Source organism: Podarcis raffonei, chromosome 4 (assembly GCF_027172205.1).
Source record: "Podarcis raffonei isolate rPodRaf1 chromosome 4, rPodRaf1.pri, whole genome shotgun sequence".
Lineage (NCBI taxonomy): Eukaryota > Metazoa > Chordata > Lepidosauria > Squamata > Lacertidae > Podarcis > Podarcis raffonei.
Genome location: NC_070605.1, coordinates 57,447,002 through 57,587,025, shown reverse-complemented (window position 1 = coordinate 57,587,025; position 140,024 = coordinate 57,447,002). Strand labels below are relative to the sequence as shown.

General features: G+C 41.6%; 3 protein-coding genes across 9 annotated transcripts; 1 reads left to right on the top strand and 2 right to left on the bottom strand.

Moving 5' to 3' along the window:
- Nucleotides 1-12,963: 12,963 nt before the first annotated feature.
- Nucleotides 12,964-23,554, bottom strand: NDUFV3 (NADH:ubiquinone oxidoreductase subunit V3). The gene is made up of 4 exons (XM_053386813.1): nt 23,431-23,554; nt 20,240-20,333; nt 15,910-16,776; nt 12,964-13,209 (listed from the first exon to the last, which is right to left on the bottom strand). The coding sequence occupies exons 1-4, from the start codon at nt 23,476-23,478 to the stop codon at nt 13,043-13,045; spliced, it is 1,176 nt and encodes a 391-aa protein (XP_053242788.1). The 5' UTR covers nt 23,479-23,554; the 3' UTR covers nt 12,964-13,042.
- A 120-nt stretch (nt 23,555-23,674) lies between these two features.
- On the top strand, nt 23,675-46,645 carry WDR4 (WD repeat domain 4). 3 transcript variants are annotated; one of them, XM_053386811.1, is made up of 11 exons: nt 23,675-23,859; nt 25,065-25,127; nt 26,353-26,499; nt 28,165-28,321; nt 29,193-29,305; nt 40,589-40,649; nt 41,397-41,495; nt 42,916-42,980; nt 43,825-44,008; nt 44,582-44,651; nt 45,753-46,265. In XM_053386811.1, the coding sequence occupies exons 1-11, from the start codon at nt 23,741-23,743 to the stop codon at nt 45,824-45,826; spliced, it is 1,152 nt and encodes a 383-aa protein (XP_053242786.1). In that variant the 5' UTR covers nt 23,675-23,740; the 3' UTR covers nt 45,827-46,265. The 3 variants fall into 3 exon arrangements, with proteins under 3 accessions (XP_053242786.1, XP_053242785.1, XP_053242787.1); XM_053386810.1 differs by lacking the exon at nt 45,753-46,265 and adding an exon at nt 46,283-46,645 and having other exon boundaries at nt 23,676-23,859; XM_053386812.1 differs by lacking the exon at nt 45,753-46,265 and adding an exon at nt 46,283-46,645 and having other exon boundaries at nt 23,752-23,859; nt 26,418-26,499.
- Nucleotides 46,646-63,467: 16,822 nt separating this feature from the next.
- PDE9A (phosphodiesterase 9A) lies at nt 63,468-138,393 on the bottom strand. 5 transcript variants are annotated; one of them, XM_053386804.1, is made up of 19 exons: nt 137,751-138,393; nt 125,548-125,618; nt 118,714-118,791; nt 117,617-117,660; nt 100,015-100,069; nt 98,974-99,044; nt 94,583-94,667; nt 86,746-86,827; nt 85,478-85,552; nt 82,970-83,056; nt 81,608-81,712; nt 79,713-79,795; nt 78,900-79,056; nt 69,821-69,934; nt 68,218-68,322; nt 66,949-67,077; nt 66,427-66,522; nt 64,649-64,723; nt 63,468-64,029 (listed from the first exon to the last, which is right to left on the bottom strand). In XM_053386804.1, the coding sequence occupies exons 1-18, from the start codon at nt 137,817-137,819 to the stop codon at nt 64,673-64,675; spliced, it is 1,557 nt and encodes a 518-aa protein (XP_053242779.1). In that variant the 5' UTR covers nt 137,820-138,393; the 3' UTR covers nt 63,468-64,029; nt 64,649-64,672. The 5 variants fall into 5 exon arrangements, with proteins under 5 accessions (XP_053242779.1, XP_053242780.1, XP_053242782.1 ...); XM_053386805.1 differs by lacking the exon at nt 118,714-118,791 and having other exon boundaries at nt 137,751-138,391; XM_053386807.1 differs by lacking the exons at nt 117,617-117,660; nt 118,714-118,791; nt 125,548-125,618; nt 137,751-138,393 and adding an exon at nt 112,711-112,732.
- Between the last annotated feature and the right edge of the window lie 1,631 nt (nt 138,394-140,024).

Sequence of the window (140,024 nt, the reverse complement as noted above, 5' to 3'; positions counted from 1 at the left end):
AGACCCTCTGGAGCAGAAGGGGATTTGATAAGGCAGAGATCAGCAACCTTTCTCAGCCGTGGTCCACCATCCCTCAGACCATGTGGTGGGCCGGACTATATTTTGGGGAAAAAAATGAATGAATTCCTATGCCCCACAAATAGCCCAGAGATGCATTTTAAATAAAAACACACATTCTACTCATGTAAAAACACGCTGATTCCCGGACCTTCCAGAGGCCAGATTGAGAAGGCGATGGGGCCGCATCCGGCCCCTGGGCCTCAGGTTGCCTACCCCTGCGATAAGGCATAAACAGAAGGTTACAATTGGTAGTGAGAATTAGTGAAAATTGAGTTCCTCTCCTTGCATCAGTTGAACTGTTTTATCATCACAAAGCCACTATTGGAAATAACCAATAGTATTTCTCCACAAATTATTGTTGAGTATTTATTTACTGTTTTATATGTTCAAGGGCATTACCCCCCCCCCCAAAAAAAAGTATGCAGATATTGCAAACTTTGTGATAAATGAAAATTTATAAATGTGTACATGGGGGGTAACAGTTGTTCAGCTAACCATCTTTAGACTAAGGCAGGCAAAACCAGCCAGGTCTTTAGACTCAAGGAAAATTCCAGTATGGCAGTCAGCAACTAGCCCTTGAGAAAATGTTGGGACTAGAGTCAATATTCAAAAATACATTCTTATTTTGATTTTTGTGATAACATGGATATAACAATAATTTTATTTGTAATGTTTCTAGGTATCTCACAGTGTTGTAAAGTATCAGAGCAGGTAGCATTTCTACAACAGAGACAGAAAAAAATAAGGACATAAAATAAAAACATAGCCACTTTTAAAATAACTCCCTGTTGGCTTAACTCCCAGCCACCAAATGCCCGTCCAAATGAAAAAGGGCTGGCATTGCTTTTGGAAAATGCTTGAGCTTTGGCGAAACTCCAAAAGAGAGGAGAAGCAGTTGCTGTGATTGCCTCTCCAGGTGTCCTTGACCTTCATAGGTTTTGCACAGCTGATATTGCAATAAAGGCCATCTTACTAGGTCTGAATGATCAAGTAAAAAAAAAAAGCGAAAGAATTAAGTGCAGTTTCTACTTAGCTAATGGTTGCAAATTTTCGCATTTAAGTCCTGTTTTAAAGCTTTTGAGCCTTCCTGAACTCTTGGGATATAAATCTTGGGATATAAATATAAAGTGCTATACAACCAAATATCTACTGGGAGTAGATACAGTGATCTCAATTGGTCTACTTTGAGTAAGACTTAGTTGGATGTCACCCATAATAAGTTACACATTTCCTCTTTATTTCAAGTCTATTGGTCACTGTCATGTTTAACAGGTGGTGCTAACAGCTGCTGTTCACCAACGCCACCTTGGTCATACATAATGTGCATAGTAAATACTTGCAATACCTTCTTCCAAATGCAGAAGGAAACCACCGTGTCTTTTGATGAGGGCTGGGGAGAAAATAGTTGCACCAAAAACATTGTGTACCTGATCCAGTGTCATGACCCCACCACCACCCAAAAAAAAGTATTTTGTTAAGTTATACTGCTAATTAGTTAATACATTTTCTTAGGGATACGTTCCCTTTAACTTACTTGTTAAACCTCTGACTCCGCTACAAATTATAGCATGGGGCACCTTTTAAGCCTTTGGGTTTGCATTTTTGCAATACATTCCTTTTTTTAAAAGAAAGAGTAAGAAAATCAAGTGTAAAAAAGGGTTTCCCATAGTATTTCAGGTTTAAAAACAGGATTGCATGGAATGGTACATTGTGTCTTTTATACTTTTTTTAAAGTCTTCAACCACTGCCCTTTGTTTGGAAGGTATTTAACTCTGCACTTCTCAAGTGAACAGTTGTAAGGACAAGCCTGTAAAAGAATTTTCCTTTAGATGGCTGTCCATTATATGTTACTTCTTCTGCTTGGGATTCTTTTCTCTAAGCATGTCTGCCTATTTCTCCGTGTTCTGGTAATAACACAAATGACTAAGGATTTAGCTGAAAGTACTAGGGGAAACTGTTTTCCACTGTAATTCTGGTTCTATTCTGGAGAACAAGCTGCTGTCTTGTCTGGTAGAGCAGTCAGAATAGCACATTTTTAACTAAAGCACGAAAGAGCCAAGTGTGAATAATGGGGTTACTATGTAGTCATGACAGCAGAATGCTGACATGATACTCAAGAGAGCAATGGACATGGGGCCAGAGTTTCACTAGAAATCATGTCTTTTACTGGTTAATTACTGAAGGATTCCCATGAAGGAAGGGAGAAAGAAAAGGAAGGATTAAGAGACAGTTGATCAGCAAACTTCAGTTTCTAAGGAAGAGAAAGGAAGTTTGCAGCAAGGCAGAGAAAGATTTAGACTGAGTAAATGATTTAAAGAGAAGGAAACAATTGTTAGCTATTTATTCTGTCTGAATCTCAGGAAGGAGGCTGTTTCAGGGAGGCGAGGATGAACATAGCATGTGGTTTACTGCCATTTAACAACAAAACATCATGATGAAGAATTGAAACAACCCATTTCAAAGTGAGTGATGTGTATTATAAATGATCAGCCTCATTCTGAGCCAGCACAGTTTTGATTGGATAAAAGACTGTGTGACAATCGCCTTCCTGCCATGCAATAAACATAATGGCTGCAAGATCCACATTTTAAATTGGGCCAGATTAAAGCTGGTAGGAGTCCTAGGGTACAAATTAAATGGAAGTCCTTGTGACATACAACAACAAAACTTCATTTGCAGTAGAGAAATATGCTGAAACGCTGGATCTAGATCAGAGATGGGGAAGCTGTGCCTCCCCAGATATTGCTGGGCTACAGCTCTCATCACCCCTGACTGTTGGTCATACTAGTCGGGGCTGAAGAGAGGGAAAGGGTCAAACTTGGAGAGTCACAAACTCCCCATTCCTGGATAAAGAGCTTTATTCTGCTTCCAGTTTCCTCCTAGCTCAACACCAGCTCAAAGCCTCTTCACCAGCTGTGTTAAAAAAAATCACTGAAAAATGCTGTAATGAAAAGAAAACCATTTTATGGCGGATTCTTTCCCTCATTCTCTCTCTCTATATATATATTTCTGTTTTACAATTTCAAATACTCACTTTACATCCTTAAAATATTAATGATTCTTTCACTCTCCTGGGCTATGGAATTGCTATGCTTAATTCTGCTAGAAGGTATTCTATGGATAGAGGAACAGCAGCTTTTCTAGGGCCCATAAAGAGCCAGAGAAAGGTTTGCTGCATGGTTGCCTTGGTATGCACTACAAAGTGCTTAATCTAGCCCTTAAATTGTCTAAATTGAGGGTCATTTGGGCAATCTTTTTTGCAGGCTTCTTGATTACAAAGGAACTTTTCCCTACGCCATGTGAACTTCCTTTCTTCCTGTTCCTTTGATCTTCTCCAGGGCTGAAGAGGAGAGTGAGCACTTCCAGATGAACAGTGGGCTTTGTTTCCTTAAGGTTACATTTAGGAAAGTTTGAAAGTTGCTGCCTGGATTGAGGGAAACTCGTTGTGGCACAGCTTTAGGAAAGTTGGGCCCAATTTTTAGATATACATCGCATACACCGCAACATACTGGCAGCATAATGGCTTTGCTCCTACACAATAGGGGAGCAAAGATATACTGCAATAACTCCCTTTTAGCCATAATCATTCTTATTCTGGAAATCCACTGATTTCATTCTACCGGGGGGGGGGCACCACCCCAAGACCCTGTCCAGGAAGCTGACAAGAAATATTTACCGGTGCTTTTCCTGTGGATCCCATGATAATAGTTGTAACATGTTGAGTGGGCAATTTAATGGTCACATAACGCTTATGGCAGGCCTTTGTACAAACTTATTGGAACTATGGGAATTCTGATCACAAAAAGGGCCTTCCTTCCCTTTCCCTTTCCCTTTCCCCTTTTGATGTTGTGTGTTTTAGATTGTAAACCTGTGGGCAGGGACTGTCTTGTTTTAACTGAATGTATGTAAGCGCTCTAGGAAAGCCTTTTTGGCTGAAGCGTAGGGCACAAATGCTTAAAAAAAATTAAAAGGGGCCTCTGCTGCGCAAAGTTTTCCTCTATAGTCACTTTCTCAGTCAAGCTGTTAAAATAACAAGAAAGACGGTCTGATACAATGTAACTCAAACAAAGAGCACTTTGTCAGGTCAATACTAATATTTTCTGGCTGTTACAATTCTGTGCACTGTAATAGAAATACGCATAGGGAACATGCTTGGCTTTTCCTTAGAAGTCAATGGATGAGTATAATAATGATTTTAATTGAACTGGAACTGTAATAAAAGGGCTTTTACAAGTTTGTAAATAAAAATGGAGACATGTTCCCATCATGTATGACATTAAACAATTCTCTTTCCTTTGGCTTAATTCTTTTGTGGGTGAAATGTTTTGGTTTGAACTGTTTAATTTGTCTTCTATAATTTTACTCATTTCATTCATTAATTTATGCACCACTTGATTGAAGGGGGAAAAAACCTCAAAACTGTTTACAAAAAGAATAAAACAATGACATTATCAGCAAAAATAGTTTAAAACTATTTAAAACATTCAGAAAATGATTAAAACCAACAAGTTGAAAACAGGTAAAAACACATGTCAGTATTTTGCATATATGGATAGGTTTGCATAAACAAAAATGCATAAATTGTATTATTCTTTTGCAACATACCATGTGTCCATATGATGAAGGGTATGCAAGAGTGCTTGTGAATGAAAAAATTAAAAAATAAAGTCATCCTCAAATATTTGAAGGCCTGTCACATAGATTACGGGAACAGGGTTTTCTGTTGCTTCAGAGGGTAGGCTACAAATTGCCAGAAAAGTGTTTTTAGAGTAATTGTTAGTTTGAGTTGTTTGTCAGTGAAGCAGACTCTTGGAGCATGGTAGACTCTTTTTTGTTAAACATTTTAAAGCAGAGCTGGGATGGCCACTTTTGGCATACTGGAGTAGTGGGGGATTTCCAGCAGGGATAGAGGGTTGGGCTGGATCAGGCAGGCATAGGCAAACTCGACCCTCCAGATGTTTTGGGACTACAACTCCCATGAACCCTAGCTAACAGGACCAATGGTCAGGGATGATTGGAATTGTAGTCTCAAAACATCTGGAGGGTTGAGTTTGCCTATGCCTGGGCTAGATGAGCTTGAAGGGCCTTCCCTCTCTTATTCTAAACCTATGAGAATCATTTATATTGACACCATTGGTATATGAAATGCCAGTGGCTGCTTTCTTCATGCCTGGAAGACACAATTTCCCCTGCCACAAACCTGCACCAAAACCAGTTACTGTAGATAATGCATCCTGAGCCCATCTCATAATCCTCTTTCGCTATGCTGCACAGGAAATAGCATATACAGTACACACTCCATCTCAACCAAGTAATGCTCCAATGTGCTGTTGAATTCCTTCATTCTTTAGGAAAACCCTTGCATTGGAGTTAAAAGCATTTCCCACTAGAAATATTTTTCTGCTTCAGACTCTATTGAAATGGATGCCTGTATTCATTTTGATGGGAAAAGCATAACAGTATGTAAATTATTTTTGACAAACACTTTATTTACACAGCCACTAATGTTCTATTACATTAGTGTGGAAGTGATGTAATTAATTTTTATGTTATCTATGTAAAACTGTCCATTAGGTTCAGGAACCTAATTATGTTGGGAATTATGTTTGGTCTTGATAAATGTTCTCGAAAGAACAAAGAACAGAATCTTAAGACCAGAGTTCTCATGCATTACAGTGCCTGGTAAGGTGAGCTGGGAAAGCTAAAACTTCAACTCTGAATTCACAAAGTGGCATTGGGGAAGATACTCGTTCAGCCCTGGCACCTCCAAGCAAAGGCTCATCCATTTCTGGAAGGTGTGGCTAGATGGATCAGTGGTCTGCCTTACTTTCAGTCAGTTTCCTATGATCTACCTCCTGGTCTCTGTTGGCTATAAGTGTGGAACCAGAAGTAGTTTGCTTGCATTTGAAAGATCAAAGTGCCAGTTTTTTTGTGGGGGGACTATTGCGCCCTAAATCCTGAAAGAACTTTCTCTACCCACAGCAGCCATGTAAGAAAAACTGGGCTACAAAAACCAGGAGAGTAAAGTAGGCTAAGCCATGCATTCAGTGAAAGTTGTGAGCCGCTTTGGAGCTCTAAGAAAACAAAAGCACATATGATACAAAGCAAGTGGTTTAAAAGCTTGATTTAAAATAATTAATGGGTATTACACTTGTTCTTTTGGTTCTGGGGTTGGCAAGTTGTTAAATCTTTTAAAATCTTGAGAATTCCTAATGGACAGGGTTGCAAATGGGTTTTTTAGTTGATAAAGCTGGAATAAAGTATGCAGCATACAATATATTCTTTTTATAAAAATGTAGTATGTTAACTTACTTGGGTGGCATTTAATATGTAGTAAAGATGTGAATGAAGTACTAGTGTCAGAATAATCAACTCGGGGGGGAAATGGCCAGAAAGCCTTTATCTATTAATATGATTTTGTAATGGTTGCACAGACAGCACAAATTATCTGAGCAGCTGTGAACTTGGTTTATTTTGTCAACTGTAACCAGTAAGTTCCATAAATATTCCAAAATATCTGGGGTTGTAGTAATAAAAGTCATATTCTGCATGCACTGTCTTGTGCTAATCGCACCAGAGAATTCAGTTGTATTATACTGCTTCTGTCTCTAGGGTTTATTTCACATAATCCTGCTTTATGAGCAATATAAGTGAAAACAGTCGAACTCTCCCACCCCCCCCTTTCTGCTATGCTGCTCCTTGTAACTGGAATGTCTCTGCTCATAAAAATAAATGTGCTTCTGCTTCCTGATATATTTTATATATGAGAAGATTGAAACAAGCCCACTCACAGTGTGTAGTGTTTAATATTAAATCATTCTTACTGATAAAATCCCCCTGACTTTTTTCGTAGGAAGGTTTTCTTTAAACACATTCCCCCTCCAAAAAAATGTGCTAGAAGTAGTATTCTTGGTAGTGACTTTGGAGACTACAAGTACTCAGGTGCTCAAAACAATACTTTGATAAATAACCTTGAGCCCTGTTCAATAAAGCTGCAGAATACCTTTCTTATATGCCAAATTTTAACGTTACAAACCCATTCCTATTAACCTTGTGCATGGTGTAATGTGGTTTTAAGTGCCTCATGTTTTCACAGAGTTTGAAATAAGAGTGAAAAATATTTCATGAGCCAATGTACACATTCAAGTGTGTCCTTCAAAGGTAGATTTCAGTAAATATGGGTTAATAATAAGCCTCTTCTCCCAGGAGGAAATATAGCTTTAAAAACTTGGTGGGATGAAAGCTGCCTTATCATTTCTTGGTTTAGTTTCTCCTCATTAGCCTGTTATTGACTGTGGTTCCCTTCTTGGCAATATCAAAACACGTTACGCTGCCAGAATTCATTGGCACCAACCGACTGAGTCAGAGCCTAATGCTATTACAAGGCCTGCAACAGCTGCAACAGCCATACATCTGCAAGTCATTTGGAAATGGGATAGAAACTATCCATTACATGGAATTGTACCTTATATATTAGTGTATTACCGCTAGCAGTCTTTCAGTGACAATATGAGCGGGCCCCTCCACTTTTCTAATTTAATTATATGCAGTTGAATAAATATCTGATACTTCCAATAGGCAATATATCCTTAATAGTTCCAGTTACAGACCTTGGGTATTGCCCAAGCTTCTGAGAACTTTACAATTTATTATGTAACCCCAGGCATTCTATAAAAGGCGTCACCAAAGGAAATACGTTTCCCTGCAGGTTTTCTTGGGCCAATCCCCTTCTTTGACCGAGAATAGTAAGTCAACTCCTCGCCTCTTCTCTAATTTAGTCCTTCCTTGTGTCACATTCAAGTTGATTCCCAGAGAAATTCATCAAGGGTGTGTGGATTTCAGTCAGTTTAGCTACACGAAAGCCAACATGAACTACATTGGTACCTCTGGTTACATACTTAATTCGTTCCGGAGGTCCGTTCTTAACCTGAAACTGTTCTTAACCTGAAGCACCACTTTAGCTAATGGGGCCTCCTGCTGCGCGATTTCTGTTCACATCCTGAAGCAAAGTTCTTTACCCGAGGTACTATTTCTGGGTTAGCGGAGTCTGTGACCTGAAGCGTCTGTAACCCGAGGTACCACTGTATTAAAATGGAATTATCCCAGTGCTTACTGTTTGTCAGCTCACTTCTACAAAAGGGATGCTAGGCAAGGGAGTGAACTCCCTTATAACCCCAATGTTTGGCCTGCAGTTTCTCTCTTCTAACCTGAGGAATGAACCAGAAACCCACATGCTACAATGCACTTAGTGCCACTTCCTATGAAGCAGTTGAGAGGCCATTAAAAAAAGGCACTGCGAGCCAAAATGAGGAAGGGATGGTGACAAGCCGTTCTCTCTCAGCCATACTTTCCCTTCGCAGCTGTTTTTCCTGCTAAAAGAAATCAAGAAAACCCAGATTGTAAATTGTCATGATGCTGTACTGTCTGATTCAGCCCATACCAAATTTCAGCTGTGTGTCACTGGAAACTCTCCTGCTGCTCTCTGAAGAGCTGCTCCATGCCTGAAAGGGGGCTCCACAACCCTCCACTGCTTGCTCCTTGCTGAAGCATTGCAGGGTATTAAGAGACAACCTTTTGCTCACAAGTATCTAACAGTTCTGCATCACTGGGACTCTCACGTTTTTGCACAGAATCCTGGCAATTACATCTTGGTATACTTCTGAATGATCCATCTCTAAGCCCCCACCATGCTCCCAGAACGATTGTTGTCATGGTTCTAGGGGGGAATTACTGGGCAACTGGCCCAAATCAAGAATAGGGAAGCTGTGGCCCTGCAGATGTCATTGGACTCTGCCTCACATCAGCCACAGGCACCATGGCAAATGGTCAGGAATAATGACAATGTGGCCCCCCCAAACATCTGGAGGGCCACAGGTTCCCCATCCCTGGCTTAAGTTTATAACGTAGCTTCAACCTTTGGGCAGACAAGGGTAGATAGAACTCATTTTCAGACTTTTCTAATCATGTTTTGACTAGAGCGTGTACCATGTTTTGGCAATCTATCCATTATAGAAAAACTTTAGTTTTAATATTCTCATGAGGTGCAAGCACATCTCTGTCTCTGTATAATTACACTAATCTTTAAAAGTCCCAATTACATATATTGTAATGGGACTAAAGATGTAAGAAAAAGTTTCCTACCTCAAAATAGCTTCTATTTTGTGGGTATGGCAATAGACAACAGATGGGGAGAAAAAAAGGAGTGGAAACCAAGGCAGTCAATTCAACAGCTGCAAAGCCATTCCTAATTTCTTTTGTAATTTTGATTAATTTTGAATTAAGTATGAAAATAGGGAAGCTTGTAGTTTTTATCTTAATTACTGCATTTCAATAATGCTCTCACTATCGCTCAAAACATCAGACTGAATCCATCAGCTGCCTATGCAAGATTACAAGACATTTTAAAGTCTATTTCGAACAGAAGGCAATTAAAGTCTGCTTGCAATTGGAAAGTAAGTCTAGGAAATTGTTTTCCTACTCAGTAAGCTTCCTGTGTGCATATAGAGCCCAAATTGCTTGCTTTTACTGGCAATTCATTTTCCTTGGTGTGATATAAAACCAAAGCATACATATATATTTTTTTCTAATCCTAAAACAAGTGGCAAAATGTATGTAATAAAAATGAAAAGTACATTAACATTATGTACAGCTTACTCGAGCAGCAAGGAAGTCCTCTAATAGGACTTTGGACCAATGCATCACTTTAGAAATTAAGCTACATAATTGAAAAATCTAATATGGAGCATTGCACGGGTGGTATTAGAATCCGGGCCATCAAAGTGTGAAGATTTAATGCTTTGGAGATTCCTGGGCGTGCAGTGGTGTCACAGAGCTGTAGTAATGTTGGCAGTAAGATTGTCAAGCAGTGCAGCTGTTCAGAAAGCTCTGGAAAGGGACAATCAATCAATGTGATATTTGGACATATCCCATTATTTTCCTCAGTATCTGTTGGCTGGTTTGTTACCTTGGAGTGGAATTTATTGCAGCAACATTGCCTTTCAAAGAATAATAGAATCGTAGAGTTGGAAGGGACCCTGAGGATCATCTAATCCAAACCCCTGCAATGCAGGAATATGCAGCTGTCCCATACGGGGATTGAACCTGCGACCCAGGCATTATCAGCACCATGCTCTAGCCGACTGAGCTGTTCATGTTAAGGAACATGGTGAATTTTTGACACTTGTGTATTTTGTAGACATAGTACAGTCTTGTTCAGGCAGTAGTGCAGCAGACAGTAGTTTTGCTGAAACACACAAACGTTTAATATAAATGAATATTAATTCATGTTGGTAAACTGCTCTTACGTACAATAGATGAAGAAGGCTGAAAGCAAGTTTGGCCCAGGAGGATTAAAAATCACCAGAGGCTACTTTAAATTTCATACATACATGAACACAGTGAGGCACGTCAGGTGGGGGAAGGTGGCAATGAGGCTGTGTTTTCCACTCTATTTTCTTCTTTCATAACATTCTGTTGTTTTACTTTTAATTAATTAGTACGACATTCATTTTATGTCAAGTTTTCCCCATCTGGTCAATCCTATTTATTTCCCGCTGATTTTGATGGAAGATCCAGACACTTTCTTGCTGCTGGCAAGTTTGGATGGAAAATACCAATCTACACAACTTTTAAAGGTATTCATTCTACTGCCCTCCAAGGGAAAAGACCTGCCAAATTTCAGAGAGAGGAACAAAAAGGGTGCCTGTTTTATAGATAGTTTTAAAAGGCACAAAGATACCCAGCCAAACTTCTATTTAAAATGGCATCTATTTTTAGTATAAGTCCAGAACTCCAACAGGTGCTTACAGAGTGTAAATTAAAAAAACAAAAAACCAAGGGGATTTTCAAGACTTAAGGACCAATGGTCCAGGAACATTCCTGAGCCTTGGAAGGAATAAGCTGTACAGCCCTCAGTTTGCTTAACCTTGTTCTTGGAAAACATCTAATATGAGAAACAAAGGCCGTTACAGATCCCCCTTGTTTTTAAGCTCCTCTTGTCCCTATATGTCCTTGACCTCTTTTAAGGTACAGCGAGATTTTTTTTTAGGCAAAAGGGAGAAATGTTAATAAATAAATATTAATAAATAACAAATTTTTGCCCGAAATGACACTGCTGTGTTGGGGGTTTTGTGATTGCGTCATCAGACACAGTATTTTGGGCAATTCCCTCTTGCACTCCTTCTAAATACGCTCTGGAGAGTCCCCCAACCCTCTTGAGCAGATTTGGGGGAGAGATTGCAAGGGGAAGAAGTCTCTAATTAATTGTTTCAACCCAGTTCCAGTAACAGAAGCCTTAGTGCCATCTGATACAACCCACAGCAATAAAATTTGGTTTTTTTTATTATATTTAACATTGGCATGGTTGCACATCACACTAAACCATAATTTAATGTGTTGTGAACATGCATTAAAGAGCTGCACAGATCTTTCAGTCTGGACTCTACTTCCTTTTTGTTCTTCTGTGTTTCTGGGAGGACTTCAGATGCTTTCATTTCTGCTTTTAATTAATCATAGCTTGCCACATTATTCAGACAAAGTACTGCGGTTAATTTGAACTATGGGAAATTTAAAACAAACCAACTTAGTAACTATGGTTTGAAGTTGGCTGATTTGAAAAGAACTATTGTTAATGTTAACCACATTTTATTGGTCCAAATGAAGACAAAACTGGAAGCTTCTGAACTCCTTCTCCCAAATGTGCAGAATTGGAGCAGGCAAGCTAATTCCAGTTTTAACAATAGTTTGTACAACATGGAACAATGAGACACAAACAAACATGTCCGTTGTTTAAGTTACCTCAGGCACTGGGGGGAGGGGACAGGAGAAAGGCAAAGTAGATATAAAATTTGAATGCTAAAAGAACACAGCTCTAAAATCATGTTCCTCTCTCTCAACACATAATGCATCTTATTCACTTGCTGACACATGAACAGTTGTAGACACATGCATGCAAGTTGGATCCAGAGTTAGCCATGCTTAATGTAGACCTGCTTTTTCATGCAGATGTGGTACATAGTTGGCAGCTTTTCCCTTTTCTTGCGAGGAATCCTATTCGGAATAAGGGAATTTCCCTTAAAAAAAGGGAAAAGTTGCCAGCTATCATGTGGTATATGTTGTTGTTGTTAAAGTTGCTCTCTGGTCTTTGACTTCAATAAAGATTAATTGATTGACCCTCTAAAATCAATTGGACTTCAGTTAGTCACAATCAGCTTGTCCCACAAATTTCAACTGGTCTACTCTAAGCTTAAATAAAGCTGCAGTCCTAACCCCACTGAATTCTATGGGATGTATATCAGGGTATGCCTAGTTAGGATTACAGCCTAAGCCTAGAGTCAGCTCACATATGGCATCTTGTTTGCTTTCAACTAGTAATGAAACACTTCAATTTAGTCCCACTAGGCCAGAGTTATAGCTACCTAAAGCTATATGTGGCTAGCAGAGTCAACTAGCTAACTTCATATTCTTCTTCATCTTGGTCTATATATTTCTAAACACAAGCAAAAGACGTTTCATTATATTAATTTTTTTTAAAGAAAAAAGAAAGTGGAGTTTTTAAAGAGGTTTTTCAAGGGTTTTCAGATGTTTAGAGGGTGTTTGCAGGCTTTTTAGATAGTATTTCAAATATATGCATTTCACATAAATGTACGATTCCTCAGAACACAACTCGCCGCATAAACTGGAAGTTGCCTGTATTGAAAATGCAGTATTATTCGCCTTATCTATTTTAGTCTCAATTGATAGGTGATCTGAATGCATTTCATGAGCAGGGATTTTCTAGATAATTTAAGCAATGCAACTGTGCCACTGAGAATACACAGTGGGAGATTATTGTTAGAACTAGAACCTGATTTTGTAACTTCTCAAAGGAGCTCCATGTGTTTAAAAAACTGACAGCCAGCAAACTCATTTGCAGCACTTTAATTGTAGCATGGATATTCCTTCATTGTCAGAATTAATTTGTTTGTGCATTTCCACATTTGCTTCAATGTCGTGGAGATACTCTCCCAGAGGATGGCTGAGGCAGCCTGAATTTTGCAAGCTGAACGTCATAATCCACAAAGGTGTATGATGTATAATCATGGTGCTGCAGATTCTTGTAGGTAGACATGTCAAATGTTTCTGGAGCAGTTTCAACTGGCGGCTCGACCTCTATGAGGAGAAAATATACTTGTGAATTCAGAGATAAAATAAACACCACGTTATTTCTGGCCGAGTCAGATTTCAGGGAGATTTCTCAGTCTGTCACTGGAAACAGCAGCTAACCACTGATATTTTATGAGAAATCAAAAATATACTATATTAAACATAACTTGAATTTGAACATGTAGCAATCAATGCCTTAAGTTACATAAAATAAAAGGTATACATCTAGCTGCAACTGATTTTGTGAAGCTTAGTATGTTTCTTTTAATATTCTCAGTCAGGAAAACTAATGACAAGATTCAAAACAGGAGCATGTGCATCTGAGACTATCCCACACGTGCAATTCAAGCTTTGTTGTTGATTTGTATCACAACCATTTTCACTGTTAGAGGCAAGAAAGTGTCTTTCCCTGGCAGCGGAAGTGCTGCTGTGAAAAAGAAGAAAGCACAGCTCAGACTAATAATAATAATAATAATAATAATAATAATAATAATAATAATACCCAGCCCATCTGGCTGGGTTTCCCCAGCCACTCTGGGCTCACAGCACTGGTCTCCCCTGCACATGCATGTTCTGCTTCGGGATCAAGGGCTCAATGGTTGAATTTTTGCAGATTTTGAAACTACTCCACAGCTTTCTACTTCCAATGGAGTATTCAAAATAAAAGAGAGTTTGCTGTTGAACCTAAATCTAATTAAAACTTTATAAAATTAATATTGAAAAGATATTTGCATTTCGCCTCCCTCAGAGGAGTATTTAGCTCCCTACTAAGTTCACAAAATCCGTAAGATGTTCATCCTTCAATAAACTTCTACAAAAACATTACACGGTGCAATAAGAACCCTGTCACTGCCATGAAACACAAGACTGGTGCTCCTTTGCCTCTAACATATAAAAATTCCCAAGGAAGCATCTCCCAAATTGAGAAATTGGAGACTATTATGACCACAACTAGTTTATATGACTCAATATTTTACTCAACATTGCATTCTCATTCACCTGCCTTTAACAATGAGCCGTGTATATTTTTAGATCATTATTTTTATTTTTATTTTAAGATATACAGAGTCCCCTCTATGCTCTGTATTATGCCTTGGCCAGTAGGTGGAGGACATAGAAAATGGAAACAGCAGAAAAGCTTGCACCTAGTGTTAGAGAGGCAAAAGATTTTGTGCCAAGCACTCGATTGACAATGGGAAAACTCATCATATGTTGCAGCCTCTTCCTCTAAAAACAAAGGACTTTAAAATGTTTATGCCCTGTATAGAAACCCACACCATATTTGGCTTTTAGTTAGACGGACATCAGCATCAAGTGGTTCCACTAACTTCCACTGAATTACAACTTGACAATTAAATATGGTCTGCTTTAAGGTTTCATGTTTCACCAACCTCCCCTTCCTCTACGCTTAATTGCAGTTATCTCAATTTTTCCTGGGCTACAACCAAGTAGAAATGAAAGGCTCAAAGCATTCTCAGTGTATAGTCTCAACAATGCTTCTTCTAGTCACCACTGCCCTCTGCTGGATACACAGAAGCCTGAACATTTGGGAAGCTTCACAGTAATGGTGTGTGTAAAATTAGCACTCAATTAAATAGTTTCTTCCAGAAGGCTTCCTTACTTTTCATGCCAGGTAGAAGTCACTTCAACTGGCTTGAGTATTATTTTCTCTGCCTTGCAGAGTGACAAATTATTGGGGAGAAAATGTTTTAGTAAAAAAAAAAAAGATTTTTAAAGAATAAGATGAGTGTACTACAGAATACAAGACAGAGGAAGAAGAAGGACATAATGAAGAACATGGATTGAATGGGTGAACTTATCCAGTCTTTGACATATTGGGATGGGGTGAGGGGAGAGAGAAAGAATTGATTACTTGTGAGGTTTTGGTGTGTTTTGAGACCAAAGGACTCCCTCATAGTCTACAAACATTACAAGACCAAATGTGTACGGGAGTTCCAATATCAGAGATATATTACTAGGGGAGAACATATGAGAAAGGCATGTGCTGTGAATGTCCCTTGTTGCTAATGCTGGATTCCGAAGCGATATCTTTGCTAGCCTGAAGGCAGAGCGTCCCCATCATTCCTCTGGTGCCAAAGCTAACTTTGTTCCTTGTGATCGCATCAGCACAGCAGAGCCGGTTTATACATCTACAAGAGAACTGTGAAAGGAGGAAAAAGACAAGAGTCGAGAGTACTGGAGGAACAGACAGTCCCAGTAGAAAATCAGCTGTTAAGCCTGAGGGCAAGTGCTGGGCAGGAAGAGAAGGAGACTGCAAAATAGATTGCTCAATGGCCTCATTGTGCTTCTAGCAAAAGTGGAGCAAAATTCCGATTTTGATAAGGCAGCCTATATGAACTCGGCTCAATTTGGCTTTGAAGGACCTCCCTTCCTTTTATCACCTTTCAGTATTTCAGATGGCTATAATCACTGGTACAGAAGAATGCTGTGAAAACACGTACTGCTTTCTCCCACCAACAGTCTAAAAGCCAAGCAGGAGAATCAAAGCGCAAAGAACTAGACAAAGAACTCATCAGCAAAGCAGAAAAGTCTGCAAAAACAACTGCATTAAGCTCTAGAAAAGAGCAGAAGAGATTCCAGAATGTTTTCAGCAATGTCAGTACTCAAGAGTACAAGATATTTGCTCATAAACAGCCCTCAGCCCCCATAGCACATCAGTGTAGAACAAACAAGATAAAGTGATACCCTGTATAGCGCTTTGTTGTTCAGTCTGAACTCCTGCTTCCAGGGCAATCTCCTCCTTCACTGTGGTTTCTGCCGCTGGCACTCTGCCATCCAAAACCTCTCCTTGTGGCACAGCAGCAGTTCTTCCTTCCATGTCAGTCTTTTGTGCCTCCATTGCCACACTTCCCCCCTGTCTTGGCAAAGTCAGATTTTGAGCTGCATTTTGTTGAGGCACTGACTGAGTTCTAGACAATGTACTTGCAGTTGCTCCAAGGGGAGATGCTTGAGGGGGAGACGCCTCCAGTGGCTTAGCTACGTCTGTTGGCCTCTGACTCTCTGCAACTTTTGTTCCAAAGTCGGTGCTCTTTAAAAGAGCTTCTTCGTGTCTTCCGTTTGTGGCAGACTTTGACAAATCTGACCATAACAATTTGTCACCAGCTGTTGTCTGATGCACCTCCTTTTGTTTCACGGGGAATTCTGTGAATCCAGGACTATAAGGGAGCTTCTCAGCTGCTTTGCCTTTGACCTGCTCTTGGGGAACGTGTTTTTCGCTTCTTATCTTTGCTTTCTTTGTTCTATCACCAGAAGAGGGGGGATCTCGACTTGGAAATGATACTTTGGTTTTTATGGTATCTTTAAAGGCAGAATCTTCCTCATCAGAATCAGAGCTAGAATCTGACTCAGAGCTTGAGGAAGAGGATGTCTCTTCATCTCCCTTCTTCTTCCCCAAGCCTGCTGTTGAGGAAACAACAGACTGTCCCTCAAGAGAAGGAAGCTTTGCTCTCTGAGGAAATTTTACCACAGTTTTCTTAGCCAAGTATTTCCTCAGATCTTCATCTTTTAATTTTACAGCAGCATCAGGTTTAGTGTTAATTATCTCACCTTTATCTGTAAATTGTGGAAAAGAGGAGACAGCTTTTAAACGACATTCAACTGTTGTTTTCACACACTCCTTTGGTGCCAATTACATCTACAAAATGGCAAAGAACAATATCATTTTGGAATAGACTGCTTCAAACACACCCATTAATATGAAGTTATCTGGTATAAACACCAGTCTGGAAGCTCAGTTTCCGTTATACGCTGCATTTCATACAAAAATGTCAAAAAGTGTCCTTTGCTTGCAGAAGTCTCTCACAGGAACATGAAGGTTATTTCCTCCTCTTTGTGCCACGCTGCCTGTGAACATCATTTCATCAGAAACGCTCTGTTCCAACCTGTGAAATGTGGATGAAAACACTTTCCTATCTCCTCGAGTGCATTGTGAAGAGCACACTTAGCAGTGTGAAGAGTATATTTAGCACTGCAGTATCTAAGTACCTCAACTACATTCAACACATTTTGTGAGAAATTTATTCAAACAAACTTTCAACAGCAGCAATATAATCTGTTGGGAGTGCGATCCTCCTATTTTATGGTTTTACATGGAAAAGAAAACATTTGCCTTTTCCAGTATTTGTTTATCATGCAGAATGCATATTTTGCCTTTCAGTGGTGCTTCCTGGAGTAGGACCTTCCCTTGTACTTAACATTCAGAAGCATTCTGCCTTTATACACAACAAGTTTAACCACCATTTATAGACCTATCCTACAGCAATTAATCTATTTTTGTTAAAAGCCACCATCAGTATTTCTTGTGGCAGTGAATTACGTACATTGATTATATTGACAACCTCTTCTTCAGTATTAGAAATACTCATCAATGAAAAAGATGTAGTGCTTATGCAAGAGCTTAAGAGACAGAAGGAAGATTTATTGGCCAAGACTCCCCCCATATGTTTTGCAGACTTCATGATCTAGGAAGTGCACCCAAGATTCATTGAAGAAAAGGGGAGGGCCACATTTTCTTTTGACTCCTCTGTAATGTGCTGGGTGCATTTCCTTGATTTGTTACCAATTGTGTCTGAGCACCAATTAATCACAGAAGGTTGTATTTTGGAGTCAAGTATGTAATCATAATGCAGGGAATCAGTATGTTTGGATCTTAGGAACGATAAAATTAATCCTATTCTAAGTTGTTCGTGCACCGAGAGCATAACAGAAACCTTAGCAGAGAGTGCCAAAAGACATTAAATTAGCAAGACAGCATAAAACTAAACCAGAGTAGTATACATGCTATGAAGTTCAGACAGCTAAGAAAGAATGAAATCATCAACATGGAAATGAGAACTGACCATCATTAAAGACTGGGAAGAAGAGGACAGTGTTTAAAAGCATGGTAGCAGAATTATTCATTTTCAGATTATTGATAAGTGAAGTTAGCGTTGAGAAAATTAATTAGGGACTGAAGAAAACTTGTAACTTCAAAGTCAATGGCCACATTGCAGATACTTTCTAAGTAGCAACACTGAGAGCACCACAGTTCTCCACACTTAATTCTTGCACCCACACATACTCCTCAAGTGCTACTAAATTTGCTCCAACTGAAGAATGATCATTGCCATTGATAACCAGATTGATATATTGTAAAGTGGTTTTCACAGAGCTTTTAAGGATGCAAAGCACAAGGATGATATGAATAACAAAGGTGCTTACACTCCTGTCAGAGGAAAATACTAGATATCAAACTAGCATTTTCAATTCCATTAGCATCAGAAAAGCAACATCTGCGTAATCCGTTTTTATTTTCCATGAATGACACTCATGAGAAATTGTTTTCCTTCATCAGTGCAAAAGTATACTGCACACTCTTCAATCTCTAGAATATGCAGACTACTCCACCACAGCATGAGGAGCCCCAGGGAAAAACCAGGATGTGTTTTTTTCCTGTGTCAGTTTTTACAGGTCACTAACAAATTTGAGGAACCAGGAATAATAAAAGGTATAATAATTCCTTTCAAGGAGACAAGACAGGGAGTTTACAGCCCAAAGACATGTACATTTAACAGGACAAGAGTAAATTTTTAAGAGTGTTAAAAGAAGAAAGATACATGTCAATGGTTTGTTGCACTTTCCGAACTCTAAATACTCTTTTGTATGTTAAGATACCCTAGTAATTACAAGTTAATAGTTATAACAGAGTCTGGAAGAAAAGAAAGTTTAGCCAAGCACAGCTACTAAAAAACACACAAAGATTACACAAATAAGCCTGGATTGTGTGTGGACCCTGCCGTTTGTATGCAATCAGTCTAAATTCAGTGGGCAGTAACATACAACAAGGAAAAGGTATTAAAAAGCTTAAATATACTGTGTCAAAGAGAATCAAATTAAGGTATTGAATTTCCCTAAAGTAACATTTAAGAATGGCAGATGAGACTACAGGAGTGGTACCAATACCCTTCTCAAATTGCAGAATAGAAAGTGATTTTGTTACTGTTGGTCAATTTGAGTTCACTATGCATGAAGAATTCTATCAGCGACTGCTAATAAACAATCAAAGAACCCAATAGTAGATATTTTCCAACCAAATGTGTAAGTTTTATATGTATATATTCTGAAACCTATTTTAATGGAGATTGGAAGCTGCATGCAAAGGTTTCACATCTTAACGTGTTTAATAAAACAAGCCCACTCATGTATTTCACAAACAACCATGTATTATTATTCCCATACATTGTCTCTGTCTTCCCTAAGAAAAACACTGCTGAGGGACTCCCAACATTTTGACCATAACCTTACATTTATTGGAGCTGGTAATGCTGTTAAATATTCCCCTGAAATGATTTTAGATACAGGCAAGGCATGTGATGTAAATTTACTGCAAATAAAGAAAAATAAAGAAAAGCCCAATGAGCTGCTGGGAATGACATTGATGTAGTGAGAAATGTGAACTTCATTGGGTTGGCTAATTTCCTTGTGCTCTGCTTTCCTGTCATCCATTTGTTAGAAATCATTAAACTCTACAACAGCGATGAACCTGGCCCTCCTGGAGCTGTTGGACTCCAACTCCCATCAGTCTCAGCTAGCATGGCCAATGATAAGGGATGATGGGACTTGTAGTCCAGTAGTCCTGTTCTAAAGGCTAATTATAGAGACCGTTTTCCTAAAATATCTGCCTTCTGTCTATTACACTGAAATTGCTAAATGGAGTTTAATAGATTGACAGTTGCAAGTATTGCTGCTTTGAATGTTTTAATCTCTTAAAAGATGTTAGAATAATCCAATTATTTTAGAAATAAACCTTGATATTTTAGGTGAACAACCTGTGGCATACAATCTTTAAAAGTTGCTTTGCAAGTCCTCTACAGAATACCTAGAATATGGTAATAACCACTAGATGTAATTTTAAAAGTCTGAATCTTAACATTCTGCAGATCATTAAAACTGACAAACTTTGATCAATATTGTTACAAAATGTTATGCAAACCATCTTATAACTTGCATAATTAACAAATAAGAAAAGGTACCTTACTTTTTTTGGAGACTTTCTTACCATCCCCTGGTTTGGTGCAGAAAGAAACAGCAGGAGGTACACTTCGAAGCCCCCATGCTTGCAACTTAAAAGTCTGCAAAAGAATTAGAAATAAGTAGAAAATCTGTAATAATTAGAAAGACACTTGATTTAATAATGTCATTTATAATTACCCAGGCTACAAAAAGTATAAAGCACAATGTAGACAAATATGACTAAAAATCAGGCATATATGTACAGCAGTTGTGATAAAACAGACCATTCACTCCCTGCAATTCCTTCCAGAGCATAAACTGTGCAAATTAAGAAAACTATGAAATCTGAAATGTTGTCTTAACAAAAGCCTATGTTGCTACATGTATACCCATTTGTACCAACAAGCATAGAACATGCACAAACGTTTAGAAATATAAAAAGACATCCTTACTCTCAAACAAATATTCTTACTTCAGGTCCTAGGCATATATATCAAATGCTTATGCACCTGTGCAACTATACCTATTTTTTTCGAGCCTCACTTAAAGGGGCATAAGTTTGGTACAAGTAAATGGACTTTACTTTCAAATAAGGGTTTTGACACAACTCTGTGCAGATGAAACAGGTACAGTGCATACAAATGCTTTTTTATTATTATATCTGGAAATGGTTACAGATGCCTTGCAATTAAGTGGAATGTTAAAACTTGGTGCTAGCACACTGAAGTGTGCTTCTTTCTCCTGCTCCAAATACAGAACTGATTGACAAGTGAATGTAATGCACAATTTGGGGTGCGGGTGGGAGAGAATGAAGACAACAATATACACCTTCTGCATCATTGTAAAATATTACATTAATGTAGGTTAACATCTAATAAAGCCACCATGCCTTTTACCTGGGCTGTAAGGAACTTTATTATTTTACCAGTGAAGAAATTACTGGTAGGCTAAAAGTGGGAAGTGGCACTAAACATACCTGAAGAAATACTCACTGCAGAATTTATAGCCTTATACAACTAGAAGATTTAAAGCCTGCACCACAACAACCTATAGTTTATAGCACCTGTTAAACAGGAATATGAACACAGACTAAGCATGTCAGTACTTGCACTCCTACTTCTATTTGGTTTGTTGACTGCTTGTTACTCGAAGGTCTCCAAGTGACTTACAATTCTGCTAAAATCACAAATATATTATACCATAAAACAGAGCAACCAACAACCCCATAATAGCCACAGGAAGCTTTGGCAGCATACTATTAACAAGCAATATCATCTTAGTCTGTCAAAAGCCTGGGACAAAAGCTAAGCCTTTGCCTGGTGCCAAAAAGATGTCAATGAAGGCTTCGGTGGGGAGCAAATTTCACAGATACAAAGCCAAAACTGAAAAGACTCTCTCCTTTGTCATTAGCTTCCCTCATAAGGGGACCAGGAGAAGAGCCTCAAACAAAGATCTATGGGTCTCTCATATAGGGAGAGGCAATCCAGAAGAGACTGGAGTCCTGAGCAGGAAAGAGCTTTGTATGTCAAAACCATCACTTTGAATTGGGCTTGGAAGCATGCAGGCAGCTAGTGAAGTTGGAACAGACTAGGTGTTATATTGTCTATTCTTATAGACAAATTCATGGCTATGTTCTCTCTCTACTGTCAGAGTCATTATGCCTCTGAATAAAGTTGCTGAGAATCACAGATGGGCAGAATGCTGTTGTGTTCATGTCCAACTTGCAGGCTTCCCTCAGGATGCTGTAGTATAACTGTGCCACTGGCCACTGGCTTTATCCAGCAGGCATGTCTTATGTTGCCTCAAATCCATCACCAGTTGGCCAGGCACATTCTGAACTAACTCAAGCTCTGAACATTTTCAAAGGCAGCCCCACATAAAACATATTGCAGCAATCCAGACTTGAGGTTACCTGAGCACAGATTACTGTAGCCAACTTATCCCTACTGGATAGGTTTGCAAGTAGGCCACTAGCCTAAGCTGATGGAAGGAACTCCATGCAGTGGGGGGGTGTGTGTTACAGTGTTGAGTTCATAGTTAGGGGTTCCCTTGAATCTACTGCTGAAGCACAGGTGGTGGTGGGTGGTGGTAAAGTCTCTGCATCTGGCAAGAGTCCCAAGACAGAATGTAGGAGGAGGTAACAGGCACTCAAATAAGGCTCTTTTGGGTGCAGGTCCCATCAAGGCCCCTTGGGAAGTTTAAGATTTAAGGTTATAAAAGCAAGAGCACATAGTCAGATGATCTATACTAGTTAGGGCTGTTAAACAGCATTAGGTAATGTAGGATGCACTCTCTTACTTTAAAAAGAAAGAAATATATTGATTGGTCAAGTCCGGGTCCAGAAAATCCATCTAGACCTGCATTTATTGCAAAAAATCACAGTAGGCACTATGTGGCCCAGGAGCAATCAGGACTGGTTCATCCAATCCGTGGTCTAGAAATAAAATGCAAGCACTTGTCCCATGTGTGAGGGCTAGGGTGTCAGCAAAGCAGCCCTCAGTGAGGTAGAACAATACAGCAACAGGCAACAGCGATTATGTGATTTTTCCGTATCTCTCCCTAAATTAATGAAAATGTAATTTGCGAAGCATGCTCTAGTCTGACTTACAGTGCTTCTCCTGCTCGCCAAGGCCTTGGGAAAAGTTATTCCCTGGCTTTGCTACCAGAGATCCTTTACCTACACATGCCAGACTGAATCTGAGATCTTTTGGATGCAAATGTTGGGTGTTACCTCTGAGTGACAGCCTCGTCCATTCAATATCAATAAAAATAAATAATAGCATGAGAAGCCAAAATCAAAGAGGCAGCTAAGAGTTTGCCCATTGCCCTGCAGGCTTTGAAGTTACTTACAGCTAAAACTCTACTGCAGGCTTCCTCAACCTCATCCCTCCAGATGTTTTTGGGACTACAATTCCCATCATCCCTGACCACTGGTCCTGCTAGCTAGGGATCATGGGAGTTGTAGGCCAAAAACATCTGGAGGGCCGAGGCTGAGGAAGCCTGCCCTACTGCCATCTTCTAGGGAGTAAGTCCCACTGAAATCAGCAAAACTTACTGCCAAGGAATAATGCACTAACTCAAGCTGTACAACCCGGAAACGTCAGGTCGAATCCTGAAGCACACAAGGTCCGTCCACGGGCACAAACATTATAAACGGCACTGTGGCGACGGAGCGGCCGGCCCGAAAGCGCCTCTCGGATCTTCACCCTTGGTTACCTTGAGCACGGCAGTACGGCCGCAGGAGATTAGCAGAGCCGTCGCCATTTCGGCGTCCCACCCAACCTCGTCCCTGCTGCAACCTCCGCCCAGGAGGAAAAGGTCTCTCCTCTGTCAGGGGGCTTGCTCCGCCCACATTCCCTGCAGTATCCAATGAGCAGCGCTCTCTTGCTGCTGAGTGACGGCGAGGGAGAGGTGGGGATTCCCGTTCCTCAACAGGGGAGGAGGGGCCCTTGCCAAGGAGTCCCGCAGTGACGTCATTTGCCGGCGACGGCTGTGTGGTTTCCCGCACGCGGCTCTGTTGTCGGGCATGGAGGCGGCTGACCCCGCCGGGGTGGCGGGTTCTTCCCCGGAGCTGGCGGTCTGCGGGGACCTGATGGTGGTCACCGGTGGAGCCAAGCTCTTGGCGGCCCTTTACAAAGAGCCTGGGTGAGTGAAACCGGGCCGAGGAGCTCCTGTTCAGCCTCTTCTAGCCTCGCTCTCCCGTCGTCTTGTCTATATATCTGCTGAGACTGCAGCCCTAACCGCATTTACCATTGAACTCACTCTGAGTAGGCACGGTTAAGATTCCGCTGTAAGGCAGCCGCTGTGTGAGAAGGGTTGTGTGTTTCTTTAACGGAGTGTGTAAAGCGGTAACCGGGTGCACCCTTTAATTCTGATCAGTTAATTCAAAGCTGCCCTCCTTTTATACACACAGTGGGTCAGGATCAATAACCGGTGGCAGTGTGCACACAGTTTATCCAGGCAGCTGGTCAGTGTGCATAATGCTGATCAGCTTAGAAAAGTTGAGTGACAACGCTGATTTATATAATTAGAGGAAATAGGCTGCAGTGCTCTTCCGACAAATGCAATGCTGGTCGGATGAAGGGGGTGGACAGCCTTTCCCCAGCCTTATAGGTTTAGGATGATTGAATTTACATGTTTCTTCCTGCTAAAAAGGTTCCAAAATAGATAATGCTTTCAGGAGTAAAAGTAATCAGAGTACGCACATTCTCTGCTTCTTATTTTCTGCACATTGTCTGCTTTGGAGAATGTATTACCCACTGCTCTTCTGAAAATATATGATCACTTGGGTTTCAAGATATTATATAATGAGCTGCTTTATTTTGAGTCAGCTACTCTACGTAGACAGTGTATTGTTAGTGCTGACAATAGGTCTCCACTCCTATTGTTTTCTAACTTCCCATGGTTACTACCTGATCCCTCTTAATAGACGGATTCTGTAATTGAACTGTGAAATGGGTAAATCCCATTTAACTCAATGGGATATACTTCTGAGTGGACATGTATAAAGCTGTGCTATAAGGAAGCTCTGTATCAGTCTCTGGCCAATAAATAATGGACCATTTAATTACATTTACTGTATAGAGGTACCGACATCTGTGGTAATAATGCAGAAGTTTGAAAAAAAAGAACCATGTAAAAGATACTTTTCATAAAAGATTCTAAAACTTCTCTGTGTTTTCTGCCCTAGTATTTTCCATGTCTATATGTTCCTCTGCAATAAAATGAAACAGAAAACCTCATTAATTTTGAAATTTTACTGTTTAAAAAGGCATGGTAAGTAAGATGAGACACAACTGATACTATGCTTATTGGAAAATACTGACCTGATGTAATTATATAATTTCCAGGAATGAAGATATTTTCATTTATGACTGTTCCACAGCAACAGAGAAACTTCAACAGAATCAAGGGTAAGACTGTTTAAATTTTCCTTAATCTGCAGTAGGAAATCCGCTGCATTCCCATTTATTCAGAAACTCTGTTGAATGACATTTACATCTCTTAGAGTTGCTGTTTGTAGCTGAGAATAAATGTTGCCGCTAACACCAATGTCACATAAAATACAAAAACAAATTGAGGAATACAAACTACTTATATGCAGTGATGCAGCTAAGTGATTCTAAACCTTGGACTCAGTAGTCCGGTATGGGATGGGGTTTTAAATGGTCGTGTGTTTTTCTTTAGTTGTGAACTACATAATTTAATATTTCTCCCTTCCACCACCATTCCACACTTTACAAGTGCTTCCACATCCCTGATCAGTTAGAGAAATATACCAAGCAAAAAACTATTTGACTACCCTAATAATAAAAAGTGTGCTGGGCATATGCAGTTTGTCATTTTTAAAACTCGCTTAAATCATAGCACCTACACAGATAAAATGGTGCTTGCTTCTGCTGCCCTGATGCTCAGTGCATTTACTTGGGAATGAGTACTGAAGAAGAGGAGTTTGGATTCAGCTTTATCACTACCCTAAGGAGTCTCAAAGCATCTAACAATCTCCTTTCCCCTCCTCCCCCACAACAAACACTCTGTGAAGTGAGTGAGGCTGAGAGACTTCTGAGAAGTGTGACTGGCCCAAGGTCACCCAACAATTGCATGTGAGGAGCGGGGACACGAACCTGGTTTCACCAGATTACGAGTCTACCACTCTTAACCACTACACCACACTGTACTGTTCAGCTATTTTAAAGTAAAAATAGTACAGTGAATATCTGCAAACATGTATATTCCTGATTGGCTGCCTCCTAGCCGTAAAATGTTTTTTTTAAATAAGAAGGAAGGTCTCTTTGCTGCTACCCCATCATCTGCCATTGGGGGGTGGGCTATAGATATCTCTGTTTCGACCATAAGCGCTGCCTTCACCATTGTTTATAAGAAAGGATTTGGTGTGTAAAGTTTTTTAAAAATCTGATCTTACTGCACACTTGTGGAAGGAAGAATACCCTCTGAAATAATAGAAAACATAATTCCATAAGGTATCCATTTACTTAGTAGTACAGATACTCTAGTCAATAAACGAATGTTTTATTGATCAAACCTACTAAATAGCAATTCCTGTTTTTAGCAGTCTGAGGTAACTGGGTGCAAAACTTCTAGGTCTTGAATATTTTTTTTCTTTCTCATTGTTTTTAGAGATGACGGAAAGTCAGCGGGTGAAGCAAGTAACGATATCCTTGCCTGCACGTTTTCTTCATCAGGAACCTACTTTGCTCTGACTGATGACAACAAACGACTGATCCTTTTTCGTACAAAACCGTCTTGGGAATGTCTGAGTGTAAGGTATGGAAAGGAAGGCACTTCAGGAGAAATATTTGTACCCACATATAAATAAGAGCTGTTTTATGACAAACTTCTTTACATTTCTTGATCATTTTCTGTAACTGATCAGATATATTTAACTTTACTGATAGAAAAGCTACCAATTATTGGTGTCCTTCACTTCCTCTAGTGCAGGGATGGGCAACCTATGTTGTTTGGTCAAAGTCACTCAGATCTCCCTCACCCAAGTCTAAAACTTTACACCGCACCTAGTTCTTTTTTCAGCCTTCTGTGCTTTATCTTTATGCTGGTTTTAAGGTAAAGGTAAAGGTACCCCTGCCCATACGGGCCAGTCTAGGGTCGTGCGCTCATCTCACTTAAGAGGCCGGGAGCCAGCGCTGTCCGGAGACACTTCCGGGTCACGTGGCCAGCGTGACGAAGCTGCTCTGGCAAGCCAGCACCAGCGCAGCACACGGAAACGCTGTTACCTTCCCGCTATAAAGCGGTACCTATTTATCTACTTGCACTTAGGGGTGCTTTCGAACTGCTAGGTGGGCAGGAGCTGGGACCGAACGACGGGAGCTCACCCCGCCGTGGGGATTCGAACCGCCGACCATACGATTGGCAAGTCCTAGGCACTGAGGTTTTACCCACAGCGCCACCCGCGTCCCATGCTGGTTTTAGCTGCCTGCTATTTGTTTGCTTGGTTGTATTATTTTATTTTATGTGTTTTTTGTAAGCCACTCTGAGAATTACAGCTGAAGAGCAGGCTCGTAACGTAAGTTATTAACTTTGTTGCACTACATTGCAAGTTGTTTTTGAAACTCAGATGATTTCACAATCACTTTGTTCTTTGTCATGATAATCCTCACTTAAAAATGTGCAAGATTTCACAGGTACCCGATCATGAACTCTCTATATTGTGACTTTATACATTATATCCATTCTGTAATTCAGATAAAAAGGCCCCCCACCTCCCAACCCAGTATGAAGAACAGAAATTTATTTTGGTGTCAGAAGTTTATTTATTTTTAAAAAATGTTTCTATACTTCCTGTCAGCTCTAAAAAGAGACTACATTGTGGGTGAATGTGTCAAATTATATTCATTTAAAAGTTGGGGAAAAATAGGGACAAAGCATAGGAGTCCTTTTTTTGCTAGTCCAGTGTGTGGTGATGGGATTAAGAGTAGGATTAAATTGGGATTAAGATTAAGGTGGTCATAAATGAATGAATGAATTTTATTCCTAGGATTTAGAACTGTGCTGCATGCATACCCTTTAAACTCCTTTGGTGCTGGATTCTCACTGAGATTATTATGCCCTTCTCTTTTGAGATCTTCTGTTACCACTTCCAGAAAGACCAAAGGGCAGGCTTTCTAAAATTCTGTAGTGCCTTATTTCCCCTGGCTACCAATAACCCTTTTCAGGTACTTATTAGTAAGGAGTCAATTCATATAGGTTTGTTCTGCTATAAAGTTTGTGACATGATCAAAACACATTGTTCATTTATTTCAGTTTCTGCAGATCTTCATGCAAATAATGTGGCCGTTCACTTCTCTGGGGAAATGCCTTCCTGCCCCCAAATTTAGCAATCAGAATGTGATGTGCAAACATAATTTAGCTATCAAGGCTATTCTTCCAAAGAGGAAGTTTTGGACCCTAATTAGTGTCAATTCTTCATTCCAGGTCTGTCATTAGAAGATGTACTTCCCTGATTATAACAGCGGCAGAAGATAAGATACTAGTTGCTGACAAATCAGGTGATGTCTATTCGTACTCAACAACAGAGCCTGAGAATGCAGGAACAATTGAACTTGGTCACTTGTCTCTTCTGTTGGATGTGGTATGTATGCAATTTCTGGCTCAATACCATCTCTGTTTATTTAAAGAAGAGTCCCAAGCATAAATATACAGCCCAGTCCTAAGCATGTTCATTTTAAATTAATTTCCCCTGAATTCATTGGGCCTGCACAGTTACAGTGGAAAAAGCTCAGTGAACTCAACAAAACTATTTTCAACATAAACGTGTGTTCTGTGTTTGACTATTCCTTTATATTGTTTTGTGAACAATCCAGAAGACTTGGTTTGAATGGGTTTGAATAGTATAAAAATGTTTAAGATATCTAAAATAAGTTTGGGTTGTAAACCTATTGTTAAATATGCAGTTTCAGCTACCTCCTTTGAAAACAATGGCTGATAGTCAACTAAGTTTTACTCAGAGTAATGCCATTAAAATCACGGGCCTAAGTTAGTCGTGTTCATTATTTTCAATGTGTCTGCTCTGAGCAAAATCAGTTAGATAGCCAAGATTATTACTATCTTTGGTTATCACTTATTTAAAACTACCCAGCTTTTGCTTGCATCATAAATTTAACCAACCTTTTTTTGTTTTGTGTGGCAAGATTGTCAAGAACCCCTAGTTTTGCTGCCTGCAGTGAGTAAGGGTCATATCCAGGGGACTCTTACTCACTTCAGGAGAACTTGTAATTTGGAAGAAAATGTAGTTCTTTCTGTGTGTTTAGACAAGTGTGACTAAACAGGCCAGCAAAATGTTCAAGACTAGTAGCTTTTGTAGACGTTTTTCCCAAGTCTTGTCAATCTGAAACCAAAGAAATCTGAAACCAAACTGGTAGATGTGTACTTATTTCCCATATGTGCCTGCATGCTGCAAAGCCTCCTGGGCTGTTTCATGGTGACCTGTGTTGTGTCATTAGGCGCTGAGTCCCGATGACCAGTATATCCTGACCGCTGACCGTGATGAGAAGATACGAGTTAGTTTGACTAGAGCGCCACATAACATTGTGTCCTTCTGCCTGGGACACAGAGAGTAAGTGCAGTTGTAGAAAGTCTGCAACATGAGGAGAAGGGAAGAGCACCCTGTTTATAAGGGGAGCGGGGAGAGGGGAGGTAGGAAGACATATTTTAAGTGTTGGGATACTGCCAGGGAGATAAAGTCCATCTTGGCCCCCAAGCTCGGTGCCGGACGATCCATCGACCTCCCGTAGTCAGGCAATATCAGCAATTCAGCGACACTAAGCCTCAGGCTTAGTGCACACTATATCAGCAGAATTCACACAGCAGGAAGTTGCACAAGCAGAGAGCAGAACATGCATATTTACAGTTTATTAGGCATTGGTCAGAACAAAGAAATCATGACCGTCTCCTCCGACTGCTCAGGCAAAACAGCAGAAAACGAAACGAACTTACAACATAAACATCCTGTGAGACAGGAACTTACGCAGGCTGTTATACAAACATCCTGCTCCCTTTTAAGGTGGAACGGAAATATCCTAACATCCTCCCCCTTTCCGTGTAACCTGTAGTACCTGTGGTTCAACCCAATTGCAACCTTTGTGCGTAAACCTTCAGTTGTTCTCTGTTAACAACCTTAGACAACAGATCAGCAGGAATTTCATTTCCTGGCATGTAGGACACCTGAATGAGTCCTTTCTGAATACACTCTCTTGCACGATGTAGCTTAATCTGCAAGTACTTGGTTCTTTGCTTGCAACTCTCTGAGTTTAGCAAAGCCAAACAAGATCTATTGTCTTGATACACTTGTATAGGACATTTCACAGAAACCCCAATGTCCTTAAACAGTTGCATCAACCATTCACAATCCATGAGTGAAAATGACAGAGCATTGAGTTCTGCTTCACAGGAACTTAGGCTAACTGTTGTCTGCTTTTTGCACAACCAGTCAAACAGGCAGTGGTTGTACATGTAGCATACTCCAGAAGTGCTTGTACCATCCGTGGTGTCACTTCCAAAACTTGCATCTGCAAAGATTTCAAGACCTCCAGTCTTCTGACTGGTGAACCTCAGCCTGTAGTGCATAGTCCCTTTCAAATACCGGGCTATGCGCTTCAGAGCTTTCCAATCCTGAACAGTAGGATTGTTAGCATGTCTGCTAAGCAGGTTAGTGCTTACAGCAATGTCAGGTCTTGAACATCTAGCAATGAAATTCAACTTGCCTAGAATGCATCTGTACAGCGTTGTGTCAGAAAACGCTTCAGCAGTACTGTCTACCTGGTAACCTGTCACCATTGGTGTGTCTGCTGGGTTTGCATCAACCAAATTCAATCTGGTTAATACATCAGCAATTTTCTGTGTTTGGTGTACCAGAAAATTACCTGCTTGGTCCCTCTCCACCTGCAGAGAAAGATAGTTGGATACCTCACCAAGATCCTTCATGTCAAAGTGCTCCTTCAGCTGAGCTAGGGTGCTTTGGTAAAAAGCCTGATTCTTCCAAAACATCAGAAGATCATCAACAAAACATAAACAATACAGTTTGTTTTGCCCCTCCTCCTTGACAAACACACATGGATCTGCTTTGCCCTGGTGAAAACCTAGAGAAAGCAACGTTTCAGTGAGTTTTGTGTTCCAACACCTGGCACTCTGCTTGAGACCATATAAGGATTTCCGCAGTTTACAGACCATTCCCTTCTGTATCTGCATCCCGTCAGGTGGAAGCATGTACAGCTCCTCCCCCAAAATCCCGTACAGAAAAGCTGTATTTATGTCATGATGGGAAACATGCAGTTTCTCCTCCGCAGCGATCTTGAGCATCAGCCGAATGCTCTCATATTTGACCGTGGGTGAGTAGGTCTCGTGGTAATCCTGCCCTGGTACCTGTGAAAAACCTCTGGCAACCAATCTGGCTTTGTGTCTGACAACCTTGCCATTCTGGTCTGTCTTGGCCTTGAAGACCCATTTGCTGCCAACCAGTCTCATCCCTGGGACTACCGGTACCAATTCCCAAGTTTGGTTCCTGTTCAAGGAATCAACTTCAGCCTTCATGGCATTAAGCCAAGGCTCAGCATCTTTAGAGGTTAACTCCTGGACCTCTTTGAAGCTTGAAGGTTCCCACACCTTCTCTGAGCTACTAAGAACAGCAGTTGCCATCTTAGCAAACTCATCAGCAAATCTCTTTGGAGGTTTGCCTTTGGTCGCCCTTTCAGACCTGCGAACCAGACGCAAGTCTTCTGGACTCATCTCCTCCTTCTTAGGAGAAAAACGACCAATGGTGAACAGTGGTTCTTCCAGTTCATTGTCAGACTCATCAGATGGTCTGACTGAGGCCTTTGCGCTCTTGTAGTCTGCTGTGTCATCACTGTCACTGACAGCAGCAGCAGCGCCGCCCACTGAACTGGAATCCGAACTCTGATCATCATCATCATCATCATCCTCATCCTCAGTTTCCTCAGCTTTCTCAGCATGATCTGCTTTCTTCACATCACCTTCATCCTCCTCTGGGTAACTCTGGAAAATTCCCACATTTTCCCCCCACTTAGGATTGTACTCAACACTCCTTGTGAACTTTATGGATTTAGAGTTAGTCATCCATACCCTGTATGCACCCTTTTCGTACCCCATGAACAAACCATGTGCCCCACGCTTCCCAAGCTTGTTGCTTTGTGGGGTGTGTACCCACATGTCAGAACCAAAGATTCTCAAGTGCTTGACATTAGGTTTCTTACCAAACATCTTCTCATAGGGAGTGCAACCAATAGGTGATGACAGTCTGCGATTAAAACTGTAAACAAAATTCGAGAGAGCCTCCCCCCAAAACTTCTCAGGGAGGTTGGCATCATGCAACAAGGTTTTTATTCCTTGTAGCAACGTTTGATTTGCTCTCTCCGCAAGCCCATTCATCCATGGCGATCTAGGCGTTGACAAGTCATGCTGGATTCCCTTCTCAGTCAGGAAAGCTTCAAACTGCTGAGAAGTGGGGACTTCCGGAGGCGGCGCAAAACCGTGATGGCGGACCTCTTCGAGCTCTGAAGAGGGGCACCGCAGAAAAGGGTTGCTCGCGACGGCGCAGCGGCAACCCATCAAGATAAACCACGGGCAGAGTGAGTCCGTGGCCGTGGGACCCGGCGGGCACCTGGAGCGACCCCGAAATCACAAAAGGAACCCCGTAAGGGGCTCCGGAGTGAAGGAGGGGGAGCGGTGCTGTGGGTTCATCGCTCTTTCTGCGGAGGCGAAGCCGCGCGGCTGTCACGGATGAGCGCTGACCTTTCTTCCAAGAAACATCGGGCTGAAACATCAAACCCGTGAGTAAGGACCTAAGATTCTACAAATCAAATCGGAAAATTTGGCTAAAAACGGGAGACGAGAAAGAGGAAGTCCGTCTTCCGACACTGCTTTCAAGATCAAAGCAGACGGTCTAAAGAGCGGAAAGCGCTGTGAACAGGGAAGCTTTGAAGCTTTAAATCGGGACTTTCGTGCACATTTGAATTTTACTTTTAAAGAATAAATACAGCATAAAATTGACCTGGAGCGGACACCCCAAGGGCAAGGGAAGACTCTAACCCCAAATTCTCGGGTGGCCGGGTAAAGTTGTTTAAACTGCGGAACTGTTGCAAGCTTCCAGATACTTTTGTAACTGGATAGTGTAATTTTGAGCTCACCTAGCTGAAGTGGATACAATTGCAGGCACCTTGCTGGAACTTTGTTATATGTTTAAAAGGGCTCTGCAGGACCTTTCTTTTAGCGTGCTGGAACTAATTTGCTTTTAAAATTGTTTTTAAAGTTGGAACAAAGAGACTTTAATTGCGGAAAGTTACCTTCTTCTTACTAAAACTTTGGTGGCACTCCCCCTAGAGGACATTGGGAATATAGAGGCCTGGGAAAGTTTCTCTGTTTACCTTCTCTCAATAGACTGTTTTTAATTCTGGACTTGCCTTTCCCATGGGATTACAACACTTGACCTTGAACGTTGACTGATGAGTGGCACAGGAAAGACAAGAGCAGCCAAAGCTAAGGAAGCTAAGGAGAAAGAGAAAGCAAAAAAGCAAGCACAGCTTTTGCAAACAACTTTAACTCAGGGACGTAGATTATCAGTTCCAGCTGTGCTTGCGACACAAAAAGTAGAAACCGAAAAGCCTGAAAAATCTGAAGAGGAAGATATGGCAGCAGGAGGAGCTGAGGCAGTACTGAAACAAGTTTTGGAACAATTGTCAGCAATAAATCAAAAAATTGATAACCAATCAACAAAAATTGACCAAGCAACATCCTCGATCCAGAAATTGACAGATCAGGTTTCCCAACATACCCAAGCAATTGAAAAATTGCAAGGAGCAACAGAAGAGAATCGTAAACTGGCAGGGGAAGCCGTTCAAATTGCAACATCAGCTAAAAAAGAAGTCGAGGAAGTTAAAGCGGAAGTCAAGCCTCTTCATAAACAGATAGGGGACCAACAAACCTATCTCTCGTTGGTGGAATTGAAAAATCGCGAGACCAACCTCAGACTAAGGGCAGTCCCAGAAATTGAACAAGAAGATTTGAAAGGACTTTTGACAACAGAGTTTACAAAGTTCTGGGACTTAAAAGAAGAAATTGATTTCAAAATTGTATCGGCTTTTCGGTTGGGAAGATTAGTAAGAAAAGATAGATCCAGAGACTGCTTAATAGCTTTGAGATCAAGGGAGGAGAGAGACAAAATACTAGGCCTACACTTCAAAAACTCAATTGTGATACAAGAGAAAAGGGTGGAAATTTACCGAGATATTCCTAAACAGTTATTGGACTTGAGAGCCACCTACTCAGATTTGGCTAAGTTGCTGAGACTCAACACAATTCCTTACAGGTGGGAGTTCCCACAAGGGCTATCATTCACTTACAAACAGAAGAAGGTTAAAATAAGATCACCAGAGGACTTACAAAAGTTCCAGCACGATCACGGAGAAGACCTCCAAAAAGAAGCAGCAGCTAATTGGCCTATACCCAACCCAGGTGGAGCAATACCTGCACCTTCGGAACCAGAGGAGAAAGAAGATACACCGCTCTAGGTGTAGCAGAATAGTTCAGGATGTCTCTGCGGCTACTCAGTTGGAATATAAATGGCGGAAATTCCCCGGAGAAAAGAAGGAGGTTATTTCACATATTGAAGAAAGAACAATTGGACATTATTTGCCTACAAGAAACCCATGTGACCAGGCTCCACAGGAAGGTTTTGGTAAATAAAAGATTAGGCCAAGAATTTATTTCGTCTGACAAAGTAAAGAAAAGAGGAGTGGTGATCTACGCTAAGGAGAGCCTGATACCCAAATTTCTATTTAAGGATGAACAAGGAAGAATTTTGGCAATTGAAATTCAAACCCAAGGAGAAAAAATATTGATATTAGGAATTTATGCCCCAAATGACGGGAAATCAGAATTTTTCAAGAAGCTGCATGAGACGTTGCTGGACTATCTGGATTATGCTAACATCATAATGATGGGAGATATGAATGGAGTGGTGTCTACACATATGGATAAGTCTTACAACCAAAACTTAACATCAGACGGCAGACTGCCCAAAACTTTTTTCGAACTGACTGACAATCTGGATTTGATCGACATATGGAGGACAAAGAACCCCCTAGGTAAAGAAGGAACTTTTTTCTCTGAGGCCCACCTGTCTTGGTCAAGGATCGACCAAATCTGGACCTCCAGGGGGCTGGCACCCAAGACTAAAAAGGTGGAAATCTGCCCAAAAACATGCTCCGACCACAACGCCTTGAAAATAGAACTTAGATTAACTCAACCCGGTTCCTTCAGATGGAGAATGAATGACACACTACTAAGAGATCAAGAGATTGTGAAAAAGGCCCAAAAAACATTAAAGGACTATTTTGAGATAAATCTGAATACTACAGTTGAAAAAAGAACGATCTGGGACGCAAGCAAAGCTCTTATGAGAGGGTTTCTGATACAACAGAATTCAATCAAGAAAAAACTCTGGAACGGAAAGAAGGACAAAATATTGGAGAAAATACACCAAGGAGAAAAAAAACTGAGAACCAAACCAAAGTCCAAGGAGGTGCTGAGAGAAATTAAATTCCACCAAGCAGAATACTCAAAATTGATTAATCAGGAGATTGAATGGAAAATAAAACAGATGAAGCAAAGATCTTTTGAATCAGCAAATAAATGTGGAAAGCTGCTAGCTTGGCAGCTGAAAAAAAGACAAAAGCTAAACACGATAACAAATCTAGAGATTGATGGAAGGATCGTACAGAAACCAGAAGAAATTAGGAGGTGCTTCCACAGATACTTCAAAGAACTGTATGCACAGGGGCCCCAGAAAGAATCAGAGATAGATCAATTTTTAAAGATAAATGGACTATCAAAAATAACTCAAGATAAAAGATCAATCTTGAACTCTACAATAACCTCACAGGAAATTGAAGGTGCCATTCAGAATATGCAACTAGGCAAATCTCCAGGCCCGGATGGACTTACCTCCAAATATTACAAGGTTCTGAAGGACTATTTGATACAACCTTTGTTGGAGGTATGTAACCAGATTATGGATGGGAAGAGGGCACCAGAAACGTGGAAAGAAGCCTTCATCACATTGATACCTAAGTCAGAATCTGAAAAGACTCAGCTTAAAAACTACCGTCCCATCTCACTCCTAAATGTGGATTACAAAATATTTGCAGACATTTTGGCAAATAGACTTAAAAAAGTCTTAAATGAAGTAATTCATAAAGACCAAGCTGGCTTTCTCCCTGGTAGACATTTATATGAGAACACTAGAAACATCATTGACATTTTAGAACTTTTGCAGACTAACAGGAACACAAGGGCGGTGTTAATCTTTATTGATGCGGAGAAAGCATTTGACAACATATCTTGGATGTTTATGAAGAAGAACTTGGAAGGGATGGGAGTGGGACGGGGGTTTGAGAATGGATTACATGCAATCTATTCAGAACAAAAAGCTAAATTAATAGTGAACAATGTGGTGACGGAGGAATTTAAAATTGAAAAAGGGACACGACAAGGGTGCCCTCTATCCCCTCTGTTATTTATTTCAGTCCTGGAGGTGCTATTGAATATGATCAGAGAGGACCGGTTGGTACAAGGGATAGAGGTCGGAGTGAAACAATATAAACTGAAAGCTTTTGCAGATGACCTAGTTTTGACACTGCAGGAGCCAGAATCCAGTACAAAAAGAGTTCTCGAACTTATATCTGAATTTGGTCGGGTGGCGGGATTTAGGTTGAATAAACAAAAAACTAAGGTTCTGACCAAAAATTTAACAATTACAGAAACAGAGGGGTTTCAGAGAGAAACAGAACTGAATGTGGTTAAAAAAGTGAAATACCTTGGGATCTATTTGTCCTCCAAGAATTTGAATTTATTTAAGGATAATTATGAGAAATGTTGGTTGGAAGTTAAAAAGGATTTAGAAATTTGGTCAAGATTGAAACTTTCCTTGTTGGGAAGAATTGCAGCTATAAAAATGAATGTGTTGCCGAAAATGTTATTTTTGTTTCAAACCTTACAGATCGTGGACAGAGTGGATTGCTTTGGAAAATGGCAGAAGGATATATCTAGATTTATCTGGCAGGGCAAAAAGCCCCGAATAAAGTTTAAAATATTAACAGATTCGAAAGAAAGAGGGGGGTTTGCCCTGCCGGACTTGAGGTTGTATTATGAAGCTGCAGCCTTCTGCTGGCTGAAAGATTGGTTTTTGTTGGAAAACACCGATGTCCTAGATCTGGAAGGTTTTAATAATGCTTTTGGATGGCACGCATACCTATGGTACGACAAGGTTAAAGCACATAAATTGTTTAAAAGCCACATTGTCAGAAAAGCAATTTTTGCAGTCTGGATGAAATATAAAGACTTACTAGAGAGTAAAACTCCGAGGTGGCTATCACCAGTGGAGGCCAAGGCCCGAAAAAGACCCAATATGGAGGCCTATTGGCCGAAATATTGGGAATTGACTGAAAAAATTGGAGACAATTGGAAGTTGCAGAGCCAGGACAAACTAAAAAATAAGGTGCGAGATTGGCTACATTATGCTCAAATTCAAGAGGTTTTCAAAATGGACAAAAAAGTTGGTTTCCAGGTGGAAAAGTCGAAACTAGAGACAGAATTGTTAGAACCAAAGACAAAGCTGTTATCTAGAATGTATAACTTGCTGCTTATGTGGATGCTAGTACAGCAGCAAGAATACTCATCGCAAAGAACTGGAAGACACAAGATTTACCCACGCTGGAGGAATGGCAGATGCAGTTGATGGACTACATGGAGATAGCTGAACTGACCGGCAGAATCCGAGATTTGGATGTAGAAACAATTGAGGTGGACTGGAAAAAGTTTAAAGACTACTTGCAAAAGTATTACAAACTGTATGAATCTTAAGACGGTGCATGATTTGGAAACGATACGCTTTAGCAATTATGATTAAGTAAATAGTAAACTAAGTGATAAAAGAGAAAAGGAGATAATATGAAATTGAACATGTTACGTTTATTTTAAAGGTATAAAAATTGTGACATAATACATTGAATATAGATACATAACATGTAAAAGTTACAATAAGGTATGACATAAGGTAACAAATTGCTGACATTGTTAATATAAAGAACGCAGAATCGGAAGGGGTGGGGAAGTCCAAGTTGGGATTTTTGTTAAAAAAAAAAAAATGGTTTCTTGTAAACTCCTTATTTGTTTGTAATGTATAAAATTTGGAAAGAAACGTAATAAAAAATATTATAAAAAAAAAAAACAAACTGCTGAGAAGTGAATTCCCCGCCTCGATCAGTAAACAGACAACCAATACGTTTACCGTGAGCATTCTCCAACCAAGCACAGAATGCCTTGAACCTAGGAAATGCTTGCGATTTCTGCTCGAGCATAAACACATGAATGTACCTGGAAAAAGAATCAATTAGAACCATGAAGTACCTTGCTCTACCCAAAGAGGGTGCTAGAGGACCTACGAGGTCTGCATGAACTAGCTGGTAGGGTTTGGAAGCCTGCCTGCTAGACTCCTTGCCTTTTGGAGCAACCTTCACCTTGTTCTCTGCACAAGATACACATTTCATGTGATATTTACAAGGTTTGATGTCCAAACCTTCAACCAACTCAGGCATCTTGGCTAGCGCTTGCCAAGAGAGGTGACAAAATCTTCGATGTGCATCATGAATGCAACCTGCATGAAGAACCTTGTTAGTTTGTGCAACACAACAAGAATCAGCATTAGACACAACAGCATTGTCATCATAAGTTAGACAGAACAAACCATCCAACAACTTTGCATGCCACATGTCCTCTTTGCCTTTTCTGATGACACAGATAGTCTTCTTGAAGGATACCTCAAAACCACGCCCAGTCAGCTGTGGTACACTTATCAAATTGTCCACAGCTCCTGGAACAAAAAGAACATTACTAATCGTAGTATGCAGACTTTCAAGTTTCACAGTCCCAACTCCTGTAGCTTGCAAAGTCCTTCCATCAGCCAGCTGGACCTCTCCATCTTGAGGTGTGAAGGAGATGAACAGATGGCGGTCTTTGGTGAGATGGCGCGTGGCCGCAGAGTCAACAATAAACCTGGCCTTCCCCTTCGAAGCAGATTTGCTGGCAAACAAAACCTTGTTTTCCACCAGCGTGGGCTTTTGCAGCTTGCCTTTAGCCTTTGGTGAAGCTGTGCCAGCAAACATAGCCGTGTTTTCCACTGGCGAGGGCTTTTGCAACTTGCCCCCCTGCTCCTGGCCATCAGACGTGCCTTTAGCCTTTGGTGGAGCTGTGCCAGCTAACATAGCCTTGTTTTCCACTGGCGTGGGCTTTTGCAACTTGCCCCCCTGCTCCTGGCCACCTGCAAGCATCTTGCTCTGTTTACATCTGGTCTTCCGGCCTCTGCAAAGGCTCTGACCTTGGTTCTCACGAGAAACAGAGCTCTCAGCTGCCGACTCCTTGGCTCCCCCTGGAGGCTGGAATGCTGCCTGGGATGACATCACAGTCAGCTCCCCCTGCAGCTTGCAACCGGTGCCCTCGGCATCTCTGCATTCACTAGCATTCTGGGAAACAGCCAGGACCTCCGATGCATTCAAACACTGGGCTGGGATTATTGGCTGGTGGGCCCTTTTCAAAGCATCCCACATGTCACGTGCCGTGAGATTTCCAGCAAGCGTCTTTATTTCCTCCAGAGAGACGGATAAGACAATGATATCCACGGCCTTCGAATCCTGGGCCTGCCATTTCTCTGTCCGAGGAACTGGAGTGGCCTCAAATACAGTATGCCAGACTCCAAACTGACGCAGCAAACTCTCACACCATCTTGCCCAGGTCTCATAATTGTCCCGATTTAATTTAGGACACCCAGCAGCTTCAGAGGCTTGGAAAAACTCCATTCCAGCTTTTTACTTTAGCCGTGAGCCTTTTAAGACTTCTTATCTCGGCAGCTCATTAATCACGATGCCTCTGGCTCGGCTCCCAGGCCAATTAATTGTGCCGGACATCAAAGAGGCTGCCGCGGCAACAGAGAAGCCTCTGCTTTCGCTTTTCCCACACATACCTCAGCAGTCTGTCGCAGTCTTACTCTTCTGCATGTGCCGTGAATCTGGGCCCATAACCTGTTGTTGGGATACTGCCAGGGAGATAAAGTCCATCTTGGCTCCATCAGTGCTACACAGCAAGCTAGCCAGTGGGGTGCCCTGCCAATGTTGATGGACTGTGACCCCCACAATCCCTGTCTATTGACCATGTGTGCCGAGGTTCATGGAACTTGCTGGAGCTGGAGTCCAGCAACACTGAGAGGGCACCACGATGCCTACGCTTAAGCTGTCTGAGGAGATTGTAGATTCTCCCAACCCACACTAGAGAGTTTCAAGAAGAGGTTGGACCTGTCCAGGCTCTTCAGCAATTGCTCTCTAAGCCCAAAGAGCTGGTCTGGGTGAGATGCTGCCTTCCTTGTAGCTCTTGGTTCTGTCAGGTAAGGACAACATTAGGAGTTGAGCTCCCACTTACACAAACTCACACAGTGGAGCCTTTCCAACTCTCTATTATTCAAAATTCATATCAGGTGGCTTTCATTATTGAGTACATTTGGATACTGCACTACAATCTTCCCCTGTCCCAGAAAACTCTTTAAAATGCTCTGGCACTTTTTCATCGTTTGGGTTTTGCTCTTTCTAATCTATTTTCTAAACAGTGATACTGGTAGTTAATTGGTTCGTGTGCATTTTTCCTGACCTAAAAGATAACATAGTGATCTAATCCAGTATAGAGCCTTCTGTTGCTATGGTGATGTTTCACCTCACACTTTATTACTTTTTGCTTGCATTAGGAATGTACACCACAAACATTGACCTTTTTTTCCTCCTAGATTTGTCAGCAAAATATTTGTAATACCAAACTATCCAGAACTTCTCTTATCAGCTTCTGGGGTATGTATGTTGTCTGAGGCATTTTACATCTGGAATTTTAGTAGGTTGCTTACACATTTTCCTCCCTTGCTGAGGGTAAAATACTGTAGTTGCTTTATGTTCCTTCTCTAAACACTTTTCTGGAACAGGAGCATCCTTTAGGGAGGTGAGGAGGAAGCTGCCAACTTTTCTAAGTGCTTTCTTAGGATCATCTAATCCTGATTACCATAATAAGGAAATGTAAAACATAACTACAATGAATGTTCACAGAACACTGCTGTATTTTTGTCTTGGGTGGTTTTGCCATTTAAAGTTGAATGCATTTAAGAATAGGCCTTTTTCACTTCATAGAGTAGGACTGAGGAACCTGTGATCTGTCACATGTTGCTCGACTACAACTCCCATTCTTGCATTTTAATTTTATTATCACTATTCCATTTCTGTCCCATATTCTCCTCTAAGGAGCTCAAAGTGGCATAAATGGTTCTCTTCCCACTTTTATCTTTCCAACAATCCTGTGGCATCGACCTTGGACCAGTCATTGTCTCTCAGTCAGTGAGCTTCATGGCTGTGTGGGGATTTAAAGCTTGGCTCTTTGATCATCCCTGACCATTGGCCGTGCTGACAGGAGCTGTGGCCCAACAACATTTGAGGGGCCTCAGGTATCTGATTCTGTTGAGAGTGTGTGCATACATGTATGGCTGTCTTCTTCTTGACAGAAGCGGTGTTAATCAGCCTCTCTCTTTTGAACTGTACCACCTTCCCCAGGACTGCACATTGAGGCTCTGGGAATACAAAAGTGGGAAGGAAGTGCACTGCTGTCATCTGAGTAGTTTGAGTACATCTGAGGCTCCCCCAAATGAGAAGGTAATGCATTTTTCTGTGAACATGTGAATCTCTCTCTCTGTGTGTCTCTGCATCTTTCCAGGCAAACTTGCTTTCAGAATGGTATGTGTAGGTGAGGTGAGAGTAAATTTTAAACTACAGAAAATCTAATCCCAGAATGACAAGGAGGGCTTTTTGTAGTTCTGCAACACGATGTGCAAAGCACCACAAACCTTTTGGCCGCCTTTCTCCCCAAGATTACATTGAGAATAAAACCATTGCGCTGCTCTGAAAAGCTGTTGTTCTGGAGTGAAATAGCTTCGGGTGTTTGCAGATGTATTTATTTTTTAAAAAATGCTTCAGAATCTATTTCATCCTTCATTTAATTGTCAACCTTTTTTTTAATACTTGAATTGGTGATATGAAGTGGGCGGTTTTTTGTCTACGTGCATACACATTGCAATCTGACATGCTAAAATTGCATACCTCTCTTCCTAAGGGGCATATGGGCTGGTGCTGTAAGGGCAGCAATTGCATCCAGAAGTTGAGTTATAATGTGAGAAGAAGGCAGGCACCCAACCCATTTGATCAAACTGTGGCTTCCTGTGGGTCATCATCCGCATTAAGTGTCCAAGCAAAGAAGGGAACCAAACATGCAAACAAAAATCACGGGCAAAAATAAACTGAAAACTAATTTTGAGAATATTTCTTTTTGTTAACCTCACACAAGTATAAGGTTAGATTATCCTGCATAATAATATCTAGGAAAGCCGGGCCAACCCTGAATACCAACATGAGAGCTTCCAATCTACCTAGGAAGGTAATTATTTTGGTTATAGGCTTCCCTTATTGGTTTCACTAGTGCTGGGTGTTGGAGACAACTTTTTGTCATCGTCCCCGCACACACTTTTGCATACTTGGGATCCACCATTTAAATATGGTCATGGGCACCTTCAGTCTTGCCCATTTACTCTTCCCTTTCACCTGCCTGCCTTTGATTCAGGACAAGAATGTGGAAGGGGGCTGTGCAGTTTGGCTGTGATGTGTGACTCTCGCTGCAAATAGTATTCTGCTTTAGATTAAGACTTTAGTCCTCAGGCATTCAGAATAATTTTTGGGGACTCAAACCGGGGTGGGGAGCATGAATGCTGGCCTCACCTCCTCCTCTCCCAACCGTTGTGCTACAGCAACTGTACATAGTTCCTAGTTGTGGGAAGGATTCTAATCATGTTCAACTAAATCCAGTTAGAATCCCCCCTCCAGATCTTCATGCTCAACTTGGAAAGGAGAGGAGAGGGCTAAGATACTCAAACTCCCTATCCAGTTTGAGTATGGACCTTTGAACACCTGAAGAGGGCTTTTGAATTTGACATGAAGGCTTTCTCTTTGTTACCTTCTCTTCATCCCCTACAAACTCTCTTGCCTGTGCAGTTTCTAATTGCATCTCCTTTTCCCTCCTCAGAAATATGCAGTCTCCAGGACAGCCTATTGTTGTGAAGGAAATTACATTGCCATTTTATATGACTGGTAAGAGGAAAAGAATATCTAAAATTACTGTGGAAGCAACAGCCAAATTACATAATTTCATTATTAGGCATGTCAGATATCTGTCGCTTTAAAATTACTGTGGAAGCAGCGTAGTCATGGCCACCTAGAATGTGGATTTTTCTTTGTTCATGATAATGATATTTTGCTTCAATAATATTAAGCCTGTCTGAGTTAATATAATATAATGAAGTTGATTTTGGTTGATGCTCGTATCGCTACATTAGCTTTGTTGTATCCACGGCATGTTTGGAAATCTCTTCTTAGAACGTGGGCAGTTCTCCTGCATATATCTGAGATGTGTGCTACCATGAACTGGACATTCTTGTTGGTCAGGGAGAACCATAAGGGGACCTTATAAACAATTACTTGTAGCAGGGAGTGAGACCCACAGTTGTTGAGCTTCTTCTGGGGAGGCGTCAGCAAAGTTGTTGAGCTTTCACAATCGACCAGTTGGACATCCCTGACTTACTCTACAACAGGGATGGGAAATTTTTGGCTCTCCAGATGTTGTTGGACTCCAACTCCCATCAGCCCCAACCCTAGATCAGAGATGATGGGAACTGTAGTCCAGCAACTTCTGGAGCCCCTCAGGTTCCCCATCCCTGCTCCATGAGGTGATCATATTGCATGCATTGGCCAAGACCGGAAGAAATCTGTACACTTAAGCCTTATGTGAAATTCAGGCAAATCAACAATCATTTTACACAAGGTCTCTAAGAGTTTGATTGATGTGTTATAGTTTTAACCTGCTAGGCAATCTTGGCGTGCGAAATGTGCTCTGTAAAAATGATAGCGCTAATCATTACTGATCGTTTCTGAAAAGTCTTCCCACAGTTTCCATCTTCCAGCTTGACCCCGAGACTCAGAAACTCATTCACAAACAGAACATCCCCTTGATCTGCAAAGGCTGGGCCATTGCATTTGAGAAAACAGGGGGGCTTTGGATTCTGCAGGAGGACATGCAGACACCTCTTCTGTTCTATCAGCCTGTGAATGGACAATGGCAGGTGAGAGGAGCTTTCTGGTTACAGCTGGGCTTCCCCTGCTATGGTGTCAGGCAAAGAACTTTGGGATACTCATACAGGAAAAGGGCATTGAACTGGAGCTGGCTTGGGAGTCAATTATTTAATATCTGCACATAAGGCTAGGTAGCACTGGCTGAATCCATTTGGCAACATCCTTTGACAGTGTTACCAGTTTTCAATAAACACTCTCAAGCTTGAGAAGAACATGGTATAGCTATGGTTGCCCAATCAAATAGCATGTAAATATTATGTTTCATTTTTATTTTTCATGCTGGTCAATATACAGCAGCCTAAGGCACAGTGCCAGAGCTCAGCTTGGTGATCAAGACAACAGTGACATAGGGCTACTTTGGTTTCTTTATCTGAAAATACGAGTGGAATGCCTGTTCCTTCTTTTGTTGTCAGTTTCTCTTTGTGAAAAGATTGAAACACACACGGTTTGGGGCAAATCATGGAAGATTTTGGGAGGGCTGTGTCCAGCACATGGTTCCCTGTATGAGAATCGATGTGCTTGATATGGGGATTTCAAGAATTGTCCTTCTTTCCTTTTTTCAGTCTTCTACTGAAGAGAGAGGGTTGATTAAAATGTCAAAGTGCATCCGTGACAACTGGACAGCGTTTGAAGGTAAGGCGGTTGAGACACCGTTTAAAGTGGGTGTCAAGGTAGGATTTGAGGAGAGTGCATCTCACAGCATTCATAAAAAGTAACTTTTTAGATTTAGATAAGAGCCTTGTTGCTTTGAGGAGGCTTGGTTCTGAGAGTGGAAGTGCATGGAAGTTCACCCATCCCTGCTGTCAGCTGAGATTTGGTATGTTGGGCAAGCCTTTGGAGTAATTATGTGAGGGAGAAAGGGAGTGGAAAAGGTATTATAAAGCCAGGGTATTGTTGTTGTTGTTGTTGTTGTTGTTGTTGTTGTTGTTGTTGTTGTTATTATTATTCTATGCCACCCTTCACCTGACGTTCACAAGGTGGTTTACAATATAGAAATACAAAAATACATATAACAGTAAAGAACAAAAACAATAACCCCTCCCACAGTTTAAATGGCCATAGATTGTTTAATTGGCCAAAGGCTAATTGATGTTACATTTAACATAATTTGAAAGCTAATCCGGAATTCCCATGTTGAGAAAATCTGAAATGATGAGCATGAGCAATCATCCCCCACTGTTATCCACTACACAACTTTGCAATTTATAGCCACAAGACTGTGATGGATACACCTTTGTCTTGGTCCAGTAGCCTAAGCACTTGGACTGAGTGTACATTCCCAGAATCCTTTGCAACAGGGTGGGGTCATGCGGCAAAGATGCTAAGGTTCCTCAGCATTGCAGAAAAGATTTCCCTGAAGGTAGAAAGTAATATACTTTGGTAGCTGGCTCTTTTTTGGTTTTTGTTACATGCTGCCTTAAGCTGTTGAGGTCAGGTGAGATCTAAAAAATCCAGCTAATCGATAGTACCCACAAAAAAACCATTGAATAATGTGAGAACACAGCAAAATAGTTTTCCTAGATCTCAAATTATAGTTCCATGCAGAGATCCTAAGTGTATCAGCAGCTGGGGGAAAGGGGCTATTAAGATTACAGTGATTATTGCAGCTAATTAGCACAAGGGAGCTTGATAGTTGAGTCCTGTTCCAGATGCTTAATTAGTGTCTTTACCCCTATAGAAAAGGTAGTTATCTTTTTATTGTCAAAATGTTAATAGCTGTCTGCCCCCCTCCAGCTTTGATAGTTCTTCAGCAGACAATCACAATTTCTCTTCTGTTACGAGATGGGAGAGGAATATTTAAACCTTGAATGAATTGTTGCTGAAAAGAAAATCTAGCAAAGCCTTAACGTTGTCCAGTCAAGTGGAAAGGCTAATAGATATGTAAATTATTATTTTTTATTATCTTCTCTACTGAGCCAGATCAGCTTCTCTTATAACACATTTGACTTCTGTGGGGTAACGGGGCTGCGTACTAATTAATGTCATTAAAAAAACCCCAAAATCATGATGACAGTTCAAGGCAGAAAGCCAAGACCATGGCCTGATCTAACAAAACAATTTTTACTTTCTTAGCATTTGTAGTTGCCTATTTTCTCCTTCCCAAAGCACCCAGTGCCCCTTTAGTACTCACATTGGCTTATTATTGGTTGTACAAATTCAGATTTTAAGGTTTTAAGTCTCCTTTCTTGACATGCACAGAAGACAGACCCTCAGTGCGTGGAAAACACATGCCTATGAGCCTGTTCCAATTCTCTCTTCTACAGGCTCCATTGGCAAAGAAAGTTGTTACCAAAATCTCTACAAGGCTTCTTTTGATAACATGGCTGTTTACCTCCAAAAGAAAGAAGAGAGACTTCAGCAGCGGAAGAGTAAGAGAAAGGACCCGCAGCATGAATCAAATGGGCAGACAAAGAAGCTCAAAACATGAGCAGCATCCTTGCTCAGTGCAAGATTTGGTTGTGACTTGTAGTGCATTGGAAGAAGCTGGTTTGAGAACTACTGAATCACTTGGCACACTGAAGAACAAGCTGGCTTGATATTTTCCACAAAGTGCAAATATTAACACGTCTTTCCTTATTATGGTGACACTTCCTTACCTTGTCAGTGATAAATATGTCCTCTGCAAACTCTTTCTAGCTGCTTGCCTTGACTGTCAGCGTAGATGTCATTGGGTGATGACATTGTGATGCATGGCAAGGAAGAGGACACACTGCAAAACTTGTTCTTCCAAGCTGAAAGCCTTTCTTGGTTCTGCTTTTGTACATGTGCCACATAAGCCATAGTGAGAACCCTCTGTCAAGTACAGGCCCCTAAAGCTCACTCAACAATTCCTACCGTACGTCCTTCAGTCCTCCTCTGGCCAGAAAAAAGGTGGAGAGCAGGAATGGATGGAGGAGGTTTCCAGTTACTTCACAAGTCAATGGTGGTTGCTCCTTGCTGCCCTCTGTCGACAGCAAGGAGGTTCAGGCAGGGGAAAATCCCCAGGGGGATCTGGGGAGCTCACTGCATCCTGTTGTGCCACGCAACCCTGGAGTTTAGCTTCCCCTTCCAGTTGGAAGTGATCCTTTCGACTGTTCTAGTTACTAGCTAAGGATGTACATGACCAAAGCCAAAATATCCTTGGCTAATTCTCAGAGCTCACCTTTCATAATGTGACTTCATTGTGCAACAAATCATAACTGTGGAGTCCCTGCATAACCACAGTTCTCCTCCAGTGCATTTAAACTGGTGGAAACACAATATCTTCACAGTGAAGGTAATGAGTTACTTTGTAGTGTTGGGACGCGGGTGGCGCTGTAGTCTAAACCAATGAGCCTAAACCACTGAGCCTCTTGGGCTTGCTGATCGGAAGGTTGGCGATTCGAATCCCTGCGGCGGGGTGAGCTCCCAGCTCCTGCCAACCTAGCAGTTCGAAAGCACGCCAGTGCAAGTAGATAAATAGGTACCGTTGCGTCAGGAAGGTAAACGGCATTTCTAGGCACTCTGACACTCGTCACAGTCTTCCATGCACCAGTGGCAGTTTAGTCATGCTGGCCACGTGACTCGGAAAACTGTCAGTGGACAAACACTGGCTCCCTTGGCTGAAAGCGAGATGAGCGCCCAGAAACCCTTCACTTTCTTACATTCCCACCACATATGGTAAAACATACCTTCTTTTTCTTTACATTTCCAACACTTGTTACACGTCTTATACATTTTTGCTAATTTTACCGGTGTAATATACCATCTGTAAAACATTTTCATAACATTTTCTTTAAGTACCGTACAAGCAGTAAATCTTAGATTCTCTTTCTACAGGTTTTCCCAGTCCTCAAACTGAATATTATAACCAAAATCTCTGGCCCATTTATCATTACCGATTTAACTTCTTCATCTTTGGTATTCCATTCCAACAATATTTTATACATTTTTGACAAAATTTTACAATTGTTGTTAATCACGTCTGTCTGGAACTTCGAATCTTTTTCTACATAACCACTTTCTTTAATATCTTTTTTAAACATTTCATTAACCTGAAAATAATGCAACCAATCATATACATGTTCTTTGACTTGTTCATATGGTTTTAATTTCCATTTTCCTCCTTCTTTGATTATCAATTCACCATATGTAATCCAATTACCTCTCATATTTATTTTCTTTACACTCATAATCTCTAATGGCGACAACCAGTGTGGAACTTTCGGTTCTAATAGGTTTTTATACCTATCCCATATTTCAATTAATGAACTCCGAAATATGTGGTTCCCAAAGCCTTTGTGGATTTTCTTCTTTTCACACCATAGATACGCGTGCCATCCAAATCTGTTGTCAAATCCCTCTAAGTCTAATAGTTCTTTATTCTCTAATTTTATCCACTCTTTCAACCAGCAAAGACCTGCTGCTTCGTAGTATAATTTCAAGTCTGGCAGGGCGAAGCCTCTACTTTCCTTATACCTTGAAAGCACTCTTTGCCACTCTCTAAAGATTGCTGCCCCCTTTAATATGGGGATAGTTTGAAATAGAAATAACATCTTTGGAAGGACACTCATTTTTATCGTAGATATTCTACCCCAAAAAGATAATTTCATTCTTCCCCACACCTCTAAGTCTCTCTTTATTCCTTTCCAGACTGGTATATAGTTGTTCTGAAACAAGTCAATATTCCTAGGAGTTAACCAGATTCCTAAGTATTTGACCTTTTTCACCACCTCTATCTCTGTTCTATGTTGCATTATTTCTATTATACTTTGGTCCATATTTTTTGTAATTATTTTGGTTTTCTTCTTATTTAATCTGAACCCTGCCACACTTCCAAATTTCTCAATCTCATCCAAGACTTCTTTTACACTTTCTATAGGTTCTTCAGTCGTGATTACCAGATCATCTGCAAAGGCTTTTACTTTATATTCGTTCTGACCAACTGTTACCCCTTTTATTAATTCATTTTGTCTCATTGACCTCAGGAAGACCTCTAGGACCATTATAAATAGTAATGGCGAAAGTGGACACCCCTGTCTGGTTCCTTTTGTTATTTTTATATCTTCTGTGGTCACATTATTTACAATTAACTTTGCTTTCTGCTCTGTGTAAATTGCCTTTATCCCATTAAAGAACTCATTCCCCACATCCATAAACTCTTAAGTTCTTCAACATAAAGATCCAAACAATATTGTCAAAGGCCTTTTCTGCATCCACAAACATTAATATAGCTTGTTTCTCATTCCTTGCAGTCAGATATTCCAAAATATTAATTACATTTCTTATATTATCTTTCATCTGCCTGCCTGGAAGGAAACCTGCTTGATCTTTATGGATAATTTCTTTCAATATTTTTTTCAATCTATTTGCTAAAATCCCTGCGAATATTTTATAGTCTGTATTGAGCAGTGAGATAGGCCTATAATTTTTCACTTGTGTTAGGTCTGAGTCTTGTTTAGGGATCAATGTAATGAAAGCTTCTTTCCATGTTTCTGGGATGTCTCTTTCCTTTAAGATGTTGTTCATTACTTCTTTCAATGGTTGCATTATAACTTCTCTCATTTCTTTATAGTATCCTGCTGTGAATCCATCTGGTCCTGGGGCTTTCCCTCTTTTCAGTTCCTTTATAACTTCTTTTATCTCCTCGTTTCCTATTGGGGAATTCAGTTGGTCTTTCTTTTCTGTCGGGATCTTTTGCACCTTTTTTTCTTTCAAATATCGTTCTATTTTCCTCATGTTGTTTCTTTCTCTGTTTCTATATAAGTGCCTATAAAAGTCCAAGAATCCTTTTCTGATTCCCTCGGGTTGTCAATCTCTTCTCCATTTACAGTGATTTTGTTGATCATATTTTGCTCCTTTCTCTTTTTAATTTGCCACGCAAGCCATTTGCCAGATTTGTTCGCAAATTCAAAATTTTTTTGTCCTAGTCTTAGGTAGTTTCCCTTCTTTACTTGGTCCGTCTCTTAGTCTATCCATTTCCAATGAGACCACCGCGTTCATGTCTCCCATTACTATAATTTTCTGATCCATGTAATCAAATAGTTTTTCTTCTAGTGTTTTGTAGAAATCAGTCTTATTTCCATTAGGTGCATAGATCCCGATAATTATCAAACTTTCGCCCTGCCATTTGATCTGTACTGCTATAATTCTTCCTTCTTCATCTTTGAAGATTTGTTGTGCTTCAATTTTGCTTTGGATGTATAAAACTACCCCTCTTTTCTTCTCTTTATCTGATGATATAAATTCATTCCCTAGTTTTATTAATCAAGATTTTCCTGTGTTTCTTTGCGACATGTGTCTCTTGTAAACATATAATGTCCAATTTTTTCTTTTTTAAAAATTGTTCGACTTTATTCTGTTTTTTCCCCTCATTCATCCCATTAATATTCCAATTCCATAGTTTTAGTGCCATATTGATTTCCAATTAAATAAATTTTATTTATTTTTTAACTCTTTTATAATTTATCTGTATCTTCTTCTTCCTTTTCTTCTTCGTCTTCTGTCTTTTTCCCATTCTCATCATCTTCTTCCCCCGATTCTGATTCATCCTTGGCACCTGCTCCTTTAGCTTCTTCAGCTTCCTCCTCTTCTGCTTTTAATTCCTTATACCTTCTCAGGAATTTTCCTGTTTCTTCTGGACTTGTCAATCTGCGCTTTTTAGTTTTGTAAAAAAATGGAATTCCCTCCGGAAATTCCCACCTGAATTCAGTGTTGTTCTTCTTGAGTACCTTTCTGCTCCCCCTTTTGTCTTTGATAATCCTTTTGACTTGTAACTTCTAAAAGAGTTACTTTTTAAAAGTTCAGGGGGGGAGAGACAATAACCACTAGCGGCAACTTACTTGCTGTTTCCAGCCCTGTGTGCTGCGCTGCGTCTGTGTTGATTCCAGATGACAGCCGAACTCCTTACTTTTATATTTATACTCCGAATCCTTCCTTAATCAGTTTCCTTCAAATTTGTAGTCCAATTTGGTTCAGATTTCTTCTGTTTTTGAGAATAGAGCGCTCTTCTTGCAAGCTCGGGGCTTCGCTATTTGGATATAGAAAATGGCTTCCCTTAGCCCGCTGCCCGCTCCGCCGTTCTCTTCGCCCCTTTTGGGGTTACCTGATGGCTGTGCGGGTTGCTCCTGGCTTCGCTGGGAACCTGACCCTCTAGATATTCCCCCAGAGGTTAAATTTGGGGAGTACTGTGCCCTGTAGCACCCCTTTTTATCCAAAATAGCACGGGATTCACCTCACGGTAAAATCCCCGCTTGCGGGAGAGTTGCGCTCCACAAACACTGGCTCCCTTGGCTGAAAGCGAGATGAGCGCCACAACCCCAACGTTGCTTTTGACTGGACTTAACCATCCTTTACTTTTACCTTACTTTGTAGTGTAAGATGAGTGTAGTGACCTACTGGACCAAAAATGGGATTCCATTGCTGGAGTTGTCCTTTGACAACGGGGCAATTTTCTCTAGAAGGAATCTCTGATTGATTGATAGCTGGATGGGTGGGTTTGTTTGTTTTTGAACTAAATTAAGGCAACCTTTTTACTATGGGAAAAAGTATCCATACTTTTGAGATGTGATTTAGACTGCAACTTGCTAGCTTGAGTGTCTTTTTTAAAAATAATACAAAGTTAAAGGATTTTATTTCATAGATTCTGCTTTAGAATGTGAGAGGCGCTGAAGTGTTCTGATACAGTATATACCATATTGGCATACAAGCGGCATATCACTGAATGAATAATATGCTGTAAACAAGCCGTAAAATGTGGTCACAGCATTCTGTCACTTAGAAGACTCTGCCTGTGCATCTCAGCTGTTTCAAGGTATTCAGAATTCCATTTCACAGGTTGAGACAGTTACAGGTAGTGATTGCCCCAGCTGCTTTTGAATGGTATTTCTCATCAGGAGGCCTGTTGAGAACGAACCTGGAAACTGCAAGTAGTACAATCAAGAAAAAGACGAAAGAAAAGGCTATAGGTTTGATGAGGCTCCTGCTGGCAATGTCTAATGGGCAGGGTTTTCAGACCTGGATCAAAACAATTGCACAAGTGGTTATGTGCATGCAGCATATCATGGCAGAGCCTTTTCTCAAGCAGTAAGTCATTGCCTTCCACACTGCTTCTGAAACCAAAGGGAATTTTGACGTTTGTAATGTTCAGAGTCTAAACCCCCACAGGACATGCACAGCTCCTGGTTTGGAGCCATCCAAGTCCTTGAGGTAGATTCTGAACTCAACTTGCAATTGTTACACAAAGCTTGTCTACACAAACAGTGTTGAATCTCAGCCTGTTAAGTTTGCCCTGAGTTTTAAGCAGCGTCTTAAGCAGTGGTGAACATGAGCAGGAGTGGAGAGCTGTGGATTGCCAGTACCATTACTGAGCTGATTAATCATTGACCTCAATAGGATTATTTTCTGGTTTATGAATATTCCTGGTAATTTAATGCAGTGTTTCTCAACCTGAAAGCTGACAGTGATAGAGACAGATGCACCTCATAGGGAGGTCATTCTACAAATGGAAAACCATCACTGAAAAGGCCCAGTCATAGGTCACTGGCTGCTGGGTTGTCCTTGGTAACCACGCCTTACCTGCAGATCATAGGGTCTGAGATGGCTTTTGTGGTCTTAAGTTCAGTTCTCCACATTCCCACATCAGTTTGTGATTTTCTTTACAAAGCCCTCATGAAAGTCCAGCATTTTAGTGTGGATTTCTCCAAGTATTCACTGATTGGGATGTGTATGTTTTGCCTAACACACATTTTTGCAAAGCAATTTCCCCAAATATAGTGCATTTTGGTGTGTTATTTTCACTAATATATGCACGCTCCCTAAATCTGTTCTGCAGTTTTCCCCAACCCTCCGGAGGGTGTGTGGGAAGTGGACAAGTTGCATTACATAAATGGAAACCCTTGAGCTAACAGAACTACTTGGTTGGAGAACAGTGATTTAACCTGTGAACTTTTAAAGCAATAGCTGGGTATTGTCTTTCTGAAAACCATGGAAGATACTGCCAAGTAACCCTTGTAGTCCAGTAGCAATCTGCAGTTCCTTTTATTTGCTGTGCTCCTGGCAAAAAGTGGTCTGTGTGGTATCACAATGAAATATTGGAGTGGCCCAGACTCCTTTGTTGTCTCATAAGAGTTTTCATCAAAACGCCTGGGTGTCCTGTTCCAGATAAAACCCATGCCCAGAACACTCACCCAAACAATTGTCACATTTTGTGCTGTACAAATTAGTGCCTGTAATCAGAATGTTCAGTTATAAGTAGGTAATTCTTCCCTTTCCTTTGTCCAAACTATTCCAAATGAGATTGTCATTGTGCGGAAGGCTGTGCTCTAAAGAAACTTCAAATTGCAACTTAAAAGGGTCTATTAAAGAGTCTGTGACCGTGTTTTGGTACAGCACACACTCTCATTCTGACGGTTCTGTTTGTGTCAGAGCTGCTGCTTCCTAGTTAAGCACTCACTGCTTAGTTACACTCCCACATTCTGTGAGGCAAATAGGTGGATTCTTTGTTGGGAAGGATAAAGGAGAATATTTGCATGCTGGTGCTCTTTGTTCTTTTCATTGTTAGGTCAGTGCTTTGTGTGCTTAAATAAATATAAAGCACATGAAATATAGTAGATGTTGCATTTGTTATGAGCACATGAGTTGTATATTTTTTTAAGATTCCAGAATATATTCATTCTCTTTAAAAAGAGAGAGATAGAGAGAGAGAGCCCCATGTGCAATATATCAGAAATATATTTCAGATGCAGTACTAAGCCGGTTGCCTGGTTTTTCAGTGCAAGGGCTTGGTTACTGTCCTTTGGACAGAAAAAAGTAACGTGTGTGGAATACTCTGCCATGCAAGTTACAGCTTTTGTCCATGAAATAATAAGTTTTTGAAGCTGCCTGCCTTTTTGAACAGGCTGCACATACTGTAGCCCTAGTCAGGGATTCAGTTCACACTGTTACAATCCCATGGAGTTGGAAAACAAAGCTGCTGTCACAAGCGCCCCTCGTCCCAGTGGCCTTGCTGGCACCAACATGCGTTGTCTGGAAAGGGGAGTTTTATCTATGTACACAGGTACTCCTCATTGTGTGAACAACCCTACATGTGTAGGACAAGCTTCCTTCTACAGGTGTGCCCCCACTGCATAACTGGTGGGGGTGAGAAAGTAGTTCTACTCCTGCTCCATGGGAACTGAGTGACCCAAGTAGGGCTTATTCCCTCTTTGTGGAGAGAGGAGGAAGGTTGTCCCTCAAGATGTTGCTGTTCACCATTGTGGGGAAAGGGGAAGAGGTTGAATGCGTTCTCTAGTGCTACATATGCACAGACAGTATAAACACCCCCGTACTGAATTTTCTTTTTAAATGGAAAGACAGCAGTACATGGCTGCTTTTAGAGCTATGTTTTGAAAAAATACTCCTAGTAGGCGAGCAGCTCTCAATCAAATGTTCTAACCATTCACATAATGACGTAGCTTTGGGAAAGGAAGTTCACTGCCAGTGACGGCATAGGCACTGTCCAATAGGGGTCTGCATTTCTCACTTAACCATGTATGCGCCAACCGTACCTATTTATGGTGTCTGCTTCTGTTCAGTCACTGTCTCTGTTTTATCTTAGGGGAAGATGCTTTCTAAAATGCTCTTAGGTGGCTTGGACCATGTCTTTGAGGAGCTCTGTGAAATGCTGAAGCAACAGGGATTTCTTTTTGCTGTTTTTTTCCTAGCTGTCAGATTTCTTTGAGAAAAACAAAAGGATTTCCTTGGGGAATTAGATTGGCTTGGAAACACTAAATAAATAAGTATTCATCTGGCACTGGAGTAGTGCAGTGCCAGAGTGTTCTACTCAGAGATGTGCTCACATTTCTTCGAATCAATCCATTATTATTATTTTAAATTTCATCTCTAGGAGAATGCAGGTGCTTCCAGACAGGGGCCTCATATCGTAAATGAGCTGTTCAGATCCGATTTTTCTGCATTCACATTTGGCACCTCAGCTTCCACACATTACCATTTCCCCGGCCCTAAATATTCATTGGTATTCTGCTGCTTGCCATCAACACCCCTGCCTGGCTCCCTTTCAGCACTGGAAGTGGGCTGGGGAAAACCAGCTGAAAGCACAGTAGTGAGTAAGGCAGGTGCGCTCCATTTTATATTAAACGTTGACCTATCCCACCCTCTCTCTATAGCCCAGCTCATGTTTTACAAACTCGTACATGTCTGATTGGGCTCCCAAAAAGACTTTCGAGATCTGGTGTGGCTCCTGCTGATTGTTCAGGTGACAAAGAACCCCTGAGAGTATCCTCAGCTCAAAAGACGGCTGAAGAAGTAGATTTGATATTAATTACCTTATAATAGGTTTTTAAAAGCCTGCGAAGCATAGAATTAAGTCTGATGTAGTTATGCGTGAGGCATATATTAGTCTGATCTTCAGCGGCATTTCAGTTACTGTCTCTGCTTCTGCAGCTGCAATTTAGCCCACAGTTAGAAGGATAAATGCCGGCAATTAATTGTAGGTGCAAAATTGTGCATGCTGTAATTGAACGGAAGGGAGCCGCTATCACAACAATAGCAGCAGTTGAAAAGAAAACTGCAGACCTAGTTTATTTTAACTACTTGCGTTGGTTCCATCACCTCACTTGCTTTTCGAGCCCGGCATGTATTTATCTCCCCAAGGGCTTTGGGAGATAAATACATTTCAGGTTAGAAGGGATGTGGAGGACGAGAGGCAGCGCTGTTCACTTTAACTAGTGCAGGCACAAAACAGATAACAGGAAACAAAAATTATTTTCAAAGTACATACTGTGCAGTATGTGCAGTATGTAATACACCACACCAATGGAAGCGTTGCGTAAGGACTTCAGCTTGCACAAGGGGGCCCTTGCCCCCCCCCCAAAATTGGTTCTGGGGAGGATGAGAGGACCCCCAGAAAGAGCGTGGGGGAAGGAGAGGGGGGATCATTGCATGTGGCAGATGGAACAGTTGTAATAGCATGATATTGACTTCTACCCAGTGTATTGTATTAAATGGCAATTTAATTTAATACATAAAGGTAAAGGGATCCCTGACCATTAGGTCCAGTCATGACCGACTCTGGGGTTGCAGCACTCATCTCGCTTTATTGGCCGAGGGAGCCGGCGTACAGCTTCCGGGTCATGTTTCCAGCATGACTAAGCCGCTTCTGGCGAACCAGAGCAGCGCACAGAAACACCGTTTACCTTCCCGCCAGAGCGGTACCTATTTATCTACTTGCACTTTGATGTGCTTTCAAACTGCTAGGTTGGCAGGAGCAGGGACCAAGCAACGGGAGCTCACCCTGTCATGGGGATTCGAACCGCCAACCTTCTGATCGGCAAGTCCTAGGCTCTGTGGTTTAACATTAAATAAATAATGTATTTAATACATTAATAAAATGTATTAAAGCACTAAAAAGTTTGTGTATGTTTTGTGTGTAATGAGGTGATTCATAGCAGTGGATCGGTCCCATAAAGAAGCTTTGCCAATCTGGTGCCCTCCAGATTGCAACTCCTATCAGCCCAAGCCTTTAGCACATCCATGCTAGTATTATTTATTGATATTTATGATATCTGTGGGTCACTTCTCATTAGACATCTCAAGGCAATTTGCATTAGTAAATCTGCACTCCCAAAAAATCTGGAGGGTACCAAGTTGGAGAAGGCTTCCATATAAGAAGAGAAATGTCAGACCGGGAAGATCTAGAAACATCACATTTCATAATAATATAGGAAATCCCTGCTGCAGAGTGGCCAGAGCATCCATTGAATTAAGATGTGATCACAGAATGGAGATTCCCCAAGCAGCAGCTGAAGTACATATAAAGCTTATTCAATGCACATTTAAAGCACATGGTACCCTGGGAACTGTAGTTTTCCCACCACAGAGCTGCAATTACCAGCACCCTTAACAAACTGCATTTCCCAGGATGATTTGGGAATGTGCAGTGAATAAGTTTAAATGCAGTGTGGCTCTGCCCTACTGGGATCATGAATACAGCTATTATGCTGTGCCTTATAAGTCAGTTTTTAGGTCAGTGTATTTTCATCTACTATTCAAAAATAGGTGGGTGACTTTCTCATTAAAAATCTAGTTCCTTTCCCTGGTTACAAGCCCTTCTGCCACCATCAGGTATGGCAGCAGGTCAAATTAGTCTAGACCTTTTTAAATACAAGGACTGCTCATATTTGTTTATTCAATAGTACGAGCTATATCAATTCCCTTCGGCCATTGATTCTCTCTCTTTGACAATAAGAAAAAAAAACCACAAGAAAAAAGAGCAAGGAAAATTATATATATGCCAGAGGAAAAAATAAGCAAAAAAATATATGGCTGAGCATTATCCTGGATTGATGCAGTCTGGCGATTTATAAATAGTCTCCATTTAAAAATGAATAAATTAAGTGCTCATCCTTCTTTGCTTCTTTTCATAATATGTTAAGTTTTGTTAACAATTGCCTAGATTTGATTATACCATTTGATTATACCATTGTATAATAGTTTAGAAGACTGGTTGTTTTCAGAGCTGTGCAGTGCTTTATCGGCCACGATTTTATTCCAGTCTGAACTTTAATCACGCAGGTGTTACTCCTTGCAAACAGTACTGGAAAATCCTCTAAAAAAACAGTCTTGAGGAAGCCCATTTTCACTTTGCTCCATGTGCTTCCTCAGCTGCACATTTCAAAGCTTTGGCTTCAGACTGATTGGGATACTCTGCCTCACAAAAGGAGCCCTTATCAAGAAGAACACATGTTACTGTTAGTTGGCTATCGTTATACACCTCGAGCATTTTTCATTTTACAAGGAATCTCCTGTTACGTGTCACTTTCCAATAGCCACTTAAGGGGAAGCACAATATTTCCATCTGGTTCTCCTTTCCCCCCTCTGCATTGCTTGTTGACGGATGGCTTAGCAGCTTCCTGTGTTATCGGCTTGGCATAGGAATGCAAAATCAGACCTCAGTGGTGTGAATAAAGCAGGGACCTCTCTGTCCATATTGAAAATGGGAATCTTGTACATGGAAATCTGTCATATTGCACAGGCCCCTTGATTGCCATTTCCTGCAGTTCGGATATGTAGGTGCTGGTGATTCCCTGTATATATGTGAATTGTGGGGCTTGGGTGCATGTAGGGTGTACATCAGATCCACTTGAGGAGGAACGAGAGTCTTTTTCATACATTCACTGGGCAGCTGAGAAAAGGACCAGGTCTACTGTTGCTAGTAATATGTTCCACACTTTCAACAGAGTTCAGTGGTGAGGAACAGGTGGTTCTCCAGATGTTGTTGGACTTCAACTCCCATCAGACTCAGCCTGTATGCCAGTGGCCAGGGATGACTGTAGTTGTAGTTCAGCCGCATCTGCAAGGCCACAGGTTACCAATGCTGGAGAAGGGCCTATATATGGTAAGGCACCCTGATTTTCCAGCTGTATGCAGCCTGGGATCCGCCCCTGCCACTTAATGGATCCAAATGGTTTCCAAGAGTGGTAGGGGATGCTTTATCCCATGTTGATGGCCTTTCAGCTGATCCCCTGGTGGCCAGCTGGAATGTGGAGTTAACCAAGGCTATTGACTGTTTGGCTCTGAAGCGCCCTTTCTGATTGCATGGAGCCTTGACAGCCCCGTGGTTTTCCATGGATCTGAGGGCAATGAAACAATCACTGAGACAGCTAGAGAGTCAGTGGCGGATAACTCATTCTGAAGCTGACTGGACACGGGTTAGAGCTCAATGCCGAGCCTACCAAGTGGGGATTGTGATGGCAAAGAAGACTTTCTTCACCGCCTCTATTGAATCTGCAGAAAACAGCAGCAGGAGACAGCTGACAGTAGTGATAGGCAAGAAATTTAATGTTAACAAGAAACTACAAAATTCACGCTTCTCTAATTTGGACCCATCTGTAAGCCGAAATTCAACTATCCTTCAAATTTTTTATTTCTCTGAATTTTGTGATATAATTCTCCTACCCATGTGTACAAAAATGCACATATAATTTAGAAATGCATTGTATTAGGGGAAAATGATAGCAAAAATGTGTATATCAAACTTTGAAGCTTGCCTGTTGATAGCTTGTTGCACAACCTTTTTAAGATGCAGATATTTCAGTGAGGGGGAAAGCCATTATTAGTGCTCAGCTACAAACTATTCAACAGTTAAGATTATAAGAATCTGATGACAAGCTGACAGATTGACAGTTCTGTCTACACAAGTGCACTATAATATGATATAATCAGCTTATTCATTTGGGAAGCAAATCAACCTTCTTTAAGCAGAGCTGCATTATCCATTAAAAAAACAAAAGGGGGGGGGAGTTAGACCTGAAATTATAGAAAGGAGAAAATATTGATGGCCTTTTCATGCTACTGTGACACTAAATTGTGTGAATATGTTTTACATGCCACCTAATGATTGCTAGGAGCACTATTGGGTCTGCTAAGGGCATTAATGGAAGAAATCCCAATTAAGCCACTTATGCAGCCTACAGCTGTCACTTCTCTCCACTTGACAGGTTCTAATGTTTCCCCATTAAGGAAAATGTCAACCAAATCCAACTAAGTCATACTGCAAACTGGGACCCAAGTAAATGAGCCCTGTTGTAAGAGACTTCCATTGCTCTCTTGTGGGCACACATACCTTTTCGCTAAGGGACAAGAGTAGTTGTACTTATTGTATTTTTTTCATGTATAATGTGCCCCCGTGTATAAGACAACCCCTATTTTGGGGACCTCCAATTTAAGAAAATGGGGGGAGATGGCCCAGAGTTGTTGAGCAAAAAGGTTGGGTTGGGAGTGTGGTGATCACACAGGGTCCCTGGATGTTTCACCGTCTATTGATCCCTGTGCCACCACTTTATTTCCCGCTGCCACAACCCAGGCCCTACCTGGTACAATACCGAGTCCAGTCAGGGTTAAATTGGAACATAAACTTCTGTTTATTTATTGCAGTTTAACAAGGGTGTGGTTTCATAAACGGTATCGGTCCATTACAATCATGGGGTGCCTATCCAGACCTATAACTTCCGCTACCTGCTCTCACTCACTAAACCACCTCTCAGATATTTACTTGTCTTCCTAGCCCCTAACTGTTCCTGACTCAGCTTATTTCGCTGCACTGACTCAACCTACCCACAGACTCTATCCCTATTCACTCCTACTCCAACCAACCACCCAACTCCCAACGAACTCTCCCCTTCACCCCTCCCAGAGCTGGTTTTATAGTCCCTCTGACTCCATCCCTCTGGGTTCTGATTGGGTAACCTGTTTAACTATTTCACCTCCAGCGCTCTCATGTTAACGTCACAGGAAGTGCCCAGGTTTTTTCAGGGTTTTTTTGGAGGGGATTGCCCAATTGCCACAGCAATCCACAGTAGCCCTTGCCGCAGTCACCAATCATCAGCCCAGTTGCCACAGCAGCAGCCAATCCACAGTAGCCCTTGCTGCAGCCACCAATCACACACACAATCGCCGCTGACAAGCTCCCGCTAGCGGCTGCAACCAATCGCTCATTCCCCATCTGCACTATCCATGTATAAGACGACCCCCCATTTTGAATATTATTTTACAGTAAAAAAAAACCTTGCTTATACATGGAAAAGTACGGTAATTTTATTTCTACTGTACTAGAAGCCCGTGGGAGCTACTGCCCACTGAACTGGTAGGGTGGAAGGCCTACTGCTTCCTTGGAATAAGTGATATTTGTGCTTCAGCTTCTCTTTCCCTCCCTCTGTTTTTCCTTTTAGCTCTCATGCACATGCTCACAAGGCACTGCAGTATGTAGTATTTGCATTCTAACTCCCCTCTTTAATCAGCTCCATGCATGTCTGTCTGGCACCTTTTGTACTTCTCTCTCTCTCTTTATACTTGACATTAGATCCATCCAATCTCTACCACTTGGTAGATGTAATGCCAGAACTGTTTGTTCAACTGGAATAACCAACGTCTTATTTTTGAAACAACACTAACAGTAACCAATCTTTCTGTTTTGTAATAAACTGTGTTTTTTTTATTCTCGGCTTTGGATTTTTGTTTGGATAGCTAATTCCCCACTGCGCACTACGTCTGAGCTAATGATCTGAAGTCCCATGTTCCTCCTCTACACATACATTGATTTGTATACTGGAATGACAATAGCAGTAGTTCAGGGACATTCGACAAATGTCAGGAATACAGCCATGCTGAAGACAATATCAGATTTATTCTACTTCTGTTTGAAAAAGAAATTACAACAGTTTGGAATATTAAATTTTGTTCACTCAATGAACAACAGCATGTAATAAACTAGAGATATTTCATCTGCAGTTTGCTTCTTCAGTTGTGTGACTCAGGAAGAATGCTTAGAAATTTACTAGCTCTGGTTAAGGATGCCTGTCCACGTCCCATGTGGATTTCAGAGCAGGTCGAACAGTATTTCTGGTCAACAGAAATGGATCAAAATGCAGTAATGGGCCATCTCCCAAAATACATATTGGAGAGCTATCATCACCTAGAAAAAAACATCTACACACAAACAATACAAGAGAAAAGGTTTGCTGTTCCAAAATGTTTTGTCAGACTTAAAAGGTGGCACGATTATTTTTCAGTGCTGGAGAGCTAGGTGTTAGTCACTGAGATCCTTTGGTAAGGAAAGCCTGAATGTTAGCAAGATATCTCCTGTTTTGCATGGAAGAAAGTCTGAGCACCCACCTACACAATTTCTTTTAAAATCCAAACTGAGATTCAGAAAGCAGCTCTGCAGCTCACAGGCATATGGCTTGGGTACATGTGCCCTTCAAACGGAGACACGAGCTTCCTTGGATGGCAACACCTTCCTAATGTGCTACTCTAGATTTATAAACTCACTTTAAAAGCAACCTAACAAAAGCCTATGTAGAAATTACAGTGCATACTCCATTTAAAACATATACAAACATGAATAGTACATAGAGGTGCAACGGGATTTCTTACATTTCTCCCAGAGCAAATCCAAGGCATCTTTCATAAGCCACACCTTTCATTTTACATCTTGTGCTTTACTTTCATGTACATTTCCAACAGGATGCTGTGGAAGGCATACATGACCATCAGTTGCACCAAAGGATATTTCCCTTGGCTCGTACTTGAATACTGATGTATCTCTAGACTTTGGGAGAACTAAGAGCATAGAAGGGGAAATTTCACCAGATGTAGGATTCCCCAGTCCTCTCTTTTGTACAACAATCCTTCTGTGGGTCTGAATGTGAATGCTCAGGGCGCCCTAGTTGCTGGCACTTAAGTCCTGTCCCTGTCATAGGCTTTCTAGGGGACCTTGCGCAAACCAGATTACAGTGGTACCTCGGTTTACGAACTTAATCCATTCCAGAAGTTCATTCTTAAACTGAAACTGTTCTTAAACCAAGGTGTGCTTCCCTAATGAGGCCTCCCACTGCTGGTGCCCTTCCACCGTTCGGATTCTGTTCTTAGACTGAGGTAAAGTTCGCAAACCTGGACACTATTTCCGGTTTTGCAGAGTTCGTAAACCGAATCGTTCGTAAACAGGACTGTTCTTAAACTGAGGTACCACTGTAGTTTCTTCATGCCCGATGTTCCTTTCTGTAACCTGGGAGCAACAACCCATGCCCATTTCAGTTGGATACGTTGGTCCCAAACTCTCATTGTTCAGTATTAAAAGGGCACACTGTCAGCATTAACCTTAACAATTCCCATCCAAGCAAAATGGCTGCCAGCTTTTGTGCAATAAAAGCTGCCATGTGAATTTAAGGGCTGTATTAATCTGCCCGAGTAGGTCTTGAAGGCCACATGCAAAAGTTTTTCCCAGCTCTACATCTCAAGACCCTTCTAATTGTGGAGGTTTCAGAGACTGAATCTCAAACTAAGCATGGAAAACACATGCTAGTAGTCCCTCACCATCACAGACCCTTCTCAGGCACTGGGTGTATGGTATATTCTCCACAGAAAAATATAATAATTATAGAACCTTCATTAAACAAATCTCAGTTGTACATAGCATCTAGTCAAATCTAGACTAGATTCTTGCCAATGTATGTGTAGACAAATATAATGCCAGTTTATCAGAGTTTTTGGTTAGCTGATTAGTTGAGATGCCCCATTCATTAAACCGGAACATGATGCAGGAAATGTAAATAAAGTAAAATAAAAAAAAACTTGTGAAAATATGTTCTTTGTTGAAGAGTTAGCTATTTATTACATTTATACTCCACTCTTCCAAGAAGGAACGCAGATTAGCTTAGTTCTGGTTCCTCTGAAATTTGAGTTCCTATCCAAGCAGTTTACAGTGATAGACCTGTCAAGCTTTGGCAACAAGAACTGCTTCATGTTCATAACATACTTGGGGGCATTTTCAATTCTCTCAATGCTCAGGGATAAGGTAACTGGAAACCTATAGGCTACATCTGTCTCTCTAAAGGACCATCATCTGTACCCCTCAGTTACTGACCCAAAAACAAAAGGGGGAACAGCATATGCAGAGAGGGACTAGGGCGGCAGGGCTGAGGGATTGGGCTGTCATTTCACCCTCCCTCTTGAAGGGATTTCCTGGCCAACAGTTGCTGACCAGAGAAGAGAACATTAAGCTTCTCAGCTTGGTATTGGTTTTGTCAAATCCCTCGGCAAGGTGACACTTCTAAATCGTACACAGACATATTGAGATAAATTGTTGTTACTTTAATGCTACACAAAACTACATTTTAAAAGATTTTTAAAACAACTCGCTTAAAAAGTACAATTTTTCCCAATACATCTCCATATGACAACCAGAAGCAGTTAAAAAAAAAGAAGACATATAAAATCTTAAAAAGAGAATAATTACAGCAGCCATTTTTTGGTATAAGAATATATTATTTAGAAGATTACTTTTTCTTTAAAAAAATGTACAACAGCAGAGATTCCTTATTGTCTGCATCCATAAGGATAAATACTAGGGTTCTTTTTTTATATAAAAAAGGAACTTGGAAAAAGTGCTTGTGGCAGTGTCAGCTGTTCAGTCTCATCCTCCGTCAGTACTGTGCAATCCCATGATGCTTAGCTAGACTTGGCAAACCTCTAAAGGATCTTTGTGTCCATTATAATGCTGGAATTAAAATACAAACATCGTTAGGCCCAAAGAATGAGGTCTCATCCACTCAGAATAATTTTTGGCAGCGCTCAGACATGCTGATTCAGCACACCTTTTAAGCCACACGCACAGCAACTGTGGTAATCCCTATTTGGCCACATTTACACCATACATTTAAAGCACTAAGAGACCACTTTAAAGAGCCATAGCTTCCCACAAGGAATTATGGAAGCTGTAGTTTGTTAAGGCTGCTGGAAGTTGTTGAGAGACCTTTATTTGCCTCGCGGGGTTACAATTCTCAGAGTGCTTTAACAATCAATCCCTCTTCTTAGGGAACTCTGGAAATTGTAGTTCTGTAAGGGGACTAGGACTCTCCTAACAATTCGAGAGCACTCTCTCTCTGCTTTTCATTACTGGTTTTATATTGTATAAATAGTTGGTCAAAAATGCATTACAATTCTATTTTATTTTGTTTTTCACAAGCATATGTTCAATATATTGCAGAGAAACTAGCTGGATTTTATCAGTTTATTTGCTGAAAACACCTCATGCCATAGGCAATTTTCTATTAATGTTTTAAATGTTGTCACCCTGTTTCTTAATGTGAAAGTATCCTTTAAAGAGGGATAATTACCCTGGTGTGCCTTGCCTTTGCTTTTCACTTCTCCTTGCTTCCAATTGCCAAACTTTCGTTCTTCTTCTTCTGTAACTAGTTAAGAGTAGAATGGAATAATTAACAATGGCAGTCATGAGGCATCTGATTTGTCAATATAGCAGCCACCGAGTCATTGGCACAACCCAGCAAATATGATCATCAGTGCATGAAATCTGTTCGTTTCAGTGGAGTTTCCTTACAATGTGCCCCAAAGCATCTGCAGCATCAGTGGTGGGTGTACAGTAACCATTATTTTTCTCTCTGGTTGTTAGTTTCCTCTGGGAACCAAACACATGTAGGCACCAGTGGGGAATGCATGAGAATGTGAACTGCCTTTTGAGTAGGGTTGGCCCATCCCGTTTTGCCACCCAAGAGAGGCAGTGTGGTGCAGTGGTTAAGAGCGGTAGACTTGTAATCTGGTGAACCGGGTTCGCGTCTCCACTCTTCCACATGCAGCTGCTGGGTGACCTTGGGCTAGTCACACTTCTCTGAAGTCTCTCAGCCTCACCCACCTCACAGTGTTTGTTGTGGTGGAAGAAGGGAAAAAGAGATTGTTAGCTGCTTTGAGACTCCTTCGGGTAGTGATAAAGAGGGATATCAAATCCAAACGCTTCTACCCGAGGCAAAACGGGAAGCTGCTGCCCCTGTCTCCTGCCCCACTGCTGAAGCCTTACTGGAGTTGTGTGGCAGTACCTTCTGGTAAGATCTCGTGGAGCTCTCGTGAGATGGGAAGAAATGGAACATGATCGCTATAAAAATCTAGCTTGGAATGAAGCCAGATCAATAAAGCTAGGAGAATGAAAAGCCCATAGTGAAAAGATTACAAGGTGAAACATTGGGCATCATTTGGGGCCAATGCTGAAAAACTAAAAGCAGGCTTGTCTGTCAGTGGCTAGCTTACCCTCTGCCACTCAGAAGGACTGCTCTGTCTTCATTCTTTGCCACTGTGATCCAAAGGCCATTTGACTGCCTCAGCAGGAGCCACAAGCACTTGACAAAGGAGAGCTATAATTTGCTCCGCATGTGTTCTGCTTTGCATGCATCATTTTCCTATTAGTTGCCTTATTACCAGAAGTGCTATGCTACTATGCTTAAATGAACCAATTAATTCATGAAATTTGTACACCCCTGTTTTATTGGCATCGAAGGGAACCTGTGGTGGCTTCCTTCCAGAGGGCATTATAGCATTACACATAAGAATGTAGGAATCTTTGCTTCAGCGTGAAAATCACAAAGCCTGTTTTATCAAGCACAGCTGTAAGTGAAGTTAGAAAATCTTCTCGTGTTCTGTGGTGTATTCACAGCCAGAATTAGCTATACCCTTTGGTTCAAAAGTTCCCATTACATTAGACCTGTTCCTCAACTTACTATTAAGGCTGTACTCCTACATACTTATTTGGAAGTAGGGATGGGAAGAAATTTGATTTGGTTAGGATTTAACGCAAACCTACCAGTTTGCAAAATATGTGACTGAAGCACAGCTATCCTTCAAAATTTGCACTTCTATAAAATTTGCACTTATATGAATTTTGTATTGCATTTCTTGAAACAAATAATGCACACAAAAATGCATATAGCTGGGCAAGTATGTGCAAAAATGCATATATTTATGAAAATGGCATATAAAAATGTGTTGTATTAGGAGAATTCTTGCAAGAAAAACCTCAAAATCCTGATTCATCTAAGGGAGTCTGGGTGTTGCCTTTTCAGCCTCTGCAGTTGTCCTTGTTAACCCCACAAACAGCAGCTTGTCTTACCTCTTTCACAGCATCATCTATTTGCTTCAGCTCCTCATAGCGATCCCTGGATTCCCAAAGTGGTTGGAGCAATACTTCTTCAACCTCTGGAAAAAGCTAAAACGAAAGCAAGAAAGGTAAACTAAAATTGTTTCCAATAACTATGTGTCTTGAAATGAGAAAAATTCAGCATGCTAGCATTGTATAAATGAGTTATTAAAAGTCTGGAATGTTAGTACCGCCCCCCCACTCCTATGCATGCTAATGGCAAGTTTTTCCTTGTGGTGGATTTGTAGCTGGGCTTGGAAGATATAGCCTTCCATCCCTTCAAGTTGTTTTTACTTGTAAACACCTATGAGATGATTGCTAATCACATTGAGTGTTTCCAAACAATTGTTTTTTTGTGGGTGGGTTTCAGTTGCATACCAGGAAATCCAGGTTGTGCAATTAAAGTGGATTTGGGGTTCTTGCACCCCTCAAAAAAGCTATGAGAAAACGCACTTGATCCAAGGGCTTTTGATCAATCAGCTTATTTGACCTTACCTTTGTTACAGTTTCAAACATTGGGATAAGAACAAACTTCAGGAAGCCTATCTGTGCTGTAGGTTTGGTCACTTTGTCTCGGTCCATGAAAGGGGCCACCGGAAGGCCTTCGGACTTTTCCCGGTCACTCTAGGACAAAGTGTAGCAATACATTAAGTAAATTCAAACCAGTGGTCAATATTTATCTAATTTGGAATGATATAATTGGTTATTATGTGTGACCTGTTTATGCTGTATTATTTTTTTTTTTAAAAAAATTATATTTGAAAGATGCAGCTGAAAGATTTTCAGACCTACAGAAATTTGGGGCGTTGGAGGAAAAGTGGGAGGGTGGCAGAGACATCTTCTGGGGGTTCTCAGCAGGGAAGATTATGTGCACCCTAAACACACTTATCTGGAAGTAAGGCCCACTGAACACAGTGTAGGATTGCTCTGCAAATGAATGAAGGGCAAACTGAGCATTCTTTCATCTTTTGCTCTTTCTGCTATTATTCAATTGCTTTTTTGGCTGTATTTTAAATTTTCCACACTGGGAACATGTTAAATCAAGAAATAATAGAACTGCCTTTTTGTGCTGCCTATCACGATCAAGCCTTACTTGGTGTGATGCCAACTGCTACAGCTTGTATATACACATCGTGTTGACGGATTTGAGAGGGCAAGTGGACTGCTACTTTTTTTTTGTTACTTCCTGCAGTCATCTCCAAATGAAATCCGGTAAGAAATGATAACGATGTGGCACCATAAGGCGATTTTTCCCAACACTAATGAGATTCTCCTTTTGAAATGATCACAGCGCTTTCTTTCTTTTTCTTTTTGCCTTTCTCTTTAAAAACACCCAACTTTTCAGTTCTAATAGGCTTAGTCATGAATGGTTCAAAGTCACAGATATAAATAATCCAAACTTAACCTACATGGTGCTGCTTATTTAGCTGACATTTTCTACAAAGTCCTTGTCCCTGTTTGGTTTCAAAATGGTTTACATGCTGAGTTAACTCCTAAAAACAGCCCTGTTAGAGAAAACAGGCAGCAATCTGCTAACATTTGCATTTCTGGGCTGTGATTGCCCTTTGAGGCCACAAATTACAGTCAATTACAGTCACTTTTATTCAAAGTACATCATCAGAATGACACACTTTCAAGACCCTGCTGAGAAAGGGTCTTTCATCTTGGTGGACCTAGAAAGTCAGGCATTATTACTGGATAACTTCCAGCTCTGTTGTATTGAAACATGAACTACTGCGGCAGTTCCACTGGGTGTACCCTTACCTGCATAAAATACTCCTCTAATAAGCAGTCTACCCATGGCTCTGCCACTTCCATTGGGCGAACTTCATTGGAGATATCACAGCATTTGATCAGGACCATCTTTAGCTGAAAGGAGGAGAGCATTTTACAGTGTGGTAAGAAATCTGCCATGTTTACCTGCACTTATTACCGGGCAATGTTTCCTTCATTTTTCAGTGAGATGTCAGCACTGAAAATAAGGGCACCTCCAGCTGTGGCTGTACACAGCAATAAGCTGTTCTTGCTATTAAAGTGCATTTGTACTGTATTTGTGCTGAACTTTCAGCTTCTACTCCTGCTACATGACATGCCCTGTGACACCCCCACATTGGTGCCTCCACACTGGCATTGTTGTTTTTAAAAAATATTTCTTATTAACAGACCAATCAAATCAAATCACATAAATTCCAAATTACAAAGCCGAATTTTAAATTTTTGTTGGGGGTACCCATATTTCAAGTTCCGAAAGGGATCCAATCCTCTTGGTTGCTGCTGCTTTAAAAGTCCACAAATCTGTCCAAATAATGTTCACAATTCTGTCCAATCCTTTCTTGTTGTTTTCCACATCTCTTCTAGTTATTTTCATATATTTTTCCTTTCTCTTTGTCTTTGTGGCCTCTGATAGTCTCCCAAGTGGATTGAAACAAATTTGTATTCCTGTGTGGATTTTCCGTTCGTCCAAGAGTCGTATTTCAGACGGCTACCGTATTTCATCGCTTCCATAAAGAAAAACATTCTTGCCGTCTACTCGTTAACTTTTCACAGGTCTGTCACACCCTTTCTTAGCCCTCGAGGAGGTTCTGCCAGGAATCCAATATGAAAACAAAGCTTCCTCCTCCCGATCATGAATCTTTCGACAAGACCTGTCAATATGGCGACTCCCTTTTTGTTGCTGCGTCATCAAAAGCCCTTGTTCTTTTATCGATCTCATAAGCCAAACTTTTGGTAGTAAATCATTTCCACACAGTTTTTAATCATCCTGCTTAGGTCAGTTATGCGACAGTTCTTTCTTGGGGAGGGGTTATTGGTTAATCACATAGAAGAAAAGAAAAAAAAGTCCCCCCCCCATCCAGTCCCGCTCCGGCATACTGAACCTTTGATGTATTTTCTTTATATTATATTCCATTAAATCCAACCCATCACTCTCGTTTCACAGAGGTCACTTCAATTAGCAATCTTCACTCCCTTTCTTCACTTGAAATATGTGCATTTGCTTCTATTTCCAATTATATATTTTGAGCTGATGCAGCCAGTGCGCGATCAGAGACAGCGTCCGGGAGAGCCGGACCCAACCGAGGGCTTCGTGCCTAGTTCCCTCACCCCCTTCTTTCGAATCTGGGGGTAAATTATGGACACAGCAGGCAAGGCAGTGTTCCCCATTGCCTTGGGGCAACAAAGGGAGGCTGCATACTCCCATATCAGCCTCTTAATTACCTCGAGTGGGTCGGAGAGATGTTATTGTCGGCCATCTTCCAATGCGCCCCCTGGTGGCGCCCCCCACACTGGCATTGTTTGACTCAGGCTGTTGTTCCTGTCCCCCACTTTGCCCCCCTTTAACATCTGAAAACAGAGAATATTGTCTTACCTGGGTCACATGCTCCTCATTTGAATAGTCAAACTTGTCCAGTATTTCTTTGAAAGCATCCAAAATTTCAGCGTGCCTTGCCATGTCTGTTGCTAGGATTAATGTAATTATCCCCTATGTGAAACAAACCAACCAACAATATTGTAAGACATTTACAGTATATTTCTTAAGGTAGAAATGCCACTACTTCACCTATGCTTCCCCTCCACTCCAACAATTTACCCATTTAACAGTTTTGTACCAAGTTCTCACACTTTTTTTTGGACTCTACGAAGATGCTGGGGAGCAGGAGAAAACTCTAGAGATAAAAGCCAAGCTGTGCATTTGTTTTGTCTTCTGGAAAGGAGAGGCACACTGAGAAGCCTCAGTTCAGATGCTCCCTAGAACTGCTCTTAGCCACACAATGGGAAACCTGCGGGCTTAATTTGTCAAGCTTTTAAGTTTCCTTCCCCATAGCTAATAGCTACTGTGTGTGTTCTAGACTGGGGGCAAGGTGCAAGGAGGGAAAGATATGACCTTCCTTACTATGCCCCTGATTCAGAATTGGGAGTCCCAAGGTTGCTTTTACAAAAATGAAAACATTTGGTGTTTAAAACCAAGAGCTGCAACACTGAAAAAACGTATCAGTGTTCTTAGGCAATTTGATCAAGGCATATGCGATATTCAAATTGGTGGGGAAAGACATTTATTTTATTTATAGATAAAAGGTAAAGGACCCCTGGACAGTTAAGTCCAGTCAAAGGCAATTATGGGGTGTGGCGCTCATCTCGCTTTCAGGCCAAGGGAGCTGGTGTTTGTCCACAGACAGCTTTCTGGGCCATGTGGCCAGCATGACTAAACTGCTTCTACAGTAACAGGACACTGTGACAGAAACCAGAGTGCATGGAAACGCCGCTGCAGTGGTACCTATTTATCTACTTGCACTGCTTTCAAACACCTAGGTTGGTAGAAGCTGGGAGAAAGCAATGGGATCTCACCCTGTCGCGTGAATTTGAACTGCTGACCTTCCAATCGGCAAGCCAAAGAGGCTTAGTGATTTAGACCACAGTGCTACCCGCGTCTTTTATTTTATTTATATCCTGCCCTTCAACAGGTTCTCAGAGCTTTACAAAAAGTTACAAGTACATTTTATTAAAAGAATCAAAACAAGAACACCAGAACATCACAATATAAAAGAGCAGTTTGTGGCCATCATACAGGAGATGCTTATTTCACTAGGTTTGGCTTATTTTCTCGAACCACAACCAACGCTTAATTTCTAAAATAAGAGAGCTTGTAGGGCAGCGGCTGAAGAAGGAACAAAAAGGGTTTTCTTGTGTGAGTTTCTTGTGGCTGATTAGCTGCTTTCTCTGTGCAAAGGTCAGAGGGGGCAGGGCTTCTGTTGAGGTAGGGGATTAGCTGTGGGAGGAGCTTGTCAGAGCTTGTAGGGCAGCGGCTGAAGAAGGAACAAAAAGGGTTTTCTTGTGTGAGTTTCTTGTGGCTGATTAGCTGCTTTCTCTGTGCAAAGGTCAGAGGGGGCAGGGCTTCTGTTGAGGTAGGGGATTAGCTGTGGGAGGAGCTTGTCAGAGCTTGTAGGGCAGCGGCTGAAGAAGGAACAAAAAGGGTTTTCTTGTGTGAGTTTCTTGTGGCTGATTAGCTGCTTTCTCTGTGCAAAGGTCAGAGGGGGCAGGGCTTCTGTTGAGGTAGGGGATTAGCTGTGGGAGGAGCTTGTCAGAGCTTGTAGGGCAGCGGCTGAAGAAGGAACAAAAAGGGTTTTCTTGTGTGAGTTTCTTGTGGCTGATTAGCTGCTTTCTCTGTGCAAAGGTCAGAGGGGGCAGGGCTTCTGTTGAGGTAGGGGATTAGCTGTGGGAGGAGCTTGTCAGAGCTTGTAGGGCAGCGGCTGAAGAAGGAACAAAAAGGGTTTTCTTGTGTGAGTTTCTTGTGGCTGATTAGCTGCTTTCTCTGTGCAAAGGTCAGAGGGGGCAGGGCTTCTGTTGAGGTAGGGGATTAGCTGTGGGAGGAGCTTGTCAGAGCTTGTAGGGCAGCGGCTGAAGAAGGAACAAAAAGGGTTTTCTTGTGTGAGTTTCTTGTGGCTGATTAGCTGCTTTCTCTGTGCAAAGGTCAGAGGGGGCAGGGCTTCTGTTGAGGTAGGGGATTAGCTGTGGGAGGAGCTTGTCAGAGCTTGTAGGGCAGCGGCTGAAGAAGGAACAAAAAGGGTTTTCTTGTGTGAGTTTCTTGTGGCTGATTAGCTGCTTTCTCTGTGCAAAGGTCAGAGGGGGCAGGGCTTCTGTTGAGGTAGGGGATTAGCTGTGGGAGGAGCTTGTCAGAGCTTGTAGGGCAGCGGCTGAAGAAGGAACAAAAAGGGTTTTCTTGTGTGAGTTTCTTGTGGCTGATTAGCTGCTTTCTCTGTGCAAAGGTCAGAGGGGGCAGGGCTTCTGTTGAGGTAGGGGATTAGCTGTGGGAGGAGCTTGTCAGAGCTTGTAGGGCAGCGGCTGAAGAAGGAACAAAAAGGGTTTTCTTGTGTGAGTTTCTTGTGGCTGATTAGCTGCTTTCTCTGTGCAAAGGTCAGAGGGGGCAGGGCTTCTGTTGAGGTAGGGGATTAGCTGTGGGAGGAGCTTGTCAGAGCTTGTAGGGCAGCGGCTGAAGAAGGAACAAAAAGGGTTTTCTTGTGTGAGTTTCTTGTGGCTGATTAGCTGCTTTCTCTGTGCAAAGGTCAGAGGGGGCAGGGCTTCTGTTGAGGTAGGGGATTAGCTGTGGGAGGAGCTTGTCAGAGCTTGTAGGGCAGCGGCTGAAGAAGGAACAAAAAGGGTTTTCTTGTGTGAGTTTCTTGTGGCTGATTAGCTGCTTTCTCTGTGCAAAGGTCAGAGGGGGCAGGGCTTCTGTTGAGGTAGGGGATTAGCTGTGGGAGGAGCTTGTCAGAGCTTGTAGGGCAGCGGCTGAAGAAGGAACAAAAAGGGTTTTCTTGTGTGAGTTTCTTGTGGCTGATTAGCTGCTTTCTCTGTGCAAAGGTCAGAGGGGGCAGGGCTTCTGTTGAGGTAGGGGATTAGCTGTGGGAGGAGCTTGTCAGAGCTTGTAGGGCAGCGGCTGAAGAAGGAACAAAAAGGGTTTTCTTGTGTGAGTTTCTTGTGGCTGATTAGCTGCTTTCTCTGTGCAAAGGTCAGAGGGGGCAGGGCTTCTGTTGAGGTAGGGGATTAGCTGTGGGAGGAGCTTGTCAGAGCTTGTAGGGCAGCGGCTGAAGAAGGAACAAAAAGGGTTTTCTTGTGTGAGTTTCTTGTGGCTGATTAGCTGCTTTCTCTGTGCAAAGGTCAGAGGGGGCAGGGCTTCTGTTGAGGTAGGGGATTAGCTGTGGGAGGAGCTTGTCAGAGCTTGTAGGGCAGCGGCTGAAGAAGGAACAAAAAGGGTTTTCTTGTGTGAGTTTCTTGTGGCTGATTAGCTGCTTTCTCTGTGCAAAGGTCAGAGGGGGCAGGGCTTCTGTTGAGGTAGGGGATTAGCTGTGGGAGGAGCTTGTCAGAGCTTGTAGGGCAGCGGCTGAAGAAGGAACAAAAAGGGTTTTCTTGTGTGAGTTTCTTGTGGCTGATTAGCTGCTTTCTCTGTGCAAAGGTCAGAGGGGGCAGGGCTTCTGTTGAGGTAGGGGATTAGCTGTGGGAGGAGCTTGTCAGAGCTTGTAGGGCAGCGGCTGAAGAAGGAACAAAAAGGGTTTTCTTGTGTGAGTTTCTTGTGGCTGATTAGCTGCTTTCTCTGTGCAAAGGTCAGAGGGGGCAGGGCTTCTGTTGAGGTAGGGGATTAGCTGTGGGAGGAGCTTGTCAGAGCTTGTAGGGCAGCGGCTGAAGAAGGAACAAAAAGGGTTTTCTTGTGTGAGTTTCTTGTGGCTGATTAGCTGCTTTCTCTGTGCAAAGGTCAGAGGGGGCAGGGCTTCTGTTGAGGTAGGGGATTAGCTGTGGGAGGAGCTTGTCAGAGCTTGTAGGGCAGCGGCTGAAGAAGGAACAAAAAGGGTTTTCTTGTGTGAGTTTCTTGTGGCTGATTAGCTGCTTTCTCTGTGCAAAGGTCAGAGGGGGCAGGGCTTCTGTTGAGGTAGGGGATTAGCTGTGGGAGGAGCTTGTCAGAGCTTGTAGGGCAGCGGCTGAAGAAGGAACAAAAAGGGTTTTCTTGTGTGAGTTTCTTGTGGCTGATTAGCTGCTTTCTCTGTGCAAAGGTCAGAGGGGGCAGGGCTTCTGTTGAGGTAGGGGATTAGCTGTGGGAGGAGCTTGTCAGAGCTTGTAGGGCAGCGGCTGAAGAAGGAACAAAAAGGGTTTTCTTGTGTGAGTTTCTTGTGGCTGATTAGCTGCTTTCTCTGTGCAAAGGTCAGAGGGGGCAGGGCTTCTGTTGAGGTAGGGGATTAGCTGTGGGAGGAGCTTGTCAGAGTTTGTAGGGCAGCGGCGCGCGCCTAGCGGCGCGCGCAGTTTGATCCATCTTTTAGATTTAGGGGAGCTAGTCTCAAACGTTTGTTGGGGGAGATATAGGTTTATTTGGGGGGATTTATTTGTCCTGTCTTCACGCTTTTTATGATGGAGGACCGCTGTAGTCACCCCCAACGACACCTTCTCAAGATGGAGGGTGAGGGAACAGCTGCAGTCGCCTGTGGTTCCTGCGCAATGTTTGCCATCTTGCCAAAGGTTGCAGGCAGCTTTACCTGCAGCAATTGCATGTTGATTGCCCTCTTAAAAGACAAAGTCCAGCAACTGGAGGAACGTGTAGCTACGCTCCAAAGAATTAGAGAGCTGGAGCTCTTCTTGGAAGCAACAGAGCACACCGTCTCCACCAAGGAGGAGACAGGGGACTCCCCTGAGAAGGAGGCTAGTTCACCAACACAGGAGCCAGATATATGGAGAAACGTGACTCAAAGAAGTAGGAGGCCCAGGGTTCGCTCCGATTGTTTAGAAATACCCAATCGCTTTGAGGTCCTTTCCCCTAGCATGGAAGACGAAGAGCAGACTCCATTTGAGGATCTCTCCCTCATTACAGTCGATCAGGTATATGAAGACGAGCAGCAAAGGCAGTCTTCAGGGAATGTGCAGGCGACCTTGGAACGGACAGCTCACGGAAGAGCCCCGACCAGACCTAAGAGGAGGCGTGTAGTGGTGATAGGGGATTCCCTACTGAGGGGAACAGAAGCAGTGATCTGTGGGCCTGACAAGATGTCTCGGGAAGTGTGCTGTCTCCCCGGGGCTAAGATCCAAGATGTAACTGAACGACTGCAAGGAATCATAAAACCCACTGACAAATACCCCTTCCTCTTGGTTCATGTGGGAACCAATGACACTGCAAGCAATAGCCTCCAGAAGATCAAAAGAGATTACGAGGCTCTGGGCAGGAAATTGAAGCAATTAAATGCACAAATTGTCATCTCATCTGTCCTCCCAGTTGAACGACGTGGCCCAGGGAGAGAGGGAAAAATAGTGGAAGTGAACAACTGGCTTCGCAAATGGTGTAAACAGGAACGGTTTGGATTCTTAGATCACGGAATGCAGTTTCTTGAAGATGGACTTCTGGCAAGCGATGGGCTGCACCTCACAACGGTTGGTAGGAATGTTTTTGCAAAAAATCTCAGAAACCTCATCAGGAGGGCTTTAAACTGACTAATGTGGGGGAGGGAGACAGTGCTCCTGAAGGTAGGAGTCTATCAATTGATGAAGATGATCATCCAAATGTCATAGACCGAATGGAGCAAACAGCACGCAGACCTAGTGGTGGGAGGAAAAAATCCTTAAATAAGAGACACGGGGGAATGATTAATGGACTTCAATGTCTGTACACTAATGCGCAAAGTATGGGAAATAAACAAGATGAGCTTGAGCTCTTGGTACAGCAAACTAAATATGACATAATAGGCATCACTGAAACCTGGTGGGATAAGTCCCACGATTGGAATGTAATAATGGAGGGATACAATCTATTTCAGAGAAACAGACCAGACAAGAAAGGAGGAGGAGTGGCGTTATATGTCAGGGATGTGTATACCTGTGAAGAGATCCAAGATTTAGAACCTCAAAGCCAAAGTGAGAGCATTTGGGTCAAAATTAAGGGAGAGAAGAATAACAGTGACCTCATTGTGGGAGTTTACTATAGATCCCCAAGCCAAACGGAGGACATAGATGATGCCTTCCTGGAACAGATGGCCAAGCATGCAAAAGGAAGGGAGATAGTAGTAATGGGGGACTTCAATTACCCGGATATTTGTTGGATGTCAAACTCAGCCAAGAGCATAAGGTCAAACAGATTCCTCACTGGCCTTGCAGACAACTTCATTGTCCAGAAAGTGGGAGAAGCTACAAGAGGAACAGCCATTTTAGATCTGGTCCTAACCAATGTTGATGACCTGGTTAGTGGGGTAGAAGTGGAAGGATCATTAGGCGCGAGTGATCATGCTCTTCTGAAGTTTACTATACAGCGGAAAGGAGCAGCCAAGCATACTAGGACTCAATTTCTCGACTTTAAGAAAGCCGACTTCATAAAACTTAGGGAAGTGCTGGGTGAGATCCCATGGACAGTAATACTAAAAGGAAAGGGAGTTCATGATGGCTGGGAGTTTGTTAAGAGGGAGATAGTAAAAGCACAACTTCAGGCAATACCAATGAGATGGAAACATGGAAGGTGCCTAAAGAAGCCAGGGTGGCTATCTAAAGAACTTTTAACTGAGTTAAGATTAAAAAAGGATGTGTACAAAAAATGGAAAAGGGGGGAAACCACCAAAGAGGAATTCAAACAAATAGCCAGCACGTGTAGACACAAAGTCAGAAAAGCTAAAGCACAGAATGAACTCAGGCTTGCTAGAGAGGTTAAAAGCAACAAAAAAGGCTTTTATGGGTATGTTCGTAGCAAAAGGAAGAACAAAGAAACAGTGGGGTCACTCAGAGGAGAAGATGGTGAAATGCAAACAGGGGACACAGAAAGGGCTGAACTCCTCAATGCCTTCTTTGCCTCAGTCTTCTCCGATAAAGAAAACAATGCCCGACCTGAAGAATTTGGAGCAAATGATTCAGCAGAGGAAACACAGCCCAGAATAACTAAGGAGATAGTACAAGAATACTTGGCTAGTCTAGATGTATTCAAGTCTCCAGGGCCAGATGAACTGCATCCAAGAGTATTAAAAGAACTGGCAGATGTGATTTCAGAACCACTGGCAGTCATCTTTGAGAATTCCTGGAGAACAGGCGAAGTCCCGGCAGACTGGAGGAGGGCAAATGTTGTCCCTATTTTCAAAAAGGGGAAAAGAGAGGACCCAAATAATTACCGCCCAGTCAGTCTGACATCAATACCAGGGAAGATTCTGGAGCAGATCATTAAGCAAACAGTCTGTGAGCACCTGGAAAGGAATGCTGTGATCACCAATAGTCAGCATGGATTTCTGAAAAATAAGTCATGTCAGACTAACCTGATCTCGTTTTTTGACAGAATTACAAGCCTGGTAGATGAAGGGAACGCAGTGGATGTAGCCTACCTTGATTTCAGCAAGGCATTTGACAAGGTGCCCCATGATATTCTTGTAAAGAAGCTGGTAAAATGCGGTCTTGACTATGCTACCACTCAGTGGATTTGTAACTGGCTGACTGACCGAACCCAAAGGGTGCTCATCAATGGTTCCTCTTCATCCTGGAGAAGAGTGACTAGTGGGGTGCCACAGGGTTCTGTCTTGGGCCCGGTCTTATTCAACATCTTTATCAACGACTTGGATGATGGACTCAAGGGCATCCTGATCAAATTTGCAGATGACACCAAACTGGGAGGGGTGGCTAACACCCCAGAGGACAGGAACACACTTCAAAATGACCTTGACAGATTAGAGAACTGGGCCAAAACAAACAAGATGAATTTTAACAGGGAGAAATGTAAAGTATTGCACTTGGGCAAAAAAAATGAGAGGCACAAATACAAGATGGGTGACACCTGGCTTGAGAGCACTACATGTGAAAAGGATCTAGGAGTCTTGGTTGACCACAAACTTGACATGAGCCAACAGTGTGACGCGGCAGCTAAAAAAGCCAATGCAATTCTGGGCTGCATCAATAGGAGTATAGCATCTAGATCAAGGGAAGTAATAGTGCCACTGTATTCTGCTCTGGTCAGACCTCACCTGGAGTACTGTGTCCAGTTCTGGGCACCACAGTTCAAGAAGGACATTGACAAACTGGAACGTGTCCAGAGGAGGGCAACCAAAATGGTCAAAGGCCTGGAAACGATGCCTTATGAGGAACGGCTAAGGGAGCTGGGCATGTTTAGCCTGGAGAAGAGGAGGTTAAGGGGTGATATGATAGCCATGTTCAAATATATAAAAGGATGTCACATAGAGGAGGGAGAAAGGTTGTTTTCTGCTGCTCCAGAGAAGCGGACACGGAGCAATGGATCCAAACTACAAGAAAGAAGATTCCACCTAAACATTAGGAAGAACTTCCTGACAGTAAGAGCTGTTCGACAGTGGAATTTGCTGCCAAGGAGTGTGGTGGAGTCTCCTTCTTTGGAGGTCTTTAAGCAGAGGCTTGACAACCATATGTCAGGAGTGCTCTGATGGTGTTTCCTGCTTGGCAGGGGGTTGGACTCGATGGCCCTTGTGGTCTCTTCCAACTCTATGATTCTATGATTCTATGATTCTATGATTCTATGAGATGCTGAGGTTTAAGACTGCCTATCAATTTGACCTAATTATAGATTTTGGGGGTCTGGTTGTAAAGGTTTTGAATGGTGGGATTCACTCTGGACAAGCTCATAGGCACTCTATACAGTGCTACCTCGGGTTACAAACGCTTTGGGTTACAAACACTTAGGGTTACAAACTCTGCTAACCCAGAAGTAGTACCTTGGGTTACGAACTTTGCCCCAGGATGAGAACGGAAATTGCGTGCTGGTGGGAGGCCCCGTTAGCGAAAGCGTGCCTCAGGTTAAGAACAGTTTCGGGTTAAGAACGGACCTCCGGATTGAATTAAGTTCGTAACCCGAGGTACCACTGTACTTTACGTTTGCTCCACATGTCTCATGACTGAGCCCAAGCATTTCATTAATAATAGCAGATGCTCTCTGACAGTAATGCACATTGACAGGAACTTTGCCACATCTTTCTGACCCATACCTGCCTAATCCGTTTGAACTGCTCCTTATCAACATGGGACAAAATGTTGCATTCTGGCTGTGCAAGGATCTGGAAAGCCACAGCACAGTGATGGTTCTCCAGTGGGGAAATGTCATTGTAGCGCACAGCAAGCTCTGTCCGTGCATTAATTTGGTACCTGGTGTGAAGGAAACACATAGAAAGTAATGCACAAGCAGCCCAAAGGAAAGGTACTCATCTGTAGTTTGAAGGCAATTTGAAATTTGTGGGATTCTGAACTCCTAGATGTGAGAGCCTCTCCCACATCCAAGTGAAGCCTTTTTTAAATGAGACAAATTCCAAAGGGATAGTCATGTTAGTCTGTTCTTGCAACAAAACCTTGAAGAGTTTTGTGTGGTACCCTTAAAAACATAAACAATGTGTGGCACAAGCTTTTCTGATCCAAAGCCCACCCTGTCAGGTGCATGTCAAAGGTAGCTCTATCTCAAGAAAGTTTATGCCAAAAGAAATTTCTCAGGTTTTATTTTTGGTCTGCATTTGCCCGAATATCTACTATATATTTTGGAAAGTGGTTTGTCTGTCTGTCCACCTGTTATTTATAGGTTCAGCCGCCTCTTTATAACATCACTGTCAAATATGGCATGCAAATTCATGAAGTGGGGGCAGCAGTCTTCATTGATGTTTTGATGTTGGGCAAAGATGGCGTGACTCTGCCAATTTTTGTGTATGATGGGCCCAAACTCACAAATTACACTATCCTGGGCAGCACTGGACACTTCCTGTTAGTACTTTACATTCCTAATCATTCTTTTCACACACACAAAGGATACATACGTGTTGTTATATCCTGGGTGATCCAGATCATGACATACTGATGCAGTCATTAGTATTAAGATATCCATTTGAGAAAGCTTTACCTAAGCAGGAAGAAGAAGAAAATGCAGCTTCATAAATTAAAACAGCTTTTATAATAAAGAAATCATATCTAACATTTCAAGATGTGCGGTTCTAACTAGGGTTCAGCGCACAGTTTAATAACTACATGCATTGCAACTTAGACTAAATCTATAATGACAACAACACTGAAGTCTTCAACCCTGCTTCTGTTGCATAATTAACAACAGGATGGAATAGAGAAATTGGAGCTTGCACAATAGTGGCTAAATTTAATTTAAAGTCAAAGGTTTCTCATCTTGTAAGAAATTATGCCAAGATTTGTGTTAATTATAAAAAGCTATTTATTTGGGCATTTCATGCACTACTTGAGCTTGGAAGAGAAGTGTGAAGAATAATGGCTTATGATCTATTCTTTGCTTGGGATAACAACCAGGGCCTACTTGAATAAATAATGCCAGTTGATTTTAGCCACAGACTGCTGTTGGTTGTCTTGATTATAGGCCACTTAATCTGTTTATGAAAATTGACCTCCACCCAGCAGAGGTAAGAACCCAAATATTGTTTTTATTAGCAAGGGTCAGTTTCCTAATATTGTGTCTAACCGGGCAGGGAGGGGAAAAACCACCCACAGCCAAGCTATTCAGGTTTGGATTGTCACTAGCTAGACACCATTGCCAGTTTTGCTGTACAGGGGAGGACAACATGAAGGCCAAAGTTCCTTGCCTTTACCTTCCTACCAACTTCAGCAAGGGCAGAAGTACCGCCTTGGTATCCCTTCCTCCGACTTAGGTGCAAGAAGAAGTTAAGGCACTTTGTCCACACTGAAGCTGGATGGAAGAGGAAGCCAAGACAGATAAGTTAAATATGCCATATAGTATTGTCATTTTAAAAAAGCAGCTGCATGGAGCCCTGATTCCAAGTTGGACAGTGCAGTGAGATCGATTATGCTATTTGCCTTGGGAATTAACAGCTATGGGCACAAGCAGTGGCTAGGGGGCGGTGTTCATTGGGGAAAATGGCACAGGGCAGGAGTTAATCCCCCTCTCCCATGCCATGGTTCTCATCTTGATCAGGGTCCACCACTGCTGCCAATCTAAAAATCTCTCTCTCTCTCTATCAACATACAATGCAATCATGTATTTGGGGTATCATCAAGTTAAATCCGTGGTTCCCAAGGTGGGGCACACACCCCACAGGGGGGCAATTTGATTTTTAAGGGAGGCAATTTGAGAATGACAGTGAATGGCCTTTTAGGCTTTCCCCACCTGAATAGGAGTTCACAGGGGCTGGGCATCAGGATTTTAGAGATGCTTAGGTGGGGCATGGCCAAACAAAGGTTGGGAACCACTGAGTTAAATGTATTTCAAACCTGGTGGGGGCTTCAGTAAGGTGTGGAGCCCAATCAGAATTATGCTGTGGGCCTACAACCTCTCATGGAGCATTCCAGGTTTACATATTCAGGAACTCCTGAACTTGCCAATATTTCCATCTATGTTTCAGTTCATAGAATTGTAGGGTGGAAGGGACCATGAAGGTCCAACCTCCTGCAATGCAGCAATGTTTTGCCCAAAGTTAGGCTTGAACCCATAACCCTGAAATTAAGAGTCCCATGCTCTACCTACTGAACTATCCCAACTCATTTCATTCACCCTTTGGTTCTCCTCTCAGATGCAAACAGATTAAAAATGGTGGTTTCCCTGGCACAACTACAACCATCACTTCTGGATAAAATACATTATTACAGGCAGAAGACTATTGATTTCACAATGTGTGTGGGGGGGGGGAGGAGGACTAGAGAGAGAGAAAGCCAATGCAGCCAGAGAAAGACACACCTGGAGACTGCAGAGAGAGATCATGCTGTACATCATCTGGGTAACGCAGAAGCAATGTCGAAAATTATGGAATGGATTGTTTCTGTAATTGTCATGAATACACAGCTAAAACAAAAAGGGAGAAATTTATAAGGAAAACAAGCATTTGGCATTTAATCCTCCCAACCAACACTTTGATGCTATTATTATAGCCCCTTGGAATCTGTGCTTTACAAGCCCATGCCATGCTAATAAAGTAACTGGGCACTGCAAAAATAAGGAGAAGGTTGACTCTTCCTCTTATTTCTTCTTCTCCCCTCTCCCCTGTTGCTGCTGTGCCCACTTTTTTGTTTTTCTCAGTTTTGGACACTCCCCCTCCCATTGGCACTGTGACCTCCACCATGTAGGTAAAGAGTTAAACTATTGATGAAAAGACCAACTTGTGCACGTGTTTTGTTCCTTTCCATGACATTGTGTGTCAAGGCCCCGAGCCCTCCCCCATTTTCTGAATAATGAGACACATGGACAGCACCAGTATTTTAGGTGAATTAAGGCCACAACTTTGTTGGTTACAGAACAATGGGGATGGAGACACTCCTTCAGGTCTACTGGGCCGAGGCCGTTTAGGGCTTTAAAGGTCAGCACCAACACTTTGAATTGTGCTCGGAAACGTACTGGGAGCCAATGTAGGTCTTTCAGGTCTCAGCAGCCACTCCCAGTCACCAGTCTAGCTGCCACATTCTGGATTAGTTGTAGTTTCTGAGTCACCTTCAAAGGTAGCTCCACATAGAGTGCATTGCAGTAGTCCAAGCGAGAGATACCCAGAGCATGCACCACTCTGGCGAGACAGGGCGCAGGCAGGTATTATTTTTTATCTTTATAAAGTTGCTCATTAGGTAGTATAATTGCTGAATGATTTTTCAGCTCATTTGGATGTTGTTGCAAATGCAAGCTAAGTTTAATTAATGGATACAGCTCAAAGCAAAAGTGATGCAAATTGATGGCATATGAGACATTTCAGATAAACAAGTCATACTTTTGATGATAAGCTTCTTCTTGTTGTTGTTATTGTTGATACTAATAATAAATGTTGCCACTTGACACCAGGCATTTTAATTTGGATTTGTTGATTGGGTTGCTTATTTAAGTTTTTTGTTTAAAGAAGGGATTGACTGATGTCAGTATTGGATGGTGTCAGAATGGCAATCCTTTTGTTCTAAGAATAATATGTATTCTATATACTTTATGTGTTGGACAAGTGTTCGTTATACTCTGCTTAGACATTTTTTTTTAAAAAAATATTTGAATATATGAGACTATATGCCCATTTTTTAAAAATCACAAACATTTTAAATCCCATACAAGTTGCTCTTTAAATCTTACCAGCCATCGCTTCAATGTGATAGGGTTGATGTTAAAGTCTTTCACTAATCCTAAATCATGATACATATGTTCTAAACAACTCAGCATCTGGAGGAGAAAAGAAAGAATTCTCCTATTATTACATTATTTTCACTAGTGTACATCACAAACACATCAGACACTTAAGTCTGTGACTTAAAAGAACTGCTGAATTAATCTAGAATGCTGAATTTAGAAATGGGATGCTTAATTTGTAAATTCATTGGGTAATCTAGATGAACAAATCATTATCTCTGAGGCCAAAAACTGAGGTTTAAAAACATAACGATACATTGTTCACCCAAAGCCCTTAGGAATGAAATCTAACCATTACAGAGGATACAATCTCATATCTATAAAAAACTGAGGCAAGGCTATTTCTTATTTTTAATGGAAGAGAATAATAGAATTGTACATATGGAAGGGACCATGAAAGTCAACTTGTCCAACCCCCTGCAATGCAGAATTTTTTTGCCCAACATGGCAAAAACCAAAACCTTGAGATTAAGAGTCTCATGTTCTGCAGACTGAGCAATTCCTACTTTAGCTTCATTTGTGACCGAAGGACCAAGGTGTCCAACCCAATCACTTGCTGCACGAAATAAAAACCTATAATTCAGTTTGCTCATTAGTCCATGGCAAATTCCATGAAGACTTTGAATCACACTCAGTAAGTCAGGTGAGGGGAACCTTTGGGCCTCCAGATATTGCTGAACTACAACTCCCACCATCCCAAGGCATTGCCCATGATTGCTAGGGCTGAGGAGAGTTGTAGGTCAGCAATGTCTGGAGGGCGAAAGGTTCTCTGCAACTGCTGTAAGTGCAAAGAAGAACAGCAGCAGCAGAGATAATAGCAGTTGGCAACAAGCGTTCTAAGCCAAGCCTTGCCTAAAACTTGGATGTCTTCCTGTAGCTTCTTTAATCTTGCATTCTCCATGCAGCAAACATAACTGTGTAGCTGCCCTGAGCAGCACATACACAAGGAAAAAACTATATTAAGACAACAAACATAGGCCATGTCTTTCTTTTTTTCAGTGCTGAATTCTGGTGAGCCAGCATTTGAGCTGAAAGTACATCTCCTTCCCTGCAGTCCATCACAGGCAACACTCCTATATTTTTGTCCTTTAACATGCCACATTAGGAGAGCCAGAGGGAGGCAGAATGCAAAGGGCTAATTCTAAAGACACTTTACGGAAGGCTGTTGTGTTCTTGCTTTGCATTGTAATGATGTAACAGGGCTGTGATTTATAACACTATTAAAAATGCACCACACAAACCTGGGAAAGTGGTAACGTGAATTGAAACACCTCATATAAACTGCAAATAAACAAAAAGGTGAACCTATCCAAATGAGGCTGTGACACTGTTCACATAATGGTTTATGCAACTGCTCCTGAGCATAAAGATGACATATGTTGTGTTACTAGCAACTTGTATCTAATGATGTGATTTGCTGTCTGTACCACCAATAAGACAAGCTAGGAAAATGTTTTTTCTGTTTTCTGTTTGTATCTAAAAGTCCCCTCCCCCAACTATTTTGGAAAAGATGTCATAAAAAAGTGAGAGAACTTTGTTTAACTAAAATTGTCACAGGAGAATTGTCATAGCAAACTGATCCTCGTGCAAACTCATGGCAATTATAAAGACATGAACAAATATGATGAAGCTGCTACGTCAGTTTTGCAGATCTTAAAAATAAAAATATGTTGCACATTCCACTTTTCCATGAGTTTTTTGCACTCTGATGATTAGCCAGAATAGCTCCTTTTGTAAATTCATCACAGAGTCATTCTGGTTAGAAACCCAACAACAAATAAGGCAAACGGCATTAATCTAGCAAGCCTTAAAAATAAAATACAGTGAAAATAATATACAGACTTTTCATTTTCACTGATTGCCTGAACCCAACTTTTTATTCAAATTAGTACAAATCAGATTTCCCCTTTCATTTGCAAAGTGAGTCACTTTTTTGTAGTCCATAATTAGCTACAGAAAGGCTTTTGGGTGAAAAGACATTCTCAAAACCAAGTATACTTCAAAGTACAAACGATAATGGGAAAGACCTCTGTTATAGAATTCTTAGTTGAACCACATTAAGGTAAAAAAAAACCCTGATCCGATTAATAAATTGTGCTTTTTGCTTATCAGCTGTCTGAAGAAATTCCTGCTTTACCTATTGTTTATTATGTGAATGGACCTGGTTTTGAGATACAGTAGGTGTCTACTCACATTATGGTACTTTTAACATGCTCCACTGCTCTGATTAGTTCCAGTACTTAGCATTTTTTAGGTTGCATTTATTTACAGAATAAGCCTTCTTAGAGTTTTCATTTATTTGAAGAGCACTTTGTATTTATCTGTACATTTTCATTCTGGTTTCTGTAACACAACCATGTCTAGGTTCCAATTCTCAAATGCTCATAAGAGTCCCACAGAACAAACATTTACAGAAGGAGGGACCAGGAATCTGTCTCCATGGGGCAGCATTACCTCATTGGGCTCCCATAGCCAGACGTCAAAGGTTGGTTTCCGAAGAGCTTCTATTGTCTCCTGAGAAAGCATGTACTGCAGAGAAAATGAGGCATTGTTATGAAATATGATTCTCAACAACACCCGCTTCATATTTTCTCTTGTAGGTCACCCATCTTCATGACTCAGCTCAATAAATTCAATAAGTAAGTAACTAACTAACTTACCCTCTGTATAGGATTTCATTTGAACCAGAGCTAACAGAAGGTGTAGTTCAGGCAGCAACCCCCAAATATATGAATTATAACAGTGTCTTCAAGGTTTTCCACTGTCTGTCCCAGGGGCTTAGTGTGGGGGGCACAGAGGGGCTATGGTTGCAGGTGCACAATTTATGTGGGGGCATGAACCAGATGTCCTAGCACAGCCTGGTCCAGGGCTCATCTCCGTCCACCAAGGGCTGTATCGGCTGGACAGGCTCTCCTTCTGCACAGGCAGCTCAGTATGACCCCACTTTGCTCCAGTGGGGGTGGAGTTGCTCTGGTGGCAGCGAGGGTTGGGCTGCCCCCCCAGCACAGAAACCATACGCACCCGCACCCACCCTAGGAACTGACAACCGACACTGCACCCTTGGTCCTCCCCCTCACCATGAAGTAATTACAAGGAGCTTGAAAAATATAGAATTAGGGCGAGATGTGATGCTAAATGTGTCTTTCAAGAGCCTCAGTTCTTAAAATAAAATAGCAAGTGTGTTTCTCCTTACCACTTCAAAGTATGGTGAAACGTACCCCAATGAGAATCTATCAGCCCAAACATACTACTTGGAATAGGAACTCAACATATTTTTTTAAAAAATAAATAAATCAGGGAACCTTCTTTCATAGATATGTGACTTGTAATTGATTTGTCCCTTTAAAAGTGTTTGTGGGAGGGGGTGATGGGAAAGTTTTGTTTTTGTTATGTTTTATTCTGCATTTGATGCTGCGAACGGCCCTAAAATCTTTGAATGAAAGGCAGTTTACAAATTTAATAAATAGTAATAATAATAATAATAAAAGAATAATAATTTGTTGATTTAAATATTTTATATCAGCATGGGAGCAATGGAATCTAACCATCACCCGTAGCAAAGTAAATGGAAACTTTAATAAGAGATTTTATGGAGAAAATCTAGGTAGCATTTGAGTAGAAAATGTTCTCATAATAAACAAGGGATTGAAAGGATATTTTTAACTAACGTGATTATCTGCTCTGTAAAACAGAATTTTGAACTCTTATGTGCTGCGGTGTACCTTGGGATAGGATGGCACATCCCTTCGGGGCACCAGCCTCTTGCTCTCATCCAGGAAGCTGTATTTACAGGGGCAGTTGGTCCTGTGTAAAAAAGCAAAATCCAGCCCTCTTTACCTTTTGTATATATTTTTTCAAGTAAATATGAATAAACTAGTTCCTTTGACGTCTACTATCACATGAGATCTGTTAAGTTGTGGGTGAATATATCAGACGACACAGCAATTCTTCAAACAGCTCTTGTTTATTCAGAGGCCAGAACAGAACTGAACTGAATGGTTCAGCCAGCCTGCTTATATAGAGCTCCAGAACAACGTAACTAGCAACTTTCTAAAACTATCCAATCACTGAACGTCACTTTCGATCCTTCATTTGCATAACTATCTACAGTATCCCCCTGCTGGCCCAGGGTGAGAACTTCAGTACATAACAAGATCGATTTTCAATACCAACCGACCAAATGATTTTCACCCTTGGATCCACAAAGCAAAATCAGAAATGCTGCAGCCGTGCAAAATACTATTATACTGAATTTGAAACCATGGAACACAATCTAGAGAAAGCTGGCCATTTCCACACATTACACTGAAACTCTAAATCAACCGCGTCTTCTCCTGTAATGTCGTATTTGAAGGGAATTTGCACAACCATTCATAAGGGATCAAAGCTCTTGGGAGATGTTTCTACCAGGTATTTTCAGACATGAAAATGCCCTTTAAGCATCACAGGAAAAACATGGTCAACCCACGCTGAGCATGCAGGAACCCATTTTTTAATGTGAAAAAAAGCAAAACCCTAAAATACCACAAAAATCAAGAGAAGTATACAGTGGCGGAGCTTCAAGCTCTGGCGGGGGGGGGGGCAGGGGTGGAGTGCAGGCGGGGGCATGGCATGCATCCTGGCGCCGTGGCACGCTGCCCGCAGGGGTGTGGCGCATGTCCTGGGGGCATGGTGCGCTGCCCACAGGTGCATGACACGCATCCTGGGGGTGCGGCACGTCGCCTGCGGGAGGCGCCCAGCACGGGGGGGGGGGGTCAGCCACGATGGCACCCCACCAGGATCGTGCCGCCGTGGGTGCTCCCCCCCATTCCTCCGCCAGTGGATGTATACTTACATTACAGTGCATGCTGCACAAACCTATGCACTTCTACTCAAAGATAAGTTTGACTGAGTTCAGTAGGACTTATTCCCTAATATAACAATGAGGAGTCTCAGGTCAAGGGGCCAAATGTGACAGTACAGTCATACCTCGGGTTAAAGACGCTTCAGGTTAAATCTTTTCAGGTTGCGTCCCACAGTGACACGGAAGTAACGGAACGGGTTACTTCTGGGTTTCACCGCTCACGCATGCACAGACGTTAAAAATGACATCCCGCGCACGCTCAGACACGGGTTGCGTTCCTCTCAAGTTGTGAACGGGGCCCCGGAACGGATCCCGTTCACAACCAGAGGTACCACTGTACAGGTCTCTAGCCCTTTGAACTTTTCCCAGGCCACACCCCTTCCCCTTAGGCCACATCCCTCACCAGCCCTGCTCCAGATCCTCGTGGTGCTTTTGCCTGGCAGGAATGTACAGTATCTCTGAACTTTGATAATGCCTCTTGCAAGTCCAGATAGAGGACACAGAGATGTGTTGTGTGTGTAGAAACCTCTTTAACTTTTAAGTGGCTGAAATTTAGCCTACTGGAATGAAAAGTAAGAGTAATATCATTTGTTCTCTGGGTTTCCTGACTTTTTGCTGAATTATGAGACTGAAATTCTATAAGGCACAGCTTTCCAAATCACCACATCTCAAACCTGAGGGAGAGGGAGATAGACAGCTCAAATTTCTGCCTGTCATGTTCCCCTTGAAGGCATACTAGGCCTGTTGGTCAGATTAGAACCTAGTGGGCAGTTGGCAACTTTGTCATCTTCTGTTGGTTAGGACTAGGCATGGAGACAACTGTCAATTTCAGTTTCTCAAAGTTTCTCATTTTTCCACAACAGTTTCTTTTTTAAGTCCTCATGAGAATCTCAGGATTTCAGTGTGAATTTCTTCTAATATATATGTTTTTGTACACAATTTTGCATTAATATGCTCATGTATGCAAAGCACTTTCCCCCAATGTAATGCATTTTGTATGCTATTTACACTAATATATGAATCATATGCCCTTTAAAGTAATCATTTTTTTTAAAAAAAAAAAACTTTACCCTAGTATATGCATATATGCATTTTTGGCTGGAGAACTGCAATGCAAAATTTGGAGAAGTGTAGAATCCAAAGGATGGCTGTGTTTTGCTTTGAATATTGTTTCAAAAATAGTGAATTAGGTTCACCTTTAAATCTGAATCATACTGAATCATATTTCTCTTCCTTCCCCAATTAGAGCGCAGATGCATTAAAGAAAACAGAGAGAGCATCGGAATAAGAGAATTCAAAATAGAAAAATGAATCCTCAGCATTGTGTATCGGAAGTCTTTCAGTCCAACTCTTGAGACGAGTATTTGCTTAGCGGCTCAAGGATCAAGACCCTTCTGCAGTAAGTCAACATTGGCTTATGCCGTCACTTCAGACAGCTGGAGCCACGTTGCCTAGGAAACTCAAAGCTACTTGTAATTTTAATCACTAAATTCTACGGAGGTCTTCCTTCAGGACGAATGCCACACACACAGAGCACATGCTTTTCCTTTCATGCAACGGAATAAATGAAAGGCCCCCAGCAATCTGGAGTGTACTGACAAGGTTTGTTGCGATGTCTCAGGCCCAGCTGCTAATGCAAAAGCCATCTGCTGCGGCTGCAAATGGCAGTGGGTGGGATACAGTGCAAACTTCAGAAGCTGTGATGTTTTAAGAATGTGCTCTTATTTTTTTAAAAAAGATATTTATTGAAGTTTTACAAAAAAACAGAGAATTACAGAATAAAGAAAAAACCGGAAAAGAAAAAGAAAAAAGATACAAAAAAACCCAAACATACATTAAAAAAAAGATACAAAATACATTAAAAAAAATACATGGAAAAGATTAAAAACAAATCAATTTTTTCTTATCTTACATTTCATTTGCTTATTTCCCTGACCTCCTCACACCTCCCTTTTTTGTATTCCCGTTCACATGGTTAGTTCAGCAAATCCTTACCCTCTTTCAGTTGTCTTAACTCTGTATCTTATCACGTTATAACTGTATATTTTCATCCACTATCAATCCATTTTTACATATTCTTATTATCCTTGTTGCTAATGCCACTTAATTTCAATCCAGCATCATTTTAACATTCATTAATCTTACAATGTTTCTGCAAATAGTCTTTAAATATCTTCCAATCTTCTTCCACCGATTCTTCTCCCTGGTCTCGGATTCTGCCAGTCATTTCCGTCAGTTCCATATAGTCCATCACCTTCATCTGCCACTCTTCCAGGGTGGGTAAATCTTGTGTCTTCCAATACTTTGCAATGAGTATTCTTGCTGCTGTTGTAGCGTACATAAAGAAAGTTCTATCCTTCTTTAGCACCAATTGGCCGACCATGCCCAGGAGAAAGGCCTCTGGTTTCTTCAGGAAGGTGTATTTAAATACCTTTTTCATTTCATTATAGATCATCTCCCAGAAAGCCTTAATCTTTGGGCACGTCCACCAAAGGTGAAAGAATGTACCTTCATTTTCTTTACATTTCCAACATTTATTATCGGGCAGATGATAGATTCTTGCAAGCTTGACTGGTGTCATGTACCACCTGTATATCATTTTAAGAATGTGCTCTTAACTGCGAAGGTGGGGAGGTGAGAGGAGAATACGGCCAGTGTTTTACACTGATCTTTGTGAAATAGGAGGAAAAGAAAAGATGGAGTGTGAAAGTGAATGCCGTTTAGAGGCACATAGGCTGACACCTTTTTCCTGAAAGCAAAATTATACCTGCTGTCAGACGCAGCATCATTTTTTCTTTTCTTAAGCGAAAGGCCCAGTGGATTATAGAAATACTCAGAAGTGGCCGATTTGGGGAGGCGTTGTTGTGTGCTATCCATTGTCAGACCAGATCCCCAAGATGTGCCCATTTAAACACCTCAGAACCAGGCTTGAAATCTGGATTGCGAAAATGGAAACAGGTTTTATTGCTTCAGTTGAGGAAGCGAACATACTATATGACAAATGTGTGCACTTTGGCTTATTCATCCTCTCAAAGCTTCAAGAAAGTTGGTGGAGTACAAGTTGAACCAGTAGAATCTGAGCTGAAATTACGATCTACTTGACAGGTAATAATTAGGGGTGAAGGAACAGCAGCTGCAATCATGTGTGCCTTTGCAAAGCAAGGATCTTCTTCTAGCTACTTAGAATAACCAGCTAGATTTAAGTTCTGGGTGAAATGCCAAACCTGTGGCTATTGATTCGGTGTTTTGAATGAAAAGGGAAAGGATGGCCCTCAGTTTTAGGCTAGCAAAAGACTCATCTTCTGGATCAGTCTAGCAGCCCCCTTGCTTTTTCCTGTGGTGCATCCCACATTCACTTCTCAGTCACTTAGTGACCTCTTTTCTCCATGTATTGTCCAGTGTGGGGTCCAGATTCTGTGGGGTCCATGTACAAGATGCTCATACCTTCTGATGTTGCCCCTGCCCATCCACATCCCCTCTCCCTTTGAGTCCACCTGCACCTAGACAGAGAAGGCAAGGCAAGGGGAGGCTGCGGCACTCTTTCTTCCATTACTTGCTGCTCACTTTCTCAGAGAAGGCAGGTGAAAAGGCAGTGACAACGAGGAGGAGGAGGAGGAGAGAGTAGCAGAGAGCTCCAGGGGTTGCTAGAGTAAAGGCCTCAACAGATGCTCAATGATCCTGACACTCTTCTTTTTTCATTACCAGGGGCAGCTCACTCCATTTTGTCACCTGAAACCTCTCCTACCAGGATTGTGTGCCTTCTGCTTACAGATTCCAGCAAGATCTCATGAGACCCCAGCGAGAGCTTGTGGAGGCCTCTCACAATATCTCGCTGGAACCCAGAAGCCGCCACCACCGCTTCTCCTCGCTTCATTGGCAGCAGTGGTATGGGTAGGTGGGTGGGTGTTCCCACAGAGGGGCCCCTCAGACGTGGCTGCCTCAAGATGCCTCATGGATCTGCTTATTACATCTCTCTCGCTTCTCTCCCCCCCCATCCTGCATCCTGTCAGTAATTTTCAGGAGGCACGCTGCTTGTACTTTGGGGCCTCTCAGAATTACAGGCTTTGTTATTTAATAAATACAAAATGTAAGTGACTCAACTGTGTAAGCCCTGGAAATATTGATGCAAACAAAAGAAGTTGTGGAGGAAGAAGGGTTAGGGGAACTTTGAGGTGGAATCATGAAGTAGCCAGGTTTTAGAATTCTAGAGAAGTCAAGTTTAGCTTCTGCTAAAAGGAATTAGTAGGCAATATTAACAATAGATGCAACTTCATTATTAGTTTCTTTCTTTCTGGGAAAAAAGCAACAAGGGAGAAAACAGGTGGTGAGAAAAAGTCAGTGTCCCAAAGGGGAAAACTGAAGACGACTTCTCCAGATCAAACACACACATGTTGTACCTCTTAAGTAGGGATGAGAGAGAAATACAATTTTATTTGCATTTGAATGAGACAGTAGCTAATTTGCACTTCTCAAACCAAAACACAGTTGCCCTTCAAAATTCGCATTTCTCCAAATTTCATGACATTGTTCTCCAACCAAAATGTACAAACATGCATTTATTAGGGGAAAGTGCACATAAAAATGCATAAATTAGTGAAAGTAGCATACACAAATGCATTATATCTGTAAAAGCTATTTGCAAAAATATTTATATTAGACGTGTTTATAAATAAATCTGCACCAAAATGCTGATGGATTTTTGTGAGGATTTTTTTAAAAAAATAAGATAGAAAAAGGCATATTGCTGCAGAAATGTGGAGAACTCAAGATTGGAGAAGTAAGAAAGCTAGAGAAACTGAAATTGTCCATTCCAGCTCTATAATGAGATATAAACATGTAACACTTTGGCAAAAGCTGCCTGCATCAATGATGACAACAAGAACTCCTTAAGCACTTTATGACCCTCTGCAGTGTGAGCATGGACCATATCACAGCACTATAATTCCCAGGTTTTCCTAGGGGAAGCTTGGACAGTTAAGCGGGCTGAAGTTTGCAAACCTGCCATGCTTTTGCCCAGCAGTACCAGCCTTCTGAACTGCTTCTATCTTCTTTTCTAAACAACTTTAATCATGTATTGGCTGCCGACATGCTTGCTCTGATGTGTCAGCGACAGCGAAGCCGAAATGTACCAGCTTGCTGCAGCCTGCCATTACAAGCTATGATTGCTTCTGCTCCTGTTTTAATTTCAGCTCCAAACTTGGTAACGCATCAGATTAGCAGACTAGCTTCTTCCGCTGAAAAGGAAATACCTCCTTCTGGGGTTAAAATATAGCATGCACATCCTTGCATAGTACAAGACCATAACAAGAGGAGTTGCTGTGTGTATATTGTGATATTTCCTCAGATTACATTTCATATCTGAGCAGGTCTGTTTAAAATAAGAGAGCCTCTTACCAAACGAATGTTTTTCTTGGCAGAATAAGTTTTTGTTCTACGCATAAAACTAAGGCCAGAATTCTTTATTACCGGATGAGTAAACACAGGGAAATCAAGATGTTAATCTCTCTATGAGAGTTATTTTTCCAGTCATCTGGCATGAGCTCGTTTAACCATTAAGTCGCCATGTCTGTTTAAATAAAACAAGTATCATTCATATATATGTATTGTTGCACACCACCATCAATTTCTGAGTTGTGTGATATTCCAGGGGTTCCTGGCGCTTATCCAGGTCCCGTGGTTCCTTTTAGAAATGAGGCACAGCAGAGACTGCAGTGTCTCTTAGATAAATGGTTTATTTAAACATATATACAACCTGAGCCGATGATGGAGGGGTTCACAGCATTAACACCCCAAGAAGGTCTTGCTTCTCCAATAGCCACAGCCTTGGAATCCAGCAGAAATCAGCCATGCCTCTCTTTCTCTGACTTCCCAGCCTGCAGCTTTTTCATCCAGCTTCTAGCTCACATCACTCAACTCTCCACTCTGGCTGTTTGTCTTTCTAACAAACAGACAGTTGAGAGAGGGAGGCCCACCCATTTGTTCTCCAGCACAGAGACACTACCTTTGTTCCCTTAATGACTCATACTTCGCAGGCCATTACTAGGCTGGCCTGGCTATTCCAGCAATGGAATCCATGCTGGATCTAGGAATTAGAACAGGGGTCAGCAACCTTTTTCAGTCATGGGCCGGTCCACCATTCCTCGGACCATGTGGTGGGCTGGACTGTATTTTGAAGAAAAAAATGTACAAAATCCTATGCCCCACAAATAACCCAGAGATGCATTTTAAATAAAAGCACACATTCTACTCATGGAAAAACACCAGGCAGGCCCCACAAATAACACAGAGATGCATTTTAAATAAAAGGACACATTCTACTCATGTAAAAACACGCTGATTCCCGGACCGTCCACGGGCCGGATTGAGAAGGCGATTGGGCCGCATCCGGCCCACGGGCCTTAGGTTGCCTACCCCTGAATTAGAAGGATCTTGCATACAGCCTACCTCCCCCCCGCAACTCATAATACTACATGCTGTTGGATTATACAGCTTTTTAAAAACAACAACAACCCCAGACCATCAAGCATTACAAATTTGTTTATTAGGCTGCAATTCTATTCATACTTACCTGGGAGAGTAAACCTCACTGAACTCAATGTGATTTACTTCCAAGTAAGCTTTCTTAGGATTACTGGAAGAGTCTTAATACAGGAATCTCTCTGAGGAGGCTGTTTTCCTCAAAGACGAAAGAAAAAGAAAAGAAAAGCAGAACTTACCTGGTGCTTCTCGCTGCCATTTCATCCCTCATCTTTTTAATATCACTCTTACACTTTTCAATCTCCGCTACTTTCAGTCCTTCCACTGTCAACAAAGTGAAACAACAGGGGGGTTACCATGGAGAAACCCGAAGGATCTCATTTCAGTAACTGTGCAGATTTTTCAAAAGGCACCGAGCGGTGGTGTTTGCCAGTGACTCAATGGTCCTTCTGTCCGAAACCTGTTCCTTTGCAAGCATGTACGGCAAACATCATAAATCATTAAAACTGACAAGATTTTAGGAGATCCCCCCAAAAAACTCACAGTCATAGTACCTATTGTGAGCAGTACACAGCAATATTTAGCTGTCTTGCTGTTTTTCAGAGTCTCTCTCAGAACATGAATAGATGGAAGCACCTGACAAAGCTATTGCAATGATATGTTAACAATAAGAAGAGCTGTAATTGTATTGTGACAAACGTGCTTTGCTGGGCTTGAAGCACCCTATTAAATGAACAGGTGACATGAAAGAGGAAGCTGTGAGGATCATAACCTAATCTGGGAACTGGGAAGTAATTTCAGTTCTTGATAATTACTTGAAAATATGATGCTGTTCTTTAAATATCAAGCAGGGTTTGAAAACAGCACAGGAAATCCTGTTCCTGTATATGTATGGCATAGGGCAAAAAGTTTGACTTGTTATGTGTCCAGGTGGCAAAAAATGCATTTCATGCAGCCTTGAAAGCTTAATACAATCTGAATGGCTTTTTTCTGCTGTCTGGTTGCTGAAGGACTTTAAAAAAATGGCACTGCATTAAGTGTACACCATACTCAGTAGGATAATTTCACAGCCTGCTTGCTTGCTGTGCTCAAGCTGGTACCTAGGAAACTCAAGGAAACTTACAAGTGTTTAATTGGGATTCATTTGGTCATAATAAAATGGCCAATATCCTCCTACTCCCATGTGTTGTGGAACACAAGATGTCGGTTTTATATATGATTCTAGGTAGTAATGGCATGTTATGCAGTATTTTATACTACTGGTTTTCGTACTGTACCCATCTACCTTATGTGTGAATGGCCTAAGGCCCAAGCATTAATAAACTACTACTACTACTACTACTACTACTACTACTACTACTAAAAAGGCTAATATCCTCCTGAGCTCCTCCCATTTGTTGTGTAATGCATGTCAAGTGGAACTTCTCCAGGGGTGACATTAAGCTTTCATATTTGTCTGAAAAGAAGAAGCTTCCATAATACATGCAAATGTGATTGCTGCATTTGAATAGGTGAATGAAGAAAGAAAATGAGAAATAGTAGTGTGTAAAAAGGAAAACATGTCTTAATGAGTCAGGCTTGATTGAAATCAAATTTGATTGCTATCAAGCCAAGTTTGCCATCAGTATGTCAGTTCATTTTTCATAAATCCTCTGCTTTCACGAATTATTATTACATCTTTAATGAAGTGAAACTTATTTCACCCACCCCCACTTTTAAAGAGGAACGCTAAAGAAGAGCAAGTTGTGAAAGATCATGGAAGGCATCAGCCCTGTTTGCCCTTATCCAATCATGGCTTTGCTCTGTGCAGGGAAGTAGCAGAACCACCAATGTACCCACAATCTCATTTTGGGGAGCTAAGCCATCATACCTTTCCACATGTAAATAACAGTAGCAGAGGACTGTATGTATGAAAAATTGTCTGCTGGGTGTGCTTGCACTGGATTCTCCTATGCAAACAATATGGAAATGAACAGAGGTTATATATCAACCTATTCTTGGTACGCGGGTGGCGCTGTGGGTTAAACCACAGAGCCTAGGACTTGCCGATCAGAAGGTCGGCGGTTCAAATCCCCGCAACGGAGTGAGCTCCCGTTGCTCGGTCCCTGCTTCTGCCAACCTAGCAGTTCGAAAGCACGTCAAAGTGCAAGTAGATAAATAGGTACTACTCCGGTGAGAAGGTAAACGGCATTTCCGTGCGCTGCTCTGGTTCACCAGAAACGGTTTAGTCATGCTGGCCACATGACCCGGAAGCTGTACGCCGGCTCTCTCGGCCAATAAAGTGAGATGAGTGCTGCAACCCCAGAGTTGGTCACGACTGGACCTAATGGTCAGGGGTCCCTTTACCTTTTATTTTTGGTACATTGGGTGGTATTCAACCAGGGTTTACACAGAGCAGGCCCATTAAATTAATGGCAACAACTAAATTAGGTTCATTCATTTCAGTGGGATTACTCTCAGTAAAACTTAGCTGAATACCACCTAGTGGTCTCCACTGTGTTTGTAAACAAAATGTTTTCAAAGGATTTTCCTTTTCATAATGCTAAACTAATCTCTTCAATTACCTGCCTGCGTGCCCTCAGGCATATATATATACTGTGTGTGTACTAGACATTTGAGGAGAGGCTTGATTTTTTAAGAAAACTGGCTCATGGAACAGTAGATATTAATCTGATGCTGAGATGTTCTGTTACCTCAGGGGGCTAAGATGTCTGGTGCAACTGCTAGTAGAGACATAAACTTAGTGGGCAAAGACTCGGAAGACTGTGTGACTTGTTAATGTAAACATGGGTGGATCTAGACGTAGGTTAAAAACGCTATAAATATGTCAGAAATCGTTATAAATCGTTACCCAAAAAAAGCCTATGTAAAAATCCATATAAACTCCTTTTTGCTCTCTGGCGCCATCTGGTATTCTATGCTTATAACGCATTCAAAATGTATTCATGTGACGAATGTATCTGAGTCCATGTCTACTCAGAGGTATGTCCCACTGAGTGTAATAGGGCTTGCTCCTGAGTAAACGCAGCAGTATCGTCCTGGCTGTACATTCAGGTGGGCAGTGGCAGTGGCTGTGCTGTTTTAGGGTTGTTGTCTCCACCCTTGTTCCATCTGCCAGGCTATGAACTATGCCACATTTAGCAACCAGGAGACTGTTGAGGAAGCTTTCTCCCTTTCCCCAATCTCCCTCTCTCTGTTCTGTCTGCTTATCTCATTGTGTACATATAATCATCTAGTCCCCCTGCTTCCCACAATGACACTGGCAAGCAAGATGTATAAGGTTGCAAACCTGTCTCTGCTGTTTCTCTCTCTTTCTCCTCTTCCTGCATATTCAGGGCAATAGACTACCTAATACTTACGTGGAGTAAATTAAAAAATTGTCCAGTAGCACCTTAGAGACCAACTAAGTTTGTTCTGGGTATAAGCTTTCGTGTGCATGCCAGTGGTTACCACCAGTTCACTGAGAACTTCAAAGGAAATATATAGGTGTTTCAGCAGCACTTGTGGGGTGGGGTTGGGGGGAAGGCTTCAGAAAGTAGCCAGCCTATGAAAAGCAGGTAGGAGTCAGGAGAATTATATCTTTGCCAAAAGCCATCAATCTTGATCTACTGCATTTTTTTATTTTGCCCTGAGAAGTGCTTCTTGAGAAACTGGTTTCATTCCAAAAATAAAAGGTCATTACAGATTGAATCTACATTATTACACCACAGTGTGCCCAGTTAACAACAGGTGAAAACAGTTGTAAGAAGTCCCAGCAATAGGGGTGTTTGTGTGTATTCACACTTGACCAAGTATGCCAAGATGGCAACCACCAGCTCCTTATGCATTCATCTGGGGGAAAGTGCAGGGAGGAAACGATGAGAGTAACCTAACCAAGGGAAGGGTTTTCAAACACGTATCAAGTAGCTGCACCCACCATTGTGGATGGCAGGTTCTAGAATAAATCTAGATCAAAAGCAGCCTGTACAATAATAACACCTGCTCAACAATGTTGTAATCACCACTTCCTTCTGAATAGCCTAATGGAAGGGAGGATTTTCAAATGTGCATCAAGTAAACCTTCTGGGTGGCAGGAGAAGCATGAACAATTCTTGACTGAGCAAAATGCATTTTTGGGCAGTATTAGGAGCACAGCTCCCATTCCCCTTTTTATATCTGGGAGAGCAGCAGCATGAGAATGAAGCCTGAGAGCATCAAACCCCCAAAATAAGTAGGAAGAAGAAAGTAGAAGAGGCATAATTCAAGGAGGATGTATGGGTGTAGTAGATTGCTACATTTGTCAAGCATGCACAGGAGCTTAAACCTGGTCTGGGGACTTGAGTCTTTCCAGTTTAATGGATAGGATTGATTTACAAACTGGGTGCAATTACAGGAGGTGGGTCTCAATATAATTCTTTCCAGATATGCAAAATGTAAATTGAGACTTTTACTTTAACAAGTAATTCTATATTTTGTAGATTCACCCCTTCCCTCTTCAGTATAGTTTTGTACCTCACAAAAGATAAAAGGCAGGAGGAATGGTCCTAATGGGATATATCTGTACCTCTGGGGCTCAGCACCGTCTCAAACTGACACAAAATTAATTCTAGGTTTCAATTGCCTATGTTTTTTTAAAAATAAAAATACTCACATTCAACTCTTTTCTCCAGCATTGCCAAGTGATTATCTACGTCGGTTTTCAGTTCATCAATTTTAAATACCCTGGAGGGAGAAAAAAATTAAACAGGAATGCATGCACATCTTTTATAGCTGTACAATTAAGTGAATTTATAACAAACCTGAATTCTGTTGATGGGGAAAATATTAATATAAAACTCTGACTTTGAATCCATTTAAATATACTTTTAAAAAAAAACCCAATAAGTGCAGATACCCCATTAATAAGTTGTTGTTTTGGTCTAGTGATCAGCTATAGGCAAAATTATTCCAATATACAAATAGCAGAATTCCCACTGTGCTAACAAGCTATTGCCATAAAGGGGAATCTTGATCTATGTGTAGTTGCTTACTTTAATGGGATGTAAAGCTTCCCTTCATGAAACAAATGGGGTAGCTGACCTCCATTTTAGAAGCTCTGTTTTTCCTGGGTTTCACACATGGGGTGTGTGGGCTGGTGTGTCTATCTTTACATTTCTAAAGAGCCTGTATGTGTAAATTAAAGTTTCCTTTCTTAATATAATAACCTGATCTTTATTCCAGCAGCATTAATTATATTTTCTCAGTGGCTTCATTTATGTTGCTTTACAGTATTTTATTTTGCAATCATGTAAGTGGTTTATTAAGGTTTATTAATGATTATTAATGATTTATTAATGATTTAGTTAGAACAATGCTAGGGATTTTGCATCCCTCTTACAAAATGCAGCATAGATGAATTTTATTTCCTTTCAGTTACAAGATGGGGGGAGGGGAGTCCAGTGAATTCATTGCATGTTTAGTCACTGGAAAATCCTATTGGGTTCTGGATTGCAGCCTTCAATTAATTCATCTTTCTCTGCTTGACTAGCCTGTATAAACTTTTAAATGACTCAGGCATACCATATTCACTATGCAGAACAATGAGAGAAAAGCTGGCGCATTTATCTCAAAGCAAACTGTTTGGGGACTGCAGTGTTGAAATGAATGCAAGGAGAAATATAATTACACTAAAACTATTGCATAAAAATATTACCTGGAGAATTGCTCGATCACCTGTGCCAGCAAATTCTGGAACAGTTCCTCTTTTTCTATTAAAAATATAAAGTAATGGGAGACTAATGAATGTAAGATGGAGCATAGCAGACCTATTTCAGCTTCCACACTGACAGAATTTTTTTAAAATGGCATATTTAGCAAAGAAAATAAGCTTGGCTATCCTCTTCCGATCAATTCGTGCAAAAAGTTGCCGTTGTCAGTCTAGTATCCCAGGTAAGTAGGTATAGGATTGCAGCCTAAATTGTGCTCTGAATTGTGAAGATGGATAGCCTTTATAAATGACATTCTCAACAATGTAACCAAAGGTGTTATTTTTAGACTCATAATAGTCACCTTCGGGGGAAAACCCCTTACTCCATATATGAATATTGAAGGTATTCTTGGGGAGTAGGAACTTCATTTGCCTTTCTTTTTACCCCTAAAAGAAACAGCTACATTAAAGCACAATCAGCAAACCTTTACTATGCCAATCTTGCAGTTAATCTGAATTCAGCATATATTCCCCCAAACCCCTCTATACGGCAGCACTCAAGCTTATCCAAACCTCTGATTAACCAAATATAAATGGCTTATAGGTAAAAGAGGAGGTGCTCTACCAGCATGCGATGAGGGCATTTCAGAAAGTAACAGCAATTTCCAATATGCAGTGGGGGGCATCAATTTTGCTTTTCCATTCAAAAACACCCTCGTAATGTGCTTTTAAGCACTGCAGTTTGATAGTAAGTGAAATACACTTTCCATTCTCAAGTGAATACATGGCCTTATTCATTAATAGTTACACATGCTTAGATTTTTAAAAAGGGTGAAAGGAGGAAGGAAAGAGAAGAAAAATGCATAAAGTTCCTCAAATTATTCTCTCTCTCTCTCAGTAATGCATATGTAAGCACCTGTAGGAATAAAGGTATTTAGTACTAGGCAGAGTGGGAACAAAATCTGCTACACCTACCAGTTATTTGTCGAGATAAGAAAACTAGTTTAGCAGAAAAAAGAAATGCACACAGGGTTCTGTGAATACTATATTGGATTGGGACATGGGTTCAAATTATGGTATTATGTATATGATGGTTGAATCTGGTAAAGTCAATTTTCTCCTGGCCTCATTGTGTTGTTCTATAAAATGAAAACAACAACAGCCTACTTCAAATTATTGCTGTGAGGCTGAATTAGATGAATGTAAAGTATGGCCATATTATGTCTGCGCTTCATTCATTTCATGGACGTATAATGCCACCAAATTTTCCAAAGAACCTCAAAGCAGCTAACAAATCAAAATTTACAACGATATTAAAACCTGACAAATTCCTGGACCGCCTCCAAACTGTTACTGTATTGCAGGAGGGGATCAGCCGCACGTTGGCAAATTTAGATTTGGGCAATTAGAGAAGATTAAAGTGGTCTGGAACTCTTATGCACAAAAACTACTTTTTAAAAAAATGACTTTTGAAGTACGGAAAGTGATGTGAAAATACACTAGAAAGTGTGGAATAACAATTAATTTATGGGAAGTTGTATAACCTTCGTGCACACAAATCAGCATGGATGCTCAGTAAACAGTAGATACAGTGTGTCCCTTGTACAAGCTTTGTTCAAACAAATTGGAATGCAAGTTCAATAAACAGGACCTGGTTACGAACTTTAAACCACTTCGTGAATTGCTTATAGGTAAAAGAGAAGGTACTATATCACCATGCTATGAGGGCATTTTAGAAAGTAACTGCAGGGTCCCCGAACAATCATCTGTTGTTGTTTTTTTATAAAATTTTTATTAATTTTTCAACATATATTATAAGACATTACAAACAAACAATACACAGACAAACAAACACATAAACATGTATAATTTCATACTTTTTTTTCTTATACCCAATTTCAACGACTTCCCCATGCCTCCCTTTTCTGCATCCCTATTTTAAATTTTTTCAGCAACCCCTGATCTAAATTACTTATAATTCCCTTTCTTTAACCTTTTTTTTCACTTATCCAATCATTTATCGCTGCAAATCTGCTATGCTTTACCCATAACATTTTAACACTCACTAATTTTACAACAATTTTTAAGATAAAATTTAAATTTCTTCCAGTCTTCTTCCCCGAACAATCATCTGGTTTGTATTCGACCAAGTCCTATGCAGAGTAGGCCCACTGAAATGAATGAACCTCAGTCCTGTTTCTTAATTTCAACCGGCCTCCTCTGAGAAGGATTAGTGTTGAATATTACCCGCTACCTCTACTCAAAGGTCTTCAGCAGAGCTCTTCTCTGAGTACCTCCACTGTCTGAATTAGTGGTGTGCCAAAACATGTCATCTGATTTCTCAAAAATGCCTTTCCCTACAAAAAAAGAGGCTTCCATTTCTCTGTTTCTATTCTCAGGAGACTTTAGAATTGCTTTATAATTTTGGTCAGTGCAGGGTTCATTGTGAAGTGGTTGAGAACAGAACTTTCTATTAAACATTTTCCCAGTGTTCTGCGGCTTCCCCAACTTCTTGTACTTCCTGATCTGAAAAAAACCCCATGGCAGAAGGTACTGGACGATGTTTCCCCCACCACATACATTGGAGCATGGGAGGCTGGCGCAGCTGGCCACTGAGTACCTGAGATTCCTGCACTCATAGATTTTGCCTTTAAGGGATGCTCTTCCTTTTATTTTTAAAATATATCTTTCAACCCTTAAAGGTAAAAAGACTTCACTCGAAAAACAATGAGCAGTCAGATGCACAGTAAGTAGCCTCACCACCTTCCCTTGCTTATAGGAAAGCCAGGCTGAGGCTGTCATGGGGGTTTCAGGAAATACCCAGGTACTCAGACCCCTGGAGAGATGCTTTATAGAATGAAAGAAGGGGTCCTCACAAAAAGCCCTTGGCAACCCTGAAAGTACGGCAAGCACAACAAAACCATACCTCCCACCCAGGATGATTTCACCAGAATCTTCTTTCTGATACTTTCTTAATGCAGTTTTGAAATTTTTTTGGAGAATGTTAAATAACAAAAAGTGGGAGGGATTTCTAATGCAGCGCCAGTTTGAAGTACAACAGATGGCTAACAGGAAATAAACCTCCTTGATTGTGGCACCCTGCCCATGGAGTGCTCTCTGCAAAGAAACTTGTCTGACACTTACTTTGATGCCATTTTCGTGCCACGGTAAAGGAAACCTATAATGCCAACACATCAAACGTATGGCAACCAAGCAACAGCACTTTAGAGAATGATCTGGAGATGATTACAGAGGATAACTGAACATGAGCCAGCAGTGGTACTACACTGATTTATCAAGACAATGATATTACCTTGCTTCAGACAAACTAACAGCAAGTGCCTGTTTAAATGAAATTTAAGGGTTCCAAGGGGTACAAGTCACCCTCAACATTTGCTTTATCCTTAGAGGATTAATATGTAAATGACATTGCTGTTTCTCATCAGGACTGATCAGACTTGGGCTAAGTTGCTGTTTAACAAAGTTTAGGGCAACAGCATTTGAAATACAGTGCTTTTTGTGGTGCTGAAACAGAGGGTCAGGTTACCTATACTGCAGACTGGGCTCATGAATGTACCCAAACACATGGAAAGTTTTTCTGAAAACGGGTCGTATGAAAATTTTGCAGCTTTAAAATTATTATTATTATTATTATTATTATTTACTGCAGCCTTCGAGTGCTCCAAGATGATACTGCATGCTGCCTGAAATGGTCCCAAATAGTGCCCTCTGGTCCCTTATAGTGCCAACACATGAATAATAATAATAAAATTTTGCTGCAAATCTCAGCCACTATTTTCTGCCTCCATCTATCTCCCCATCACAGTGCTCCAAAGCAGGTCACTTCTCCCTGCTGTGGCAGCCCTGGCCTACTGACCCTAAGTTCTCCCTGCACAGTTTTTTGGGGGGAAGTAATGGGAAAAAACTTTGCATTTGCAAAAGAGGTACACAAAAGCCTAACTGTGTAACAATCATATTTAAAAAGTAAAAAGACCTAATAAGGCCTCAGGAGCAAAAGTGTACATGCATGTTTATTCAATGAGAGCTCTGTATTGTTGCATGACAAAACCAATCTCTGAGCACTGTGAAAGCCCAGGAGTTCTTACCCAGGGTTTGTGTTTGCCTTTGGAATGAGGCACAGCAGAGACTGTGTGGCATCTTTATGATCTTGGGGTTATTTACGAATATATACAACCTGAGCCTACGATTGAGGGATTCATAGCATTAACACTCCCAAAGGGTCTTGTTTCTCCTGTAGCCACAGCCTTGGATTCAAAGGGACATTGAACATTTCTCTCAAACGTTGCTCCGACTCTCCTGCTTGTTGTTTTGTTTATCCGTCCCATTACGCCCTACTCTCAGCTTCCAACTCACATTGCTCCCAGCTCTCTTCTCTAATCTCTGGCTGTCTTAATTAGCTTTTGACACTTGTTAGATCCAGGGTTTACAGTGGTCTGGCACACATTTTAACACCCTAAACTTTTATTAAATTATTAAACTTACTGAATCCAGGGAAAGGTCTAGCAACCATAAACTCCTATCAGTATATTCATTGTCCAGTACAGCCCAAATTTCCTTTTGCTGTTCCTTGCTCATTGCATCCAGCTGGAGAAACACTCTCAGCCACTTTGTCTACCGCAGGGGATTAGGAAACAAAGGTGTGCTGCTACTCAGGTTCTCTCAGTTGTGTTTAGCAGTCCTGAAAGCTAGAGTGCTGGTGTTTTGTTTCCAATACCTGTGGTCTGAAAGTTATCTGTTAGATCTATTACCATGCTGTAGAAAAAGCTTGTACTGTTTTGGTTTGAAGTGCTTTTATTCACGTTTCAAACGCTTATTCTCCCTCAGTTTTCCTCACCGCATTTGCAAAGCCTGCAAAGTTTAGTTCCCCATTGTATACCTATATTATCTTTGACTGCAAGACTGCAGGTAGGATTTCTTCTTTTTAACTCAATCATCAGACAGCACCTAGCTTTTGAGGTCCTTTATAAATAATGATTATTATTAATCATAAATATTATGATTTTAAAATATTACAGTTGCTTGCTTTCTCCTTTCTGGTCTTGCAGTTGTTATGAGAATTATAAGGTCTAAGATATAAAATAAATGTTCATAAATGTACCAGGCAAACACATACATAAATATATAAACCACATGCCTGAAGCAGTACAGGAAAACAGTCCTAAAGCCATTTTGACTCTTTCAGTGACCTCAAATATTACGCTGCAGTTTGGAAGGAAATGGGAAAAGCCTCCCCATTGTCTCTGTGCTCATTGGACTCAGGAATTAAGTATTTATCATCACAAAAGAATGGCCAGGTTGTCCAGGTAAACCAGGCATGTCCAAAGTCCGTTTCGGGGGCCTAATTTGGCCCACCGGTCAGTTTAATCCAGCCCCTGTGGCAATTTATTTCCTGGGGTAAAATCCTAAAAAACCCTCAACAACTTCAATCCTAAAAAAAGGTTAACAACTTTGATTGGCCCTCTGGTTGGCCCTCACGGCCCTTCACTTCATCAAATCTGGCCCTCTTTGAAAAAAGTTTGGACACTACTGAGGTAAACCCATTAACTGGTTTCCTGCCAGACAGGATTCTGCTGTAGACCGCCTCTTCTGTGATGTATGTCTGATGTATTGGGGGGTAGTCTTAAGCTACTTGAGCTACAGGGTGGTAATTTCAAAAGTCTATATAAGGGCTTGCACACCATGGTTCTGGGTTCCTCCTCCCTCCTGCGTGGGGGGGGGGGAGCAAGCACCCTGTTGCAACAGTTTAATAAAGATCAGGCTTACTAGCTGCTTTGCTTCTCCATATTCTCTGGTTGGCCTCTGTTGTTTTCTCCTACCAATAGAGAACCTACATAAGGACTCTATATGGGCTCTTGGGTACCCCATAAGGGAAAAGGAGCAGGTTTTTCTTATAACACAGTGCAATCTTGCTCTGTAATGTGCCCTATAGGACGGAGCAAGGGACAGCCTTGATTTGCCCTTTGCTCCAAATGGGAAGGGTGGTGGTCTGGAAACAGGAGGGCTAGATGCTGCCCTATTGTCATGGTCAGACCACTTCCTGGTAAAGTTTGGTCTTGCATCCTGCAGGAGAAAGGGACCACTTGGGGTGGTCCGCTCTTGGAGGTTGATAAATTCTAATGGATTTCTGATGGCTCTGGGGGACATTACAGTGGCTTGACCAAGTGATCCTCTCGGTGCTTCTATTTCACTGTGGAACAGTGAGATTCCTAGGGCCACTGACATAATTGACCATGGAGATTGCAATTCTCCTTGGTATTTTGAGGAGCGGTTGAAGGAGCGGGATGGATGAAGGTTGAAACCTTGCTATGAAGCTGATCCAACACATAATAGGATACATAACTGTGCCCACTGTGCAGCAGTGAGGTCAGCAACCAAGTCATACTTTGCTGCATCCATCACATCCCTGAGGAGTCAGCCAGCAGGTTGTTCCTTATGGTCTAGTTACCCTTGTGGATTAGCTACCCTGCACTTGGGTCAGATTCCTGGAGCACATCATGGCTGGCCACAAGGGGTTTGCCAGACACTTTAAGGAAATGTATATGGAGGATACATTCTGATACAACATTTTCATGTGCATGTATCTATTAGAATCAACCCCCCCCCATTAGTTGCTATTTCAGAGACGCAGGCTTTCCTAAGCTAGGAACAGGGTTGCATTTGTACAATAATTTCTGACTGCATGGAAGGCAATGTAAGTTGGTCTTGGAAGAGATGTACCACCAGAAAGCGCTTCAAAATCATGCACAGACCACAGATATTTTTTAAGGAAGAAATGCTTATGCTGAATCAGAGCAAGATTGTATCTCTAACAGTAGCCAACTCTGGAAAGCTTCATGCCTCCAGCATATGGTAATCAGAGGTATATAATATATCTTTCTAATATAAACCAAAGACAATAGATCAGCAGTTTCCAAATTGTGTTGCGTGGAGCACTTGGTGCTCTGAAAAGCATCTCCAAGTGCTCTATGAAGAAATTGGAAAGAAAATTAAATAAATATGTGCCTTTGGCATAAGGACGACGATAGTGCTCTATGACGAATTTCTCTTCCAAAAAGTGCTCTACGACTCAAAAAGTTTGGGAACTGCTGCTATAGCTTATTGCAGCTGCTTATTTTAGAAAATGTGATGTGTAATACAAAATTACTTATTTTAATTTGCTTTTAAATATTAAAAGTCAGATTGCAGTGTTCTATGTAAGAGCAAAATTAACAGCTCAGATCATAATGCAAGGATAAAATTAAAGTAGCAATTTCCTGCATTTGTTCTCTCTAGTCTTAATGGGGGAGGGGGGGAAATACTAAGAAGATATTCATGAGATTAATACACAGTTGAATGATCATATATCTGATGAATTATTGCATTCTAATATTTAAAAAAATATTCCAGTTGGCTACAGCTCTCATTAAGGCATGCCTTCTCTCGTTGTCCTGATGTACATAATAAGATATATCACTCTTTCCCCCACCCCTACTTTTTGCAAATATTTTATTTTAGCTACTATGAACCTCAGAATTGGAATAATCCAGCAAAGCTTCAAAAGCACTAAATCAAAGTAGATCCAAATACAACTAAAATACAAGACCCTCATTGTTCCACTTTGTTTCATTTTTGTTAAGCAATTCTAAAATGCAGCAAGCAGAACAGTAAACAGAAAGACTGGTTCTAGATAAGTAAATAGCTTTCACTTTTTTAAAAAAAAAAGCAGCTTAAACTTCTGCTGGAAATCAAATGGCTGAACTCAAATAAATAATGTGTTCAACAAAACCACGAAACTTTTCTTTCTGCTTACCGTTCACAAACAGCAGAATGTTATACACAGGCCATAGAAGAACAAACTCTGAACCCGGTATATGCTGGTTTCATTGCCTCTCAGAACTTTTGCAGCGGCTGAAGCTTACAAGAAAGTGACAAGGTCCTATAAAAAGAATCCACTTTAAAAAAAAGAAAAGAAAGGGAAAAAACCCACCCCTAGAAATACTACTTTCCCTCCCTCTCGCTGTCAAAACTCACTTAAAGTGCTAGGACATTCTAATCCAGGGAACAGTCAACTGCAGCCTGATGTTTATAGATGTAATAAAAGAACGAAGACGTATGCTTTTATAACCCCACAACACAGTAAAGATATATGACTAGCAGTTCCTCTTGTCTTAAAGAGACAAAGGTCCCTTTCCCTTGCATCAACAGTAACTGTTTACTCAATTTCTAGACCTCATATCACTATCTGTGAAATGGGAACAATCTTCCAATGATTGCAGCTACTTATTTAAAAATATCCTTTTTTTATTTGCAGAATGCTCTACAATTTTTATTGGCATTACTCTCAAGCTTCTCTGGGAATTATAGGGGTTGCAAACTTTTATTTTCCTGGCAGAGTCCCTCTTGTGTACAGTGGGACCTCGGGTTACATACACTTCAGGTTACATACGCTTCAGGTTACAGACTCTGCTAACCCAGAAATATTGCCTCGGGTTAAGAACTTTGCTTCAGGATGAGAACAGAAATCGTGCTTTGGCGGCGCAGCAGCAGCGGGAGGCCCCATTAGCTAAAGTGGTGCTTCAGGTTAAGAACAGTTTCAGGTTAAGAATGGACCTCCGGAATGAATTAAGTTCTTAACCCGAGGTACCCAAAGAAGGGAGTGAGGTCATGATCTCGCTCATTAAGGTTGCCAACTTACAGCTATGTAAGAAGTGGAAATTCAGCAGGTGCAGCCTGAGGTAAGCTTTGCCACCTGAATTTCTACTTCTTTTCCTACACCTGTTAAAAGACACAGGAACCCTGCCAGAAAAAGAGTTGGCAACCTTAATGAGCTAGATCACTATGTATCCCCCCCCCCCCGTGCCCACATATAAATATAGCTGGGAAGTGCACTTTGATTTTTCCAAAGAAGCATGACCAAATATAATTCTTTGTGTCTTTGTCGACATTAGGTCTCTTCAAGGTGGCTTTCAGATACGATACAATAAATCACAAATGCCATTGAAATAACAAAACTAAAACTTATCACAAAAAGAGAAAGATCAGGAACAGTAAGTTGCTTAACACACCCTCTAAAACACTCTTCAGCCTGCATAAAAATTGCTATCAAGTCCAAGCCAATAGAATAAAACTGTAAAACCTAAAAAACAATCATGTATAAGCAAGAAGCATGATTAATAAAACTGCTGAAAGACAGCCCCAAAGAAACGGATCTCCAAGGGATGGAGCCAAGCACACATCACAATGGATGGGGACACTACTGAAAAGAGGAGCCACCACTTAAAAGGCCCTGTCTCTAGCACAGGCATAGGCAAACTCGGCCCTCCAGATGTTTTTGGCCTAAAACTCCCATGATCCCTAGCTAGCAGAACCAGTGGTCAGGGATGATGGGAATTGTAGTCCCAAAACATCTGGAGGGCCGAGTTTGCCTATGCCTGCACTAGCACTCCCCAATCTCACTTGTCTCAGTGAATAGTTAAAGTGCAGGCCTCTGATGCTTGCCTTAGGGCACAGACAGGTTCCTTCGCAGCAGCAAAGGTGCTCCATAAAATAAAACAAAAGGGCAGTTATTATGTGAAGTAACACACGTGGTTGACTAAATCCCTCACCCTGACCATTAAGAACATAATATAGACTGCTGTTTGGGTTTTTTTTAGTGAAATTCAATCACATACTGACAAATTCAGGTTGTGCAACTACAAGTGACTGGGAGCAGTTATATGACAAACTCACTTACTTTTGAAATTTAATTTATATCCCACCTTCCCTGCAAGGAGCTCAAGGTGCTCAGACATAATACATGCAGAAGATTTGATTATTTTGTGATGAGGAAAGGGATGGAGAAATGCACTGGAAAGTGCCGGGTAACACATGCTTTGACACAACGTCATCTAACCTCTCTGCCAATGGGTTCCAAATGGATGCTCCTTAAACAGCCAACGTGGTCTAACCTTCCTGCAAACAAATCAGGATGAATGTGCAATCAGCATGTCATCTGGAAGTGCCATCGGTCCAAGTTCTAAAATTACCATAGTATGTATCATTGCTGAGGCAAGCAGACTGTCCATAGACAGGAAACAATGTGTGGGAGATTTGCTCCTGCTTCCTACTTGGCAGGCAATTCAAATGGAGAGCACTTCTCAGAGGAGTCTGAAAGAAGGCCTAACTACATATTGCACAATGAATTGATAAGCAATCATATTCTGGTTTTCTTCTTTTTTAAAACAAATTATCAGAGTGCTCTCTCTCTCTCTCTCTCTCTCTCTCTCTCTCTCTCTCTCTCTCTGTGTGTGTGTGTGTGTGTGTGTAATAATCATCTGAGCACAGCATGCAGGTGAGGAGAGGTTTCAATCTTCCCTTTCTACCTTTCAGTCTTGATAAAAATCCCTCCCTTGACAATTAGCATTCTGAACAAACCCTGAGTGGTGCAACCATGAACAAGGCCCTGTCTTGCATTCCAGCCGCTCATCCCTCAGATGATGTTAATGATGATGATGATGATGATAATTTCTTATTTATACCCTCCCCATTGGGCGACTCCCAACAGAATATTAAAAACACAATAAACATCAAACATTAAAAACCTCCCTAAACAGGGCTGTCTTCAGGTGTCTTCTAAAAGTCAGATAGCTATTTATTTCCTTGACATCTGATGGGAGGGCATTCCACAGGGAAGGTGCCACCACTAAGAAGGCCCTCTGCCTGGTTCCCTCACTTCTCGCAGTGAGGGAACTGCCAGAAGGCCTTTGGAGATGTTGGCGGAACATGCAGAGAGCACCCCCTGTTGAGCTTAATGAATGGTCATGCTTAGATGAGAGATGGTGCCAAAGGCTTTAAAAATCATAACCAGGACTTTGAATTGAACCTGGAAATAGGCAGGAGGTCCAAAAGCTGCAAAAAGGGTAGTCCAAGACTTCTGCCTGCCATGTTCTGAAACTGCTGAGGTTTCTGGACACTTCTCCAAGATGACAGCACTACATACAGTGCATTGCAGTAATGCAGTTTGGATGAAACTAAGGCGCACTTGCTCAAAACTGTGGCAGAAATTGTTATGGGAAAATTCCTTTTCTTTGCAACAGTCTGTGAGAGTTCATACTGCAACAATCCACTGGCAGCCGGCAGTAATTTTCCAGCATATAGTCCCGAGTAGTTGGTATCATCACCATCTGTAGCCCAGTAAGGCGGAAGATGGATGTTTTTATAACCCCAGAGTTCAGTAAATATTTATGACCAGCAAAGATAGTGTTCAAAGCTCTGCTCTGGAGGACAAGGAGTGATGCTGTTAGGACTTCTTGTGCATGTATGTCATGCAGTACAGAAATATTTCATTACAGAAAGGAGCCCCAGGTCAGTACTGTGATCTATCAGACCACTGCTGTAACCTACAGTAAAGTGCGGGTAAGAATTGGAGATAATCACCATCATCATCTGTCCTCAAAAGAAGGGTAAGAAGGCCTTCTGTGCCAACTTTTAAATACCTGCTGGAAAGTTTTCTGTCGTGCCAGACCTGTGCAGGCAGTTTAGAGTTGAGTTCATCCTCCCAAAATGATTTTTCACTTTTAAATTGGTTTTTCAACTTTTTACACTTTGTAAACCACTTGGATACAACTTATGACTTAGCAGATAAATATTTTTTTTATAAACAAACAAACAAAGTAAAATTTTAGATGACTTACAGTTAAAATGTTCCTATTTCAGCTCACTTCGATGGTGCACCTAAAATTAATTTCACCACTTTTTTGGACCACAGTTGTACAGTTTGCTTTCTCCAAAAGATCTTAGATATATGCATGGAATATTTTCAAAAGCTTCTTCTTTTCTTTTTCTTTTTGCAAATGCAACCCCACCCCCACCACTATGCAATATTCTTGAGTGAAATTTGGGTGATTTGCAGGACTGCCTGCTAATAGGTTACAGCTGCAAAGGAAAACCCAGAATTTCCAGTGTGGGTGTCTTTTGCACAGTCACTCCCTATTGTGCATGTCGTACTCTCAGCAAGGTCTCTCTAGTCTGACGTCAATGGGAGCTCTTCCCAGAATGAGTGCATAACATTCAGCAGGGGCCCATGCTGTGGATGCAACACCTGCAGTGTGGGAACAAAGCATATTCTCTGACCTCCCTCTCTCAAAGGCCAACTTACGTTAGCCTTCAGATTTGGCCAGCAAACAGATGTATGCTAATTCTGCAAACAGAAACACTGCTCATAATAAAGATGCGCTCCAGAAAGTTCAACAGACAGTGCAGAATGGTGTGGGTCAGATTCTACCCCATTTCAATAGTGCAAGGACTCTTGCTAGCACAACAGAGTTCTCCCCCTCCCCATCTCCACCAAATTTGCTCAGGGTCTTTGTCAGGATAACCGTCAGAGCAGTGCATGGGGGGGGGGGAGAAGGGAGGGGAGATTGTTCTGCAGGGCAAGCAGAGGTGCTTGAACTGACCGAACAATTTGCTTAATGCTACAATGAATATGAATTAGGGATGAAAGTTCAGGGGTAGAGCACATGCTTTGTATGCAGAATGTCTTGGGTTTAACCCCCAGATTCTCCGGTTAAAAGGATCAGCTAGCATGTGATGGGACAAACCCTGGAAAATAGGCAAGAATGGACAAACAACCTGGTCTGTCATAAGGCCGCTTCCTATGTTCCTGTATAGTATAGTTCTATGCAGGTTTTCATTTTACATGCATTGTAATGAAGCGGCACATACCTCAAATGCTCTTGAAGGTCTTTCACAGCTACCTTTGCAAAGAACCACCTGGAATAGTTTTGTAGGGAACAGACTGTAGCTGCAGCTGGTCTGATTAAGGGACTGTGCAGAACTGCACTGTTCAAGAATACAAGAGAAAGAAGTATGACTCATGGGCAAACCTGTCTCCCTGCTTCTTATGTTATCCACTCTGTGTGGATGGTGTGGAATCAATGGCTTGCACTCAGGGTAAGCAGTTGTAAAGGAGGACAATTTTTCCCCCACCTTTAAAGAGTCCTGTGGGAGATGGGATTGTTGACAGTAGTGAAAAAACTAGTCCCTGTTGAAATGGCTTCTTCTATACAACACAAATTTGTCTTGACTTAATTCGGAATTGGATTTTCATTTACTAACTGTCCTGCAGAATATGGAGAAAAGCTCATTTGTTCCTGAGAAACTCTCCCAGAGTATGATGTTGGCACATGCATGCTGCATGCATGCACATTTAATTATTTAAAATAATTTCTAGACAGCTTACAAATTCTGAAGACGTTTCTAATAGTCTGGAACAGGATTCTAGACTAGATGGGCCATTGGCCTCACCCAGCAAACTCTTCTTTTCATGCAAGTCTAAAAAACAGAGGGGGCCAACTCCCAAGAGACTTACAGAATTAAAAACTGGCAGTGATCTACCCCCATTTTGGGGGGGGTTCAGGTCAAAGTTGTGTAGCTTTTTTATGGAGGAGCCCCTTTTTTAAGGGTTTGGGGGGAAATTGCTGGGGAAACAAACAGCCTCACTGAGTAAACTCTGTCTTCTGTTCTGCAGATCGTGCCGCAATGGAGGATGGGGCAAGGGGGCGGGGGCGGGTTTGATTTTACCAACGCTAAGGAAAGGGACCCAGCGATCGACCGCGATCTACCAAAACCCAGGAATCTATCAGTAGATCACAATCAACCTGTTGGACATCCCTGGTCTAAAACATACATTAAAACAATATATAGCCACAAATATCCACAATATCAAATTACTGAGAATTAATGATCTATAAACTAAGCAAGCATCCAAAACACACTACAGTTGATGCCTCCCAATTAACCAGGTGGGGAGAGCATTCCAAAAGTAGGTGCCACCACAGAGAAGGCCCATTTCCACTTTGCTACTAGATGACACTCTCAGGGTCACAGCATGACCAAAACACCCTTTCCTGAAGAGAGCCACTTGTTAATATAAACATCCACACTTTACACAAAACACACATGAAGGTTTTTGATCCAGATTTCAATTTCAATTTTGCAGGAAACGACTGGGAAATTGGCTCACATGGAGATGTTAATCACCAAATGGTCGCTTAGTTTGGCAACACAATTTGGCCACACAGCTGTCTATGAGAGTTTCACCAAAGGTTAAAGAGTTAACACTAACGAATATATATATGTGCGCAACTGCCTTTGTATTTTGCATAGATTCACAGTGATCATCAAGATTAAGGGGCAAAAGCAAGGACGTTTGTGCATATATTTGCAAAGCAGCCTGGTAAAATAATAACTACTCGGGCAAATTATGCTTGACCTGTGACACAGCTGAGCGTGACCAGCTGGACAAATTCATATTACAGATGCAGTGATTGTGAACAAACTTTGGCATGATCACCTGACAGATACAACTGGGCAGTAGACCAAGCACACAAAACAACACTCCATACCACTAATGCCCTACCCTTGACTTCTGGTTTTCATTTTTACCACTCCCTGGGAATAATTCATGTGGCTGGGTTGAGATTCAAAAAGCCTTCCTCAAAAGAGCAATCAGGAGCCAGGCCAATGGAAGTGTTGCATACAGTCCTCCCACCCCCACTGTTGTGATAAATCTTAAGCCTTGTGAGTCAATGCAAGAGAGAGAGATGTGTTCTGTATGGAGATGAAATTGCCAGCAAAACATTCTTGCTTAATCCAAATGTGTCATGTCTTGACATAATTAGACAATTTAATCTTGGTGTCAGATTGCAAAACTGGCACAAGAGCAATAGGGCATATCTTTAATTTTTAAACAAACTCTGTGGGGTTTCCTTGAAGCTCTGTAAACACCATAAATTGGCTCATCTATCAAGAGCCATGTTCCCAGTGTCTTACACAAGCCTCCTACCAGAACAGCTGTATAAATCTCTACCGATCCAACATTCCTATTCCTATTGAGGTCCCTGGAGAGAAACTGTTGTCGTCTTTGTTTTCTGTCAATTATTTGATAACTTTGCATGCTCACCGGAAGGGCATAGACATGACAACTGATAGCTGTAGACAAGGATGCTTCCAGGGAAGATGAAGAGACTATGACATGCGCTGGCAATGTGAAAAGAAGCTAATGCTCCACAGAGAAGCAGTGATGAATACTTCAGTCTCTGCCATCTCTTACCTCATAACCCATTAGGGAACAAAAAGGGTACAGCCATTGATTCTTGTTTCAGTTCAAGGTTTTTTTTTTGTTAGGTGTTGTTTCCTAAGCAGCAGCAACAGCAGCAGCAACAGCAGCAGCATGTCCTGTTTTGCCTCTTGAGGAGAAATGGGAAGTGCCACTGGTGAAGAAATCGACACTGGTTTCCAGTGAGATCACACCAATTTCCAGTGAGATCTCACTGATATTTCGTGAGATCATCGTACCCCACAATATCCCATGAGATTTTGGCAAGAACTTGCTGGAAATCAGCACCAATGCTGCACTGCTTCTCTGCTAGTGGATGCAACAGGGCAGGTAGGGCACTCACAGGAGTACCGTCTCAAGGGTTTTCACCGCCTGAGGTGGCAGCTTCACTCTACCTCATGGGTGAGCCGGGCCTGTTCCTACAGATCTTTCCACTCCAGCAAGGCTGGTGTTAAGGCAACTGTTGGGCACCTGCTGAAGGTCACAGTCCCACAGTGGGCACACCCCCAAAGGCCGCTGCCTCTGCTTGCTCTTGTTGTTGCTGCCTGTTCATCACCTGCTCACTTTCTGAAGAGGCACACAGTGACAAGGGTGAGAAGGTGGAGTAGCGCTCCTCACTTGAAAAAGGTTTTTAAGCAGACATCAAAAAGAAAATGTTTCAGTGGTCATGCTGCTGTGGCTGCTACTCTTCCCACTCAACCCCTTGCTTCACCATGACTAGATGTGGTCTCCCATCCAGAAATGGGAAAGAATGAGTGAAAATATAAAGGAATCAATAACTGACAGCACTAAGAAGAAATAAACGAAAGAGGCTCAATAAATGGTGAGGCATTACTATGGAGAATAGCATTGCTGCTGTTTGGAACTATTATTATTGTTTTAAAAAACCATTCCACAAGTGCTTCTGAAATTGGAATTGCCTCCATTTTAACTGAACATTTTCAGTCTTCTCCCCTTACATGTGTAGTTCTGTGGAAAGGCCTGGTGCAATTTAACTGCTTCTGAAATGATAACTCTGCTTATGAAACACTACCTCTTTGGTCTTCTCCTTTGCCATCTGTTTTCTTTCTTAGCTTGCTCCATGCCTGCCAGCTTTTGCGATTTTGTTAGGAGCCTTCAGCATGTAGGTTTCTTTCCCTTTCTCAGCTGAAATCCCCAGAGTCTCATATTTTCTCTGGAAGTGTGCCTTTTCAGCCCTTAAGTTTGAAAACACAAGTGGCAGCAGTCTATACCTCTGAACACCCAAAAGCAAATATAATGACCCTTATTCACAGAAAGTTAGTTCTGGTGGTCCCACTGAAGTTGGTGGGACTTAACTGTTTTTTTCCTCTGGATCGGGGACAAGGTACTGTAAAACACAATTTTTCTTACCCAACCCCCCTCAGATGTTTTAAAGATCATCACCACTATCATCAGATAATTGCTTTACCCACCCTTCAGTATGAAGGGCTGATCCACGCTTTACATTTTGAACTCATGTATGACCAACATCCAAGTTCAAGTGGCAAAAATAGCAACAACACCCTACAATGTGGTACTATGAATTGTGAATGGCACATGAGTATTTAAATGTCCGTTTACTAATGCACTCAACACTAATGGCTTTGGCCCAGAGCAAAGGACTGGGCTAAAATTCTGTGCTTCTTGCATGGAAAACACAGCCATTTAAATATGTGTGTGCCATTCACAAATGATGCAACTGGATGTGGTTTCTTTTGCCATTTGAACTTGGGCATTTTTGTACTTGAGTTCAAAACAGAAATGCTCCAGCAAGCTTCATCACTTCCAGATCACCTGTCTACTGACTATTTTTCAAGTTTCGTTTGCACAAAGTTTTCAGGAAGGATATGCAAAGTTGGCTACTTTTTGAGCACTTGTTCTGATTTTTTTCACATTACATTGAGCAATTGTTATCTCACACTTTCCACTGTTTTCCACTCACTTTCCTGATTGGGAAAAGCCTGAATTTTGGAGGAAGTTGGTTCGTTGTGCAAGACAACCAAATCCACTTCAACTGTGCAATCTGAATTCCTGGTTTGTGATTGAATACTATCTACAGAAAAGCAAAAGCCTGGACATGCCCTTAGTTGCAAACATTAACTCCAACAAAACTTAGGTGCCATTTACGAGTTGCAATAGTGCTGTGGTCACTGCTTTATCACAAGTTCATTCCATGGGTACCTGCTGTAAAATTTAAACACTGGCAACCAGATTTTGTGTTTATGTGCGTGCCAGTTCTGAGAGCCTTTCCCACCACAGTACTAAAGAGCTTTAGAAGTTATAGCAGATTTATGGGCTGATACTATGAAAACATAGCTCCCACAGCGAAAATTTGATGAGCAGAGCTAAAACCAAGGAGATTTAAGTGAAGTCTTCTGTTGATTTAAAGGCACCTAACTTATTCTGGATTAAATCCTGTGTAGGTGAAATATTATTCAACAGTCCATTTAAATATGGATTTTCAAACTTGAGAAACATGCCAAAGTTGATTTTGGACAAAATAAAGTTTACCTGTTTGTTGCCCAGTGGTCACAGGTATTACTTTGTATGGCGTTCTGCAAGAGACAAAAGGGAAGTTAAAGCATGCATTTTCAAATGATGCAAGCGTCATGAAACATGGGAAGAAGGGCTGCTTGTAGAACTGCTTATGCTCGAAATTTAATTAGGGAAAAGAACATACATTTCGCAAAGACCTTCCCGCTTGAGTGTCACAGGCTCTTGGCTGTGTTCAAGCAGTGTCGACAACACATGCAGCCACACAAACATGAATTGATCACTGCAGCACATTCCCTATTTGAGCACAAGGAATAGACTGGGAAGAAAATGGTGAATAAAACTCGCAGCATAAGCAACTGCAGTGTGGCAGGGGGCGGGAGGGGGGAAGTAACATGACCAGAGCATATCGTAAGAAGCCTGGGAAAATTATGAAGAGCTTTGGGAAAAGAAGAGCCTTGGGCTATGCATTAATGAGTACACACCTCCAAAAGTGTCTGTGTGCAGAATAATGTTTTGGTTTGCTTCTCTTAGTAGAAGGAGGATTAGGAAATGTGAGTCTCCAGAGGAAACTGAGTGGGATGGAAAAAAGCATTTTCACATTAACTGGTTGTTTTTTTTGCAGCATTTTGTTCCACAGATATATGCTCTAATAATCCAGTCTAATCTAACCACATATGCTGTAATCATGCATATAATTTTAAGGGGAAAAATAAATAAAGGATCCTGTATTAGTTTTAGGTCACTTATAGATAAATTGTTAACAACAAATGAGCATTTGTCCTGATTTGGTTGCACTTTGTGGGGAGGTGAGATGGTATTGGCACTTGGTTGAGCATTCATTTTGATTTGTTAGCAGTGAGGTTACACAGCGTGGTATCAAGCAATTTTTATCCCACATTTTCCAGTGTATTTCCAGTGTAATCACTTTCCTTACTGCATGTGACTGTTGCTATTTTGGGACGAGATTCGATCTGGGGAAAAACTCTTAGTAAATGTTTGCTGTCTTCCATTGCATTCTCTGTGCCTTACATACAAAAATAAAATAAAATACAACTGATAAGTAATAGCATTATTCTTCTGGACTTGTTTTGTTTATAGGAAAACATACATACCTTTCTGAGTTTGCTGGCATGGTAGGATCAATGGACACCATGCAGTCATCTACTGTGAAAAGTGAAATGGTTGTATTCCTGGAAGACAATGTTTAAAGCTATGTTTATTTAACCAGTCTCTTGTGTCACCTCGTCCACTTAATTGCAAGTTACTATCTTTGTTTTGACAAATCAAGCAAATGTTGCAACCTGGGAGAAAGAAAGAAAATGGCTAAGATTATTTAAGAGAAGAACAAAAACTAGTTTGGGAGTGCCCAAGTAAAGCTACGCCCTACAGGCCTCATCTACATAAACAAGAACCCTGACCATTCAAGAGTTCTTGATTGTGTGGAAGAGGCATATGCATGTACAGGCAGTCCCTCATTTAAGCACATTCAATATGTGCAACAAACCTGGAAGTGACCCAGAAATGTCATAAAGACATCACTGAAATGTCACTAAAAGGGGGCTGGGGCAGAATGGGCTTTTTTAATGGGTTTCAATCATACGCGATTTCACCAAAGTGTGCGGTGCCTCGGAATGCAACCCCTGCATAAACTGGGGGCTACCTGTACACCTAGATGCATATAGCCTGCCTTCTGCACTAGCAATGAATGCATGGCTGCTGGGAGTGTGGCTACTCCACAAGCGGCACATGGCTTGTGAATGTGCCCCTATTATCACTTCCTGCAGTTGTTGACTGTATCACGGTTCATCTGTATGCTTCTAGTGACATGGATGGAAATGAGAAGGTAGAATTAATATGTAGTGAGCAAATATATATATCCAATGAGATAGTCTGGTTCATTACATGGAGCATTCCTGCTGTAAAATTCTGAAACGGGCATGTGCTGTCTCTTTGATACTTGTCATAAACAGTAATACCTTTTGCATTGTTTTGTTAATCTGAGCTCTCTCTCTCTCTTATGATAAAGGAAGTGGTGAAAGAGGAAATGCAGGTGACTCATATCTTTTTTCACATTTCCCTGTAATGTGCAATGAGTAAGTTTGAAGCTTTTCCTTTCCTTGCTTCCTATAACAGGCAGAAGAGGTCTTCTCAGAGGGATAGGCAACTAAGGGTTAAAGTGGTCTCGGGTCACCCCAGCTGGCCTCGAAGAGAGCTCCAATCCTGACCCTCACTTATTATGAAACTTAGCTGCTTTCTCCTATGCACATTCCTATTGGTAATAAACAAGGACAAAGGTTTCTTCAGCTTCTTTCAGTTTCACTGCCTCTGCATTGGCTGTTCATGTGTAAGCCTGCTTCTAAGAGGCAAAACTTCATTTCTTATAAAAAATCTATACCACCAAGGTCAGACATTACTGCATTTGTTTTAGTATGGATAATTTCCCAGTCCCTGCTAGCACCTTTTCTAGCACATTCCAGAATGCTTCATCACGATGCATTTATTTACAAAATGCCAAAGGTATGTCTGACATTGCAGGTGAGCCCTGATCCCTGTCTGACATGTGAATACAAGAGAAGGAAGCAGAAAAATGAAAGGTGGCTCCTTGAGATTATTTGCTTCTCTATTTTCACACGGCATGAGTTTCCTTACATCAGACTCTCAGTGTTTTGCCACTTGGATCTCTACGGGGTTTAATGTTCTGGATAGAGAGATACTGTGATCTGGAACAGATTCCACTTGCCCTATATAGTGGCTTTCATGTAGGGAGGGTGTTGTGGGAAGCTAGTCAGATCTCTTTCACATTTAAAACAACAGATTGAGCATCTGTGCATTTGGGAATTGATGGCATTATGACTATTTTCTCTGGCACTTGCAGGGTCTCCAGAGAGGAGTGTATTTGAGCATATGCTGAGCATCTTTCTCTTGCTACATCCAGCCCATGCATATCTAGGCCAGGGGGACCTGTTTTCTGGGTCAAATATTGCTCACAATAGCCAAGCAGGTTAATCCTGGCATCTCTGAGTTGACGAACTGAAATAAAGCATTGAATCCATGTTTGTGAGAAAAATGAATTTCTTCCTGAAAGGCCTAGATGGCTAACTAAAACCTCTAAGGCAACATAGCACAGTTTGGTGATGTGCTTTGACCTACATTGATGGAAGCAGAGAGCAGGCACACACAGCAGCAACAGTGAGGAACGTTGACTTGATTGCACTGCAGACTTGCAAAGCTTTATACTAGGCTCTACTTATTAATGCAAGGGCAATTTATGAATGGTTAACATGGGTGACTATGAACAGCACATGTCTTAAGACAGGGCCGGCTGTACCATGAGGCAGAGCAAGACAGCTAATTCTGAGAGGTGGAAAGTGGCTAGAAAGGTGTGTCACGTTGTCTGCCCTGCAGCCCTAGTATGGCCAGTGCACCAATGAAGCGATCTGAGGTGACCTGCCTCAGGCGGCATGCTTCACAGGGGGTGGTAGATCCCAATCTGGCCTCGCCGGCAACTTGATTCAGCTGAAAGCCAATGCCAGGGGAAGCAACAGCAACGCCTCATGGAACAGTCCCTTTTCGCCATGTCTCGGACACTCGCCAAAAAGCAGACATTCCTGCAGAGTGGCTGCACTGCCTTTCCTCCTTCCTCAGCGGTGGTACATCTTACCTCAGGCACCAAAAGTTCTCTGGCCAGCCCTACCTTAAGAACATTAGAAGAGCACTGATAATGTAGTCACCTGCTTGATTCTGTAACAACATTATTAGTCATTTAGAAAACCGTACGTTACTTATTAACATTTAACATAATGTTTATCAATGAGTCTTTAAGATAAAGTATGACGCATTTCTAACTGGATGATCCAACCCTCAAAAGCTTCCATCAGTGCAAGTTCTGTTGAAATGAACAGTAGCAGATGGCGTGGAAGAGGCTGAATTGCTCACCCTCCAGCTTTTTCGCTGCTCCACACCAGGGTGGAAATAGGGAGGAATGGGATGGTTCTGTCAACCTTGTCACCTCCTTGTCATCCCCAGCTCTTGGTAACCAGCAGTAATTCAGCTGGGGAGTAAGCAGTGCAGCCCTACTGTGCCATCTGCTATTGCTTGTGCCACTCTAAATACAGGGATGTAAGCCACATAAGCCAGCATTGCTGTCCAAACAGAATGATGATTATCAAATAAGGGAGGCTTACAATTTGGACAAAAAAATTGGCTTCCAGGTGGAAAAATCAAAATTGGAAACAGAACTGTTAGATCCCAAAACTAAGATACTTTCAAGAATGTATAACTTGCTGTTGAAATGGAATACTCAGGATGAAACGGTTACATCTGCTATGATTAAATGGGCACAAGATGTTGGACATAACATTATGTTTGCTGACTGGGAACAGTTGTGGACCACAGGTATGAAATTTACGGCATGTAATGCCTTAAGAGAGAATATTATGAAAATGATATACAGGTGTTACATGACACCAGTCAAGCTTGCAAAAATCTATCATTTGCCCGATAATAAATGTTGGAAATGTAAAGAAAATGAAGGTACATTCTTTCACCTTTGGTGGACGTGCCCAAGGATTAAGGCTTTCTGGGAGATGATATATAATGAAATGAAAAAGGTATTTAAATATACCTTCCTGAAGAAACCAGAGGCCTTTCTCCTGGGCATGGTCAGCCAATTGGTGCCAAAGAAGGATAGAACTTTCTTTATGTATGCTACAACAGCAGCAAGAATACTCATCGCAAAGTATTGGAAGACACAAAATTTACCCACCCTGGAAGAATGGCAGATGAAAGTGATAGACTATATGGAACTGGCGGAAATGACTGGCAGAATCCGAGACCAGGGAGAAGAGTCGGTGGAAGAAGATTGGAAGAAATTTAAAGACTATTTGCAGAAACATTGTAAAATTAATGAATGTTAAAATGATGTTGGATTGAAATCAAGCAGCCTTAGCAACAAGGTTAATAAGAATATGTAAAAATGGATTGATAACGGATGAAAATATAAAGTTATAATATGTTGAGATATAGAATTAATATAAAAAGAAAGAGGGTAAGGATTTGCTGAATTAACCATGTGAACGGGAATACAAAAAAGGGAGGTGTGAGGAGGTCGGGGAAATAAGTAAACGAAATTTAAGATATGAAAAGATTGATTTGTTTTTAACTATTTTCTATTTATTTTTTTGTACTTTGTATCTTTTTTCTATGTATTTTTGTACTTTTTGTATTTTTCCTTTCTTTTTTTTCTTTTTTATTCTGTAACTTTCTTCTTTTTGTAAAACCTTAATAAAAATCTTTTTTTTAAAAAAAAAACAGAATGATGGTGGCACAGGCCAGATCACCAACCCTATGGGAGTTTTCCACATCTAAAGGAAGTCTATGGCAGACTCCTGTTGATGTCAGTAGTGATGGATGGCACTGTATTCCACTTCTGTGCACGTTGTTGAGAAGATGGAGAGATGTTTGAGAGCCAACAGAAGTAAGAGAACTATGTGATGGTGCTATGTCCTTGATATCCAAAATAATGTCCAGGCTTAGTTCTCATTTCAGAAGATGAAAATGATGTTCCTGCTCTCAGAGAGGGAATTTTTTTGCCTTGCCCCTTCTTTTGTGCTTGAGAGATAGATTTAAATTTATTTACTTATTTCACAACTTTTATATAACACTTGATTGTAATAAAATCTCAATGTTGGTTTCTCTCAAGGGGAGTAGGCAGACACATGAGCAGGAACAAGACGGGCCAGACAGGGCCAGCACAGCCATTAGGTGGGTTGCGGCCACTGCCTCAGATGGTGGAAGCCCACAAGGTGTCACCCATTTGCCCCACCTTCTCTGCCACCGGTGGTGAAGCGGCACTGAAAACATGTGAGATCTTGTGGAATGTGAGAGATCGTGCATGTTTTTAGTGAGATCTCATGAGAAATTAGCACCATCTCACCCAAAATCAGCGCTTATGCCACTGCCACTTCTCCACCAGTGGTGGAGCAGGCAGGGATGAATGAACTGGAGGAACCTGTAACAGCCGGGAGACGAGAGTTACGAGGCAGGAGAAGCTGCAGGATTGGATAGTGAAGAAGAAGAAGAAGAAGAAGAAGAAGAAGAAGAAGAAGAAGAAAGAGAGAGAGAGAGAGAGAGAGAGAGAGAGAGAGAGAGAGAGAGAGAGAGAGAGAGAGATCAGGCTGGCATAGAGTCAAGGACTTCCACATCTCCTCTTCCTGCCCCCACCTCTTCTGCTCCACTTTTTGTTGTTTTTAGATGCTTGAGTATTATTGATGATAACTTGTAGGCTTTTTTTGTTGGTTATTGAGGAGCAGAAAAGCAGCATATAAATGTGGCATTGTTCTAATTTTAAAGTTATTCCAAACCATGATACCAGAAGCTCAGATAGAATGCATATTACTGAACACGAAAGTTACAAACATGTCTAAGATCCAGAGTCAAGAGTTGCTTCCAGGATGTCAGTGTTTTGCGGGAGGGATTGAATCGCATTCTGGAAATGTAGATTTGTGCATAAACACGAATTAAAGCACTCTGGTGCAACAAAGCCACTTAACTCCCCACCCAACTTTTTGTCGTTACAAAAGTGAGAGGGAAATGTACTAAAAAGTGTGGGATAGACAACTGATTAGTAGGAAGACATATAACCTCCATAAAAGCAAATCAGAACAAACGCTCCATAAAGGTCAAACATTGCATAATCTCCATGTAAAGTTTGTGCAGGCAAACAGGGTGAATGCTCAGTTAACAGGTCATCTGGAGGAGCTCAAGGGAGCTATAAAAGGCAGGAAGGGCTCCTTTGAAAAGCATCCATAATAGCACCCAAGTGGTGGAGCTGTCACTCCCGTCAGGTGCATTTGACTCCTTACCTCCTTTCCTTTCAATCATGCAGTAAAGGTGCTTCTGTTTTGCTTTTGGTTATTTGAAGTTATTTGTATATTCATTTAACATTTTGTAAGAGGATGGTATACGGGACGCAGGTGGCGCTGTGGTCTAAACCACTGAGCCTAGGGCTTGCCTATCGGAAGGTTGGCGGTTTGAACCCCAGTGACGGTGTGAGCTCCCATTGCTCGGTCCCTTCTCCTGACAACCTAGCAGTTCGAAAGCACATCAAAGTGCAAGTAAATAAATAGGTACCGCTTCAGAGGGAAGGTAAACGGCGTTTCCGTGCCCTGCTCTGGTTTCACCAGAAGCGGCTTAGTCATGCTGGCCACATGACCCAGAAAAACTGTCTGCGGACAAATGTCAGCTCCCTCGGCCAGTAAAGCAAGATGAGCACTGCAACCCCAGTCGTTCGTGACTGGACTTAACTTTACCTTTAAGAGAATGGTATAAAAATGTTTTTATATAAATATAAATAAATGAATGTATTGGATTGCTGTATATTATATACTTGACTGTTTTATTCTGTTTTATCTTTCATGTTTGTGCTTGTAGACAATAGCAAGACACTTAAATTTAATGACAAATTTGATGTTTTTATCATATTTTCAGCATTTAGATGAGCTTCTCTTCCTGCTTTCTGACATCATGCTATTATCCCAATGGACATTTGCTCAGAGCTCTATCAGCACTTTGGTCTCCTTGGAGTTTTATGCAGGTATGTTGTTCTACTCAATTAGTTTTTATGTTGTGCTATTTGTAGTTGTTACTTAGATGCTTTTTGCTTGTGGGTACCATTTTTGAGACCAAAAGGAGACGAATACAGTGTTTTCAAATGAAAAAAACAAAGCAAATATATTTACATTATAGTTTCCATGCTGTAATTTCATTGTGAGATTCCTATTTTCTTCATTATTATTAAAAGGCAATAGCTAGCATGATAGCCAACCAATTCACAGTCATAGTAGTCCCCAGAATAGTCATACTCAGTTGGGGTCACTCTAAGCCCTTTGGAAAAGTAACACAAGTAGCATTCATAAAAAATAGAACTGCACTGGAAAAATATTTACCTTGGTAAACCAGTTGCAATACAGAAGAGTTCCATGATATCTCTTGAGTTACAGTATTTACTGAAGGCCACCTTCCAAAGGAAATAGAAGCAATTAAGAGAAAATGAAGAAAGAGAACTTCCAAAGGCAATCTTATTCTATACCCTGTAGATAAAGCATTGATTTACCTAACATTTTTTCATTTATTTGATTTTTCATAAGACTGAATATAATATGGTTCCTATTCTTTACTCTTGCAAGCCTTTTAAGTTCTTTTATATGGTTATGTCTGAGAGGAGAAGAAGTAAATATAGGGCAGTTTGATAATCCAAGCCAAACTTTAGAAATAACATTAATAGGAGAGTAAAGTTGTTTAAATTGTATCTGAGCCCCACCAACTTGAATTGCATAATTTGCATGTGCACACACACACATTCACAGGTTGGACACAGTAAACTGCTAGAGGACACAGAAACAATCTGTAATTTTTGCAAGTTGGTTTTATCTATGCAATAAATAAACAAAATCATTTTATTTCATATAGGCTCACAAAAAAGCACCAGTGACAGACATGGCAGTGTTTTTGTGATACAGATTAGCACCACCAGAGATATCAGGCCACTAACTCAGTCCTTTTGTTCCCAGAAGATTTGAAGCCTATGTGTAAGTGAAGCCATGCTGAAGAGGGAAATTGCATGAAAGAATGTGAAGGATCAGTCAATCCTGAGGCAGAAGTGTTTAGCCTGAGAGAAGGAGATGGATGGATCAGTCCAATGACCCTTCTATTCCAACATATTGTTCTCATGGTAGCCAACCAGATGCCTAGGAGAAGCCGACAAGCAAGACCTGAGTGGAACAGAGATCTCCCCTCATGTGATTCTCGGGAACTGGCAGTCAGAGGCTTGGTGGAGAAGATCATTGATATAAAACTAGTTAAGCTTCTGAGGTAAAAAAAGTTGAGGGTTGTATGTGCTGCCAAGAAACAGCAGTGATGCTATAGCTGCTATGAAAAGGGAAGTACCTATAGCCTTGAAGGGGGTTAAGCAGTGCTATTTTTCTAGAAAAAAAGTGCCAGAACTCACCATGAACACATCCCTGTTTGTCTTATAATGGCAATGGCATCTACCTGACAGGTGCCAGAACTCATCTGAGATGTGCCGGAACTGAATTCTGGTAAGTTCCCCCTGAAAAAAGCCCTGGGTTTAACATTATAATACTTCTGTACTGGATTGGGCCTCAAAAGTGTGTGGAGCGGGTGGGTGGTGAGGAAGGTGAGTCACTGACAAGTTCAGGAGAGAACATTATAATTAAAAATCGGTTTTTCTGAAGCTATCTACAGACATTTGCTCTGGAGCTTTTGTGACAGTCCAGTCCCCATTTTAGGCAGAATTTGCTATCCAGAGGTACTAAGCAGAGAAGGCTTAAAAATACAAAAACATTTTGCTTCCTTTCTCCTCATGCCTCTCAAAATGTCTTACCATTCTCTGTAATTTCTTCTCTCATTCTTCTTTCACCCTCAATTTGTAACTTATTCCCCCTTCCCCCTAAACAAACCATTCCTCCTCCCAGGTCCTTTTACATTCTTTTCCTTCTCCCATAATAGCTTTCGCCTCTTATCCCCTTTTCTATTCCAAGTTTAATTATTATCAATATCATATTATAATTTAATATTAAACTTTTATCTCATGTTCCAATTTCCTTCAACACCTCCTCTCACCCTTCCCCCTCAGAGGAGAAACACTGGATAAACTTGTTAAGAAGCTAAACGAGAACAATAGCAGTGACATCTTGTGCCTGCCTGAACACATTCCTTTCATTCCCATTAAAACATTTCTGATGTAAAAATAAATAAATAAATAAAAGCTCACACGGGCTTCATTTTTAAAAATCAATTTATTCAGGACAGCCCATCTCTCAGGGGCGCATCTTTCTCAACAGAAGGTGGTTTTTAAAAAGCAAAACCCCATTTTGAACAAATGGGCTGTTCTGGTTGTTACAGAGGCAGGTTTTTGATATTTCCTATCTAGCTACAGTCATAGAAATAAAGAAATGTTTTATTTTTCTTTAAATAACTCAAATACAAATCTTCCTGCAATCATAGCAGAAGGAAACATCCCAGCAGACAGTGGTCTGAGGGACTGACAGAGCAAATGAATAGACAGACCGAATGTTACCAATCTGCTAATGGCTGATGGATGCAATAAATTGGGATCTGATGTTATTGCTGTTGAACTTAGAATGAACTTCTGAAATGTGCTGGGCCACTGAGCCTTGAAATCAATTACCATTGAACAGAATTAATGCAATATAAGTGGGATATGGTAATATAATTGGGAACAAATGAAAGTCAGATAGTTATCCTGGTTAATTAAGACCAAAACTGGAGGACATAATAAACTTAGCATCTGTTTTTCTTTCCCCAAGCATTCAGAGGCGAGAGCTAAGCCAAATCAAGGCATGTAATAAATATATGTGATGCTACACTGCAGTTTAATGAAAGTTCATTTGCCTTATCCTACCCTGGGGTTTTGCAAATGGCCCAGGTAAGCAGCATGATTCATAAAGCAATTGATAAGCATCTCAGGATATGAACTGCAGAATTATTATTATTATTTTTAAATAATAGCAATCTGCTGTAAAGGGGCTGTTATATTCCCAAAAAGGAAGCACCCACCTGGAAAGGTTGCTGTGCTACTTTCAGTACATAGCTGACCCCAAAGAAAAATAAAGTCTTGCAACTTCTTTTCAAAATGAGCATCTACACTGCAGACTGGTCTAGGAAGTGTGAACCACAATCAGAGGTGGACTTGGGTAATTTTTCATAATATGGCGCCCTAAGCACATGAAGTTATCAAGTGACCATTGGGAGGGACACACAACTGGCCCCACCCCCTGCGTCATGCAGCTGGGCTCTCTCCAATCCCCTAGTGTCTGCAATTAAGTGCGGGATCTAATGAGCTGCCCCTACAAGCATAAGTGCTCCATACAAGCAGGGCCCATTAGCACAGTCATCCTTGTCAGATGTCTACAACTCAGTGCATTGGGGCAGGACTAATCCAGATGGACAACACTGGAAGCTGGGCAGGTGACACGGTTCTTCTCCCTGTTCAGTGTAGACCCACTTTATATGTATAGGTCCCAATGCACCATATTTTTCGCACTATAGGATGCACCCGACCATAGGACGCACCTTGTTTTAGAGGAGGAGAACAAAGGGAAAAAATTCTCCCCCTCTCTGCTCAGCGCCCCTTCAGCGAAGTGGCAGGAGAAACGGAGCCCCTTCCATTTCTCCTCCCGCTTCGCTGAAGGGGTACTGTGCAGCTCTCCCTCTCTGCTGAAGCCAGGAGAGTCTTGCTCTCCCGGCTTCAGCAAAAGGAACCCGAAGCCTTTGGAGCGCAGCGCGAGGTCCCGCTGTGCTCCAAAGGCTTCAGGTGGCTATCCCTGAAGCCTGGAGAGCGAGAGCAACGCGTAGCCTCCGAAGCGCGGAGGGAGCGCTCCCTCTGCGCTTCGGAGGCTTCACGTTGCTATCGCTGAAGCCAAGGAGCCTGCATTCGCTCCATAGGACGCGCACACATTTCCCCTTAATTTTTGGAGGGGGAAAAGTGCATCCTATAGAGTGAAAATTACGGTAGTTAAAAAGTTGCTCCTTGACCCTTTCAGAAGGGAATCTCAGAAATCCATCCCACTCTACAGCTTCCTCATGTTTCCTACTTAGAAACAGGATACACAGAACAGCTTTGTCATGCAAACAGAAGAGAGACTGGCATGTCCTTTTGCATTCTGGGTTCACACGCAAGTAAGAAACTCTTGCATCTCTGCATCTTACAGCTGCAGACATGAGGGGGCACTTGCATCTGCAGTCTGTGTGTGTTCTTGAAGAAATGCTGCCTACATTCCCCTTTTGCATTCGCCTTTCCCATGGCATTTTTGCAATCTGCCAATTACTCACATAAGGATTTTTTAAATTATCATTTATATACTCATTGCCTCTTTAAGCTTGCAAATAGGCTGGAAATTGGAAGGGAACGTGCTGCACATCTCCAGGCAACTTAAGAGCATTTTACTGGTTTGGAGAGACAATACATTTCAGTTTTTACTGGTTAAGATTATTCATGTGCCCAGCCTTGGAAACATTGCCTCCATTTTCACTGAGCTACATATGCCCTAAATTGTCGTTGCATTCCTTATGTGGTCTCTGATTGTTTAGGATCACTCTAGTCATAAAACTCTAATTAAATGTCACCAAACCCCAAACCTGTTTTGCAGATGGAAAACTGATATTTCCATTTCAAACACTCCAAAACAGTTAATGAAAACTTGTGCTGATTTTGACTGAGATAATACATAATTCTGATCAGAAGTCTAATTCTGAACTTCAACTGAGCCTAGGTCAGGATTTGGACCTGTAACTTCTGTCTGCCCATTTTTAATTTTTAGAAATAGGAACCACTTCTATATTGATAATATATTTTCTGTTTTTCTATCTTTTCTAGAAGAGGGTTTATCTAATTCAAGATATCCAGACTGGAAACTATTGAACAGTATGCCTCTAATAGGTGCTTGACAAGATGAGATGAGCATCATTATCATCACATCCTGCTTCCAAACATTTTTGAGGCATCTGCAGCTACTTGAAGTTGTGATGTTGAGCTACAACAAGTGTTGACCTGAACTACTTCAGCAATTCTATCACTAGCCAACATGCTACAGTGCAGATAAGTTGGCCCAAAACTGTGTTGAAAAATAATTATTTTGAACTAACATTTTGTCCTTTGCTCATCTCCCCCAGCTACCTCCAGCTGCATTCAATATTTACCATAGCCTTTTGAAATAGCCATGCTGCTATCACTTGTTATTCCTTGAAAACATCAAATACCTAAAGCATCACATTGTTTAATTCAGTTTTAATCACACCAAAAATATGCCTTTGAAGCAGGGCTGGCTCAATGCACCGGAGGCAAACCACAAAATGACACACACACACCGCCGCCCACCAGGGAAGAATCTACATCAGAAACAGAGGGAAGATCTACATCAGAAACAGAGGCAGAATGAAGATCAACATTGGCGGATCAAATCAGCCTTACTTGATGGCTGAACTGGGAATCAAAGACCATAGCAAGAGGAAAGGGGGCTTCTTTTAATCACGATAGGTGGGTGCAGAACCCCGGAGGCCAGCCCTCACCATCTCCTCCCTAGGGATGGGAGGAGACTAATGGCACCTCCTATTTGCTGAGAGGATGCTGTGGAGGTGGGATGGGGGGAGGCTGCTGAAGAGGCAGCAGATCTGGCCTCCTAGGAACGCATGGTGGCAGCAGGCAATACTTTCTTTGGAGGGGATCTGCAGCCCCTGGGGATTCTGCCACCTGAGGCAGTCACCTCACCTTGCCTCATTGGCAGGCCAGCCCTGCTTTGAAAGAATGCTGCTAGCCTTTTAGAGCCTATTTAAACTCAGTTTATATTTTTTATAGTCAAGTGGTATTTATGAAATAAATAAATTTAGGAATGTATTTATATACTGCTATATCATAAAAAAGTACACGGGTGGTGCTGTGGGTTAAACCACTGTGCCACTTGGGCTTGCCTATTGGAAGGCTGGCGGTTCAAATCCCTGCGACGGGATGAGCTCCCGTTGTTCAGTCCCAGCTCCTGCCAACCTAGCAGTTCAAAAGCACGAAGTGCAAGTAGATAAATAGGTACCACTCCGGTGGGAAGGTAAGCGGCATTTCTGTGCGCTGCTCTGGCTTCGCCAGAAGCAGCTTAGTCATGCTGGCCACATGACCCGGAAACACTGTTTGCGGAAGCAGACAAGCGCTGGCTCCCTTTGCCTTTAAAGCTAGATGAGCGCCGCAACCCCAGAGTCATTCGCGACTGGACTTAATAATAATAATAAATTTTATTTATATCCCGCCCTCCCCAGCCGAAGCCAGGCTCAGGGCGGCTAACAACAATAAAACAGTACAAAAGTACAACACAAACAACACTCTAAAATCATTCATTATAAAATTATAACTGTCAGGGCTACCTTTACCTTTACCTTTATATCATAAAAAATACCAAAGTGGTTTATAAGAAGAATAGGCATATACAATAAAAAAACACATCAGAATTTAAAAACAGAGGCCACTAACTAACTACCGTAACTGTTTCGGAAATATTTTTTCTTAATTGACGGCATAAGCATAATAGTTTTCAGCAGGCTCTTAAAGGTTAAAACAAAAGGCGCCTGCTGAATGGTACCATAGACCCTTTTGCTCTCCCTCTTTGGATAATCACTTAATGAATGCATGTCTGCATTTCTAATTCCACTCCTGGTATTTACATTCTCTTTTGACAAGTGGCTATTGAGGACTATTTAGCCCACTATTCTCCTGCCTTCCCACCAGTCTTGCTTACTTACTGGTATTTGTAATGTACCTATTTTGCCCTTCTAATGGCAGAAGGAAGGCAACTCCTCTGCTTATTTGCTTCTAGAGGTTACTATGTTGACCTGCTTTTTTTCTTTTTTAACATCTTATCATGCAGGCTTTCTTCTCTGCCATCTAACCCATACTCCCCTATTTTGGGGGCAGGGGGGAATATTTTTCTCACGCTTTGCACCCCACATTGATAGGAGGTAGATACAATTTGTCTGGTCAACTCTCAAAGATGGATCACTGAAGAGTCAGTCAATACACCCAGTTACATTCTCATCTTCCACTGTTGGTTCCCAAAAATCTACTTCTTAAATACCTATCCAGAGTTCCCAACACCCCCATTTATTGTTTTTTTAAATGAAGGCTAGCAGTGGGGCCAATAAGCAGGGCCTTCTGATGGAAAAGGGGAACACCCTACTCCTATTAGAATGTCACATTCCCTTTGTAAATACCATATGTAATTTAACAACACCATTTTAATTGGTCCGTGAGTAATGCCAACAGTGCCCTTCAGCTCTCTATATTGGACAAACAGGCCAAACCCTATGCCAAAGGATAAAGACATAAATCTGATATCAGGAATCACAAGACAAAGAAACCAGTAGGAGAACACTTCAATCTCTCAGGACATTCTATACAAGATCTCAAAGTAGCTGTCTTCTTACAAAAGAATGTCAGAAATAGACTGCAAAGAGAAGTTGCTGAATTGCAACTTATTACCAAACTTAAAACCATGGAGAGACCTGGTCTGAATAGAGACATTGGATTCTTATCTCATTATACATGATAAAGCTATTTTTTAGCCATCTCACCCCTCCTTTTCCCAGTAAGACTAATTGCAGTTGTTAACAGTCTACCACACATATCAGCCAATTACCCATTCCCACCACCCTTCTTAGTAATACCCCTCCCCACCCTCTCACTATATATAAGGGTCTGGTGACTTCTGTTTCAGTGTATCTGAAGAAGTGTGCATGCACACAAAAGCTCATACCAATAACTAACTTAGTTGGTCTCTAAGGTGCTACTGGAAGGAATTTTTTATTTTATTTTATTTTATTTTTTGTTTCCTCTAATTGGATCCATGCATTCATAGGGGTTTTATATATGGTATTACTCATCTGTAGCCCTCTCACATGCTCCAATGCTCATGTCTTTTGTAATGTATGAAGTGCTGTGATTTGCAGTTTGCAGTGAAAACCTTTCAAATATATGGGACAATGGCACAAGGAGGACTTTGCCTCCCTGTGGGGTCAAGTCGAAGGATAGCTTAGAATTCATTTAATGAGCTCCCACCAGCAACCACATTCTTTGGGAGATGAAAGTTCAAGTTATTTTAATTATATCTTTATGCAGGGAGAAAAATAATCTCCAGCATTACCTCTAACTGAACCCTGACTAAATGAGATAGAATCTGCCTCTCCTGACTTCCCAGATTCTGCCCCCCCCAAGCATCATACAGATAGAATTTCACCACTGATAAATGAAACGGATAACATCTAGACAGCAAGTTCTTGTATTAGAATTTCAGGCAGCTGTCTATCTTCCAAGTCCTTCAATAATATAAGTGCTCTTCAGAGAGTAATCTTGGGATAAAGCCAGATGCTTGTGTGTGTTTTCACTCCAAATTATTATTATTTTCTTTTGTGGGGTGGGGAGACAATTTAGAAAGTGTTGCATGAAGGGTTTTCAAAGTATATGACATTTTGTACCTGGTAGGAGGCATAGAATCAAGATTTTGGAATAAGCCGGCAATAAGTTGTTTTAATGCTCCAGGGTCGTTCTTTTTAATTGAATTCAGATACCTCTCTCTGCTCATGATAAGGAGCTGATAGTCACAGAGAAATCACTATAGATACAAAGACCAAACATTAGAGAGGGATTGACATTTCGCTTTTTGGAAGCCTTGTACATATTAGTCAAAAAGAATGATTAAGAAATTTATATGCATCAACATATATTATACATGCTTAGAATGAAGGATGATCCAAGGGCAAAGGACAAGCAGTACTTCTGCCCTCACATAGACCTGGCTATGGCTTGCAATGGCCAGATAAAATCAAGCTAACCATTCCAGATGCCCTTAGGGGACACTATCACGGTTCCCCTACAGTGGTACCTCGGGTTAAGTACTTAATTCGTTCTGGACTATTTCTGGGTTAGCGGAGTCTGTAACCTGAAGCGTATGTAACCCGAAGTACCACTGTATCATGTTTGTGGGATGCTTAAAATGTATTGATGAGGGCAACTAGGGCCAAATCACATGACCAGCATGCTAATAATTGGCTGCTTGTTTCTAGATCCAAAGATACTTGAGGCAAATGGGCCATCTGAATTGTTTCTCATGAACAGAACCTACAATTTTGCATCTTCTCATCCTGCTTTGGAAGGTTTAAATGAGCATGCAAAATTGCTTCATCTCTCTGTGTATGATCAGAATCTGCCAGATACAGGTACTAATTCAGAGAAAGGCGTGAAAGCATCTCCAGTCCCCAGTGGACATAGATATAGCATGTTGCCTCTGCAGCCCAGCGAAACAGGAAGAAGCACTGTTGGAAAGGGACCAAGGAGCCAGCAACCTTGGCCATACAAGCAGGCATCTGCCATCTGATCTACCTCACCAAATGCCCAGGGCCTCACAGTTCTTTTTTGAGATGCCAGAGGGACCTCAACAAACCACAGAGCACCAAAAAAGTTTTTGCTCCTTTTGACCAGGGCATAGACTGTTTAAGGACTCCTTCCTTACCAAGGAGGGCTGGAGCTTACCGTAATTCAGATACCATGGTCTGTACCAACATACAGGAAATCAGTTCAATTCTGGCACTTGTTGGAGCAAGTTGTCTACTTTGATCCACGGTTCAGCAAATTCTTTATCCTGATAACCTAGATACTCCTCTTAGCTGTCCTTCACCAGATTTCCTGCTACCACCCAGTTGTTGGTTTCTGCTACCTGCTGCTGTCTGCTTATCTTTGCAGTTCCAGCCTACCCTCAGCGGACTTCATTTGGATTCTGTAGGCCTCAAGCAGACAAGCCAAGACACAAACAGCTGAGACAACACATTAGAATGATCGTTGGTGAAACTGAAGCAGGAAAGAGAAAGTTGATACTGGTGGGATATAGTAATGCTGTCAAACACCCTTAGGATCTTTCCAAATTATTTCTTCCCTTCATCTGAGAAATGTGTTATTTGTGGAGAATCCAGACGATATCCCCTAACAGTGAGAAATTGCATTTCCCCTTCAGTCAAAACCATCCTGCCGAGTTGTTTGGGGGAAATGAAATCTCCCTGCTTACTGCAGATATTGTAATTAATAGGGTTTGTGATTATTAATCAAAAGACTTCTGCCCTCTCTTTTGGGCCAAAGGGCCCCCGAAGTGACTCACAAGACACCAGAAGAATAAAGGAAAACTTCATTTAAAAACACCCACAAACTGCAAAGCAGCAATCACACAACACTATAGCACCGCAGGAGTAGTGGTTGTGATTAAACCAAACCAAAAGTAAAAGCAAAAATGCTGTCGATGATATGCTAGCATGTCAACGAAGAATAGGCCAACTGGTCTTCCTGGAAAAAGTGAAAGGTCTGTCCCTGCATCTCCACCAACTGAAACTATGATGGTGATGGGTTGAGGAGAGGGGGGCTTCTTCTGATGACCACAGTGAGCAGGCAGAATCATGTGGGGGAGCGGGGAAGGAGGTGGTTTCCATTTCCTGGGTACCACAGCCACTTACAGCTTTCAAGGTAATTTCCAGCACTTATTGTCCTTGGAAATGGACTGGAAGCCCGTGAAAATCAGAGTGTCATGTTCTGTAGGATGGGCCCTGCTAAAACTCTAGGTGTATTTTGCATCAGCTGAAGTCTCCAACACCTTTTAAGAATGTGGATCACCATGGTTGTGCGAGTGTCCTGTGCTTGGAACCTGTGACATCATAACACCTTATTTGGTATAAACTGCTTGAGAAGTATGCATATGCACTGCATCACTGCCAGGGTTGCTAAAAGTCATTCTTCACCTATTCTCTGCAATTTTAAAAGGCAAGGCATTATTATTAGTATACCTGAAGGAGTGTCTCCACCTCCATCGTTCTGCTCGGACGCTGAGGTCCAGCGCCGAGGGCCTTCTGGCCATTCCCTCACTGCGAGAAGCAAAGCTACAGGGAACCAGGCAGAGGGCCTTTTCAGTAGTGGCGCCCGCCCTGTGGAATGCTCTCCCATCAGATGTCAAAGAGATAAACAACTACCTGACATTTAGAAGATATCTGAAGGCAGCCCTGTTCAGGGAAGTTTTTAATGTGTGACATTTTGATGTATTTTTAGTCTTTGTTGGAAGCCGCCCAGAGTGGCTGGGGAAACCCAGCCAGATGGGCGGGGTACAAATAATAAATTATTATTATTAAATTATTATTATTATTCACTTTTTGTTATTTTTCCACGATCCCTTGCCACTAGCACCCTTGCTATTCCCCCTACTCTAGACCCAGCAGCAAGGCTTTCTCCTGAGTGAGAGCAAAGCTGCCCCCAGCCCATTCTATTACATGGCAAGGGTTCTATAAAACTATAGAAAAGGGCTAGTCTGATGAACAAAGCTATCTCTGGAAAGCCCCCCTGCCCGAGTGGCATAGCTGTAGACCATGGGTAGGCAAACTAAGGCCCGGGGGCTGGATCCAACCCAATCGCCATCTAAATCTGGCCCGCGGACAGTCCGGGAATAAGAGTGTTTTTACATGAGTAGAACATGCCCTTTGATTTAAAATGCATCTCTGGGTTATTTGTGGGGCATAGGACTTTGTTCATCCCCCCCCCAATATAGTTTGGCCCCCCACAAGGTCTGAGGGTAGTGGACCGGCCCCCTGCTGAAAAAGTTTGCTGACCCCTGCTGTAGACTATATTAAGGCAGAATAGAAGAGAAGATGCTTATCCTAAAATTAGTCCTCATGGCTAATTAGATATTCAGAGGAAAGAGGAGAACAATCCATCTGCAATTCCCTCTTTCCATAATGACTTGGAGTATACAGCTAAAAAAATAAGACACTTTGGCTTTTTCAAATCATTGCTTCTTGTAAAGAATTTGGGGTCCCTCTGGCATCTCAGGTAAGGCAGACCATGGACTGTAATTTTGCCCCAGTTAGCTTGCAAATTCAGCTCCTTTGTTAACTTTGACACATTGCTAATGCCACCACAACTAAATCAATATTTGAAGTTATGATAGAAGTTTATTGTTGTGCATGTGCGTGTAAACACACGTGCACATACATGAATATGCATACAAGTCACCTTGAGAGTATTAAAGGACATGAAAAGCAGACCTTATTTTTGGAAAGGAACTCAGTATAATTTTAATGCACTTTCCTCTGCTCTAAACTACTTAAATCACTCAAATGCTTGGATCTGTGTATTTACATTGTGTATTTACATTGTGAACTGCTGGCACAAGAACTGGCGCTGGATTTCCAAACTCCTCTGTAACTTTGCATTCACATCTCTAGTAGAGCACACAGAAACTGTACGAGCAAGTGAGAATACACACAGGCACCCCAAATCTCTGCTATCCTGAAACCGGAAGGCTGCTCTCGGAGTTCTCCTGCCATTTACCATTGTCATTTGCAAAATGAAAGATTGTGAAGAAATGGACTCATTCATATTTCAAGGCTGCTTCACAAAAGAGAGGTGACAGATTTTCAGCTGAATGAGGATGCAATCAAAGCTCACAGCATAGAAAAGGAAAGCAGCAGCAGCAGCTGAGCAGTGATTCCAGTTTAATGCAAATGTGATCCTAGCGACAAAGAAACAATGAGTGAAAAGTACCTTCTGAATTCTTCCCCCGATATCCAAATACACATACTTGGGCCGGTATGTAGATGAGCTGGATCCCATCTTTTTGAAGACTTGCTACCGTCAAGACTTTTCCTGTAGTTCTGCTAGGTTAACTCTACGGCAGGAATCAGGTCCAACCAAGCCAAGCAGAGCCACTACTGCCGGATGCATTCGTGTCTTTGCTTTACTCCATTCCAGTGTCTCCACCTACAGCAGTCCCTCCTCTTAACATGCATGCATTTCCTTGTGCCTCTCTGCCACCTCCTTTCCGTTTTGTTCATTCCTGTGACTCCAGCAGCAGCCATGGACGGGAGAGAGCCAAGCCCCAGATCCCGTCTCCAAGTGCCCTCTTGATTCCCATAGCAACTCTCTTTGGCTGCAGAAGCCTCTGGGCAATCAGTGTGTGTGATGCTGTACTGCAAAGTAGGCTTTGATTAGCTGCTTTTGACACAGAAGACAAAGCACCACTTAGGATGGGGGAAAATTATCTTCATTTATCCCACAGTTAGCGTCAGTAATTTCCATGCTTAAATTTCAACATCCATCCTTTTAGCAAACCTGTCTAAACATTTTTTTTGAATGTATGACTAGCTCCCAGCTGCATTAGTTGTTGAAATCATAAGGACACAATGTAGCAGGAGCTGGCATTACACTTCCTCCAATTAAAACAGATTCTTGTATGCATACTTCTGTTAAAATAGTTCTGTGTCCTAAAAGAATTCTGCCTACTGGGAGGAAAGGGGGACCTGGGAATTAATGATACAGTGATATCTAAGTGTATTACACTGGGCAACAATTTTTTACTTTTTGAATGTTGTCTAGATTTCTACAACTGATTTAGGGTATTTTTGCACTGCTGAATCAGGAAATGGCATCCGTTTCTCTCCATCAGGTCAGGTTTACTGTAAACTGAATGGTGGGCATTGATAAAGGTAAGTACACGTAAATTGCATGTTGCTTCACCATTTTTCAAACTTCAGGGCTTGAACTTCCGTTTCTTGGAACTCCTGGAATGCTCAGCGACAGGCAGGTCTCTCTTCAGAGTCCAACAGTAGTCAGCCATCATGACTGCGTCCCAGCGACCCTGATACCTGGTCTCCATCTCTTTCATGTCCTGATGGAATCTCTCCCCCTGCTCGTCACTCATTGAACCCAGGTTCTCAGGAAACCGGTCCATATGTGAAAATAGGTAGTGCATCTTGACGCTCATGTTGCAGCCCAGGTTTCTGAAAGCAGTCAGCATGTTGTTGACAAGTTCTGCGTAGTTTCTGGCCTTATTGTTGCCAAGAAAGTTCTTCACTACCAGAACAAATGCCTTCCACGCTTCCAGTTCCACTTCGTTCATTGAGTTTCCAAACTCTGCATCTCTGATGAGCTGACGAATCTGAGGACCGTCAAAGATGCCAACTTTCAACTTCTCCATGGTGAATCCTGGAAAAGCCTGGCACAAGTAAGTGAAGCAGTCACCATCCTTGTCCAGAGCCTTGGTGAACTGCTTGATTAAGCTGAGCTTGATGTGCAGCAGTGGGAAGAGTATTCTGTCTCTGTCCACCAGAGGGTCGTTGATGACGTTCCTTTTTTTGCAAGGCACCAACTCCTCCCGCACAGAAGGCCGGTCCTTCTTCGCGTAATGCTGAGCACGGTCCCTACTGGCAAACTGGTTGTCATTGTGTAGCAGAACACATTTCAGTGATCGCTTGCTGCTGTCAATGAACAGTCTCCAATCTTTGGGTTCATACTGTGGCACTCCAAGCTTGAGCAGAAGCTGCGCAATATCTGCACAGTACACCAAGTCCTTCTCTTCCGAGAAAAAACGGAGGTACTCTTGATGCCTGTTGCAGAAGAAGCTGATGCGAGCACTGTCAGAGAGGAGGTTTTTTCCTTCAATCTGGATACCAACAGTTCCGCAGAGGCCTTTGACAAGCTGAGGTCGCGAACTAGATCATTCAACTCCTTTTGGGAAAATGGATGTGGAGCATCATCTTCAAGAACCACTTCTTCTTCTTCATGTCCTTCAACACTGGAGGCATCTTCGTCACTAATGTCAGGAAGTTCTCCAAAGATAGGCACTGGATTTTTATCACAATGAGCTCCAAGATGACGTGCTGATTGAAGATCAGGATACTTGAGGCTGCTCCAGTTCTTTCTGTTGATCCCAGTCACATCAACAGCGCACCAATTTATGGAAGATTTCGAGGTTTTATGACTTCAAACTGATCCCTTTTCGACATAATCACCCAGAACTATCGGACCTGAATACTTCTT

Excerpts from the sequence above, each read along its gene's own strand:
- NDUFV3 (XM_053386813.1), bottom strand. The coding sequence starts at position 23,478 with ATGGCGACGGCTCTGCTAATCTCCTGCGGCCGTACTGCCGTGCTCAAG. Across the intron at positions 20,334-23,430 it reads GCCGTACTGCCGTGCTCAAG|ACTTTTAAGTTGCAAGCATG; the intron begins GTAACCAAGGGT and ends ATTCTTTTGCAG. Across the intron at positions 16,777-20,239 it reads TAAGAAAGTCTCCAAAAAAA|ATAAAGGTGAGATAATTAAC; the intron begins GTAAGGTACCTT and ends CACAATTTACAG.
- PDE9A (XM_053386804.1), bottom strand. The coding sequence starts at position 137,819 with ATGGGATCCAGCTCATCTACATACCGGCCCAAGTATGTGTATTTGGAT. Across the intron at positions 125,619-137,750 it reads TCGGGGGAAGAATTCAGAAG|GTGGCCTTCAGTAAATACTG; the intron begins GTACTTTTCACT and ends TTCCTTTGGAAG. Across the intron at positions 86,828-94,582 it reads ATGGCAGCGAGAAGCACCAG|GACCAACTGCCCCTGTAAAT; the intron begins GTAAGTTCTGCT and ends TTTTTTACACAG.
- WDR4 (XM_053386810.1), top strand. The coding sequence starts at position 23,741 with ATGGAGGCGGCTGACCCCGCCGGGGTGGCGGGTTCTTCCCCGGAGCTG. Across the intron at positions 28,322-29,192 it reads TGTCTCTTCTGTTGGATGTG|GCGCTGAGTCCCGATGACCA; the intron begins GTATGTATGCAA and ends TTGTGTCATTAG. Across the intron at positions 40,650-41,396 it reads TTCTCTTATCAGCTTCTGGG|GACTGCACATTGAGGCTCTG; the intron begins GTATGTATGTTG and ends CACCTTCCCCAG.